At 32.5% G+C, this 144,179-nt stretch overlaps 8 protein-coding genes and 2 long non-coding RNA genes across 12 annotated transcripts; 5 read left to right on the top strand and 5 right to left on the bottom strand.

Moving 5' to 3' along the window:
• The first annotated feature begins 3,542 nt into the window (after positions 1 to 3,542).
• Positions 3,543 to 4,242, top strand: LOC108482570 (protein LITTLE ZIPPER 1-like). The gene is made up of 2 exons (XM_017785701.2): positions 3,543 to 3,741; positions 3,822 to 4,242. Exons 1-2 carry the CDS (start codon positions 3,638 to 3,640, stop codon positions 4,039 to 4,041), a joined length of 324 nt encoding a protein of 107 aa, XP_017641190.1. The 5' UTR covers positions 3,543 to 3,637; the 3' UTR covers positions 4,042 to 4,242.
• Positions 4,243 to 32,729: 28,487 nt separating this feature from the next.
• Positions 32,730 to 34,863, bottom strand: LOC108480833 (uncharacterized). Of its 2 annotated transcripts, none has more exons than XM_017783955.2 (2): positions 34,717 to 34,863; positions 32,730 to 33,550 (listed from the first exon to the last, which is right to left on the bottom strand). In XM_017783955.2, the coding sequence occupies exon 2, from the start codon at positions 33,536 to 33,538 to the stop codon at positions 32,996 to 32,998; it is 543 nt and encodes a 180-aa protein (XP_017639444.1). In that variant the 5' UTR covers positions 33,539 to 33,550; positions 34,717 to 34,863; the 3' UTR covers positions 32,730 to 32,995. The 2 variants fall into 2 exon arrangements, with proteins under 2 accessions (XP_017639444.1, XP_052882028.1); XM_053026068.1 differs by having other exon boundaries at positions 34,691 to 34,816.
• Positions 34,864 to 37,842: 2,979 nt separating this feature from the next.
• LOC108482407 (MYB-like transcription factor ODO1) lies at positions 37,843 to 39,232 on the bottom strand. Its single transcript, XM_017785533.2, has 2 exons — positions 38,879 to 39,232; positions 37,843 to 38,759 (listed from the first exon to the last, which is right to left on the bottom strand). Exons 1-2 carry the CDS (start codon positions 39,139 to 39,141, stop codon positions 38,216 to 38,218), a joined length of 807 nt encoding a protein of 268 aa, XP_017641022.1. The 5' UTR covers positions 39,142 to 39,232; the 3' UTR covers positions 37,843 to 38,215.
• Positions 39,233 to 76,644: 37,412 nt separating this feature from the next.
• Positions 76,645 to 79,027, bottom strand: LOC108481973 (non-specific lipid transfer protein GPI-anchored 7-like). The gene is made up of 4 exons (XM_017785074.2): positions 78,502 to 79,027; positions 78,054 to 78,083; positions 77,142 to 77,175; positions 76,645 to 76,807 (listed from the first exon to the last, which is right to left on the bottom strand). The coding sequence occupies exons 1-4, from the start codon at positions 78,923 to 78,925 to the stop codon at positions 76,801 to 76,803; spliced, it is 495 nt and encodes a 164-aa protein (XP_017640563.1). The 5' UTR covers positions 78,926 to 79,027; the 3' UTR covers positions 76,645 to 76,800.
• A 4,464-nt stretch (positions 79,028 to 83,491) lies between these two features.
• Positions 83,492 to 85,973, bottom strand: LOC108482472 (uncharacterized). The gene is made up of 4 exons (XR_001870885.2): positions 85,457 to 85,973; positions 85,021 to 85,050; positions 84,033 to 84,066; positions 83,492 to 83,674 (listed from the first exon to the last, which is right to left on the bottom strand). It is a non-coding gene; the product is annotated as an uncharacterized LOC108482472 (long non-coding RNA).
• Positions 85,974 to 93,233: 7,260 nt separating this feature from the next.
• Positions 93,234 to 93,927, top strand: LOC108481783 (non-specific lipid transfer protein GPI-anchored 9-like). Its single transcript, XM_017784864.1, has 2 exons — positions 93,234 to 93,543; positions 93,902 to 93,927. The coding sequence occupies exons 1-2, from the start codon at positions 93,234 to 93,236 to the stop codon at positions 93,925 to 93,927; spliced, it is 336 nt and encodes a 111-aa protein (XP_017640353.1).
• A 1,037-nt stretch (positions 93,928 to 94,964) lies between these two features.
• LOC108482210 (uncharacterized) lies at positions 94,965 to 95,400 on the top strand. The gene is made up of 2 exons (XR_001870850.2): positions 94,965 to 95,003; positions 95,239 to 95,400. It is a non-coding gene; the product is annotated as an uncharacterized LOC108482210 (long non-coding RNA).
• Positions 95,401 to 99,396: 3,996 nt separating this feature from the next.
• Positions 99,397 to 101,136, bottom strand: LOC108482114 (non-specific lipid transfer protein GPI-anchored 7-like). The gene is made up of 3 exons (XM_017785222.2): positions 100,644 to 101,136; positions 100,093 to 100,125; positions 99,397 to 99,731 (listed from the first exon to the last, which is right to left on the bottom strand). The coding sequence occupies exons 1-3, from the start codon at positions 100,951 to 100,953 to the stop codon at positions 99,649 to 99,651; spliced, it is 426 nt and encodes a 141-aa protein (XP_017640711.1). The 5' UTR covers positions 100,954 to 101,136; the 3' UTR covers positions 99,397 to 99,648.
• Positions 101,137 to 120,729: 19,593 nt separating this feature from the next.
• LOC108482250 (21 kDa protein) lies at positions 120,730 to 121,727 on the top strand. Its single transcript, XM_017785368.2, has one exon. It carries the CDS (start codon positions 120,815 to 120,817, stop codon positions 121,424 to 121,426), a length of 612 nt encoding a protein of 203 aa, XP_017640857.1. The 5' UTR covers positions 120,730 to 120,814; the 3' UTR covers positions 121,427 to 121,727.
• Positions 121,728 to 125,201: 3,474 nt separating this feature from the next.
• Positions 125,202 to 126,973, top strand: LOC108482062 (uncharacterized). 2 transcript variants are annotated; one of them, XM_017785166.2, is made up of 2 exons: positions 125,202 to 125,381; positions 125,753 to 126,973. In XM_017785166.2, exon 2 carries the CDS (start codon positions 125,774 to 125,776, stop codon positions 126,677 to 126,679), a length of 906 nt encoding a protein of 301 aa, XP_017640655.1. In that variant the 5' UTR covers positions 125,202 to 125,381; positions 125,753 to 125,773; the 3' UTR covers positions 126,680 to 126,973. The 2 variants fall into 2 exon arrangements, with proteins under 2 accessions (XP_017640655.1, XP_017640654.1); XM_017785165.2 differs by lacking the exon at positions 125,202 to 125,381 and adding an exon at positions 125,389 to 125,631.
• Positions 126,974 to 144,179: the final 17,206 nt, after the last annotated feature.

The raw sequence follows: 144,179 nt of genomic DNA, 5'->3' as shown, positions 1-144,179 counted from the left end.
TTTATTATTTTTTAAAATTTTTACATGAAATTTTCTTTAAAAATTATAAGTAATCATTAAAATTTAAAAATTCAAAATTATAAATTTATTTAAAAAGTATAAAAAGAGTTCAAACTAATAAAATAAATTTAAAATTAATATTTCTAAAAAACTATAAAATCTTTATTTCAAAATTCGAATTCATTCATCTTTAATCTACACCTAGACTATAAACCAATTTCTACCAATTCAACCCCCTTTGGCTTAACTTCGTGGTTTCGTTGTGGTTTCGTTGATCATTAAATCGAAGGAAAACCTATGAAAAAGATGAGGAAAATCATGGCTAGTCGAAAAAGGGGACAATTGAAGAAGGAAAGAAACCATAAGCACCATTACCAGTACTAGGCTAACTTCGATTCAAGAGTTGGTGCATGCTGCCGATAATTTGACGTGGGAAGAGAGGCTATTGAGTTGACGACGACGATGACCAAGAGGAGAATTTCTGTTGTAATTTTATAATTTTTTTTATTCTTAAAAACATTTTTATAATTTTTTTTGAATTTTTAAAATAAATATAAATGATTTTTAAATTTTACCTTTTTAATTTTTTAAATTTTAAATAAATTTAATTTTTTTCCTAATTTTGCAATATTTTTTGAATTTCGTAATATTTTTCATTAGTTTTATAATATTTATTATAATTTATAAAATTTTAATATTTCTTAAAAATTTTCATGTAAAAAATAAAATGCCACGTCAGAGTTTTTACAACATGGTACAAATAGACCCCAAAAAATGGAAAATTGCCTGTCAATTTACAATTAATAGGTCAAATGACTTAACGGTTTAATTGATTTTTCTTTTCAAAATGTTGGAATGGTTTTTGAACCCTTAAGCTTGATTTTGTAATATGCTTATGGTTTATTAGGTGTAATTAGTGGGTTGGATTAGGTTTGTGTTGAATCAATCTGAATTGAGTCAATTCGAATTTTAATAGTTTTAGTTCATTTCAATTCATATCGATTTCAGATTTGGATCATTTTGAATTTGGGTTGTACTGAATTTATTTGAGGCTTAGGTTTTTGGGTGGGGTTATTACCGGTTCAGATTATTTCGAGTCTAGTTGTTTTAGATTGTTTCTTTTTATGTTTAATTTATTTTTTATTCAAATTTAAATTAAATTATTTTGTTTTATAATAAAATCAAATTGGGTGAAATTAAAATTAAAATTAATCAATTATAATTATTATTTTTAACTTTTTGGGGAAAAAGGATTAAATATAGAGATCCACTATTGTAAAAAATGGTGGCTACACACAAAATCACATCTTCTCATTTTATAAATACATTGGTACTATGCCTATTTGATAATTGTATGAATACAAACATAATATCATGATCATCTATCATGAAATGTTGAGAAAAATTAATAGGTGAATGGGGGATTTGAGGAAGGGTGGGGGTTATCTTTTCTCAGGCCTTCAATATGAGGTTTGACTCTTAGAAATATGTGTTCAAAACAAGTATCATGAGAGATAAAAAAAAAAAAGTGGGAGAGGGAAAGCATGAATTTGAAGATGCCAATGCCACCTTCTTTCTTCTAATGGTCCACAAACCTCTAAACCCATTACCTTTAACTATAGTCATATAATTCTCAAGCTGATGGGGTCCCTAAAAGGGGCAAGGGGATGCCATGGAGGAAAGAGGTCCTTGTAATTAGCCTAATTAACCAGCATATTGTCACCCCAAGTTTAATTACTAATTAATCACAACCACCATCTTTTAAAGGTGAAAAAAAAAAACTACTTGCAATTGGCAAAATTAATGATAGAGTTTTGCAAGTGAAGGCTGTAATTATTTAGCCAGCTAGCTAATATGTCTCACTGACCAACAATTGATTTATGGTTTAAAATGATGGCAAATTGACAGCTTCAATTTCTAGCAATGAGAGAACTTTAAATCAAGTTTGCCTTAGAAGCAGAAAAATAATAAAAGAACAGTAAACTATGGAAGTGAAGATAGCTTGCTAGAAAAATATAACAATGGCAATTTATTACATATATCATTTGGGGTTTCACCTGTCCATTAATAATTGTGCTACTTGAACTATCATCCCCCCAATTAATTTATCTCCTCGAGTACATTATGCACTTAGAATTATGGGCAATAAATTAGGAAAAAAATAACAATTAAGTTAATTACATCAAACATCTTAAAATTATATGTTAAATTATAAATTGATATCATATTTCAAACTGTTCTAATTAATTCTTTAAAATATTAATTTTATCAATAAATTTTTCTGTCAATCTATCAGTCAATTAGGCCATTACATGTTTATTCGACATTCATATAGAGATAAATTAAACATATGGAGTATATTTTAAACACTTGTATACCCAGGATGAAACTAAGGGAGTTGGCAGAGGTCTCGCTCTCCCTAAAATGGAAAAATTTTCATTTAGACTCTTTAAATTTTTTAAAATTTTAAATTAGTAAAGTTAAAATTATACTTTGGCCTCCCCTAAAAATATAAAAATTTGATTTAATCCTTTAAAAATTATAAATATACAAACTATTCAAATGATGAAATTATATTTTTTCATCGTAAAAATTACAATTTAATTTCAGTCTCCTAAAAAAAATTATTATTTCACCTCCGCATATACCCTCAAGGACAAATCTAGGGGCAAACTAGAGCTTTGGCCCCTTGATTTAAATGAGTTAAATTTTTTAGTCCCTTTAAATTTTTTATAATTCAATTTAAGGTTATTTTATTACAAAATTCATGCTTTGACCTAAAAAAAAAATTAGTTCGGCCCATAACAAAATATCCTAGCTTTGCCCTGCATACCCCATATAATAGTAAGTTCCAATATAAACTGGTAATGAAGCAGGGTACACGTTTGTGTAAATATGCTTCATGCTGATGGAAAAATCTATTAAAAACTCAATTAAAATATTTGATTATAAATTAATACCAGCAATTAGGTAAAAGATGATTGTTTCAAACAGGGGTGGTTCAATCAGTCGGAAAACAAAGAAAAATTAAGATCATGGGACACTATTTGATGGGCACATGGGAAATGCAAGAATTTCTCTCAATCTATAAGTTGAATGTATAGCCATGTCAGAATGCTGTGGGGTTCTGTCTATTTGGAAGATATTTCACACGTATACAATGTGATGCATCCCAATATGATTATAATTTAAAAAAAAAATACAATATTACTAGGATTAGGCACATATTTAAATACTTAAAATTACTTGTTTATAGGAAAAGCTATTTGATTTGAGAATTTAAACTTTGTGTTCTATCTTAATTAAGAAAGATAATTATGGAATCAAGGCCTGGGGATAGACTGAGAAGCATAGAACCTTCCATCAACTTAGTTTTGGGGTGTTTTAATTTATTGGTTGCAATCATGTCTCTCGTTGCCATCATTAGGACTAAATAGAGAAAATCCTCCCCACCCTCTCTCTTTTTTCTCCCTTTCTCTCATTTACATACCCCACCACATGGTGAAAAGCTAGTCACAAACAACCCAAGAACCCAACTATATTTATAGGAGCTTATATATATATATGGCACCATCACCATCCATTTTCTTCATCTTGTTTCTTCAGTACAAAAGAAAAAAAAAGTTACCATACAAAGATGTGTAACAACATGAATTGGAGCCCATCTCATCCCATCTTAGTTTCTTCAAAGAGAAGGCATAGATCAAAAAAAAGTAAAGTTCAAATCTACAGGCTTTCCAGGTTGGTTTATATATATGTTTCACTTTATATCTATGCATGCAAAATCTATATGTTTGTTTAACAATGCAAAATATGTGCAGGAAAAGGTGTGAAGAAGAAGATGTGAAGAAAGACATGGAACTAATGAACTTGAAGCTGTATTTGGAGAATCGAAGCATTATAGAAGAGAATGAGAAGTTAAGGAAGAGAGCTAATCTTCTACATCAAGAGAACTTGGCTTTAATGTCTGAGCTTCAGAACAAGTTTCCTCATTTGGATCGTTTTTCCACTACCCTTTTGGTTCTTCTGCAAAAACACTGATATGAGGTTTCAAGAAACAATAATCCGAACCCTCTTCCCTATCTACTATATATATATACCCTTTTAGTCTCTTTAAAGCTTCCTTTGCCTTTTCTTTGATGATGTATGTTAGCAATCTGGAAAATTGTAGCATATGACGTTTTGTTTTAACTTCTAATTAAGATAAATTAAATGATGGGATTTGAAAAGTTTCATCAAAAATCTTGATGGTCATGTGTGCATATATTTGGCTTTCTTTTTTCAGCATGGAAAAGAGGAATTCAAGGGAGAATTGTTAGGTTACACGTTCAAACACTATTATTAACCATCTTAAAGCATGTTATTACTAATGAGACATCCGAACCAGGCCAATCCAAAATCACATTGCATAAAAGTAATTATTTTGCAATTTTAATTTGTAACAAACTTTCGCAAGCAAAAGAATGAATGGAACTCGAAATAAAACTCCCCTTAAACATATTTAACAATGAATAGAATCGTCAAGGCATTATCATCTATAGCAGAAGCAAGAACAACCTTCTTGACATAAGCCTTTACAAAGGCAACAATGTAATAGGCTTTGAGACTCTAAGATCACATCAATATTGTGCTTCTAAATCCTTTCTTCTTGATATCCTTCTCATTAATAAAGTCCTTTTGTGCCATAATCTCCATTCTTCTCTTGCAAGAAGTGTATGAGAACTTTGCTTTTCTGGCTCAGGAGTGAAATCAACGTCCTTCGGTAATTCCGTAGCACCAATCCGTTTTTGTCACTTGTTTCGATCTTTGGAAGGAAGGGGTACATTTGGCCTCTTTGTCCTTTTTCTTATAACTTGAGGTACAAAGGTAGATAGTGGGACATCATCTTCATTAGGAATGGCTAATGCCTTTGTTTATATGCAGTCTTCTTTTGAGCAAAAGCTTCTTCCACTAGTTTTGTTGCTACTAATCTACTTTTAAAGTTACACTTTCTTCAGGTTCTTCAGCAACCTTCTTAAATTCATCAACAACATCCTAACCTTTTTGAATATTTTTTTGAGACACTTCCTCAGGGATTTTTGAACCTTAGGAGCTTCCTCACTTTGAGGATTCTTTTGTTGCAAACCCTCAATGATCTTATCTATCACCTGATCTTGAGATCCTTATTCAATCAAGGAATCAATCTCCTCAATATTCTTATAAAAAAATTAACTTTTCTATTAAAGAATCTAAGTAAATTGACAAAATCTCTTGTTCACCCATATCTTAGAGATTTTGATCCTCGAGATTTTGATCCTCGGTAGCGGTTCCTTCAAATGAAGAGTAATAAGCAAGACCAACAAAGTCATCAACTAAAGGCTCTTGAGGATTTGTGCCCATACCTTCAAGTAAGTCAAAATGAGTAGGTGGGACTGATGGTGGTATGGCAAATGATTCAACAACTACAATATCAACAATGCTTGTTCCCTATTCCATAGAGCACTTCACTTGGGTTTTATGCACTAATGGTTACAATGAGAGAGATTTTACTTAAGAGCTTTCGATTGAGGTAGATGGAGAAGAGTCTTAGTTTGTTTTACTCTTGCCATTACTAAAATTGTAAAGGGGCTTGAAAAATTCTTTGAGAAGGTTTGAGTAAGAATTCAACAAAAAAAATATATAGAGAGGGATTTTCTTTTAGGGTTTTAGTAGTTGAAGTAAAGTAAAACTCAATTAATGCAATAATAATCCCTCCAAAAGATATTACAGGAATTTTAAAATACTCCAAAATACAAAATGGCATGAGGATAGGAATTTTGATGCGCATCAAGACTTAGTGAACAAACATGCCAATTATTTTTTTAGGAGTATGCTTTAATTAAATAGCTCCACCTTTTATCAACTCCCTTATGAAACAATGTCTTATATTAATGTGCTTGATTCTAGAATGCAACACTAAGTTTTTGGAAATATTGATTTTGTTGGAGTTGTCGCAATAGATGGCTGCAATCAGAGACAAATCTCCTTCTAACATTTGTTACGCCCACAAGAGTTGAGCATAACAATTTATTATAACTAAGTACTCCATCTCTATTGTAGATATAGAAATTGAACTTTTCTTTTTACTATACTAGGAATTAGATTGGTACCAAAATAAAGAACATGTTTCTGCTTCATTACAAGCAATGTCCTATGAGAAGTAGGCACTTTCGCTGGAACTGCACTTCTCTACCTCATATCATGTAGCATTTTGAAACGTCGAGGTCTAATATGTCTAAGGACACCACAAAAATGATAGATTGCATCATAGGGAGTCATTTCCTTCTTGTTATTCTTGATCAACAAAAGTTTCAAACATTTTCTAGATTCTCTAAAATTTGAAGCTTTCACAAAAACAATGGGACTTTTGATAACAACACTTCCCTTGTCTACACAATCAATCCATCCTTTGCTTGGACCTCTCCTCCCGATAGTCGGAATTTCATCAAGCTTGCTACTGTTGAAATTTAATCTCTCTAGCAGAAGCTTGGTTGCAACAAGCTCCTTCTAGATCTTTACTAGATTATCAAGCTCTTCAGTAAGGATTGATTCTTTAGCTTTGATTTGCTTTACCAACCTTCCATTCTCTTCTCTCAATTGTCTATTTTCTTTTAACAGTGAGGTATTTATATCTTATACTTGCTCCCATTTACCAAACATGATCTTGTAAGTCTTCAAGAATTCCTCATTAGATCCACCATCAGAGTCTTCATTTAAATCAACTTCAGATCCTTTGACTATACTAGATTAAAAACCATATAGTTGTTGAGATAGTATTCATCTAAATCTAAGTTGTTAGATGAATCTTTATCACTCTGGGTCACACATAGTGACTTCTTCTTCTTTAAAGTGTTACTACCCTTAGACTGGATGTGACCATATTCTTGACACTTATAGCACTGAAAACCTTTATTCTTATTTTTTTTTTCAAATTCTTCTCTAATGATCACCTCGTTGGATTTGTTTCTAAGTGCATTTGTGTTGGATTTGAACTTCTCCATTCCTCTTGATTGCTTCTTAAAAGCCTTGTTGAAATTCTATGTGAGTAATGTGATTTGAACTTAAAGTTCTTCAATCATAGTGTTGTGGGAAGTTGGCACTTCCTTTCTCACTTGGAGAGCTATACTTCTCTCATTCTTTGTCCTGCTATGTTTGACCTCATCAAAGTTCATTTTGAAAGTTTGTAGAAGACTAACGAGTTCATCAATTTCTAGGCTTTCAAGGTCTTTAGTAGTGACCTTAATAGAGAATCTCTTAGGTAGATATCTCAACACCTTTCTAACTAGTTTGGTATTGGAATATTCTTCTCCTAGAGCAAATGTCTTATTTGACAAATTGTAGAGTTTTGTGTAGAATTCCCTTATGGTGTCTGATTTTTGCATTTTCAAACTCCCAAAACTTGAGGTTAGTATCTACATTTTTTATTGATTGACTGTGGTAGTTCTTTCATGGGTAGTTTATAGAATATCCTAAGTTGTTTTGGCAATCATGCACTTTGCAGTTTTCTTGAATTCTTGCAGATCTACTCTATAGACAGTGGAATACAATGCTCTAGAGTTGGCATTAGCAAGTCATTCCTCTTCAGTTGTCCATTCTATTTGGGTTTAGCCACTCTTCCAATTTCAATGTCAATCATAGGAGGCTCCTATCCAATAAGATTGAGTGGCAAACCTTTTCATCAATGGATTTAATGTAGACTTTCATGCATGCCTTCTAATAGACATAATGACTAATCTCCAACATTAGGTGACAACATGTTGATAATCCTTCCATATCTTGTAGTTATCAATACTAGGAATTTCCACTAGTTGTGTTAAGTGGGATACCAATTGTTGACCTAAAATAGTTGCTAAGTTTACAATAAACCAATTATAAGTAGAAGTGATTAAGGAAGTGGGCACTTCCGCAATAACTACAACAACCATAATGAAAACAAGAGACAACAAAATTGTTCACACAGTTTGGTTTTCTTATGTCTGCGGAGCTTAGCTTAGTGAGATTACTCCAGAAACAAAGACAACCAATGATCCTAATTATAAGTGAAGCATTCTTGTACTTCAAAAACTAAATCTCTCACCACTAAATTCTCCCTATAAAAACTTAGCTTGTAAAACCAACCACATAAAGGTTTTACAATCACAAACATGCTCTTGCAAAACAATGTTCTTCATCGAACAGATTAGTGCTCTAAAAAAATTAGTTCATCAACCTATACAAGTCTCTCAATTATATAAGGCTTTTAAGACTTGCTAACTAATGAAGATAAATCACAATTCCTTCTAAGAATCAACTAAAATAACCTAATTCAATATAATATTAATGACCAAAGTAAAATGGATGGTTGGCAAGTAAGTCTTTAAGTTTTGATCCAATCCGATCTTCTAGATATGTTTTTCCAATTGAATTGATCTCCATTGATGGGCTTGAATCATTTGATGATATTAGCACAACCCTAAGATTTGGTTCAATAAATTGACAATCTTCTAAATATGACAAATTGTTATTTTACCACAGTGGTGAAGGAAATGAGCACTTCCCTTATCATATTACAGCAAGTTCAAATATTTCAACAATATTTCTAGCTCGGATTTTCCTATATATGGATCTTATTTTTGATTTCTTAAGTGAAATCATTCTTAAACAATGATGTTAATAGGATCTTTCTATGAAATACAACACATCAATGATTGTAATTGATATATTATAATGGACTAAGTCGATAAATTGGTTGCTCACTTTGTGAATTGAGGCTTGAAATTCTAAACTAGGAAAAAGAATAACATCATAATTAGTACACTAACATAAAACATTTTAACAATGATAATAAAAATAAGGATAATTATTTGGTTAATCCATGATTGGAACTTTTTAACTCCATAAGTAAGGTTGAAATTATGTCATGTAACCTCATGTTGTATTTAAAAATTAAAAAGAAAAAGAAAAAGATATTATGACAAAATCTTAACCCACTTAAAAGTTAAAGAATCACTACTGTGTACCAAATAATTACCCTAAAAATAATATATAAAATAAGAAAAAACATATTATAATAATTTAGAGTAAAAATAAAATTATCCACGTACCATCTAAGAATCAAAATTCTAATTTATTACAATACCATAGTACAACTTTTTTAACATACTAACCTTTTTAATTTCAAATTCGTTTTTAAAAAATCCCTAAAAATTTGTGGCGGTTTTTGATAGAAGTGTCAGTTTAAGTACTTATCATTAGTGGAGCTTTCATCGTAAAATGCCACTAATTCTTATATTAAACGTTGTATTTCCCTCTTTGTTGCCAAAAAAAAAATTATTGGCACGTAAATTTAATGGAGTTTTGCTTTAAAACGTCACTAAAATTAACTTTTTGTGGCTCGCAAAATCTAAACACTTGCGGCACTTCCATTGAAAGTGCCGTTATATACATATTTTGCCGTAGTGCATTTGGTTTATTGGTCATGACTTACAGGAATTGTCTTCTCATGGTGTAATCTTAGTAGTGATTTGCTCCCATTAAGGGTGTGTGAATATTGTATAAAAAAATTTGTAAATAAAAAAAATTCTTTGATAATTATTTTTTATGCATAATATAACAAGTATATAAAAATAGCTGTTTTGTTTTATTATTATTGTTCCTGTTGCATTAGAAGATTCAAACCCTTCAAAGCAAGTGGCATGTGTTGATAATTTACAATAGATTCTACTAAATGTATTCAGTTAATCCTTCCTAGTTCCTAATCAAGAAGAAAACTGAGGATAAGAATCGAAAAAAAGAATAGTCTAAAATTAATGCAAAGGTCAGCAATAGTAGGCGCCCCAACCAACAAAAGGCTCAGCACTCAATCGACCTTGATGGATTCTTTAGCTTAAATCTTTGGTGACATGCTGCCGCAAACAAAAGGCCTAACTCCCTTCATCATCCTTAATTATTTGCCATCCTTGTTTCTTCTTATTGTTCTTAAACATCGGTTCTTCCATTATTTATTTCATTTTCTGTCAAACGCTCTCATGATTGCAATTTAGCATTCTTCAAAGATATCTCAATGTTAATGCAGAACACCACTCAAAATCAGATATTATAGCCAGACAAGGAATTGCGGCTGTCACATGTTAATGGCAGTAATTGAAATTGTAATTTAACCCCACCATGAGAGGCACAAGTCAAACTAGTCGGTTAACAAATTCACGGTTCCAAACTCAAAACTATAGTCATTCGGCAACAAGCATGGGAAAATCTGCTTCTCTTAGTATTTGGGAAGCTTCCAGCATGGACTCAGCATGCAAAGTCCATTACGCAAAGCAGTCTGATTGCTAGTAATTAAGCTGTAGGGTGATTTTCTGATGCAAAGCAATCTAATTCAAGAAAAAATTGGAGCAAGTCTTCACTGCCTGTTGTTGTTTAACTTGATCCAGTCAGCTCCAGGAATTCTCAGACCAATGTTGTGAATGCTTCTTTTAGGATTGGAAAAAGCCAGTCTCTTGTTCAGTTTAATAGTTCGTGCCCACCTTAGGCTTTGAGCAAGTAACATGTCAATGTCGTGACTGTCAATCCCAAACACTATACAATTTCGTTTCTTCTGTAGTCTCCAGCAAATTAAACCAAAAGTTGTACTCTATTTTGTATCATCAACTTGGAGACTGAAAACATTGTCAATGTTATCAGTTATCTAAGAGTAGAGATCAGAGGGGAAGAACCCGGCTTTGGCATTTTTTGGTTCGAGCTTGATCTACGGAGCCCTTCCAACATGGCAATCCCTCAAAACATGTAATGTTGTTTCCTCGAAGCAACCACATTGAAAGAAAAGTTAGATTTTTGCTAGTAGATACAAGTCCAAATATTAGGTAAGGTGCAAATGGACCAAGTGGAAAGTATAAGAAAATAACAATGAACATAAAAAAAAGCTTGGTTACATAGTTCAAATTCCTCTTATGTTTGTAGGTCTTTGCCTAGAGAGTTAATCCAATATTCTTCAACATGCAAAGACAATGATTCAAGTTCTACACACTTTCTATGCAACAACCTCATCCTCGTACACAAATCTGATCACTTTCTACTGAGACTTTTTCCCTAAAAGCTTAATTGTAAATCAAATGAATCACTTGAGTTTAATTACAAAATGCACTAACAAAATGTATTCTCTCTTACATTACCTAGCACAAACCTATCACATATAGGAGTTTTGGCTTGCTAACTTACAAATCAAATTCCCCCATAAATAGCCTTACAAAAAGGTCTGTAATTATGCTAATAAATACTGGAATAAATAGTGAGATTTTCGAGATATTTCCCAAGTCAATATGATCTCGATCAATAAACTTAAATTGCATTGAAACACTTTGATCCAATCTTTTAAGATTAAATTTTACACCAGTAAACATCATAGATGGGCCACATATATTTCACAAGGATCATCACTTTAAGGCCCAGCTTATTTTGGCTCAAAAGTTTATCAACTTAAATAAGGCAAATTTTGGTTTAATCTAGCTAGGCCACAAGTTGCAACTACCATTATAATTGCATCTAAAAATCTCTTAATTTAGTAGTTTTTGAACAAAATAAATAATTTTCAAGACATAAAGATCGATCAACATAAATCCCCCTTTATTAGTAATTAACTCCCCATAATCTAAAAACTGAATAAAATCAAGTATTTTGACCTCTTAAAGATGAAAATGCATTAAAATCAAGTTAACAAGGACAATATCATAGAATGTCTATGAAAAAAGTTAAAAAGCTTTGTCTGTGTTAAAGTTTGATACTTCGATTTCTCAAAAAAATTCCAGTTTCACCACAAATGAACTTTCTCATGTTCGTCATCTAAATATTGGTTGTGATGGGGAATCATTACCAGAAATTTTAACAATGGTTGCTCCAAAATTGCACTCGTTGTTTTCAGAGATTTATGTGTTTAATAAACTATCAAGAACCTTGACAAGCTTGAGAGTCCTAAGTTTATTGATGATTATAATATTCTTGAGTTACCAGCTTTCCTCGAAGAATTGTAGCACTTGAGGTATTTGGACATTTCAAATACTTCTATCAATGCACTTCCTGAGTCCACAACCAAGCTTTACAATCTGCACAATTCCTGATGGATTGAGAAATTTGATAAGCTTTAAGCACTTACATTTTGATAAACAAGAACACCAGCCGGCTATGATTGGAAACCTAACTTGTCTTCAAACATTGCCCATATTTTTTGTGGGTTCGAAAAAGGGATGTTGGAACAATGACAGCAACAATGCATACAAACAAGCTTAAGGAGCTATAAGATTGAAAGAAAACAAAATGCAAATAAACACTAAGAGAACTTAGGCTCAAGAATGATTGAAAAATTCATCTATTTCATTGAGAAAATGGTAACTTATATGAATTACAAAGTCAATTTACCTAATGACTTAACTACTCCCACTAATACTTAACAAATACAAATTTAAACCACATACAAAAGTAAACTGATATGGTCAGACATTACATAAATACATCAAAAATCTTACTAACTTTGATTACAAGTTGCAAACCAACTTGCATTTGAACAAAAGAAACAAAATGCTAAGGCTGCTTCTAGTTCGGCTTCAATGTTGGCATTCTTCTAGAGCTGCCGCTGGTCCAATGTTGCATTGCAGGCCAATGCTTAACACTCCTCCTTGGACTGTATGCAACAAACACCAATCATCTCCTTTAAGGCTTCGAATCTTGTTGTACCAAGTGGCTTAGTCAAAATGTCAGCCAATTGGTCTTTTGAGCTACAATGAATGAGATTAACTTCTTTGCATTGTTCAGCTTCTCAAAAAAAGTGGAACTTAATCTTAAAATGCTTGGTCTTGCCATGAAAAACTGGATTCTTGGCTATTGCCACTACTAATTGGTTGTCAACCTTGATTTCAATAGGTTCAAGTTGTTCTTCATTTAGATCACATAGCAATTTTCTAAGCCAAATGGCTTGATTCACTACTGTTGCTGCTACAATATACTCAGCTTCAGCTGTGGATTGAGCAACTATTTTTTGCTTCTTTGAGCTCCAGTAAAAAACTCCTGAACCAAGGGTAAAAAAGTAACCCGAGGTGCTTTTCATGTCATTTGCAGAACTAGCCCAATCACTGTCTGAGTATCCAGCCAGCCTAAGCTCCTTTTCCTTCTTGAACATGACTCCAAACTTCAAGGTTCCCTTAACATACCTAAGTATCCTCTTGGCTGCCTTGAAATGTGTTGTATCACAACAATGCATGAATCTTGACAATAGACTAACAACATGCATGAGATTAGGTCTAGTTGCTGTTAAGTAGAGCAAACAACCAACTAAACTTCTGTACTCCTTTTCATCAACTCTCTCTTGACTTCTAAGGCATGTCAGCTTCTCTCCTTCAGCCAATGGTATGCTCATTGCTTTGCTCTTTGTCATGCAAAACTTGTCTAGGATCTTCAAGGTAAAGGCCTGTTGACTGATGAAAATACGTTGATCAGACTGGTTCACTTCCATGCCAAGGAAGTATGTCATGATTCCCAAGTCTGTCATGTCAAACAGTTCTTGCATTTGTGTTTTGAAGTCATTGATCAAATCAGTCTTGCTTCCAGTCACCAGCAGATCATCCACATAAATTGAAACAATCAACAAGGTTTTATCTTCAGTTTTCTTCACATAGAGTGTTGGCTCACTCAGGCTTTTTTAAAACCCGAGCCTAGACAGGTACTCATCAACCCTGTCATACCAGGCTCTAGGTGCCTGCTTCAAGCCATATAGAGCTTTCTTCAGCCTATAGACTTTATCTTCTTCTTCTAGGACTTTAAATCCTTCTGGCTACTCAATGTAAATCTCTTCCTTAAGGAAACCATTCAATAATGCTGACTTAACATCAAGTTGATGAATTTTCCATTATTTCTGGGTAGCCAAGGCAAATAGGAGCTTGATTGTATCAAGCCTTGCTACTGGAGCAAATGTCTCCATGAAGTCAGTGCGATACTGCTGACTGGAACCCTTCACCACAAGCCTTGCCTTGTGCTTATTCCATGAGCCATCAGCATTGAATTTGGCTCTAAATACCCATTTGACACCTATAATTTTCTTCTAATCTGGCCATCTAGCTTATCAACCAAATCCCATGTCTCATTCTTTTTAATTATATCAAGCTCAGCTTCCATAGCCTTTCTCCAGCACCTATCTCTTGCAGTTTCTTCAAAGCTCGAAGGCTCAACTATTGCAACATTGCATCTATGATAGATGTCTGCAATGATTCTGGTACCTCTCACAGGAGGATCATCAATGTCAGCATTTTTAGCTTCACTTTCAGCTGACTCTAAGCTGATGTCAAATTGGTCCTCTTTAAACTGACTTGCATCTGAACCATCCCAACTCCAAACCTTCTCTGTAACGGCCTAATTTTCAGTGGTGTCGGAAATGGTGATTTGAGATCACTAAATTCGACAAATAAGATTGAACAAGATAGTAATTTAATATTTATGAGTCAAGTAAGAATTTAGAAGAATTTGTGAAATGGTGAAATTAGTGAATTAAAAGAATTTATTAGGTCAAACGGGTCAAAAATGAGGTATCGAGACCTCAAAGATGAAAATCGAGCTATAAATATTTTTATAAATATTTATGGAGTGTCATTGAGTTAGCATTAAAGTTTAGTTAGAAAATTTTAACGTTTGGATGGCTAATTAATTAAAAGGACTAAATTGAAAATAGCGCAAAATTTGTTAAATTGTGAGTAAATAGCTTAAGTATTTAAAAGATGGATTTAAAGAGCAATTAGACCCAAAGGTTAATGGCTGGACGGTTTGGGTATGAAATAAGCAAGAAAACAATGTGAACAAGGGCAAAATTGGAAATAGCATAAAAGTTAATAGTTAAATAATGATGTAATTGAAAAATCTAGACATTTCTTCATATTTTCTCAGCTAAAACGCCATAGAAGGTCTGGAGAAAGCTGGTTTTCATATTTTACATCATGTGAGTTTAATTCTTACTTTTCTTGATAATTTTATGTTTTTATGACTTTTACAATTAGGTCCACTTGTAGAATTCATTAGTTTTTGATTTTATGGGTGAAATTGGAAGTTACCCTGGATGGATAAGGGAATTTTATGATGAATTATTATGAAATTTAAGTTCTAATTTTATATTAAGGTGGTTTTATTAAGTGATTTTGATAGGAAATGATATTTAGGACCTAATTGTGAAAAAGTTATGAATTGAAGGTTTCTGTTGAAATTAAGAATATAAAAGGTTTTGAAATAGTTTATAATGATAAAATAAAGTGTTAATTGAAAAAATTAGTTCAATTGATGGGTGAATTGAGCAGGACTAAATTGTGAAAATTGTAAATTTTGGGGTAAAAGTGCAATTTCAAAATTTAAACAGCATAAATTGTGAAGTGAAATAGAATTGAAATGGATGCTAATGAAGGAATGATTTTATAATTATAGATCAAGAAAACGAATCGAATCGTGGAAAGGAGAAAATTCAAGAATAGTCCACAATTTCTCGACTTTTACAAATTAGTCGAGTAAGTTCATATGGCAAAGTTCAATGTTTTGATATGAAAATATTATGATTGTTAAAGTATTTTATTGTTGATGAATACTATCAATTTGCATTAACTAATGAATAATGTGTAACTAAAAGTACAAATTAGTAGGAACAATGGATTTGAGTGCTTCTATTCTGTGACCCTGATGAGTTGACGAAACATATGTGATAAGTGTGCCCGTTTAAGACCATAGCTGGGCTATGGCATCGGTGCAATGTGATAATGTGACTCAGTATAAGACCATAGTGGGCTATGGCATCGGTATAATGTGATAATGTGATTAGTATAAGACCATATGCAGGATATGGCTTCGGTATGATATGTGAACCGTGTAAGACCATGGCAAGGCTATGGCTTGTGTGTGATGCGTATCAATGTGAAAGTCCATAGTTTACTATGGCAATGTGATAATGAAGCACTCAATTCCTTATTGTTCCCTAATTTGACAATGAAGTAAATGAGAAATGGGCCTAAGGGAGTTAAATTGTGAGTTGCCATATGGAAATTATTCCAATGAGTTATTAATGAAATTGTGATTTGGAGGATGAAATAGTTAAACTAATAGATATATGATTGTGTACGATATTTGATATGATTTGTGTTTATATGCCTATGAGCTTACTAAGCTTCAATAAGCTTACTTGTGTGTGCTTAATATTTTATGTAGATTGACTTGAAGTGAAGTGGGTAGATCGGATCAACACAACAGGGCACACTATTCAGATCAATTCGTAGTTTTTGTTTTATGTTTAAAGATTTATATGGCATGTATAGAGTTTGAATGAATTGAAGTAAAGATGTTATAAACTAGTTAACAATATTTGTACTAAAACAGTTTTTGGTAAGTAGCAGTAGTTTGACTTTGAAAAATCACTAAAAATAGTATAAATGGAATTAAATAATGAATAAATTATGGAATCGAATCTTGATGAGTCTATTTTCGTATGGAAGAAGCAAAACAGGTATATGAGCTATATTTTATGAGATGTTTAAATTTTTGTGAAACAGGGCCAGAGCGATTTCTGGATCCCCTGTTCTGACTTTGGAAATTCACCATAAATTTTACCAAGATAATTAGAAGTCATACTTTATATTTACAGATTCCTTATTGAGTCTAGTTTTATTAGAGTCAAACGGCATAGTCATTGAAGCTCTGTACAGAGAGATATCTGATTCGTAATACACAAAGGTCAGAGTAGTCAAACCCTGAAACAGGGGAGAATTTAAATAATAAACTGTACTAATTGGCTTGACCAAAAATTCTAGAAAAAAAATTGTAAGTAGATATATGAGTATAAATTCGGAGAAAATTTACAAATTTGGATTTCGAGTTTTATAACTCGAGATATGAATTATTTAGCAACTATGACGCAGTTGGACAGCTTGTCTGAAAAGTATTATATAAATTATCTAAATTTGGTTAAGTGCTCAAATAAGTTTAGTAGTGCCTTGTGCTCGACTCCGGCAACGGTCTCGGGTAAGGGGCATTACATTTATTGGTATCAGAGCTTCGGTTTAGCCGATTCTCGGAATATGTATGATGTGAAAAGTGTCTAGAATTACATGCCATATAAATCTGTGATAGTGTGCTGTGTATGATCCGATCTAATCCTTGTTTTTATTATAGATTATCTTGATTTGAAAAGATGTCGATAGACCGAACAAACCGAGCAAGAAGAAGTTAATAGCGAGTACAAATCTCGAACAAGGAACAAGTAGTGAAGCTCCGATTTCATTGACGCGAGAACAAGAACTCAAAAATATGATTTATGGATTCATGAAGCAGTGGTATAATGAGAATGTGCGAGAAAGAAATCAGACTCCGCAACCTCCTCCCCCTATCTCAACATCTGTAGTACCCCCGGTTGCTCCTCTACCTCCTCCGACAATTGAATCTGGCAAACGTTCTCCATTTGAAAAGCTCATAAAACATGGGGCTGAAGAATTTCGGGGAAGAACAGACGATGACCCCGTTAAAGCTGAATATTGGTTACAAAGTATAATGAGGGTTTTTAAGCAAATGGCGTGCTCACCAGATGATTACTTAATATGTGCCGTGTCATTATTGAAAGAAGAAGCTTATAACGGTGGGAAACAATAGAAGCTGTGTAAATTCTACCGAGAAGATCACTTGGGAATTTTTCAAAATGAATTTAAGAAGAAATATGTCGGTAGAAGATATCTGGATAAGAAGAAAAGAGAATTTCTTGACTTGCGACAGGGAAACAAGTCAGTGGCTGAATATGAAAGAGAATTTGTTTATCTGAGCAAATATGCTCGAGATATAGTACCCACTGAAGAAGAAATGTGTATTAGATTTGAAGAAGGGCTTAATGATGAGATTAAAATGATGATAGGGGGCATTGAGATACGAGAATTTGTTGTTCTATCAGATCGTGCTCAGAAGCTTGAAGAAGTATATAATAAAAAGATGCAACGAGATAGAAGAAGTAAAGAATCTTTCAAAAGAAGTGCATCTAAGTCATTTTCGCTTTACCGGTGAAGAAATCTAAAGAGGAATTCATCGAGCCACTTGATTACCGAAAGATCAGGAAAAAGTAGGCCAAGACAATCGATTACAAAGCATCCGACAGACCTTTGTTAGTGTGGCTAGTGTACAAAATACCCAAAGGCCTAAGTGTCAACATTGTGGAAGAAGTCACCCGGTGAATGTAGAAGTAAATTAGGGCTTGTTATAAATGTGGGGCCACTTGATCACTTTATTCGTGATTGTCCCCAATTACAAGTAGAAGAAGTGGAGCAGAGGAGAAATGAAAATTCTTCCTCAAAAGGAAGACGCTCCGTCAAAGCGATTGCTACTGAGGGCTACTCGTTCGGGTATGAAAGATACCGCTAGCCGATCGAAGTTAGGGCTCTGCTCGTACTTATGCCATTCGAGCGAGAGAAGAAGCAATGACTCGGATGTAATTGCTGGTACTTTCTATCTTTATGATGTTCTGTATGCTTTAATAGACCACGGTCTACTCATTCATATATTTGCACTATGTTAGCATCTGAAAAGAACTTATTTGTTGAGCCTCACGATTATGATGTACAAGTTACAAATCCGTTAGGTCAAAGTGTGGTAGTTAATTTAATATGTCATAAGCATCCCTTTGAAAGTTAAGGGTCGTGATTTCCCGATTTGATCTTGCTACCCTTTCGGAATTTGATGTTATCTTGGGCATGGATGGTTAATGAAACATGACGCAATAGTGAATTGTCGAGAAAAGCGAATTAGTTTGAAATGTCAAACAGAGACATTATTTTGGTTGAGTCTGGAAATTTGGATGACATGGTTAGAATGATTTCCTTTATGTGCGCTTCGTAAATTGTTGCGTAAAGGAAATGAGGCTTATTTAGCCTATATTCTTGATACTCGAAGTTCGAATCAAAGTTAGAGCAACTATCTATTATAAATGAATTCATGGATGTATTTCTGAAGAATTACCGTGGTTACCACCGATAGAGAAGTTGAGTTCGTGATAGATGTGCTTAGGAACAGCTCCCATATCGGTGACACCGTATAGAATGGCTCCAGCAGAATTAAGAGAGTTAAAACGCAGCTTGCAAGAGTCTGTTAGACAAAGGGTTTATCGGACCGAGTATGTCGCCGTGGGTGCACTGTCTTATTTGTGAAAAAGAAGGATGGTTCATTGAGGTCGTGCATAGATTACAGCAAATTGAATAAGGTAACAATTAAAATAAATATCCTTTGCCTCGTATTGATGATTTATTCGATCAGCTTAAGGATGCTACAGATGTTTTCAAAAATAGATCTCGAGATCCGGGTATTATCGTTAAAGGTAAAGGAATGTGATGTACCGAAAGCGACTTTTAGAACTTCGGTATGGTCATTATGAGTTCTTAGTTATGCCATTCGGTTTGACAAATGCTCCTGCTGCTTTTATGGATTTAATGAATCGAATTTTCCGATCTTACCTAGATAGATTTGTGGTTGTGTTTATTGACGATATCTTGATCTATTCAAAGACGAATCCGAGCATGCTCAAGACTTGAGAATTGTACTACGATATTAAGGAAAAACAGTTATATGCAAAATTTAGTAAATGTGAATTTTGGCTTCATGAAGTGGGATTCTTGGGTCACATTGTGTCATTGATGGTATACGGGTAGATCCGAGTAAGGTGTCAGCGGTGATTAATTGGAAAACTCCAAAGAATGTTACGGAAGTGCGAAGTTTCCTTGGATTAGCTGGTTACTATCGTCGATTTGTGAAAGATTTTTCACTGATTGCTTCACCGATAACTAAATTATTACAGAAGAATGTTGAGTTTGTATGGTCTGATGAGTGCCAACAAAGTTTTGATCAATTAAAGAAAATGTTGACAGAGGCTCCGGTGTTAACTCAGCCTGAATCAGGTGTGCCATATGTAGTATATAGTGATGCGTCTCTGAATGGTTTAGGTTGTGTATTGATGCAGTCAGGAAAAGTTGTAGCATATGCTTCTCGACAGTTGAAACCACATGAGAGGAACTACCTACACATGATCTTGAATTAGCCGCCATAGTATTTGCTTTAAAAATTTGGAGACACTACCTATATGGAGAGAAATGTTATGTGTATCTGAGACCATAAAAGTTTGAAATATTTAATGTCGCAGAAAGAGCTGAATTTGAGACAGAGGCGATGGTTAGAGCTGTTGAAAGATTACGATCTTATCATTGATTATCATCCGGGTAAGGCAAATGTAGTGGCAGATGCACTTAGTCGGAAATCATCATTATTTGCTCTTGAGCGTTAAATGCTCATTTGTGCATTAATGAAAATGGTTCTATATTAGTTGAATTAAAGACAAAACCAGATTCTTTCAACGAATTCGGAATTGCAAGATGAAGATCCGAAGTTGGTGTTGAAACGACAAATGGTTCGGGATAATTTGAACTTAGATTACTCTATTGATAATAGTGGTATGTTATACCATCGTAATAGAATTTGTGTCCCGAATAATCTAGAATTGAAGAAGGATATCTTATCGAGGCTCATAGTAGTATGTACTCGATTCATCCGGTAGTACGAAGATGTATTGTGATTTGAAAAAATGTATTGGTGGCACGGTATGAAACGGAAATTTGTGAATTTGTGGCAAAATGTTTAATCATCAACAGTAAAAGTGAACATCAAGTGCCTCTGTGTTTGTTACAACCCGTAATGATTCCGAATGGAAGTGGGAACATGTGACGATGGATTTTGTATCTGGATTGCCGGTGACTCAAGAAAAAGATTCGATTTGGGTGATAGTAGATGATTAACTAAATTGGCGCATTTTATTCCGGTCGAACAGATTTTTCACTTGATAAGTTAGCGGAATTATATGTGTCGAAATTGTGAGATTACATGGGGTGCCGACATCAATTATTTCGATCGAGATCCGAGGTTTACTTGAGATTTTGGAATAAACTACAGAAGCTTTAGGTACTAAGTTAAAATTTAGTACTGACTTTTCACCCTCGACATGATGGACAATCGAGCGAGTGATTGATTTTGGAAGATATGTTAAGGTGTTGTATACTCGAGTTCGATGGCGGTGGGAAAGGTACTTACCTTTAATGAATTTGCTTATAATAACAGTTATCAAGCTAGTATCAAAATGGCACTTGTTTGAAGCTCAGTATGGAAGGAAGTGCAGAACCCGTTGTATTGGTCGAATTAAGTGAATCGAAATTAGTGAGTGGATTTAATTGGGAAACTAAAGAGAAAGTTCAGATTATTCGGGAAAGTTTGAAAGTCGCTTCCGATCGTCAAAAGTCGTATGCTGATTTGAAAAGAAGAGATATAGAGTTCAATGTGGGTGATCGTGTGTTCTTGAAAGTTTCTCCGTGGAAGAAAGTTTTACGGTTTGGTAGAAAAGGAAAGCTTAGTCCACGATTTATCGGACCATCTGAAATCATTGAGAGGATCGGTCCAGTAGCTTATAGATTGGCCTTGCCTCCGAACTTGAGAAGATCCATAATGTATTTCATGTATCTATCTTTGAGACGATATAGATCGGACCCTTCACATGTGATTCCTCATCTTGAGATAGAGCTACAATCGATATGACTTATTCGGAGGAACCGGTGAAAGTATTAGCTCGGGAAGTTAAAGAACTACGGAATAAACGAAAACCGTTAGTAAAAGTGTTATGGCATCGACATGGATTGGAGGAGGCAACCTGGGAAACAGAGGAGTCAATGAGATCACAATATCCAAATTGTTTGTGTAACAAATTTCGAGGACGAAATTTTTAAGGGGGAGAGTTATAATGACCTAATTTTCAAGTGGTGTCGGAAATGGTGATTTGAGATCACTAAATTCGACAAATAAGATTGAACAAGATAGTAATTTAATATTTATGAGTCAAGTAAGAATTTAGAAGAATTTGTGAAATGGTGAAATTAGTGAATTAAAAGAATTTATTAGGTCAAACGGGTCAAAAATGAGGTATCGAGACCTCAAAGATGAAAATCGAGCTATAAATATTTTTATAAATATTTATGGAGTGTCATTGAGTTAGCATTAAAGTTTCGTTAGAAAATTTTAACGTTTGGATGGCTAATTAATTAAAAAGGACTAAATTGAAAATAGCGCAAAATTTGTTAAATTGTGAGTAAATAGCTTAAGTATTTAAAAAGATGGATTTAAAGAGCAATTAGACCCAAAGGTTAATGGCTGGACGGTTTGGGTATGAAATAAGCAAGAAAACAATGTGAACAAGGGGCAAAATTGGAAATAGCATAAAAGTTAATAGTTAAATAATGATGTAATTGAAAAATCTAGACATTTCTTCATATTTTCTCAGCTAAAACGCCATAGAAGGTCTGGAGAAAGCTGGTTTTCATATTTTACATCATGTGAGTTTAATTCTTACTTTTCTTGATAATTTTATGTTTTATGACTTTTACAATTAGGTCCACTTGTAGAATTCATTAGTTTTTGATTTTATGGGTGAAATTGGAAGTTACCCTGGATGGATAAGGGAATTTTATGATGAATTATTATGAAATTTAAGTTCTAATTTTATATTAAGGTGGTTTTATTAAGTGATTTTGATAGGAAATGATATTTAGGACCTAATTGTGAAAAAGTTATGAATTGAAGGTTTCTGTTGAAATTAAGAATATAAAAGGTTTTGAAATAGTTTATAATGATAAAATAAAGTGTTAATTGAAAAAATTAGTTCAATTGATGGGTGAATTGAGCAGGACTAAATTGTGAAAATTGTAAATTTTGGGGTAAAAGTGCAATTTCAAAATTTAAACAGCATAAATTGTGAAGTGAAATAGAATTGAAATGGATGCTAATGAAGGAATGATTTTATAATTATAGATCAAGAAAACGAATCGAATCGTGGAAAGGAGAAAATTCAAGAATAGTCCCCGAATTTCTCGACTTTTACAAATTAGTCCGTAAGTTCATATGGCAAAGTTCAATGTTTTGATATGAAAATATTATGATTGTTAAAGTATTTTATTGTTGATGAATACTATCAATTTGCATTAACTAATGAATAATGTGTAACTAAAAGTACAAATTAGTAGGAACAATGGATTTGAGTGCTTCTATTCGTGACCTCGATGAGTTGATTGAAACATATGTGATAAGTGTGCCGTTTAAGACCATAGCTGGGCTATGGCATCGGTGCAATGTGATAATGTGACTCAGTATAAGACCATAGTGGGCTATGGCATCGGATAATGTGATAATGTGATTAGTATAAGACCATGTGCTGGATATGGCTTCGGTATGATATGTGAACCGTGTAAGACCATGGCAAGGCTATGGCTTCGGTGTGTGATGCGTATCAATGTGAAAGTCCATAGTTTACTATGGCAATGTGATAATGAAGCACTCAATTCCCTTATTGTTCCCTAATTTGACAATGAAGTAAATGAGAAATGGGCCTAAGGGAGTTAAATTGTGAGTTGCCATATGGAAATTATTCCAATGAGTTATTAATGAAATTGTGATTTGGAGGATGAAATAGTTAAACTAATAGATATATGATTGTGTACGATATTTGATATGATTTGTGTTTATATGCCTATGAGCTTACTAAGCTTCAATAAGCTTACTTGTGTGTGTTTAATATTTTTATGTAGATTGACTTGAAGTGAAGTGGGTAGATCGGATCAACACAACAGGGCACACTATTCAGATCAATTCCGGTAGTTTTTGTTTTATGTTTAAAGATTTATATGGCATGTATAGAGTTTGAATGAATTGAAGTAAAGATGTTATAAACTAGTTAACAATATTTGTACTAAAACAGTTTTTGGTAAGTAGCAGTAGTTTGACTTTGAAAAATCACTAAAAATAGTATAAATGGAATTAAATAATGAATAAATTATGGAATCGAATCTTGATGAGTCTATTTTCGTATGGAAGAAGCAAAACAGGTATATGAGCTATATTTTATGAGATGTTTAAATTTTTGTGAAACAGGGCCAGAGCGATTTCTGGATCCCCTGTTCTGACTTTGGAAATTCACCATAAATTTTACCAAGATAATTAGAAGTCATACTTTATATGTAAAGATTCCTTATTGAGTCTAGTTTTATTAGAGACAAACGGCATAGTCATTGAAGCTCTGTACAGAGAGATATCTGATTCGTAATACACAAAGGTCAGAGTAGTCAAACCCTGAAACAGGGGAGATTTTAAATAATAAACTGTACTAATTGGCTTGACCAAAAATTCTAGAAAAAAATTTGTAAGTAGATATATGAGTATAAATTCGGATAAAATTTACGGATTTGGATTTTGAGTTTTATAACTCGAGATATGAATTATTTAGCAACTATGACGCAGTTGGACAGCTTGTCTGAAAAGTATTATATAAATTATCTAAATTTGGTTAAGTGCTCAAATAAGTTTAGTAGTGCCTTGTGCTCGACTCCGGAAACGGTCTCGGGTAAGGGGCATTACATTCTCTTTATCAAATTTGATGTCCCTACTCACCAAAATCTTCTTTGTTGAGGGATCATACACTCTGTAGACCTTCTTGGTACTGCTGTAGCCAACAAATATACCTGGAGCAGACCTTCTCTCCAGCTTCTTCTTTCTGCTGGAATAAGAGCATAACATACACATCCAAATACTTTCAGATGAGAAACAGATGGTTTGAGTCCGTACCAGGCTTCAAAGGGTGTTTTGTCCTTCACAGCTCGAGTTGGAAGCTTGTTAATTAAATACACTGAGGTATTGACAGCTTCAACCCAAAATTTGCTTGGAAGTTTGCTTTGAAATAGCAAACATCTGGCCATATCCATCACTGTTATGTTCCTCCTTTCACAAACTTCATTTTGCTGTGGAGTGTAAACTGTTGTTAACTGATGGTGGATCCCTGCCTGCTCACAAAGATTTTGAAACTTCTCAGACGCATATTCAGTCCCATTGTCAGTTCTCAAGGCCTTGATCTTGCAACCTGACTGGTTCTCTACTGGTGCCTTAAATTTGTTAAAGGCATCAAACACCTCAGACTTCTGTTTCAAGAAGTAAACCCAGCAAAATCTGGTCAGATCATTTATGAACAACACAAAATACTTGCTGTCATTCAAAAAAGGGGACTTCATTAGTCCACAAACATCAAAGTGCACCAGCTCAAGTCTTTCTCGAGCTCTCCATGCCTGGTTAACTGGAAAAGGCAATCTAGCTTGTTTACCAAGCTGACAAACTTTACAAACAGTGTCCCTTGCCTCAACTTTGGACATGTCCTCTACCAAATTTAGCTTGTGCAGCAGATTAAGTGACCTATAATTAGCATGGCCTAGTCTTTTATGCCATAGACCTACATTATTAGCTAGGCCTGCATAAGCCTTCTTCTCAAGCTGATTCACATCAAGCATAAAACATTTGTCTACCATGCCTATTGTGATCATTTCTTGGCCATGAAGGTCTTCAATAACACATGAACCATTCTTGAAAACTAGTGAGTACCCTTTTTTAACTAACTGACCAACACTAAGTAAATTTTGATCAATGTCAGGTACAAAAAGCATATCTGAAATGACTTTGTTACCTGAACCAGTGTTAATCACCGCATTGCCCTTGCTTTTGGCTTCAATCAGATCCCCATTGCCAATTCTGATTTTTGAGACATAGCTTCTGTCAAGGTCTTTGAACAGACTTTCATCAGCTGCCATGTGGTGTGTGCAGCCACTATCCACAAGCCAATTGCATCTAGCCTTGTTTAAAGTTGCAGAACAGGAAGCAGTAAAGACATGCTCCTTCTGAGCTTAAAGGTCCTCAGCAGCTTGAGCTTGGATTTGCTGCTGTGCTGGTGCCTTTCCTTTGTTCTTGCATACTTTTTCAACATGGCCAAACTGTTTGCAGCTCCTACGTTGAATGTCTAGCCTATACCAGCAATATTTCTCCAAATGTGTGGTCTTCTTGCAGTGGATACATAGTGGAAACCTCCTCTTGCCTAAATTTTTCCTTGGTTTCTCCCTCTTATCAAGCCAAGGTGTAACAGCCTAATTTTCAGTGGTATCGGGAATAGAGATTTGAGATCACTAAATCCGACAGGTGAGTTAAAAATTTAATAAATTAATACCTATGAGTCAAATACGAATATAAAAGCATTTTTGAATTAGTGAATTTGGTGATTTAAAAGAATTAATTAGGTAAATTGGGTCGAGAATGAGGTATCGAGACCTCAACTTCATAAATCGAGCCATAAATATTTTTAGAAATATTTATGGAGTGTTGGTGAGGTAGTATTAAAATTTAGTCAGAAAATTTTTACGTTTGGGTGGTTAATTAAATAAAAATGACTAAATTGAAAAGGGTGTAAAAGTTGCTAGAAGGATTAAATAGCTCAATTGTCAAATGAGGAAGGACCTAAAGTGAAAATAGTCCTAAAGGAGATATTTTGGGCGGCAATAGCTGAGAAAAATCAGGAAATGGATGAAATAAGGGCAAAATTGGAAAATTACCAAAATTGGCTAAATAAAAATGGGACTAAATTGGAATATCTAGAATTCTCTTCATTTCTCTTCATATTCATCAGATGAAAAACAGCCATGGAGGAGGGTTCAAGCTGGTTTTCATACTCTAGCTTCATGTAAGTTTAATTCTTGCTTTCTCCTTGAAATCTTTATGTTTTTGTGACTTTTACAACTAGGTCCACTTGTTGAATTCATTAGTTTTTGATTCTATGAAAGAAATTGAAAGTTGTTATGAATATGTGCTGGAAGTATATGATGATTTGGCATGGAATTAGAGCTTTAAATTATTTATATTCTGATTTTATTGAAAGAATTGAATAGAAAGTGAATGTTTGGGACCTAATTGTAAAAGAGTTTGAAGTTAAAGTTTCATATGGAAATTCTGAATTTCAAAAATTATAAAATAACTTATAATGTCTAGAAAAAGTGTTAATTGAGAAAATTATCTTAATTGAGGGGTTAATTGAGCAAGGACTGAACTGTATGAATTGTGAAATTTGGGGCAAAATGGAAATAAACATTTTGCACTAAAACTGTTTTAGACAGCAGCAGTAGTCTAACTTTGAAAAATCACTAAAAATTATAGAAATCGAATTAGGGAATGAATAAAATATGAAATTAAAGCTTATTGAGTCTAGTTTCTTATAAAAGAAATTTTGTAAGCAATGGAATTGTAAATCATCAGATACAATAACTTTTGTGAGACAAGGTCAGAATGATTTCGAGTTCCCCTGTTCTGACTTTGGAAAATCATAAAAATTTGGATAAAAATAATTAGGGGCTTAAATTTATATGTTTAGAATTCTGAATGAGTCTATTTTCAATAGAAACAAACGAGGACATCATTCAAATCCTGTACAAGAAGATAATTAATTTTTAGTGAAGAAGGGTCGGAACTGTCAGACAGCAGAACAGGGGAGACTTCAATGAATAAACTGTATTAATTGGCCCAACAAAAAATTATGAAATTTTTATGGTAAGAAGGTATATGAGTCTAGTTTCAGAGAAAATTATCGGATCTTAATTTGGAGTTCTATATCTCAAGATAAAAATAATTTAGTGACTATGACACAGATGGATAGCTTGAATATTCACATAAGTAGATAATGAAAATTATGGATAATGTTACTTACAAGTGTGTTGTTTATACTAAGGATGTGGATGGAGAGGAGGAGGAGGAAAAATATACATATATATGAATGACTCGTGTATAAATTGATCACATGCCCGGTTATAATCGATGAGTGTTGGATCGAAATGATATAATGTTTTATTTGGAATATTTATTATGAAATTATGATTATCGTTATAATACAAAAATTGAACTTGTGAGTTTATATGGCTAAATTTTAGTGATTATTTGTTAATTTTATGAATTTTATGATGAGTTATTTCATATGTATTGATGATAAAATCGTGAATAATGTAAAAGCATGAAAATTGAATAAATGATCAAATTGAGCATTTCGATTCAAATGACAAGATGAATTGAAGGAAAAGACCATGGTTGGACCATGGAAACAAGTGATAAGTGATAGCTTCGGCTACACTTATCTGATCAAGGACAAATGAAAGTGATAAGTGATAGCTTCGGCTACACTTATCTAATCAATGGCAAATGACAACTGAAAAGTGGTAGCTTCAGCTACCTGATCAGTGAAAAGTGGTAGTTTCACTACGATCGGTGAAAAGTGGTAGCTTCGCTACCTAATCGATGAAAAGTGGTAGCCGGCTACCGATCGGTGAAAAGTGGTAGCTCGGCACCGATCGATGAAAATGGTAGCACCAGCTACCTGATCAGTGAATAGTGGTAGCTTTGGCTACAAGTGACAAGTGACAAGTGACAAGTGATTTACAGTATAAGACCATATCGGGATATGGCATCGATTGTGATATATGCTATTGTATAAGACCATATCGGGATATGACATCGATGAGATATGTGATTACGTGTAAGACCATAGCTGGGCTATGGCATCATTATGTAAAGATGTGTAAGACCATAGTTGAACTATAGCATCGAAAAAACGAAGTACTCAATTTCGTAAGATGTTCACTAATTTGAAGAAGTTTGGTAAGTATTACATGGAATTATGTGACATAAGGAAATACGAGTTGATGAGACATGAGCATAAAACTTGGTTGATGGATGAATTCATTTGTGATTATATATTTCTACGCCTTGAGTGTATTATCCGTATGAATTGGTACTCCAAATGAGTTAATGAGAAAACTTCTAGTATGAAATAATCTGAGTTCGAAATGAAATATCATGAAAACGTACTTGAAATACATTGGTATGTATTGTATATGCCATTTGAATTCATAAATGTGGAAAGCAAATGTACGTGGAAATATAAGATGATGATATTTGTACATGGAATTTATTGATGAATATGTACATCAAAATTTATATGATAAATTTTAGTGAACATTGAAATTGGGCTCAATAAGTGATTTGGAAATTTAAATCGTAATTGGTAGGAAGAGTTAATGAATTGCATATTTATGAATTGTTACACGTATTTGTCTGAAATACGAGGAAGTGATGGTAATTGATACATGGAAATATGAAACTATGATATATATAAAAACATGGAATATGTTTGATAAATGTGTTCATTCATAATTATAGAATTATGTACCTCATGTGTGCTATTTGCATAAAGATGATATTTCAAATACTTTAGTGAATAAAGCTTAAATATGAAATAGTATGAAATAGAAACAAATTGTTATGAAAATGTATTTAAATTATCTGTAAGTGTTTCGTGCTTCTTGGTAATGCCTCGTACTCTATTCCGGCGACAGATACAGGTAGGGGGTGTAACGCAAGGCTTCTTTCCTTTCTGACTTGAACTAGAACTATCTTTGGCCTTTGCTTGGAAAGCTCATTCAGGATGCTCTTCCTGCCTATTGGCCCTTCTCTGCTCCAATGCATAAATGGAGTTCACCAATTCAGAAAAAGAAATGGTTGTTAAATCCCTTGAGTCCTCAAGTGATGAGATTTTGGACTCAAATCTCTCAGGGAGAGTGGTGATAACTTTTCAACAACCCTGCTATCACTAAAGTCTTCACCAAGTAACCTTATGCTATTGACAGTTGTCGTTATCCTGTCTGAATATTGCTTGATGGTTTCAGATTCTTTAATTTTCAGGTTCTCAAAATCTCTCCTCAAGTTAATCACTTGTTGCTGCCTTGTCTTATTCGACCCCATGAACTCTTCCCTCAGCCTTCCCCATGCTTCCTTAGGTGTGCTGCAGGCCATTATTCGAGTGAAGATTACATCAGACACTCCACTCTGCAAGCAAGCCAAGGCTTTGTGCTTCTTTGTACTCTCCTCAGCATGCTGCCTCATTTGAGCAATTGTGCGATTAGCCCTCAATAGAGGTGGTTCGATATCATTCTCAACTACACTCCACAAGTCTTATGCTTGAAGGTATGTCTTTATTTTGACTACCCAAATGTGGTAGTTCTCACCAGCAAACATTGGAGGTGGAGGTGGTGTGAAGCTCATTCTGATGCAACAAGTTCAACAGCTTTGTTTTCTTTCTTCTCAAGCTTAGTCTCTCAAAGAACAACCAACAATGGAGGCCCTCAAAGATGACAGGCTCTGATTACCATTTGTTGGAACAATGACAGCAACAATGCATACAAACAAGCTTAATGAGCTATAAGATTGAAAGAAAACAAAATGCAAATAAACACTAAGAGAACTTAGGCTCAAGAATGACTGAAAAATTCATCTATTTCATTGAGAAAATGGTAACTTATATGAATTACAAAGTCAATGGACATTTACCTAATGACTTAACTACTCCCATTAATACTTAACAAATACAAATTTAAACCGGTCAGCCATTACATAAATTACATCAAAAATCTTACTAACTTTGATTACAAGTTACAAACCAACTAAAGCAAGTTGCATTTGAACAAAAGAAACAAAATGCTAAGGCTGCTTCTGGTTCTGCTTCAATGCTGACATTCTTCTAGAGCTGCTGCTGGTCCAATGTTGCATTGCAGGCCAATGCTTACAAGGGACATCGAGTTAAGGAGCTAGGATCCCTAAACGAACTTAGTGGAGAATTAAGGATATCCAACCTTGAAGATGCTATAGACAAACAAGATGGTAATAGAGAAAATATGCAGTGTAAAGATAAATTATGCAAGGTGATATTTGAATGGAGCTGGGGTAACGATAATGACAAGGAAGTGATGGAAGGTCTCCAAACCCACACAAATTTTCAAACCTTTCCCTCATGGATGTTAAGACCTGTTGGTAATTCTAATACTGGTTTATTGTTGCTTGACAATTTGATAGAGTTGGAATTTATCAATTGCATCAACTGTGAAAGTCTTCCACCTTTGGGCCAATTGCATAATCTCCAATTTCTTAAGTTGGAAAACTTAACGAATGTGAAACACGTGGGTAATGGATTTTATTACAGTGAAAGTACTGATGGTATGAATGAGGTGATAAGGGTGTTTCCTGCATTGAAAGAATTCACCTTAGAGGGGATGGAAAGTCTAGAAGAATGGATTGCAATGAAAGCAACAAATGCGACCATGTTTCCCCGCTTAGAGAGGCTGGATATTTCTGGTTGTCCTTGGTTGAAAAGTGTTCCATTGACAGGACAATGTTCTTCTTTTGAAAAGCCAAGTATTTTTGAATGTGAAAATTTAAGCAAGATCAGAGACGGATTAAAGAAATAGAAGCCTTGCCAGAGTGGTTGGGCAATCTCACTTCTCTATTCGTCTGTAAATCAGTTCATGCGATAAGCTCATGTTTCTGCCTTCTAAAGATGTTATGCACAACCTCTCCAAATTAAAAGAAATTCATATTTCACATTGTCCTCAATTAGAAGCAAGATGTGCCAATGTTGGCCCTGAATGGTTCGAGATTTCCCACCGTCCACAAATAAGTTTTAATGGCAAAATGTAAGTTCAATATCTTAAACCACAATTCTGCATCTTTTGACTTTTGATACAAAATATTGCATTTCTTTCTTAATCCTTCTTATAATCATAAGCTACTTGTTTGAGTCTCAGATAAAACTTTCTTTTAAATTATTTTCTCCCTTTTGCCATAATTTTGCAGGATGCTTATTGAAGTACTGAAACGAAAAGTATGAATTGAATCTATAAATAGTAAAGTAAGTTCTGGTTCTAATTTCCATTCCATGAAAATTTTGAGATTATATTTGCTATTTATATTCTGCCTTTAGAATTTTTTTTAAACTTACATTTTCAGTTTATTTTTTAACCAATGCAAAATTGTATCCTATTTTAGTGCAATATATGATCTAAATTTGTTGTGTTAATGGAGTCAGTGTCTACTGCAGAAAACATCTGTGCTATATTAGTTGGACCAAATAAAGTGGCCCTGAATGTTCCAATATCTCCCAATTCCTTCTTGTAATTATCCTCTTTGTTCTTTTCATTTTGGGGGCCTTTTTCAACATATAATTTTATAGAATTAGGTAGCCTATTCCAATGTTAGTAACTTTGACTGTGTCCCATAAAGTTATTCCATTCTCTATTTGTACAACAATTTGCAACTGTCAAAGTGATTTTATTTTGTTAATAATTTTGACCTGTATAGAATTAATTTTGGTTATTTTTACTTCGATTAAGAAGCAAATGCAGGGTGTGTTATAATATAAAATAGAATTAGATTGTGAATTGAATCTTAGCTCAATTAGCAGAAAGATTATTGCCAATAAAGGAGGATATGGGTTTGAGTGCTTTCAAGCACATTATCCTCTTATTTATGAATAAGAGAGAAAGTATAGGCTGCTATATACTCACAGCAATGTGTGATTTTAGAATTGATGAATAAAATCATTCTCTGAGTTAAGCTCCGCATATTTAGGATCATTGAATCCGAATTATGTTAACTAAATTACTGCGTTTGATCTTCTTACTCTCTTTGCTATCTCGTTTTCCTAATTCTTGTTTAAAGCTTCAGGGTATATTGATAGATGGCAAAATAGAACATGTACCGAATTAAACATTTTCTTTATACAAGTACCAAATTGCATATTGGATGAAAGTTCAAGGACAAACTGTGACATTAGGCCATTGGAAAATTTAAAACTTAGAGATGATTTTGGTGATATAATCCTAAATAAATGTATATATACAAATCTTAAAGAATTGTTGGTAGTTGTTGAACCATGAATACAGTTATTAATGTTTGCTAAGGAAAAGACATTGAACAAAACATTAATCAAAGTGCAAATGGTGGAAATCATATCACTTTTGAATTATTTGAATTAACAAAGAGTTTAAAGAGAAACACAAGATTATAACAAAATCAGAAGACAAAAGGCCAAAGGACACAAAATGTAACCCAGTAAGGGTGATGAACAATTTAGTTGTTTTTGTTTTCTACATACTTTATTTGCATTGTCAAAATTCAAGTTTCACTCAAACTGGCAAAATGGATTTCACTCTTTGCATGACATGAAAATTAGTCACTATCAGAGTCTTTACTTACCAGATGATTTCACTAGCTGCCGAACTCGGCGAGCACAATCTGCGTAATTTTGAGCAAGAGGAGCGCATTTGGTAACGTCTTTGACATTCTCCTTGTAGCATTCCATGCAAGCATTGTTCTCAACTAAACAAGGCATAGGTTTCTGTTCTGGAATCTTGAACTCTTTCTCATGGAGATCCTTAGCTCTTTGGGTTACTTCTTGCACCATGTTGTCCTCCTGCTTCCGCAACTTCTCCACAACATTTTCACTCTCTTTAACGACAGATCGAATCGCGTCTAACTCTGCAGTTGCAGAGTAAGGAGGTTGGTTTAACGGTAGAAACATAGGAGGTGGAACTGGCCATCCTGAGCCTGTAGTCTTGTTCTGTTTTTCAGAATCATCAGGTATTTGCGTCTGATCTACCTTTGTTTGTGGTTGTCGAGGCTCTCGAGGCACTCGGGGTTTAGTTTTCTTTGTTCTTTTCTTCAGTTTCTCATCATCTTCAGTAAGCCGGTTGATAAGGTTGGAACTAATCTGGATTGAAAAATCATGCATGGTGCAACCAACCTGAGACACAATACCTGATAGCGTCAACAATAAAACACGCAGTAGGCAATTCTTACCATCCAATAATTTCCAAAAGCAAGTTCATCAGGATACTATCCCAAAGCAGGAGGCAAAACAAACAACAATAACTCATCCAAAATAGCACAAAAACACACATCTAACTTAGCTATAGACCAGAGAACAATAAAAGAATGACATAAACCACAAACAAGACCTAGGGTAATTTATCAAAATAGTTAATCCATCCTACAACACACGGAAAGTACCCGGAAATCAATTCTTATTATTAAAATTAGTATACAGATGTGAATCTATGATCGAAAATAACAGTTGGCCAATGGCAAACAAAGACTAACAAAACGGTGAAAGTACTTGCAAAACCCCTCTACTATAGGGACAGAATCAATTTAGTCCCTCTACTATTAAATGGATCAATTTAATTCTCGTACAATTAAAAAAAATCAAATAAGGTCAAATCTGAACAAAATTAACATGTACTATTTAAAAAATGAATTTTTAAAAAGTTTTCAAATTATAACTTGTTAAACAGTAAATGAATTTTTGAACAATAAACGTTAACACTGTTGAAATTTGGCCTTATTTGATACCTTTGAAAGTATAAGAACTAAATTGACTCGTATAATAGTAGAATGACTAATTTGATCTAGATTATAGGACCTGTCAAGTGCATTCACCAATGAGAAACATAGGTTCCAGCAAACTAGAAGTCACAGCTTAGATACTAAAGAAGGGTTCACAATGGGGAATCTATGCTAGTTAAAGGATTGAAGATTAAAGAGACCATTGATAAGCAAATTGTACATTCCTGATGCCAAGCAATGTAATATTCCTTTGCTACTCCAATTAATCAACTATTTTGGCCAACCAAAGGAATAAATTATAACAAAGACAAAGAAACCCTAACCCACTTATGAACTTAGCATCCAAAATCGTTCTATTAATTGGAAGAAAAAAACAAAATATCACAATTCAGAAACCAAATCATTGTACCAATTTACTCTATGAACCTCCATAAATTCCATACAAAGACAAAATATAAAAGATAGATACAGTAAAGGCTAAGATTCAAATGAAAGAATCGTAAAGAGAGGCAAAAGGAATTAAGGAATCATTGATTACTGTGAAACTAAGCCATGAATTCTTACCTCGAGCTCGATCTGCGCAAGAAAACCCAACAAAGGAAGAGTGTTCAGCGGTTTAGGAAGGAATAAAACGGTGCAGTTTTCAGTGCTGAAGATATATGATGTGGTTGAAATCAAGGTTCTTCGTAATTAAGGAGTGAAGGGCCTAAATTTGGGTTTTATGCTTATTGGGTAAATTATACAAGCCCAACTCCAATAAAGACCCTCAATCTTTAGTATTATTTCGGCTTTACATCTAAAGAGTCCTTAAAGTTTTTTTTAAAAAATCAATTAAGTCTCCCCTAAGAAATGCATCTAATTGGTTACGACTTAGGTCGGAAACACTAGTAATTGATTCAACACTCACCCTACTCCAAACAACAAAGTATAGAAAAGATAATAATTACTTGGTTAGTTGTGACATTACTCTTTGATTTTATGTTTTTGGCTTTGTATCTAATGAGTCGTTGAACTTCTTTTAAGAAAAAATCAATTAAATCTAATTGATTCCACACTCACCCTAGTCCGAACAACAAAGTATAGAAAAGATAATAATTACTTGATTAGTAGTGGCATTACTCTCAGATTTCATGTTTTTGATGGCTTCCTTTGCTTCATTAACTCCTTGACAATTTCTTTTACATCCTCACATGATTGAGTTTTTTTCGAAGTTTGGGTTGTGTGGCAATATCTAAAAATGATGCTAGAAAAATAAATTTGAGTAATAAAATAAGATCTGTTTAAAATATGAATCGGGCATTTAACTTGACCCGACTAATTTTTATGTTTATAATATATTATATTATGTTATATATATATATATTAAAATTTATAATACATAAAACCAAATCTATAGTAATATATAATACTATAATGAAAATATTTAAAAAGTTAAGATACGTATATAAAATTATAATAAATGAAAAATATATAAATTTATTAAAAAATTATTTACAAAAATAAGTAGACTTATACAAAATCTTAAGTGCATATTTTGAATCGAGCTTGAACAAATATAAAATGTATAAATATAAACCATATACTGCTCTAATCATGAGTAGGTGAACTCAATGGCTATAACGCTTCTCAATCCCTTTTTTTCAACCAATGGAAATGACCAAATGAGAAACTCATGATTACAACTTCAACAATTTTCTTCCAACACTGTCACAAATTAAAACACCTAGCATTTGTTAATGCCTTATTTTGCCAACAGTCTACTTTTGCTTTGTTGAGAATGGGGATGCATCCCATTTCCCTCACACCATAAATGAAAAAAAAAAAACAACATAAAGTCTTTGGCTCAATAAATATACATATTGGGGTTGTTAGGTTATATAAACTGAATTAGATAACAACTTCATTTAAAGCACTAAAAACCAACATTAAAGCTAAATGGTTAATTAAAAGAAAACACCATGATCAAGTTCTTGTTTACAAATGGCATTAAGGCAATTGGTGCTGAGTGCTGACAGCTTGCTTTTGAACAATTTTCTTAATTTCCTTAAAGCTCCCCATTAATGGTGACAAGGTGTAAAGTACATTAAAAAGAAACATCAATGGAGAGAGTGCTCAACACCAAATCATGTCATATGTGCTCAAGATATGGATACTTAGCCACTTGTTTTGCACAAAAGATCATTCTACAAAAATCTTGTGTGGCAATATCTTATCATTCTTATAGCCAACTGTTGATTTATGAAACAGTGGTCCTTCATTTTGCTCAAAGGTTTTTAAATTTTCTTAATTACTTTATTGTACTTAAAAGTTAAATGTGTTAAAAGACACTCTCAGTACTGCTTGGTACTCTTTTCTTTTTGTTGAAAGCTTAGTTCAGTATATTTATTTTGATTTAATATAAATTATTCTAATATATTAATAATATTATCTTTTCATGAAGTAGTAAAATAATTAATGTATGGGCGATATATGGCAGATGGTATGATTTTTTTTAAATGTTTAATTACTTTTAATTTAATTTATTTTAAATTTAACGTAAAAAAATTATTTTATTTTGCGATTTTCGAACTATTGTTTTCTTCTTTAATATTCGTTCATCAAGCACAACTCAAAGCACAACTTTTTAATATGATTTCTTCTAACGATATTTTTGTAGAACTGAGGGTTTTGTAAAGGCCAGGTATACTTTAAGTATACAATCCCTCTTGAATCATTTTTGCCATTAACAGTCAAATTAAGTTTAGCTCCAATGAAAAGTAAAATTTGAGCATATTATTTAACGAAATAAAGGAAACTCCAAATAAATATAATTATTCCCATAATTAAATTTCATGTCATCTGTCACATGCCAATCACACATTAGTTATTTCTGTCCTCTCGTAAAAAGCTAACACCACTAATAGTTTAAGGTAATTTGTATAATATTGACAAGTTAGGTACCAAATTGGATAGAAAAAAAATTTGAATATCGAATTAAGTAATGTTAAGTTCAAGTATCAATTTTTTTAAAAAAATATAAATATTAAATTAAGAAAAGTGTATAGTTAAAATACTGAATATGATTTAAAATAATTTACTTTTCAATATAAACAATGCTTTTGCCGTATCGATTAAAGATATGTGGATATACTATTCAATTAGGCCGCAAATCATAATCAATCTTGAGGAAGTGATCATTTTAAGCACGACAAAAAAGAGTATGAGAATCTTGCATTTCAATATTTGGTTTTATGTAGGGAAAGTCACAGCTTTTGTCAAGGTGAGAATTATATATATTTGAAGTAAAAGTAAATTTATATTGAAATACTTATATAATATATTTTATCTTTTAAAAAAAAACATATTTCTTAGAAGATAGACTAGGTTTTGGACAAGTAAATTGTTTATTATTTAAACTTGCTTGTTTTAGTGATAAACAATTAATTTGAGTAAGAAAATAAGAAAATTGAATATTATATATCATATAAATATTGAAAACTATATATAAATTTTTTGAAGTATAATTTGAGAAATGATTATATGAAATCGAGATATTATTCATTTCTAATAGTTTAATGCTACATTAGTAATTTCATCTTGAATTTTAAAATTTTTATCTTGAAAAAATTAAATTCAAATGGAAATATTAAAATTTAGGATGAAATTATTAATGTGACTTTAAATTATTAAAAAAATTTGAACAATCCGAAATTTAAATTACATCGACGGAAATTTTCTTTTACATTTATTTTCATATATATTATCATATACCCATTATGTGTATATCATATCTATTCTTTTCTTTTGTCCATTTGGCTAAATAATAATTGTTTCACCTCTTCTACACAAGAAAAAGATTACAATCTTTGCAAGGAACCAAATAAATTAAATATATATCACATCTTGGGGATACGAGAGTGGATCATATCACTTTTGATTTTGAATTGGTAGGTGAGAATAATATACCTCTAAAGAAGCTAGGTTTATCTTCCACCTTCCAACAATTTTCCCATCTACAAGACTATATATATATATATATATATGCACCTTCATTTGAAGCTTTAATATGGAATTTCATTGCATGTCAGGCTACTGTTTTGTCGGCCATCTCTAACGTGTTCATCGTGTTTAATTCAATGTCGTTTAAGCAATCCAACCCAAAATCATTAATACCAAAATCCTGACAATCCAGTAACCATGCACAGTTTTCTTCCCAAGATGGCAAGCTTATGCCATTACAGGTTTCTCCTCCTGCTGGTATATTAATGTCCCATGAGGCATCGATTAAGGGGGGTTCATCATTCATCCATAAGCTACTCAATAAAGATTCATCATTGCAAAATTTGTCCAGTGAATTGGAACCAACAGAACTAGAACAATTCTCTGTTGGTGTACTCGAATTATCACAATTCTCTGTTGGTGTACTCGAATTATCCTCTAATGAATCGGCACCGACGCCATCGGTTTCTGATATATGATTCTCTGCAGCTTCTGCTTCTTTGTTCAATGGTTCATGAGTAACAGGATCGATCCCCATTTTAATAAGCTTTTTCTTGATGTGGGTGTTCCAATGATTCTTGATCTCATTGTCGGTTCTGCCTGGTAACCTTCCTGCAATCTTCGACCACCTATATATATATATATATATATATAAAAAAAAGAATAAAGAACAGTTGAGACTAATTATGATTGTCACTTAAACAATGAATAAAGGCAGAACAAAAAGAGAGTTAATTCTTTAATTTACCTATTGCCAAGGCGAGAATGAAGGTCAATAACCAACTGCTCTTCAGCCTCAGAAAGGAGGCCTCTCTTCAAGTCAGGCCGAAGGTAATTAGTCCATCGAAGCCGGCAACTCTTGCCGCAGCGGCGGAGACCGGCGAGCTTAGGAACAGCACGCCAACAACACTGGCCATTGGTGAGAATGAAGTTGATGAGTTTCTTGTCTTCCTCAGCTGTCCATGGACCTTTTTTCACACCGAGTTTATCACAACAAGGCTGCCTACCCATAATCCAAAATTAGACTCAGCAATTGTGTACCTGCAAAACACCCAAAAGCCCCACACCACACCCACCTTTATATAAAGATCCTTGAGCAGCTTATAAATGCTAATATATATCCACATGTACGAAATTGGAGATTATTATAATTTAAGTATATCTTTTATTACATGTACTTTTTAAGTATTTAACCAAGTTATATATATATATATATATATTAGAAAACAATTGAGAATAGAACTTTTAGTGGGTTGCGTTTATTTCGAGTTGGATTTTTGGATCAATTTTAATTTTTAAATTTTTGGTATATTTTGCTCTAAGATTAATTTTAAATTTAAATTATTTTAAATCTAAGTTGTTTTAGGTTTGGATTTGTGAATCAATTTTTCGAGTCAATCATTATAAGTGCAAATCATTTTAGGTTTTGGTCTATTAAAATTTTGATTGTTCAAATTATTTGTTTGAAATTTTAAGTTTGAGTTATTTTGAATTTAGCTCAAAGGCAAAGGCAGAGTGCAAGTAGAAGTTGTGCCTCTCTTGAAATGGAAATTTATATTTTAGTCTTTGAAAATTTATAAAATTTGAAGTTAATAAATTGTAGAATTATAGTTTGCCCCTAAAAAGGATAATTTTTTAATTTATTTCTTTTAAAATTATAAAGATATATATCAAAATAATCGTGAAATTATATTTTAATTCTGATAAAATATATAACTCTATTTTGAATCCAAAAATTCATGACTTCCCTTTTGGTTCAACTATTATTTTAATAATTAAACTGAGTGGATTGAGTTTAATTTAGAATTTCAAAAGTGTAATTGAGAATATACATAGAGATGTGAGGGAGCAAATAAAGGGTCCACCATTGGTTTATGAAAAGGATGTTGGAACTAAGATGGGGTGTTTTGATGTGAGTAGATGCATAGAAGAGTGAGAGAGGAGAGTGGATGATGGATGACCCAAAAGACATATGCCTACATCTAAGCTTTCCCTAAATAATTTCCTTCCCATTTTCCTACACAATCCCCCCCAACTCCCCCTCATTGCACTCTTACTCAACCATTCCATCATCCATTTCGTCATCACCACGTTTACGTTGTATCCTTAAGTACCCTAATTGCAATACAAAATTTTAAGTTGTTTCTAATCAATGGACCGTGAGAGATTATTGCTAATTCAACTTATCTTCTAAATTCTACAGTAATTCGTGGACTAATACTTGATTAAGGAACATGGTTAATTATATGTTAATCCAAACATGTTTAAGGAATATGGGCTTGGAAATGGGAGAATTCTCTCGATTTTATTTTGCCGTTGTTGTAGAACAATTAAACATACCATATAATGTCCTCAAAGGCACGTATTATGTTTGCCAAAACAAAAAGAGCCACGTATTATAATTCTCTAGATTCATCCATTAGTTTCCATAGATTAATTAGCTTATTGGTTAACACACAAAAATATTCTTAGCCGTTGATAATTGTATATACATAATTGAGATAAGATCATCCAAGATTTTTTTTTCATTTCTTAATCGATTTTATAAATAAAAAAAACAACCCTTCGTTACACGTGTCCTTTCTAAGTAATCTCCATGTCAAAGTTTATTTCAACACTAGGACCTTATGATGCACATATTCTCTTGGGTGATGATGGTCAAATTTTATACACATACATACAAATATTGACATACTTTATAATATAATAAGATGAGTGGATTGGGGAGGAGGGGGGTTAGTTAATGTTCAAATTTCTTGGTTATTTGACTTGTATCTCTTGGCTTAGGTGAGTATAGTTCAATGTGGACCCTTTTTCTTAATGGTTCAACTTTGGACTTCATTATGTATCTAATTAAAGACAAGAAAAAAAAATACCCCTAGTTGTGTATCTCATTTTTCCCTCCATTCAACCTCTATAATTAACCATCAAGTCATTATGATATTAAATAATTAGTCTTAGGCACCTAATTCAAGATCTTTGTACAATTTTTTATTGAAAATTCATGCAACTTGATTTAAATCAGGTATACCAATCATGGTACAAGTTATTTAGTCAATTAATTTGAATCATTCATGCATAAAATATGGCACGCAAATGCAATGCAAAGTCGTCGTCAATATGAAACGAATCGATTCAGCAGTATCGACAAACCCTAAAAGAAGAAATTTTTTTTATTTTATTATATGTGATTGGATATGGAAGTTTGCATTTGATTTGTTTTAAAGGAGCGCTAAAAGATATTTTGGTCCAAGTTAATAAATTACTTTTTCTTTTGTGGATTTTTATGTTAATAAATTTGAGTTACTTCGACATTTTGTCAGGAAGATCATTTATTTGTATTGTAAGAATTAAAATAGATGTTTATAATAATATGCTTGTTATGAAAAATAGATAAAAATTACAGGTAAAAGAAGTTTCGACTCTTCATTAAATGAGTAAACAAACGAGAGTACAATATGAAGAAAATAAACCTAAATGTATTAAATGTACTAACCCAAACTCCGAAAACAAAATCCTAACTCTCATAAAGTTCTCTTAAGAGAGGTATAAAATTCTCTCCATATTTACCATGAAAAGTCTCACCAAAACTAATCTGCGACTACATCTTGTCGCCCCCAAAAGAAAAGTCTTGTAGTGCTACATCTGTAATTACCTTTTAATTGGCCTCTTTAAATAGGCTTAGATTAGAGTTCTAATCATACTAAAATATTCCTGAAATAGTCAGAGTCCAACTGGGAGAAGAAGTCCTACTTGAAGTCTAAAACGCGACTGTAAAATAGGAGAATACGTCATGACGCGTCAATTCTCCTCGTCATGATGTCAATGCCGCATTTTCCTGGGGTTTTCATCTGCGACTACATCTTGTCGTCCCCAAAAGAAAAGTCTTGTAGTGCTACATCTGTAATTACCTTTTAATTGGCCTCTTTAAATAGGCTTAGATTAGAGTTCTAATCATACTAAAATATTCCTGAAATAGTCAGAGTCCAACTGGGAGAAGAAGTCCTACTTGAAGTCTAAAACGCGACTGTAAAATAGGAGAATACGTCATGACGCGTCAATTCTCCTAGTCATGATGTCAATGCCGCATTTTCCTGGGGTTTTCATCGCGTTGTCCTGACGAGCTCTACTTGCTTTTGAAAAAATAAATAAACAAAAAAAAATTCACCTTCTTAATTAAAGTTAATATTTGATATCTGTCTTTTGATTGCTTTTTTGTATTTTTTTTTCCAACAATACAATCCGTGGTTATGACTTTTATAGCCATATGTTACACTATTTTATAATACATTTTTTCTTTTTTCTACTGTTTCTACTGTTTGTTGGCTACTGTTTATTGCGTGTTGTTTCTTTACTGTCTTTTATTCCTTTTTTGCAGGTGGTGGTTGGCGATGACGGTGACAAACCTCGAGCAGCGTGCATGCAAGGCGGTGCAGCGTGAGGGAAGTGGTTGTGGCTCTAGGTTTTTTTTTTTTGAAAATTGTTTAGGTTATGGGCCACTAGGCCATAGGTTTATTTATTTATTTGGGCCGTTTGTAAATTTGGGCCTAATGGACTATTGTAATAGACTTTTGATTTTTGGTTTTATTTATTTTATTTTTGGCTTGGTTTTTCGTTTGGGCCTAAACAAAATTGGGCTTCTATAGAGAATATTTGTTGCATGAGAGAACTTAGAACTTGGTGATCTAGTTTTTGGATACAAAGAATGAGGTTACTACTCGGGGTGTAATAGAACTAAGGTTACTAGTTGTTTTGATTTCAAAGATAGTGGATTCATTTCACTGAGTTAAACTCCACAAAGGTAGAGAATCAAATTGTGTAAACAATTTGTTATCCCCTATTTTTGTGTTTTCTTATTTTATTTCTTTTCGTTCAAATCGTGTTTTACTTTTATACAATTATTTTATTTTTTTTTTAATTTCTAGGCAGGTAATTTTTCTTTCCTTTTTCTTTTTAAAATTTTAATTAATTTTCATAATTTTATAAAACCACCAATGGTCATTATAAATTTTCAAATTTTAAATTTTTTACTAATGCTTTTTTTTCTAGATTTTGAATGGTTGATTTTAGGGTTTTTTTTTCAATTTGTGCTTATGATTTTTATCAGTTTTTAATTATTGATTTAAGCATTTTCAAATTTTACTTATTTTTATTTTTTCCAGCATATAGTTTTAACATTTCTCCCTAAAATTTTAATTATTTTTAATTAAAGTGAAATTCAACTAGAGATGATATTGTATATGATTGAGTGTAGAATATGTTTATATGTCTTTAAAATTGACAATATCACATTATTTTATCGATACTTAAAAATTATATATTTTAAGATAATTTTAATATAAGTATTATTTAATTTTTGTTTTATTTTTCCTCGTAGATTTCCATAAGTTGTTCCCACGACTTTACCCTGGTCATAGTTGACTTTAATTTTATTTTATCCAGTTTTTGTAAGATTCGACACAACTTCTTTTATCTACGAATTTTTTTCAATGGTAGGAACTTAAAATTGGTGGATCCACGTCCATCATACATTTGTCGCATATTAGTTACTATTAGTCAAGTTTGGGAAATGATTTTTCTTGGGGAAATGATTTTTTTTTTTTACTTCAGATAGGCCTGTTTGAATTTAAATAAAATAATTTTAGAAATATTGTTATTGAAATTTAATTATAAAATATATAAATATTAATATAAATTTATTTTAGGAATAATATTTAATACATTGTCAATAAAGATTTTAGACTCCATAACCGAACAAAATATTTGGATATACGATAAGTAAGTGGCCAATAATTTTTATATCACACTAATAACATAAGTCATCTCAAGAACTTTCATTGTTATCTTGTTTATTATCATGATTCCACTTCAAATGATTATTATTATGCCACATACCACATCCATAATTATAAAGATCTAGTAGGGTAGACTTTTAAATGTCCCAATATGTTATTTGTTTAGAAAGAATCGATATCACAAATATATATATATAATTTCTCAGTGCTTCATCAAAAAGCATTTACTTCAAACTATTTCAATTGACTAAAATCTTTATAATTTAATAACTCCATTTTGAGATCGAATATTTCGATATCCTTAACAACATTGAAATAAACCGAGTTAATTAAATCAGTCATAAATAATTATAGATAAAAAATCTCAATATAAAAATAAAAACTTCTTAATCTTTGCGTATTGTGTCTAAGATTTCTATTTCCTAGATTTGGGCAGGTTAAAAATAGGGACGGAATAAGAAAAGACTAAAAACACAAGGGTAGAAAGTGGGAAAAAGAAATCGAGTTAAAACATATAACAAGAGAAAATAGGAGAGTAAAAGAGAAATATTTCATTGATAAATGTTTACAATGCTTCTTTGAATTCTATATTTATAGACATAAGAAGTATAAATAAAATAAAATTTTACTCCTAATAAATATAATAGTGCTAAAGTACATCATACTTATCTTAATCTTAATTGAAACCCACTTAATAGCAAAATATTAATAACTAATTTAAGAATATTTTTTATTTTACATCATCACTTTTAATAAGAAAATTTTAAATCATATTAAAGAATTCTATAATTTTTTCCCAAAAACATAATTTTAAAGCAGTTTTACATCAATAATATATTAAATATTTTTAAATTAAAAAATAGTTTTAGAAAATATTTTAAAATTACTATACAAAATTAAATTATTTTTAAATTAAATAATTAATATTAAATACAATTAACCTGAATCATTAAATTTTTAGGTATAAAACAGATGATAATTCATGCTGAATGAGATAAAGGATTGCTGAGGATACAAGCATTGCTTATAGAGTTGAAGCTATCAAAATTGTAAATTAATTTAGGAAATGAATACCCACTGAAAATGATTAATTTTTATGTTGGGATACAGATAAAAAAATTAAATTATAAATTTGTGTGGTTTAAAGTAGAGTATTTTTTAAACTATTTTATTATTATAATACTAAAACTTTAGGAAATTTGGAGAAGTAATGAGTTGGTCATAGATTCAGTTAATTTATCATTATATGTATGAAGCTCAAATTTCAAATATAAAATGACTAATTAAGTCCAAGGATATCATAATTATACATTGTAGATTTCAAATTCTCTAGTGACTTCAAGCTCAAGATTCCGTCTACACTTCAAATTTTCTTGCAATCAATTATTTTTAAAGAAAAATAGCAACTTTTCAGTACTCAAAATTTTGAATTAAACTAAATTGCATGCCAATAATATTTTTTAGAGTTAATTCTTTTAAACATTTTTAAACTATGTTTTCATTCTAATTACATTTCTAAACTATTGATGTTATATCAATTATGTCCATTTGTGAAAAAATAAAAAATAAAATAAAATAAAGAATACATGATTTTTACATAGAAACCCTTTCGGGAAAAAATCACGGGCTGAGGAGAAGAAAATTCACTATGTCAAATTCAAATTATTACAAGAGGAATAGACTATGTCTATTTATAGGCTTGTAAAGCCATATTCTAGTAAGACTAAAACACCTTATTCTAATCAATATCAAATAGATGGAATTTAATAAGGTTTAAAAAACCTTATTCTAAAATAAAATAACAGAAGTGTAATTCTATATGGATTCTTCTTTTATTTTATTTTACCACTGTATTTTATTTAAATAAAGATTCGGGTCACTTAATTCTAACAATCTCCACCTTGACACGAATTCTCAATGAACAAGTTCTTCATCGCGAACTCTCAACGAATAAGTTCTTCACCTCTTCCATAAAACCCCTTAAGAGCTTAACTTCAACAATAAACACCAACCAAGTCTAAGCAATGCTCAAACTTGGTTATAGGAAGTGACTTAGTCATCATATCTGCGGGATTTTCATGAGTACTAATTTTGCTCACAACAATATCACCACGAGCAATTATATCACGAACAAAATGATACCGAACATCAATGTGTTTTGTTCTCTCATGAAACATTTGATCTTTTGTAAGAAAGATGGCACTCTGACTGTCACAAAATACTGTGCTGATTTGAAGGTCTTCATTAAGTTCACTAAAGAGTCCCTTCAACCAAATAGCTTCTTTACAAGCCTCAGTAATCGCTATGTACTCAGCTTCAGTGGTAGACAAAGCAACTGTAGATTGCAAAGTGGCTCTCCAACTGATTACACAACCTCCGATTGTAAAGAGATAACCTGTGAGAGATCTTCTTCTATCAAAGTCTCCAACAAAATCAGCATCAACATACCCAATAACTCCATCTCTAGTTCTTCCAAACTGTAAGCAAACATCAGTAGTACCTCGTAAGTATCTTAAAATCCACTGAACTGTTTTCTAGTGTTCTTTATCAGGATTCACCATGTATCTGCTAACTGCACTGACTGCATATGATAAATTTGGACATAAACAAACCTTAGCATACATGAGAGATCCCACTGCACTAGAGTATGGAACATGTGACATGTACCTAATCTCATCATCTGATTATGGAGACAAAGCCGATGAAAGTCTGAAATGAGCTGCTAAAGGAGTACTAACAAGCTTAGTACTCTGCATAATGAATCTGCAAAGAACTTTCTCAATATACCATTTCTAACTTAGGTACAATTTTTTTGCTTTTCTATCTCTGAGAATCTCCATACCAAGTATCTTCTTTGCTGGTCCTAAATCTTTCATCTCAAATTCTTCATTAAGTTGGGTTTTGACCTTTCTTATCTCTCATTTATCTTTTGCTGCTATCAACATGTCATCAACATAAAGAAGTAGATACACAAAAGAGCCATCACTGTTTTTCTTAAAGTAAACACAACTGTCAAAACTACTTCTTTTGAAATCATGAGAAGTTATAAAGGAATCAAACCTTTTGTACCACTGTCTTGGTGACTGTTTCAAACCGTAAAAGGACTTTTTCAGCAAGCAAACATAGTCCTCTTTTTCTGAGACTGTAAAACCCTTTGGTTGTTGCATGTAAATATCCTCCTCAAGTTCTCCATGCAAAAATACAGTTTTTACATCTAACTGCTCAAGTTCCAAATCACGCATAGCCACAATACCAAGCAAAGCTCAAATCGAACTATGCTTAACAACTGGGGAGAACACATCTGTGAAGTCCACTCCTGGAATTTAACTGTAACCTTTTGCAACAAGCCTTTCTTTATATCTGGGTTCTTCAACTCCTAGAGTCCCTTCTTTCTTTTTAAACACCCATTTACAACGAACAGTCTTTTTACCTTTAGGAAGTTTCACAAGATCCTACAAGATCCTATGTTCTGTTTTTGTGGAGTGATTCCATCTCCTCTTGCATAGCAAACATCCACTTTTCTGAGTCTTCACAACTAATCGCCTCAGAATAATTAGATGGTTCTTGATTCGCATCTATATCTTCAGCCACATTTAAAGCATAAACAACTAGATCAGCCTCGACATACTTCTTTGAAGGTTTAATTTCTCTTCTAGTTCTGTTTTTGGCAATAGAGTATTGTGGTGAAGAAGCAACTCTATTCTCAATTTTTGTACTGGCTTGAGGAGTCGACTCTGTATTAATCTGATGCTCTACCTGCTTTTGATTTTCTTTATTGGAAGAGTCCTTAAGAGATAAGTTAGGTAGCATAGCAATTTCATCAAAAACATCCCTGCTAATCACAACTTTTCTATTTTCAGGACACCATAACTTATACCCTTTTACACCAGCTTTATAACCAAGAAAAACACATTTAATGGATCCCGGTTCCAATTTTCCATTATCAACATGAGCATACGCAGGACACCCAAAGATCTTTAAGTCAGAATAATTAGCAGGATTACCAGACCATACCTCTTGTGGAGTCTTTTTCTCAATGGCAATGGATGGAGATCGGTTGATCAAAAAACATGCAGTAGAGGCTGCTTCGGCCCAAAATGACTTTGGTAAGTTGGCATTTGACAACATACATCTAACCTTCTCTATGATCGTTCTGTTCATTAGCTCTGCAATGCCATTGTAGAAGCCCAAATTGCCCGGGCCCGATTTCATCAAAACCCAACCAAACCTCTAAACCCACTAAAACCCTTAACTCATGACCCATTTACATCTACCCAAACCCATTACAAAACCTAAATATTAAACCCAATTTAAAAGCCCATTAAGCCCCCCAAAAAAAAACCTAACCCCCAAAAAAAGAAGAAAAAAGAAAAACCTAACCCCCCCCCAAAAAAAGAAGAAAAAAGAAAAACCTAACAAAAAAAAAAAACTAAAAAAACCTAGCCACCTAACCACTTTCCCACTTGCCCCATTTTTCCTCCCATTTTTCCTCCCATTGTCTACCACCACCACCTACAAAATAGAAAAAAAAAAATAGAAAATCATGTAAAGATGGCTATAAAAGCCATTCAAAAATCATGTAAAAGAAGAGGGGGGGATTTTTAGAAAGATTGAAAAAGGAAAAAACACAAAAATCCCTTCAAATTTTGAACACAAAAAAATATCAATAAAAAGGTTGCATTTTTTCTTTTTTTCCTCTTCTTTCGAATCTTTTTTCTTTTTTTTTTGTGTTGTTTTTTTCTTTCTTTATATATACATATATTGTTAAGAATTTTTTTCCGGCCACGTGGTGGTGGTTGGCACGCATGACGACAATGACCGACGATCGACGGTGATCGGCCCCCTTGGCCGGATTTCCTTTCCCCCCTCTCTTCTCTCTTCTTTCCCCCTTCTTTTTTTAAGTATTTTATATATATTATGTATATATTTTTAATGCCATTAGTTATATATTTCTTATGTATATATTCTTAGATACTATTATATATACATATATATATATATATTTTAAATACCATATTGTGTATATATTATTATTACAAATTATTACTATTGCTAGTATTATTATAACTATTATTATATTAGTGTATATTTTATGTACATATGTATATATATATATATTTGTACATATCATTATTTTATATTATTGTTGTAAATTTTTATGTATATATTTTTTATGTACGTTTCCTAATATTTTCTTTTATTGTAGATATTATTATTATTATTATTACATACTTTTATTATATGCATATATATATATATGTATTTTATGTACATATTATTATTTTATATTATTATTACCAAATATATCATTTTTCCTATTTTATTATTAGTACATGATTTGTTTTATTTTGTAAATATCATTATTATTGTTATTCTAATATTCTAGTATTCCATGTTAATATTTTCATTAATGATATCATTTTTTTTCGTCCTTTATCTATTTTTAATTTCTCACTTTAGGAATATTTTTCTCATGTTTTAATTAATTTCAAAAATAAGGCAATGTACCGATTTAATATTAAGCCATCGATTTCATCGCTATGTTGGGTGAAATTAAATGGCTTGTGTTAAAAAAGGACACCCTTTCTAAAAAATTGAAAACTAAAATTCTCATTTTTCAATCGGATCACGATTAAATATTATATTGAACTCGTATTTTGAAAATCAAGTCAACACATGTTTAGGAGATACCAATTTTGGGCGTCACGAGGGTGCTAATACCTTCCTCACAGAATCGACTCCGAACCCCAATTTTTCTCTGGACTTTCACGTAGACCTAAATTTGGCCTTCTTTTTGTTTTAAAATAATTTTATTAGGTGTCCGATCACACCTATAAAAAGGATCGGTGGCGACTCCTTTGTTAATGAAATCGAAAGTTGGTTTTCAAATGTTTAATAATCATACAATTAGCGACCAAGCGAAACAAAATTTTTTTACGTCGCTACATTTGGCGACTCCACTGGGGACCCTTTTGAGAGTCGAGTCGAATTAAACTCGCGTTGTCAAAATTTTCAAAGTTCCTTATTCAAATTAACATTTAGTCGTGATCTTCAAATTTTTTGTTTTCAAAAAAAAAAATCATGCATTTGCATCGTATTGTATATATTCTAACTTGTTTTATCCGGTTGTTTTTCAGCTTTAAATTTTTGTGATTTTAGTTTGGTTTAGTTTTTTAAATAAAACGTAAAGGTTTGCAAGTTTCTCCCCACACACGTGCACGTGCATTTTGTTGCATAACATGAGCTCTCTACCCGGCTCTGTCGTTTAAGTGAAAGTAAACGCCACGCCTTCGTGAGTTAACTCGTCCCTCCGCACAAGCTAGTGAATACTTTGGGTTACATATGACTTATGCTTTCGTGAGTTAACTTGTCCTCCGCATAGGCATAAGTAAATGTAATCCTCGAATTGAACTCGTGAGCTGTGATAGGCTATGACCGAGGCTCCGTGCTAATCTTAGCAGATGATAGTACGGGCAATTCGAGTACCTATCTAGAACCAAAACCGCATATAATGAACCATACGAGCCACCTAACTAGAGCCATGCTGAACCTCTGTCCGTTTAGTAGTCCCCAAAATAAGTGCACGGAGGAATGCCTCTTGCCTTTTGCATTTTCACTTTCTATATAAGAGGATTGGGTGCATTTAATAAACTAGGTCGGGTAGTTCGATTTGTTGAAGTTCTCTATGTTTTTCACTTTGTATTAAATTACTAATCAAGTTTGTTTGTCTTTGCTTTATTGTTTTTCATCATGCATTATAGGCATCATATTAGGAAGGTGTTGATTAAAGATTGGTTGCCAAAAACGGGTTTCTAATGGAGGAGTCAATTATACGAGTGACCGAAACATTGTGTAATACTCCTTTGATTAAGGAAATGCCTAAACAGGGGCTATCTTGAAATTAACACCAAATTTTTGCATATTCATTCATGACTGACATTCATTTGACATTCATGCATTCATTCATGCATTCATTCATACATTGCATATTCCATAATCGGTCACTGAAGACAAAATATATAATTCGCAATTGTAATACCACAAGACTGGAACCACGTCATCAGTATAAAACGCGCCGACAAGCTAGAGTGATGGAGGCTGAATTCAATGAGAAAATTGAAAGGTTGGAAAGGGCTCAAAAGGAATTGCAAGAGCAACTGGCCAAATCGCAACAAGAAACGAGAGACTTAATGGTGAGATCTCGAGAGGAATCACTCGAACAAAGAGATCAAATGGCCAAGATGATGGAGATGATGTCAGCTTTAGTTAAAGGAAAGGGACCCATGCGAAGTCCTGACATTGAAGAATCTCGATCAAGAATTCACCACGATCAGGATCCACTCTATCCCCCAGGATTCACTCCACCGCTCGCATATACAACACAAAGAGGGTATACTCAAGGGAAACCCACTGGCTTGGAGCATCGACCTATGCCACCTGTTCCACCCACTAATTTGGGGCAAGGAATATTCGCGTCAAACCCAGGGGCTAGTCCTGCTGATCCACTAGTTCCAGATCTGGATGACCCAGCAGAGGTAGCCAAGTTGAAATCGGATAACCATGACGCGAAATATAGGAGTCTAGAGGAAAGACTCAAAGCGATAGAAGGCACTGAAGTCTTCTCCGCACTAGGTGCTAAAGAACTCAGTTTGGTACCTGATCTGATTTTGCCCCCGAAGTTCAAAGTGCCTGATTTTGAGAAGTATGATGGGACAAGATGCCCAAAGGCGCATCTGGTCATGTTTTGTCGAAAAATGACTGGTTATGTGAACGAGGATAGACTACTTATACATTGCTTTCAAGATAGTCTAACAGGGTCAGCTCTTCGGTGGTACAATCAACTTAGTAGAGAAAAGATTCGATCCTGGAAGGACTTGGCATCAGCATTTTGCGAACAGTACAAGCATGTATCGGAGATGGTGCCAGACCGTATGACCTTGCAAATGATGGAGAAGAAACCAGCAGAATCCTTTAGACAGTATGCGCAAAGATGGAGAGATATCTCGGCCCAAGTGGAGCCTCCACTAACTAAGACTGAGATAACAGTCCTTTTCATCAATACTCTGAAAGCACCATTCTATGACAAGCTGGTGGGAAGTGCTACGAAGGATTTTTCAGATATTGTAATATCCGGTGAACTCATAGAGAATGCCGTCAAGAGCGGTAGAATGGAAGGATCAGAAGGCTCAAGAAAAGCAGCACCCGTAAGGAAGAAAGAGCCAGAAACTCACATGGTGGGAACTGGGAGTCGTTACATTCCCAATTCGTATCCTAACCAACCCCGACTTCGAAATTATCCACCCCCGAATTTCTATTATCCTCCTCAAACCCCTTACTACCAAGCATCACCGCCTACCTACCCTGTATACGCCATGAATAACCAAAGGCCCGTTACCACATTCCCACAAAACACTCTACCCACTCAAAACCAACCCAGAAATGAACCAAGACCAACAAGGCCCAATCCAGAGAGACAGCAATTCACCCCTATTCCTGTATCATATGGGGAATTGTACCCAAAACTTCTGGAGAAGCAATTAATATCTCCCATTACATGGCCCCTTAAACCTCCATACCCGAAATGGTACGATCCAAATGCTAGTTGCGCATACCATGCAGGGAACCAGGGGCATTCTACTGAGAACTGTCTTGCTTTCAAAAGGAGAGTTCAAGGGCTCATCGATGCGGGCATTTTGCGATTTAATGGTACTGGCAGTACGACCGGGAATCCATTCCCAAACCACACCGAAGGGAATGTGGCCTTGATGGGAGAGGAGGATAAACAACAAAATAGAAGATGGGTTTCTAAAATACGAACACCTCTGCAGAGAATCTGGGAGATACTAAGTGAGAAAGGGTTGCTCTGTCGTTTTAACAGAGTATCTAAAGGAAAAGATGCAAAAGGTCACAGTTTTTGCAAGCTCCATGGTATTGGGGAGCATGACATTCAGTCCTGCGAAGAATTCAGAAGTTTACTGCAAAGTATGATGGACAATAAGGAGATTGGGATTTTTTGTAAAGCCAAAGAGGCCGATAGTGGAGAAATATGTGCCTTTGACAATCAATCATCAGGTTTCCCATATAGCGCCGACCGACCGTTAATAATCTATTATGACGCGAAGAAGGAGCCGGTGAAACCAAAAATGATAATTGAAGTACCATCTCCTTTCCCTTATAAGGACAATAAAACAGTACCGTGGAAGTACGACGTCAACATCGTTACACCTGAAGGTGAAAAGCTTGAAACTGAAGACATTGGGGAAGTAGGTCATTTTACCCGCGATGGACGGTGCTATTCTAAAGAAGTGGAACCGTGAAGAAAAGTAGTGACTTGAAGCAAAAGGAAAGCGGTGATGCACGAAGTTGAAGTTGAGCAAGAAATTCCACCCGTGCAAGAAACTAAAAAGCCTGTGAATGAGGAAGAAGCTCAAGAATTCTTGAAATTTATTAAGCACGTGAGTATAGTGTGGTAGAACAATTGAGTAAGCGACCAGTAGCGAATCTCGATTCTATCTCTTTATTAAATTGAGCCACACCGAATGCTTTATTGAAAGTGTTAAATCAAGCTTATGTGGCCAACAACATATCCGTCGAAAAGCTTGATAGGTGGGTAAACAATCGAATGCGGACAATTTCATCTCTTTTAGTGACGATGAGATACCGCCAAATGGTAGAGGCTCGGTGAAAGCGCTGCATATCACGACCCTCTGCAAGGGCTACATAATACCGAACGTACTCATCGATAATGGGTCAGCGCTAAATGTTATGCCATTGGCTACGCTTTCCAGAATACCGATGGATTTGTCATACTTAAAGCCTGTCATTCCATGGTAAGGGCATTCGACGAGACGGTAGCGAAGTCATGGGAAAGATCGAAATCCCTTTGGAAGTAGGCCCTTACATCTATGAGGTCGAATTCCAAGTCATGGACATTACACCCTCTTATAACTACCTTTTGGGAAGACCTTGGATCCATTCTGCTGGAGCAGTCCCATCATCCCTCCATCAAAAGTTGAAATTTATCATGGATGGCTGTTTGGTCACAGTTGAGGGCGAAGAAGACATTGTCGCATCTATCTCTGCTGATGCGCCATACCTGGAAGTAAGCAAGGACGTAGTGGAATGTTCCTTTCGATCCCTTGAATTCGTCAATGCCACTTTCATCGCTGAAGGAAACAGAATTCCGATGCCAAAACTGTCGAGAAATACCAGAATGGGTGTCAAGTTGACCGTAGGAAGGGGAGCTCGTGCGAGAAGAGGTTTAGGGAGACATCTACAAGGTATAGTTAGGACTTTAAAGCCAGTGCATCACAAGGCCCAATACGGTTTGGGGTTCCAACCTGACATGCGCCAAAGAAGAAGACAGTGGAAGAAGGATCAAGAGAGAAGAATTGCAAGAACTTTGGGCCGAGTACCAGAATGGGAACCAATAGAGTACCCTCCTTTGTCAAAAACATTTACATCTGCGGGAATGATGTACCCTGGACAAGATGATCCACGAAACATGCTGGGGTTAATTGAAAGGGTTTTCGAATATCGATATAAATGTCATTGACAAAGAAGTGGTGCAAGTAAAGATGTCTCGAGGATACGCCTTGCCTCCTGGTTTCATGTTGAACAATTGGACTGCTGAGGAGCTTCTTGTAGTTTATAAGTCTTCAGAGTAATGCTAAACATTAACCTTCTATTGTGTCCTTAGATATAATAGAATTCTTTTGTAAGAGCTTGCATTCACTCTTTATCATCTAAATGAATATCAATGAAGGTGCATTTTGTCACGATTTTTCGCATTATCACTAATTTCATAATCATCTTCTCATTTCATAGCCTATCCTTACATTTGCCTCATTGCCACGACATAATATTTTGTTTGTTGTTTCCAATACTTGGATGTCCCTCTATAGCTTCCTTTTCCATTCAACTTTCAGGTGCTCAGATATTGACGACATGAATAAGCCCGTTACGAATCTTGAAATTGATTTTGAGAAGGCTGTTTGCTTAGGAGAATTTGAAGCTGAAGAAAATGCTGAAGATTATGTCTCATCTCCTGAATTGTTAAGAATGGTGGAACAAGAGGATAAATGATTTTGCCTCACGAAGAATCTGTGGAAACAATAAATTTGGGCGAAGAAAGGAAACAAGAAGTGAAGATCGGGACTTCTATTTCAGAGAGTACCAGGCATAATTTGATCACTTTACTCCACGAATACAAAGATGTTTCGCATGGTCATACCAGGACATGCAGGGCTAGATGAAGATTTAGTGGTCCATAAGCTCCCATTAAAGCGAATGCAAGCCCATCCAAAGAAAAATTAAGACGAATGAGACCGAAATCTGTTGAAAATAAAGAGGAAGTCAAGAAGCAATTTGATGTCGGCTTCCTACAAGCCTCAAATATCCGAATGGGTGGCTAACATAGTCCCAGTACCAAAGAAAGATGGAAAAGTACGAATGTGCGTGGATTACATGACTTGAATCGAGCAAGCCCAAAAGATAATTTTCCCTTGCCACATATTGACACATTGGTGGACAACACAGCAAAACATTCATTGTTTTCTTTCATGGATGGATTCTCGGGGTATAATCAGATCAAGATGGCCCAGGAGGATATGGAGAAAACTACCTTCATAACAATGTGGGGGCGTTCGCTACAAGGTGATGCCATTCGGGTTAAAGAATCTTTGGGGCAACATATCGGAGGGCTATGGTGACGTTATTCCATGACATGATGCATAAAGAAATAGAGGTCTACGTCGATGATATGATTGCTAAATCTCGAGGAGAAGAAGAGCATGTAGTGAACCTCAAGAAGTTGTTCGAAAGGCTAAGAAAGTTTCAGCTAAAGCTTAATCCAGGCAAATGTACATTCGGGCTACCTCGGAAAGTTGCTAGGCTTCATTGTCGAGAAAAGAGGTATCGAAGTTGATTCGGATAAAATAAAAGCCATCCAAGAATTACCACCTCCGCGCACGCAAAAGGAAGTTAGAGGATTTTTAGGGAGATTAAACTACATCGCCCGATTTATCGCTCAACTTACCAACCAATGCGACCCAATCTTTCGGCTTCTTCGAAAACATAACCCGGGAGAATGGAATGAGGAATGCCGGTGGCATTTGATAAGATAAAACAATATTTGTCCGATCCTCCAAAGCTAGTACCGCCAACTCCGAAAGACCATTGATTTTGTATTTGACTGTGTTTGAAAGTTCAATAGGTTGCATACTAGGGCAACACGACGAGTCGGAAAGAAAGAAAAGCGATCTACTACCTCGGCAAAAGTTCATGAATATGAGGCAAAATATTCGTCCATTGAGAAATATTGTTGCGCTCTGGTTTGGGTAGCTCGAGACTCGGACAATATATGTTGTATCACACGACATGGCTAATTTCAAAGCTGGACCCAATAAAATACATGATGGAATCGCCGCACTATCGGGAAGAATGGCGCGATGGCGATCCTCCTTCAAATATGACATTGCCTATGTAAATCAGAAGTCGATAAAAGGGAGCGCAATAGCTGACTTCTTAGCAACTCGAACGACAGAGGAATATGAGTCTTTAAGATTCGATTTCCCAGACGAAGACTTAATGTGTATCACAGAAATAGAATCCGAGTCATCAAAAGAGAAGTCATGGAAGATGTGCTTTGATGGTGCATCAAATGCTCTAGGGCATGGAATTGGAGTAATCCTGGTATCACCAGACGGGAATCATTATCCGTTCACCGCAAGACTGAACTTCTTCTGTACCAATAATATCGCAGAGTATGAGGCCTGTATCATGGGGCTTCGTGCAGCTTTCGAGCGAAACATCGAGATCTTGGAGGTGTACGGGGACTCAGCCCTAGTGATTTACCAAATCCGTGGAGAGTGGGAAGTGAGGGACTCAAAATTGATTAAGTACAGCGATTTAGTGGCTGGATTGATCAAGGAGTTCAAAGAAATAACTTTTCATTACTTCCCGTGAGAAGAGAACCAATGGTCGCATACAGCCACTTTGGCTTCAATGTTCAAAGCAAGTAAAAAGCGAAATAATGCCCTCAAAATGAGCATATACGAGGTCCCCGCACTTTGTTGTAGCATTGAGAAAGAGGAGACGGACGGCCATGGTTCCATGATATCTTAGAATATATCAAGAATCAAAGCTATCCCGAACAAGCAAATGAGAACGACAAAAGAACAATCAGAAGAATGGCAGCGGGATTTGTTCTTGATGGGGATATCATGTATAAAAGAGGAAAGGATCAAGTACTTTTGAGATGCGTGGATGATGTCGAAGCGAAAGATACTTGAAGATGTCCATGAAGGAATCATGGGACACATGCCAATGGTTTCAATATGGCGGAAAGATTACGAGACTCGGTTACTCTTGGTTGACGATGGAAAGCGATCATATCAGTTTTCCCGAAAATGCCACAAATGTCAAATCTATGGCGATAAAATTCATGTAGCCCTTCGCCCTTCACGTCATGACTTCTCCGTGGCCTTTTTCTATGTGGGGCATGGATGTTATAGGCCAATTTCTCCAAAAGCATCAAATGGACATCGATTCATTTTGTGGTTATCGATTACTTCACAAAATGGATAGAAAGCGCTCGTTTGCCAATGTGACGAGGATCGCGGTTTGTAAGTTTTGAAAAAGGAAATCATTTGCGGTATGGTTTGCTGAAAGAATCATTTCAGATAATGCCACGAATCGAACAATAAAATGATGAAAGAAGTGTGCGGCGGTTCCAAATAAAGCATCATAATTCCTCGCCTATCGCCCAAAGATGAACGGGTCATTGAAGCGACTAACAAGAACATTAAGAGGATCATTGGGAAAATGATGAGACATATAAAGATTGGCACGAGAAACTTCCATTTGCTTTGTTTGCATATCGCACATCCATGCGAACATCTACGGAGCAACTCCTTTCTCTCTAGTCTATGGAATGGAAGTCGTGCTACCTATCGAGGTTGAGATCCCCTCTGCAGTATTGATGGAATCAAAGTTAGAAGAAGCGAGAATGGGTTCGAGCTCGATATGATCGATTGAACCTCATTGAAGAAAAAGCGTCTAAGGGCAATTTGTCACGGGCAAATGTACCAAAAGAGGATGATCATGACCCATGACAAGAAGGTACGACCAAGAGAATTCCATGAAGGAGAACTCGTCTTGAGAAAAATTCTCCCAATACAAAAAGACTGCGAGGAAAATGGGCACCAAATTGGGAAGGACCATACGTTGTAAAAAGGCATTCTCGGTGAGCTTTGATCCTTACCGAGATGGATGGGATGAGTTACCAAATCCATGAATTGAGATCATGTGAAGAAATATTATGCTTAAAAAAGGAAAATCAAGATGAAAACCGAAAAAGGCATCTTAAAAAAAGAAAAGAAAAGAAAAAGAAAAAGAGAGGGATCAAGGTGAAAACCCGAAAAGGCATCTTGATTAACACAAAAGATTAGGATGAAAACCCGAAGGGCATCCTAATGAGGTAAACCTGCTTAAAGAGCGTGGCGTTTAACAATGGGTCAAGCGGTGAGACTACGAGATTTGAAGCATTCTGAAAGCTTGAAATCTTCTACAAGAAGCCGCTCGAAAAGATTTTGATTGAGGAACGAGAAAGAGTTCATGTGTTGAATATCTAGAGCATTTGTATCCGTTGAATACGATCATTTCTTTCTTTTGACTTTTTACTCTCATTGGTTAACTTGCTTTGTTTGCCACATTTGAAATAGATGAATATGAAATATCATTTTGTCCCTATCGACCTTTTTCATGCATCTCATTATGTGTTTATTTACATGATAAATGGTGAAATGACATACTCTAAACAAAAGAAATGTTAAGCATTACCTGGATGAAAATTTGATAAGCACAAGAGTCTCAAAGTAAGAACAAAGTTCAATCGGGGGAAGAAGAGTGATATCTGAGAAACGTCGATTACTCGTGAAGCTTGAAGACAGGTATAAGGCCTGAAGAGAAAGTCGAGAATCAAAGCAATGAACGCAGATCCTCAACAATCGTGGCTAAATGGACATACGACAAACATGCTTAAGGAGCACTGCATAATCATGTAGGCATAAAAGCATTTAAGCCAAACATGTGCATATCATGATAATATCATACATGGCATATACAGGTACTCCAACAAAGCAAGAAATCTTGAATGAGAGTCGAACTGAATCAAAGGAAAAGACACCCAAATTCTACCAAAGGACAGATTTTGGTATTTTGATGTTTTTAATTCATGCTTTTCAAGGAAAATCAACTCATATTGCGAGAGATGAGTTGAGCCTCAAGACACGTTGAGGTATTTTTAATTGTTGTTTTCAAAATCAACTCATATTGCGAGAAGTGAGTTGAGCCTCGGGGCACGCTGAGGTATTTTTAGTTTTAAATTGACTCATATTGCGAGAGGTGAGTTAAGCCTTTTAATTTTTGTTTTTCAAAATCAACTCATATTGCTAGAGGTGAGTTGAGCCTCGAGAACAAGCGAGGTATTTTCAATTTTGTATTTTAATTTCAACTCATATTGCGAGAGCTGAGTTGAGCCTCAGGACACGATGAGATAATTTCAATTTCTGTTTGTCAAGAATCAACTCATATTGCGAGAGGTGGGTTGAACCTTTTAATTTCTACTTTTTCAAAATCAGCTCATATTGCGAGAGGTGAGTTGAGCCTCAGGTCACGCCGAGGTATTTTCAATTTCTGTCTTCATTATTATGTTTTTGAAAGAATCAGCTCATATTGCGAGAGGTGAGTTGAGCCTCAGGTCACACCGAGGTATTTTCAATTTCATTTTCATTATTATGTTTTGAAAGAATCAACTCAGATTATGAGAGGCGAGTTGAGCCTCAGTCACTGTTGAGGTATTTTCAATTTCCGTTTTCAATTTCGTCTTTCAAAAAAATCAACTCATATTGCGAGAGGTGAGTTGAGCCTCGTGACACGTTGAGGTAATTTCAATTCTGTTGTCAAAAAATCAACTCGATTGCAGTGGCGAGTTGAGCCTCGGGTCACACGCCGAGGTATTTTCAATTTCGCCTTTCAAAAAAATCAACTCATATTGCGAGAGGTGAGTTGAGCCTCGTGACACTGTTGAGGTAATTTCAATTCTGTTGTCAAAAAGTCAACTCGTATTGCGAGAGGTGAGTTGAGCCTCGGATCACACGCCGAGGTATTTTCAATTTCCATTTTCAATTTCGCCTTTCAAAAAAATCAACTCATATTGCGAGAGGTGAGTTGAGCCTCGGGACACTGTTGAGGTAATTTCAATTTCTTTTCAAAATTCAACTCATATTGCGAGAAATAAGTTGAGCCTCAAGACACATTGAGGTATTTTCAATTTCGTTTTCAAAAAATCAACTTATATTGCGAGAGGTGAGTTGAGCCTTGGCTCACGCTATTTGAGCTATTTTTAATTTCTATCTCTCAAAAAATCAACTCATATTGCGAGAGGTGAGTTGAGCTTGAGATCACACACCGAGGTATTTTTCAATTTATATTTTCAAAATATCAACTCACATTGCGAGATGTGAGTTGAGCCTCGAGTCACATGTCGAGGTATTTTCAAAATCTGTTTTGATTCTGCTTTCAAAAATCAACTCATATTGCGAAGTGAGTTGAAACTTGGCTCACGTCTTTGAGCTATTTTCAATTTCTTTTTTTCTTCAAAAAATTCAACTCATATTGCGAGAGGTGAGTTGAGCTTTTAATTCTGCGAGAGTTGAGTTGAGTCTTTTAATTTCATTTTCAAAAATCAACTCATATTGCGAGAGGTGAGTTGAACCTCCAATCACATATCGAGGTATTTTCAAAATCGCCTTTCAAGTTAAGTTTCAAAAATCAACTCATATTGCGAGAGGTGAGTTGAGCCTTGGCTCACGCTATTGAGCTATTTTCAATTCTGTTTTTAATGCTGTTTTAGAGAGTCAATTCATATTGCGAAAAATGAGTTGAGCTCGGGATCACATGCCGAGTAGAGAATAAAGATTGAAGCGATTGAAGACGCCGATTCATCTCCTTAAAGTTGCAAAGTGGAGTTGATCGAGGGCATCGATTTTGCCTTTTGGAGTCGCAGAGAGAAGACCAAAGCCTTATCTCACTGAAGCGATAGAAGAGCATATTGAAGTTGTAGATCTTATCTTTCCGAAGTTACGATGAAGCGGATCGAAGCCACAAATCTCATATCCTTGAAGTTACATTGGAGCAGATTGAAGCTACAAGGCATATCTCGAATTTGCAAGTGGATTGAACCAAAGCTACAAGATGCGGTGGACTGAAAAGGGACTAACTAAACAAGAAGAGTTCCAAAGCAAGTCAAGACCTAGCAAGACAGGGCAAATTTGGTCTTCTTTGAAAGTCTTTGCCCTATTATCGTTGCACGACAATGAGCAAAGAGGGGCAGCTGTAGAAGCCCAAATTGCCCGGGCCCGATTTCATCAAAACCCAACCAAACCTCTAAACCCACTAAAACCCTTAACTCATGACCCATTTACATCTACCCAAACCCATTACAAAACCTAAATATTAAACCCAATTTAAAAGCCCATTAAGCCCCCAAAAAAACCTAACCCCCAAAAAAAGAAGAAAAAGAAAACCTAACCCCCAAAAAAAAGAAGAAAAAGAAAAACCTAACAAAAAAAAACTAAAAAACCTAGCCACCTAACCACTTTCCCACTTGCCCCATTTTTCCTCCCATTTTTCCTCCCATTGTCTACCACCACCACCTACAAAATAGAAAAAAAATAGAAAATCATGTAAAGATGGCTATAAAAGCCATTCAAAAATCATGTAAAAAAAGGGGGATTTTTAGAAAGATTGAAAAGGAAAAACACAAAATCCTTCAAATTTTGAACACAAAAAGTATCAATAAAAGGTTGCATTTTTCTTTTTTCCTCTTCTTTCGAATCTTTTTCTTTCTTTTTTGTGTTGTTTTTTTCTTTCTTTATATATACATATATTGTTAAGAATTTTTTTTCCGCCACTGTGGCGGTGGTGGCTGGCGAGCGATGACGAACGACGATCGACGATCGATCATGATCGGCCCCTTGGCCGGATTTCCTTTCCCCCTCTCTTCTCTTCTTTCCCCTTCTTTTTTTAAGTATTTTATATATATTATGTATATATTTTTAATGCCATTAGTTATATATTTCTTATGTATATATTCTTAGATACTATTATATATACATATATATATATATTTTAAATACCATATTGTGTATATATTATTATTACAAATTATTACTATTGCTAGTATTATTATAACTATTATTATATTAGTGTATATTTTATGTACATATGTATATATATATATATATTTGTACATATCATTATTTTATATTATTGTTGTAAATTTTTATGTATATATTTTTATGTACATTTCCTAATATTTTCTTTTATTGTAGATATTATTATTATTATTATTACATACTTTTATTATATGCATATATATATATATATGTATTTTTATGTACATATTATTATTTTATATTATTATTACCAAATATATCATTTTTCCTATTTTATTATTAGTACATGATTTGTTTTTATTTTGTAAATATCATTATTATTGTTATTCTAATATTCTAGTATTCCATGTTAATATTTTTCATTAATGATATCATTTTTTTTAAGTCCTTTATCTATTTTTAATTTCTCACTTTAGGAATATTTTTCTCATGTTTTAATTAATTTCAAAAATAAGGCAATGTACCGATTTAATATTAAGCCATCGATTTCATCGCTATGTTGGGTGAAATTAAATGGCTTGTGTTAAAAAAGGACACCCTTTCTAAAAAATTGAAAACTAAAATTCTCATTTTCAATCGGATCACGATTAAATATTATATTGAACTCGTATTTTTGAAAATCAAGTCAACACATGTTTAGGAGATACCAATTTTGGGCGTCGCGAGGGTGCTAATACCTTCCTCGCAGAATCGACTCGAACCCCAATTTTTCTCGGACTTTCACGTAGACCTAAATTTGGCCTTCTTTTTGTTTTAAAATAATTTTATTAGGTGTCCGATCACACCTATAAAAAAGGATCGGTGGCGACTCCCTTTGTTAATGAAATCGAAAGTTGGTTTTCAAATGTTTAATAAATCGCCACAATTAGCGACCAAGCGAAACAAAATTTTTTTTTACGTCGCTACAGCCATTTTACTGTGGAGTATGGCGAACTGTCAAGTGTCTCACGATCCCTTCTGGCTTGCACAATCTATTAAACTCATCAGAACAGAACTCTAAACCATTGTCTATGTGGAGGTATTTTATTTGTTTTCTCGTATGTTTTTCAATCATAATTTGCCAAGACTTAAATGCGAAAAACACATCGCTTTTCTACTTCAAGAAGAACTCCCAAACTTTTCTAGAAAAATTATCAATAAAGGTTAGCATATAATTAGCTCCAACTATCGAAAGCACTCTGGATGGCCCCCACAGATCAGAATGAATATACTCCAACATTCTCTTTGTGTTATGGATTCCTCTGGTGAATCGAACTCTCTTTTGCTTCCCAAAAACACAGTGCTCACAGAAATTCGGTTTGCAAATTCCTTGCCCATCAAGAAGTCCTTTTTTGCTTAATTCTGCCATGCCATTCTCACTCATATGCCCTAGGCGCATATGCCAAAGTTTAGTAATATCATCATCTGACAAGGAAGAGGAAGCAACAGCTGCATTACCAGTAACAGTAGAACCCTGTAAAATATATAACTTGGCAGTCTTTCTCTGTCCTTTCATCACAATAAGGGAACCTTTGGAAATCTTTAAAACCACACTTTCAGCTGTGTATCTGTACCTTTTTGAATCAAGAGTACTCAACGAAATTAAATTTCTTTTCAATTCTGGAACATGTCGTACGTCACTAAATGTTCTGACAACTCCATCAAACATCTTAACTTTAATTGTTCCAACACCTGCGATTTTGCACGAACCATTATTTCCCATCAAAACAACACCTTGAGACCTTTGTTTCGTAAGTTGTAAACCAATCCCGATTGGGACTCATGTGGAAGGTGCAGCTGAATCAAGTATCCACTCCTCGCCACTTTAGAATCATTGATGAAGTAATTAGAAGTTCACTATCATTGTAGTATTCTACAACATCGCCTTCACGAATTTTTCGGTTGTTTTCCCTTTGATTCGCAGACCTCCCTTTTAATCTTATTCTGTAGCTTATAGCACTCAGATTTAATGTGCTCTTTCTTCTTGCAGAAGTTGCAAGTTTTACCTCTGTTTGAAGACTTTGATCTACCCTTAGATTTACCGCGAGGATTCCGTTCCTGTGTCCTTCCACAATCATCATCGGCATTCCGATCTTGTCTTCCACGAACAATGAGACCTTCTCCCTAAGAGTCGGGTTTAACCACAAGATGATTTATCTTATCATACGAGGTCAAAGAATCATAAACCTTGTACAAGCATATTTATGCCCGGCCCACTAAACCAAAAATAAAATCTAAAACTACCCAAACCCTAAGCAAACCCAAACCACTTAAACCCAACAGCCCAAAACCATTTTAACCCTAGGCCATAGCAATTAGAAAAAAAAAAGACTAAAAAAACCTAGCCCACCAAGCCCAATACATTTATTAGAAAAACAAACAAAAAAAAACCATAAGTTAACCTAAACTACTGCCGCCTCTGTCCCATCGTCCATGCCAGTCGACCACCTGCTCCACCGCCCTGGTCACTGTCGCCCACTTGCACCTGTAAAACCAAAAAAAAAATGCCAGCAAGGATAATTGCATTGAATCAGGGCTATAAAAGCCCTAAATTTGTAAATTTCAGGAGCTTTTTTCCCATGAAATAAAAAATAGGCTTTCAAACAAAGAGAAACTGAGTAGAAATACGATAAAAAAAACTAAAACCCCAACAAAAAACACTTGATCGCAGTAAACAACACCAAAAGAGAGTTCAAAGGTTTATTTATTTTTGTTTTTGTTTATTTATTTTTTTATTTTATTTTCTTTTGAACCTGTTCACTCCTTTATCTTCTTACCAAACACACATATATATAGATATTAAAAATACAAAAAAATATACCTTTGAATTCCACCACCATGTGGCCGGCGACAAGCTCCAGTGCCCGATCACGGATTCAGCTCGGCGAGAGGAAGAGAGTGAGAGAGAGAGGGTGGAGTCCTTTTTTTTTGAGAAGTCTATTGAAAATGAAAAAAAAATCAGATTTTTGGCTTATATAACGGTACCAAAACGGTACCGTTTTGGCCCTAACCCCCAGGCGCAAAACGGCATCGTTTTGGGGTGGAGAGGGCCGACCTGACCCGCCTAGCCAGGATCCGCGCATTTTTTCATTGGAAGGGCTAATTGCGTTTTTAACCCTGCTGTTTTTCTGCTACTTCGCAATTAAGTTTATATGGATTTTAATTTTGCCTCGAATTTGTGCTCGGATTTCAATCTGGTCCTTTACGATGCTGCGCGTTTTGGAGGGAGGGTTTATTGCTCGATCTGGTCCCTCTTCTTTGTTTGCGCGCTTGATTTAGTCCTTTTCTTCTTTATTAATTTTCAAATTGGCCCCAAACTCTTACTTTAAGTTCAATTTAGTCCCTTTTTGGTTATTTTCGATATTTCAATTAAATTACTTAATATAAGATGTTATTATTACTCTTATTTTCATTATTATTACTATTATTATTATTATTATTACTATTATTATTTTTCATGTATGTATTAGTATTTATATTATCACTATTATTACTATTGTTAATATTCTTATTATTACTATCATTTTATTCCTTTTATTATTTATTATTATCAATATATTATTATTATTATTATTATTATTATTATTGTTGTTGTTGTTGTTGTTGTTGTTGTTGTTGTTATTATTATTAACATTTTTAAATTATTTTCACTATCACTTTTTATTTAACATATTATTGTTATTGCTAATTTTATTATCATTGTTGTCGTATTATTATTACTATTATATTTCCATCTATATAGATTTTCTTACTGTTTATCTATTTATATTTTCGATATTATTGTATTTTAAGCATTATATCTATATTATTATTTCACTATTGTTATATTTTTCATATTATCATCATCATCACTATTATTACCTTTTTAAATAGTTTTACATAATCTTTATCTACCACTAGTTTCTTTATTTTCAAATACTTTTAGCTTATTTATTATTTCTCTCTTATTTTAGCTCATCCGTTTTATTTTATTTTTGCTTTTATCGCTATCGTTTACATTCACGTTTATATTTATTCTGTCATGCCTGTCAATACCAAAATTTGTATTTGCTTATGCATTCTTTATTATCTCGTTTCATGACGAACTTATGTTTTACCCAACCCAAAATTAATTCTCTTATAAAGGCAACATTTCATATTTGGAAATTCGAGAAAACCGTGCCCTAACTTACTGGGTTTTGATTTTTCTCATTTAACCTAAAAAACGAAATATTCTTTTAAATCGCAACACGAGTTTTGAATAAAATGCTTATTCTCGGAGATACGAGGTGTTGTGTCCTAACTTACTGGATATGACATCTTGATACCTCGAGATAAGATTTTTGCAAACAAAGGCAATATTCGATATTTGGAATTTCGAGATATCGTGCCCTAACTTATTGGGTTTCAATTTTTCTCGTTTACTCTAAATAATCGAAGACCCTTTTAAAAAAGGGTTAAAATACGCAAATTTTAAATAAAAGGCAAGCTCACTCTCAAAAGTTCGAGATGCCGTGTCCTAACTTACTGGATGTGACATTTTATTACTTCGAGACAAGAAGGTCTTTAACATTCGAGTGTTTTTTTTACACTAAGACACTAATTAATCAACTAGGTACCAATTTTTGGGCGTTACGAGGGTGCTAATCCTTCCTCGTGCGTAACCGACTCTGAACCCGTCTTTTTAAATTTCGTGGACCAAAATCGTGGTTTAAATAAATTAAATTATTTATTAAAAACAACCACTTTTACGAGGTGACCCAATCACACCTCATCAAAAAGGATTGGTGGTGACTCCTCTGTTCGTTTTCATTTTCAAAATAAAAACTCGACCCCCTTATTAAAAAAAGATGGTTTCGACAAACCTCATCAACTATGAGAGACTCGCGACTATATCAAATCGTGTCTCTAAAGGTTGAATAAGACGAGGGCAACGAACAAAGTAGAATCAACCCTAGATCTTCCTTATCATACTGGATCTCCATGGCCTCCGAGTTTGAGAGAATTTCTTTAAACACTGTTAAATGTTTGTGTACAGACGCACCTTCCTCCAAACGATGAGCATAAAGACGCTGCTTCATATGCAACTTGCTTGTTAGAGTTTTCGACATACATATTTGTTCTAGCCTCTTCCATAATGCAGCGGCGGTCTTCTCTTTCATCACATCCTGCAAAATTTCGTTGGACAAATGCAGATGTAATTGTGTTAACGCCTTTTGATCCTTACGTTTCTTCTCTTCATCTGTTAATGTTGAAGGCATCTTATCTATCCCTAGCAGGGCATCCTCCAGATCCATTTGCGCAAGAACTGCTTGCATTTTAATTTGCCACAACGCAAATCTGGTGTTGCGATCCAACAGCAGAATTTCATACTTCAAAGACGACATTACCGTGATCGAGATGAACAACCCGGAAGCTTGGATACCAATTTGTGAAAAAAATAAAAAATAAAATAAAATAAAGAACACACAGATTTTTACGTGGAAACCCTTTTGGAAAAAAACCACGGGCAGAGGAGAAGAAAATTCACTATGTCGAATTCGAATTATTACAAGAGGAATAGACTATGTCTATTTATAGGCTTGTAAAGCCATATTCTAGTAAGACTAAAACACATTTTTCTAATCAATATCAAATAGATGGAATTTAATAAGGTTTAAAAACCTTATTCTAAAATAAAATAAAAGAAGTGTAATTCTATATGGATTCTTCTTTTATTTTATTTTACCACCGTATTTTATTTAAATAAGGATTTGGGTCAATTAATTCTAACACCATTAGTTATTAAAATCGTTAATTTAATCGTTAAATGACACATCAAATATTCTTTATCTAAATTAAAATAAAAATAAAAATACATAGAACACTATCGAATAACTTTTAAAAGTAAAAACTAAAAATAAAGTAAAACTGAACAAAAGATAACGATAACTAAAGTTTTTGTAAAAGTTTTGAAAACTTCAAAACTAAGATTTGCAAAACATTTATTATTACAATATTTTTTTTCTTAAAATTTTCATTTAAAGATCCTTGATAGTTTAGAGATGTAAATAGAATGATTTGGAGTTTAGGGACAATTTAGAATAATATCATAGTTTGGGGATGTTCGATGGGAAATAGTAACTTTCCTAAAAATTTAATCAGTTGAAAAGTGATTCTAATATTTGGTATGATGGAAAGTGATCACTTTTATGAATCCATTAATACTACCTGAATAGGATATGATCCACTCGAGATAAACTCAAATAGTAAGAATCAAAAATTATTTGTATTCGATGTCAAATCCGATTATTTATGTTCTATTTCAAACTTGAATAAAAAATTTTAGTTAAATTCTACTATTAGTCCTTTTATTTTTTGAAAGTTTTGGATTCAATCCTTGTATTTTAATTTGGTCATTTTTAATCCATGTACTTTTCAGTTTTAAAATTTTCAATCCCTGTACTTTTAATTTGACTTATTGCAAGCTACTTGAGTTTAAGCTGGACTTTGCAATTATCAAGATAAATTTGAGTTTCTTTTATGAATTCTTGTTTTTAGAGATCATAGAGTAATTGTAAGAAAGTTTAATTATTAAGGTAGTAATTATATCTTCTTGTAATTACAATAAATTTTCAATCCCTATACTTTAATTTGACTTATTTGATAGCCCAAGCTACTTGAGTTCAAGCTTGACTTTGCAATTATTGAGGTAAAACTGAGTTTCTTTTCTGAGTTATTGTTTTGAAAGACCATAGAATAGTTGTAAGAAAGTTTAACTATTAATGTAGTAATTATATCTTCTTGTAATTATAATAAATTTTATTTTTTAAACATGTTTATTTGGCAAAGTGTAATTTATCTTAATTTCCTATATCATTTTATATATACATTGTAATTACACAAAAAAGAAATATAAAACTTTAAAAGTCATCATGATTTATTATTCGCACAATTCCCCCAAATTCTCTACCCCTTCTAAGAATTTGAGCAAATAATTAGGATATTTCAATTACACTCAATTTAGTGAGATATGCTAATTATAATAGTTGGCCAAGCATGCATAATTATAAATAATTACTTCCAAACTCAATTATTAGAGTTTCCGAACACACCATTGTAAATAACATACATGTATAGATATCTTCGAGGGCGGAACCAAAGGGATAGACAAAGGACTTGATTCATTAATTCATAGGATGAATTTGTATTTTGACTTTTGAAATTTTTATTTTGGCCTTAAAAAATTTATTAATTTTGCTCCGCTATTAATACAAATTTCTTAACTTTGTCGAGAATATCTTGTATAGGTGTTAAACATGAACATCACAAGGCATAGCTTAAAGCGACTATTGAACTACCAAAAGGAAATTCAAAAACATTGTGATTACTATTGATTCTTCATAAATATAATCCTGTGAAGCTATTATATATTTTGACAAAAAAAATCAACATTTTAAGTATAATAGAGTCATCTAATTACATAATGAGTAATGCAGTCGTCATTGATTAAGGAATTAGCAATAAATAAATTACAAGCAAGTTACTAAAATAAGCTTAATTAGGGAAGACCGACGATCCAAAATGCTCCAAATTAAGCAAGGGAAAAAAGATATTAATTTATGATGAGCTTAATTTAAATGAACAAAAATGAGAGGAGAATTTGGTCAAAAATATGATTGAGTTGGGGTAGGGATTAAGGGTCAGACTCTAAATCTTTAGGAATTGAAACTCTAGTGATGAAAAGACATTTCAAAGATAGGACTGATTATCCATCTAATATGTAGCTTCAACAAGTCACATTCACAAGTCTAATTAATAAATATATAAAGTGTATGATAGAGATAGATTTTTTCCATTCAAATAGATGGATGAAAAAAAATTATAGTGAATTGAGAGTATTAACTTAATTAGTATAGTTATTGTTGTAGTTTCTATTTTTTTGAAAATTGTGAGTTTAAGTTTTGAAACCAATGAACGGCGACATTATCGAAAAAAAGGAAATCATTTTGTAATGAACAAGACATTGGTTTTGGTAATTAAGTCAATTAATATTTTTTAATAAATCAATCTTAAAACAATGTTAGACGTAGTAATATTCTTATGAAACCAAAAGAAAAATTGAAAGTATACGTAAACTATCACTCTGCGGATTAAAAGAATTTATGATATAGATCAAGGAAAATAAGAGTAAATTTAACTTGCACAATATAAAATTTAGTGAATTGGCGAAGAGTCAACATTCATTACATATAGACAGTTGAAATAAAGAAGTTCAAATCCACTTTTACATGATTCAATACAAGAGATTAAAACCATAGGCCACCTCAACTCGATATACATGTTATGGCAAAACAAAGAACGGCTCACAAAAAAGTCCGTTGGGTGGCTGAGTCCCTTCAAAAGTCCACTTTCTCTACAGATCCTGAAATGGTAAGGGAAATGTGTAAGTTTATAACGAATCTAGTGAGTTCCGAAGATAAATAATAGACTTTCGAACTAGGTTTTCAAGAAGTGAAATTCAGTTAGGTGTACAAGCTCCTTGGTGTACAAACGTGCATTATCCTTGGTGTAAAAGCTCATGGTAAAGAAGTAGGTTCTTTCCCTTTTGTACTAGGGCATTCTCCTCTTTCTTTAGCTAAATAAAATTAAACGCTCATTAAGCACAGAAACAACTAAACTTTTAATGTAAAAACAAGAATCAGAAACATGCAAATGTTAACCAAAAGGAAGTTTCCTTCCCTTTGACCTCTAGTAGAAACCTAGATAAACGGTTCCTACAACCCTATCATTCCCTGGTATTAAATTAAAGAAGGATTCAAGAATTTACCAACAGTTGGCTTGAGAAAGTCAATTACTTATCAAGCTAAAGGCTAGTACCTTCTTCACACAATAAGAACATGCTAGGTTTCTTTTAAAAGAACATGGATGAATAGATAATAGAAAATAAAGTCCTCCTCCATTAAGTCTTCATCCTATTTATATAGGAATTAGCCCATAATTCCATTATAACGGGTTACGTGGTCACTTTATATGCACACATGATTTCACTAATCACACATGGTTCCACTAATCAGACACAATTCCACTAATCAAACACCATTAATGAGGTTCTATAGGTGTCATGCTAAATGACACGTTCTTTACTAAAAGTTTGACACGTAACTAATACGTGTCCCACCTATCTCGATTAAACTATTGAACAATTGACTCAACTATAAAAGAACCCGCCACTGGCGTGTTCACGCATGGGAGAACTCACCAATGTAGGAGTTTGCCAATACTAGAGAAGCGAAAGTCCGCTAGATGACAAATCACAACAAAGTAATTCGCCGAATGATTTCACCCCAAAATCAGTCTAAACTTGCTGATTAGACAGAATAACTTATAAAATTACGTCACTGCGTCAACCAGTCAAAATACGAATTCTAGGACTTAGGGTGTGACAGTTATATAATGTTATATTAACATAATTAGTTAAGGGTTTGTGAGTTTTATGAATAATTTAGGAAATGTATTGAATATATCGATACTTGAATTTATTTTTTGTAAAAATCACTTTATGCATCAACTAAATTAAAAATTGAAATTGAATGAAGATAATTTTTTTTTTTAAGTTACAATATTTTCAACAAGCACAAAATTGAGTAACTAGCTCAATTCAAATTGGCTAACTAATCAAAATATATTTGAAGGACTACCCACATATTTGCATAAGATGGAACTCGAATTTGGGATCTTAAATCCCCAAAGCTTTAACCTTACTATTGAGCCAAAGCTTTATTGGCAATGAAGATAGAATTTTAGTTAAGGAAAATGAGGTATTTTAAAAGAAAAAAAAAGAAGAGGTTATCCTTTTAGTCTTTCTATTATGTTAAAATTTAATATTTAAACCTTCTATTTTTTTTCTAACCATAAGTATTCTCATCTATTTTATGATTTAATTTAATTTAACATAATTTAGTTCGTTACTTTTATGATGTTGTTAATGGGTCTAAATTCATAACACTATTAAATGTAGTAGTTAAAGTGATTAGGTAGAATTTCTTTTACTATTCTTCTATTACATAGTTTAAGACTAAATTAAAATCAAGTCAATCATGTTCTAACCAATAATAAATTTATATTTCAATCAATAACAATTAAAAATTAGAACTGTAAAATTATATCACTAGAATATAAAGATTAAATTTTAAATTTTAGCATAATTAAAATCACAATTAAGCCTTATGTTTTCCATTTGTTTTGACAGCCCATTCAAGGATAAAAGGCTATGGTTGTGAATGTAAAGAAGAAAGGTGATTGGTGGAATGTAAGTTGCTGATGAAGGCTCCTTTTCCATTATGAATGTGAGATGTGAGTCAATGAAAGCAAGTTGTAGTTAGTACATAGTAGGTACTTAAATGCTTTCACTTTTCAGTCAAGACTTGCCCTTTCGGCTATTCTAACCCTCTTATTATTCAACTGCATAATAATAATAATAATAATAATAATAATAATAATAATAATAATAATGATGATGATGATGATGGAGGTTTTTTGCTTGCTTTAGTACTACGGCAGGGTACTTCTTTTTTGACTATGTTGTTGAGGTGTTATGGCGGAACTCAAACTCCTAATAAACCAAATGCTGATATCCCTATAATAATTTATATAAACGTAACAAATACAGTATATTTATAAATACAAATTCGAGGAATTACAAGTATCATATTATTATAATTAGACTGTTTGAATAATTATAGAGTAAAATTAAATTATTACTACACAAATAAGTTAAAAATTGATATAATTCGAATTGAAGAGAATTGATTCAGAAAAGAATTGGATTATTATATGGGTTATTAAAGGGTGTTTTTGGTGTTCCATTGATTGATGGATTTGAAAGTTTGGTGAGGGTGTCCGTAGGAGTTTTTTTCTTCTTTAGGCATGTTGAGTTTGTGGTGGTGATTTAGGTGTTTTGGTGCTAATTTTTGTTTTCTTGCAGGTTTTGTTAAATTTTGGTGTCGATTATTGGTGTTCTGGTGCCATGTTTGGTTTTGATCTTTGTATGACTAATCTTTTGGTTAGTTTTACTTTTGTTTGGGATTAATAAATTTTTAATTCGCTCAGATTAATACAATTGAAACTAAAGTCAATTAATTAAGATTATTTGAACTAAAACTTTATACATGATGAGACTCAGAGACCTACACATATGATTGCACATAGTATAAAAATTTTAACCCAAACCAATGAACTTACCCCATATATTTACTCCTATGTCCTACTTTAACTCTCTTCGTTTTTATTTTTAAGAATATCTAAAAGCAAAACATCAAAATAACCTCTCTCAAAATAATTCGGTATTATCTTTAATTTAATTTCTCTTTCAAAATGCCGATTGAGTTTTAGCTTGATTGGTATGAGTATTATCATCAATACAATAGGACATAAGTTTGAGTGTGATGAAACGTATTATCCTCATATTTATAGATTGAGAGGAGATTATAAGTAATTCTAAACATTATATAAAAAAAATAAATCCAATAATATTACTTGCAATTTAATTAGTATTCAAAATAATCACTTATTGTCTTTCGTTCAATTCCTCTACCTTATCTATCAGAGTTTCAATTTAACTTTAAAGAGTCTCCTATAATCAATGAAACTCTTTAATAGATAAAATGAATTTAATATAACCATTTACTTACTGCCAAAAAAATTACATAACATCAAATAAATAACACTTTATCACAACACATTGTTGAAATAGTTAGCTTAGTGGATCTTCAAAGCCCTGCATTCTTTTCATAATGAAAAGTAAGCCCATACGATTCACAACAATAAACCCGTAAAGAAAGATAATATTTGTTGGCAGATTTCAAAAATCAATTAATAAAAGATACATCTTGCTCATGGTTTTAACTGAAGATATGGCAATAAATATAAAACAAAATATTAGTGATGATAATGACAATAAATTCAATAATATGATAATCTACACAGGCAGCCAAGTTATATAATGGAATTTACCCAACCAAAAGGCCCAATGGTCCTCATAATAAAAATAATCAAGCATGGGGCCTGAAGCCTTTCAACCAATCAAATGGGTTTCAGCTAAATGGGCTCAATCAAACACTAAATAGGTTTCAGCTAAATAATTCTTTATGTTAACTTGAAAACAGTTTATAAACACAAGCTTAATGAGAAATATCTACTGTCTTCAACACTTACAACAAGTAAATCTAAATCTATCACACCTTATGATAATTTCCTTATTTTGTATTCTAGAAGACTAGTACTCTTCCTACTAAGTTGGAGGCACATAGTGCCCAAGGAAGCGCCCACTCCCTATGGCACATCAATTACAAAGCCACAGAAACAAATATGGGTAAGGAAGCAGGCTAGGTATATACTGGTTGCTCATCGTTCTCTGAAGCCTACCATTGATGGGGTATGGTATTTTGATAGTGGTTGTTCTTGGAACATGACAAGTAACCAGTCGTACGTAACTGATTTTGAAGATTCTCAAATTGGAAGGGTGACCTTTGGTGATGGAAGGAAAGGGCAAATTCTTGGTAAAGGAACCTTGAATGTTTCAAGCATGCCTCGATTGAAGAATGTTTTGTTGGTGTTTGATCTTAAAGCCAAAGTATCAGTCAATTGTGTAACTAAGGTATGCTTGTGATTTTCCCTAAAAAAGAAATGTATAGTTACTAATGATTCTAATGAAGTGAACATAGAGGGTGGCTGTACTTTCAACAAATGCTACAAAGTGATGTTGCCTGTAACTTGCAATAGTTTGGTTTGATATGAGACAATTTGAGGAATATCAAATCTTTCAAGAAATATTCCTAAGGTGTGTAGTAGTTTGTATGAAAGGAAAACAACATAGAGAGAAATATAAAAAAATAGCTCATATCCATACCAAAGCACAACTTGACCTCTTGCACATTAATCTGTTTGTTCTTATGCAGATAGAAAGCCAAAGAGAGGAGATATGTCCTTGGATGTGTTGTTCACTACTCCAAGTATACATGGGTAAGGTGTAACACCCCTCATTTAGTCCGGTTGTCGGACCCTAGCTACGGGATATTACTAATGTTACCAAAGCAATCACATACAAATTTTATCAATTAATTCAAGTTAAACATAAACTCATTCCATAAAATACATGTACAATAGGATTTACAAACAAAAACGGGACTTAATCGAACTTATAAATGTTATTAAATTGATCCAAGCATGAAAAAGACTAATTTGAAAAGTTTCCAAATTTTGAGTATATACCAATACCTAGACCAAGTACTGATATCATTATTAGCTTCGAATTCTCAAAAATCAAATTAAAATAAATAAATATCAATACTTTCTTATAAGAATCTCATACCTTATTTTAGTATCAATACCAAATTGGCATTCTGTTTGTTCGACAAAATATTTACAAAATCACTAGTATCTACACCTAAGATTTGGGTGCCAATACTTATTCTACAGATACCGATACTTAAATTTGGTATCAATACAATTTTAGCATTTTACCAATTTAAAATACTGTTCATTTGGTAAAGTATCAATACTTTATGAAATTTTACAAAAATAATCATTTTAAAAACCAATTCATACCAAAACTTAACTTAAACTCATTTATGCCAAAGGCACACTTCAGCCCTGCAAACAACCAAATCAAACATACCATTTTACCACAAGCATTCATTTTCTCAAACCACAATTTCCACATTTCACAATTGGCATCCAAACATTGCACCTAATAATGCACATTTATTACCAAATAGATCATACAATTCAACATCCCATATCATCATGTTTTCATACCAAATCATATCCATAAAAATCATTTAGATACCATTCAAGACATCTCGTTAAGCTATCATCTAACCATCACATATTAAATAATTTTACACCATTTTCATAGCATTAACCCAACCATTCCATATTCAAAATTTTGCCATCATACTTGTTTATATACATAACATGTAAACATCCAAAATCAAACATCACATAAGGCTTAAGTTCACGAACATTTAAAATAACACATATGCAATACGAATCCCATATACATGCCACATAAAAAGAGGGCAAGTAAGAACCTTAACCCCTCTCAAAAATAATAAATTAGTATTTTATTTTTTTGTGAAAACTTATAAAATTATAATTTAATGTTATGATAAAAATTAAATTTTAACCTCTTAATATATTATAATTCAATTTCAATTTTTAATATAAAACTTTAGATTCACTGTGCTAGATTGTGAATCAAATTTCACCAATAAAAATAAAGTAAACAAATAAGTGAACAACAAACACTATATATAAAAATAATATAATAATATATCAAACTATCAGATTTAGATATGCCAAAATTAAAATGAAAGTACAAAGAAAAATGTAGCTTCAACTTTGGACACCTAAAATGATGCTAGCAGTGACCAACAACAATAATAAGATTGAATGAATAAATAATGTACATGCTAATAACACTAACCAAGCAAGTATACAAATAAATATATAGAGAGAATCAAATAATAGAAATCTCAAAATAATTTAAACTTGAAATGCTCTTTATTATTTATTATTTATTATGAGATGAAATGTAGGAAACATGTCACCATAGTACAGAGCTATAGATGCTTAAAAAAAAAAAGAACAAAGTGATGATGATTCTGGTCAAAGTTATCTTGTCGACACCTCCACTTTCACCTCCTGTAAATTTTAAGATGGAAAATGGGAAAAAAATTTACGACGAATTAGCACTATGCAAAGGAAATTCATGCTAATACCAATATATGAGCACCTGTTTTCATATATTTATCCCTAAATTAAATAACTCAATTCAACGGATTAGATTGATTTTAAGTCAGATTAATATTATTTTGAGGTTTTAAAAGTTTTAAATAATTTCAAATTGTTGATATTCAAGATTAATAGAGATGAATCAAATTCTAATTGAATCAATTAAATTAGGTTTTCATTTCATGCCAAATAAAAATTTAAAAATAATGAAAATGTTTATTGAAAAGAAAATATGCTTTGTTACCTGGTGATGAGTGGAGCAGATGTGGGAGAAGTAGCTATAGCAACAAAACATAATCCAACATATAAACAATTAGTTTCTAATAAAAATAATGAAAAATTCAACCATATTTTACACAAAAAGTTAGAAAGTACAAAGAATATGAATCAATAATTGAATTAAAAAAAGAAAAATAATTAAGAAATTATTATTTTAATTTCACAAAATTTTATATTTAATATTTACACTAAAACATTAAAAGTTAAATTATCTTATTTATGTTATATTGATATAATTGTATGATTTGTCAATAATAAAATATGGTGAGATAAATAATGGAAATAACATTTTAAATGTTTAAAAGTAAAAATTAAGGTTGAAAAACTAGGTAAAGGTAAATCATTTTTTTTCTTCATTCCAACTGATCTGTAGCAAATATAACAAGAACAGCATTTAAAAGTTCAAATTTATACCTGCTATCACCAAGGTTGAGACCATTTCATTACCTTTCTTATCTGCCATGGAAAATACAACACTACCTACCTCCTAAATTTTCCTCACAATATCCACAAATGTTGATTGTAGTGACCATGGTCTCATCGACTTGTTCATGCTAATACCAAATACCAATATTTGATCGTTTTCATATTTTTATTCTTTACTTTTACCTCTCAATTTGATAGATTAGATTGATTTTGAGTTAAATCAATTGAAGTCGCATAAATTCTATTTTAAAATTTTTAAATCAGTTTAAATTTGAATTAATTTGGGTTTAACTCACTTTAAATTTTACCCTCCTATTAAACTCATTACAATATTTTTTTTGTTAAATATGTACATTTTTTCTTTTTTTATTATTTTTCTTTTTTATTTTTGCGTCCAAAGAAAAAGAATAAAAAAGTTGCTTCGAAAAAAATTTAAAGATTGCTTTGTTACCTGATGGGGAAGGAGCAGGTGTGGGAGTTGCTGTAGCAAGAACACATAATCAAATCATGGATAATTAGTTTCTCATAAAAAAAATATGAATGATTCAACTATATCTTACTATTTAAAATAATTATAATAAATATGATGATCCAGCTTTAGCTTAATTCTATTGTTGTTATTTGAAGAATCAAGAAAATGGGAATATGAACGCCTTAAGGAAGTATTATATTCCTAATTAAAAATTTAGTGATTCTAAATAGGAGGAGGAGGATGGAATTGCAAATTTTGATGAGAACCACTACTGAATTAAGATTTTTAAATATCGGTTTAATTTCTTTGTTTGAATCAATATAGTAGCTGGTTTTCGGTTTTTTTTTTTATGAAATAAAAGAAGGTATCAACCCTTTTTTTTTCATCCAAACAGAAAAACAAAGAGGTGATGGCTAGAAACACTGACCGGGGATGCAGCCGTTCATCTGATCAGTGACACCGCAGCCACGAGTGATCCTAAGAGCTGCAGCGATGGGAATGTTGAAAGACCTAAGCAAAGTAGAGTTGTTAATGAGGCTGCAAAGACAAGTAAGTTCAGTAGCGACGGCTTGTCTGAGAGGGTCACAGCAATCGCCTTGCAGTTGGAGAGTGGCGTTATTTAAGTAAGGAGTACAAGACATCAAGCGCTGCAAACAAGTCGGATCCGCAGCCGTAACTGTCGCTATCTTCGTCCCCAATATCACAAGGACCGCCATCATCAACATCTTTTGAGCCATTGCGTTTTTCTCAATTACTCTAATTTCACTCTGCGTGTAGATGTTTTTCTTCTTCTGCCCTGCCGTCTCCTTGCTGCTCTGCCATTGCTTATATACTAATTTTTTTGGAGCCATTTGGTCAGAAGTTTAAAACAAGCATTTGGTTCAATACGGACATATTATTTTTTAGAATAGCATAGAAAACAGTGCAAAGAACAAATATGAGCTGAAAAGGAGCGTTGGAGCCTGGAGAAGGTGATAATGATGAATAGATTTAACGGAGGATGGAAGCTTCTTAAATTATCGGAAAATGGTGGGTGTTCCTTGCTTGGGAAAGTGTGATCATTATTAGTTTATTTTTACAAGTGAAACCATTATTCTTCTTTTAAATTATTTAATAGTGTTCTAAAAGAATATGAAATAAATTAAAGATAAATTAAAAAACTTCAACTATTTTACAATAATTAAAATAAAAGTATGGCATGTTATTTCGTTTTAAATTTAATAATATATTTTTTTGTCAGAAAAAGCATAAACTAGAAAATCTAACTTTCTAGAAAATAAAAGATATATTTTAAAAAATATTAATAATGATACAAATAAATTTAAATTTCTATCATTGTAGTCTTTATCTTCTTGGTTCAATTATCATCGTTGTCACCATCTTTGATCAACACTCGACTTTTGATGGAATTAATTTCTTCGTAGTTGAAAATTTTTAAACAATTATAAAATTATAATAATAAATAATAAGAATTTATTGTTGTAATTTGGAGGTTTTAAAAATTATAATTAAAACAGTAATAGTACTTAGAAAAAATATAAATAATAACTAAAATTAATAAGAACAGGAAATTTTCACACTAAACAATAGGATGATAGGGAAGTAAATATGGGCAAGTTTAAAATAAATTTAGTATAATAAACTAAATAAGGATGATGAAAGAATATCATAATTTAGTTTTCTTATTCATCCACACTTGTTTTTACCTCTTCGCAACAGATGTACCAGAAGTAGTGGGCACTTCCTTAGGCATTGCGCCTCCAACTTAGATCATGCAATATCTTGAATTAATGAGGTCTTATATGACTAGGAGTGCCACAATAACGGTAAATCACCTTACAGGAATGAACAATCTTCTTGGATAGCTTGAAAAACATTTGCTTAGGCCTTTCACTTACTTCCTTCAAGCCAGATGCTTTTACGAAGACTATAGGACTTTCCATTACAACCTTCCTTTTTATTAACAAAGCCTAATCCTCCTTTGATTGGTTCTTTTTTTCTAGCTGCTAATATCTCATTGAGTTTGCTGCTTCTATTATTAAACTTTTCAAGCATAAGTTTTGTACCAACAAGTTCCTTCTTCACCTTCACAAAGTTGTCAAGTTCCTCAGCAATGAGTGATTCTTTTGCTTCCACCTGTTTAACCAACTTTGTATTTTCATCCTTCAACTAATTATTTTCCTTAAGCAATTGAGCATTGAAGTCACATACTTGCCCTCATTTTCCTAACATCACTTTATATGTCTTCAAAAACTCCTCATCTAATCCCATATCTAAGTCTCCATCTAAGTTTTCATCATCCACTTTAGTAGTACCAACTGAAAAAGCAACATGATCATCCTTTGAATTTGAACTACTAGATGAATCTTCATTACTCCATGTCACACAAAGTGTCTTCTTTTTTCTTTTTCAAAGTGTTTGAACACTTGGACTAGATATGACCAGGACCTTGACACTCATAGTACTAGACTCCTTTTTTCTCATCTTTCTCAGATTCCTCTTTGATTACCACCCCGTTGGATATGTTTTTGGGAATATTTGTGCTAGGTTCAAACTTTTTTATTCTCCTTTATTGCTTCTTGAATTATTTGTTGAAGCTCTGTGTGGCTAAGACAATATGTTCTTGAACTTCTTCAGTTGCACTATTTTACTTGGAAAGTAATACTTTTCTCACATTTTATCTTGTTGCGTTTAGCATCCTCAAGATTTATCTCAAAAGTTTGCAAAGAGCCAATAAGTTCATCGATTGCCAAACTTTTAAGATCTTTAGCCTCCTTAATAAAAGTGACCTTAATAAAGAATCTCTTAGGAAGATATCTCAACATCTTCCTGACTAGTTTGGTATTTGAATATTCTTCAACTTTGCATGCCAAAGTTGGCACTTCTTCAACCATTGCGAAACAAATAATAAAAACATGAGATAATAAAGTTTGTTTATACAATTTGGTTTCTTTACATTTGCAAAGCCTAACTCAATAAGAAATATCCACTATCTTCAAAACTTACAACAAATGAACCTGAATCTATCACACCTTATGATAATTTCCTTGCTTTTGTATTCTAGAAGACTAGTATTCTCCCCACTAAGTTGGAGGTGCATAGTGCCTAAGGAAGCGCCCACTCCTCATGGCACATCAGTTATAAAGCCACAAAAACAAATATGGGTAAAAAAGCAGGCTAGGGAAATATTAGTTGCTCATCGTTCTCTGAAGTATACCATTGATGGGGTATGGTATTTTGATAGCGGTTATTCTTGGCACATGACAAGTAACCAGTCCTACTTAACTGATTTTGAAGATTCTCAAATTGGAATGGTGACCTTTGGTGATGGAAGGAAAGGGCAAATTCTTGATAGAGGGACCTTGAATGTTTCAAGCATGCCTCTATTGAAGATTTTTTTTTGGTGTTTGATCTTAAAGCCAATATTATAAATATTAGTCAATTGTGTAACTAAGATATGCTTGTGATTTTCACTAAAAAAGAAGCGTATAGTTACTAATGATTCTAATGACGTGAACATGGAGGGTGGTTGTACTTTCAACAACTACTACAAAGTGATGTTGCCTGTAACTTGCAATAGTATTGCAACCTCAGAATTGAAGCTATGGCATGAGATACATAGATTGGTTAAATATGAGACAATTTGAGGAATCTCAAATCTTTCAAGAACCATTCCTAAGCTGTGTAGTAGTTATATGAAAGGCAAACAACATCGAGAGAAACATAAAAAAAATGGCTCATATCCAGACCAAAGCACAACTTGAGCTCTTGCACATTAATTCATTTGTCCTTATGCATATAGAAAGCCTAAGAGAGAAGAGATATGTCCTTGGATGTGTTGTTGACTACTCTAGGTATACATGAGTAAGGTGTAACACCCCTTACCTAATCCGGTCGCCGGACCATAGCTATGGGATGCTACTAATGTTACCGGAGCAATCACATACAAATTTTATCAATTAATTCAAGTTAAACATAAACTCATTCCATAAAATACATGTACAAAAGGATTTACTTAAACAAAAGCGGGACTTAATCGAACTTATAAATGTTATTAAATTGATCCAAGCATGAAAATGACTAATCTGAAAACTTTCTAAAATTTGAGTATAGATACCAATACCTAGACAGGGTACTGATACCATTATTAGCTTTGAATTCTTAAAAATCAAATTAAAACCAATAGATATCGATACTTTCTTATAAGAATCTGATACCTTGTCTTGGTATTGATATCAAATTGGCATTCTGTTTGTTCCACAAAATATTTAAAAAATCACTAGATTTGAAGCCAATACTTATTCTATAAGTATCAATACTTAAATTGGTATCAATACCATTTTACTATTCTACCAATTTAAAATATTGTTCATTTGATAAAGTACCGATACTTTAATTAAAGGTATCGATACTTTCTAGAAATTTTACAAAAATGACCATTTTGAAAACCAATTCATACCAAAGCTTAACTTAAACTCATTTATGCCTATGGCACACTTCAGCCCTGCAAACAACTAAATCAAACATACCATTTTACCACAATCACTCATTTTCTCAAACCACAATTTCCTCATTTCACAATTAGCATCCAAACAGTGCACCTAATCATGCACATTTCTTACCAAATAAATCATACAATCCAACATCCCATATCATCATGTTTTTATACCAAATCATACCCACAAATATCATTTAGATGCCATTGAAGACATCTCGTTAAGCTATCATCCAACTATCACATATTGAACAATTTTACACCATTCTCATAGCATTAACCCAACCATTCCATATTCAAAATTTTGCCATCATACTCGCTTATATACATAACATGTAAGCATCCAAAATCAAATATCACATAAGGCTCAAGTTCATGAACATTCAAAATGACACATATGCCATACGAATTCTATATACATGCCACATAACCAAACGATTAAAAGACTACCGTTGATGGATATATGCAACATCGACATTAGAGGGCAAGTAAGAACCTTAACCCTCTTAAAATGATAAATCAAATTTTAATTTTTTTAAAAACTTATAAAATTATAATTTAATGTTATGATAAAATTAAATTTTAACCTCTTAAAATATTATAATTCAATTTAAATCTTTAATATAAAACTTTAGGTTCATCTGTACTAGATTATGAAATCAAATTTAACCAATAAAAATAAAAATAAACAAATAAGTGAACAACAAACATTATATATAAAAATAATATAATAATATATTAAACTATCAGATTCATGTATGCCAAAATTAAAACGAAAGTAAAAGAAAATTGATGCTGACAGTGACCGGCCAACAACAATAATAAGACTGAATGAATAAATAATGTACATGCTAACAACACTGTCCAAACAAGTACACAAATAAATATATAAAGAGAGAATCAGATAATAGAAATCTCAAGATAATCTAAACTTGAAATGCTCTCTTTATTATTTATTTATTAATTATTATGAGATGAAATCTCCCCATTCAACTCATGTAGGAAACATGTCACCATAGTAGAGAGCTATAGATGCTTTAAAAAAAAAAGAACAAAGTGGTGATTCTGGTCAAAGTTTTCTTGTTGACACCTCCACTTTCACCTCCTGCGAATTTTAATAGAAAATGGGAAAGAAATTTACGATGAATTAGCACTAGGAAATGGAAATTCATGCTAATACCAATATATATGATCGCCTGTTTTTCATATATTTATCCCTAAATTAGATAACCCGATTTAACGTATTGGGTTGGTTTTAAGTCAAATTAATATAATTTTGAGGTTTTAAAAATTTTAAATAATTTCAGATTTAAATTAATTTTCATCTCAAATTGTTGTTATTCAGAATCAATTGAATTGAATCAAATTCTAATTGAATCAATTGAATTAAGTTTTCATTTCATGCCAAACAAAAATTTAAAAAGTTAATGAAAATGTTTATTGAAAAAAAAATGCTTTCTTACCTGGTAATGAGTGGAGCAGCTTTGGGAGAATTAGCTATAGCAACAAAACATAATCCAACATATAAACAATTAGTTTCTAATAAAAATTATGAAAAATTCAACCATATCTTACAAATAAAAGTTAAAAAGTACAAAGAATATGAATCAATAATTGAATAAAAACAAAAGAAAAATATAATTAAGAAAGTAATTTTTTAATTTCACAAAATTTTATATTTAATATTTATACTAAAACATTAAAAGTTAAATTATTTTATTTATGTTATATTGATATAATTGTATGGTTTGTCAATAATAAAATATGGTGAGATAAATAATTGAACTAACATTTTATAAGTTTAAAAATAAAAATTAAGGTTGAAGCACTAAGTAAAGTTATTTTTTTTGTCTTCATTCAAATTGATTTATTATAAACACAACAAGAACAGCATTCAAAAGTTCAAATTTACAGCGTCCCATAATATAACATTTTCTACAATTGAAAACCAACATTTGACATCAAATCTAATGCTTACCACCAAACTTTAAACATGTCTCCACAAATTATACTTGCTATCACCAAGGTTGAGGCCATTTCATTTCATTTCTTATCTGCCATAAAAAATACAACACTACCGACCTTCACAATTTTCCTCTCAATAACTACAAATGTTGATTGTAGTGACAATGGTCTCATCGACTTGTTCATGCTAATATCAAATACCAAGATTTAATTGTTTTCATATTTTTATTCTTTACTTCCACCTCTCAATTTGACAGATTAGGTTGGTTTTGAGTTAAATCAAGTAAATTCAGATAAATTCCGTTTCAAAAATTTTAAATCACTTTAAATTTAAATTATTTTGGGTTTAACTCACTTTAAATTTTACCCTCCAATGAAACTCATTACAATATTTTTTTGTTAAATATATACAATTTTTTTTTGGGGGGTGTCCAAAGAAAAGAATAAAAAGTTGCTTCTAAAAAAATTTAAAGACTGCTTTGTTACCTCATGGGGAAGGAGCAGGTGTGGGAGTAACTGCAGCAAGAACACATAATCAAATCATGGATAATTAGTTTCTCGTAAAAAAAAATATGAATGATTCAACTATATCTTACTATTTAAAAATTTAAAAAAAATGATGATCCAGCTTTAGCTCAATTCTATTGTTGTTATTTGAAGAATCAAGAGAATGAGAATATAAACGCCTTAAGGAAGTATTATATTCCTAATTAAAAATTTAGTGATTCTAAATAGGAGGAGGAGGATGGATTTGCAAATGTTGATGAGAACAACCACTGAATTAAGATTTTTACATATCGGTTCAATTTCTTTGTTTGAATCAATATGGTAGCTGGTTTTCGATTTTTTTTTATGAAATAAAAGAAGGTATCAACCCTTTTTTTTTTATCCAAACAAAGAGGTGATGGCTAGAAACACTGACCGGAGATGCAGCCTTTCATCTGATCAGTGACACCGCAGCCACGAGTGATCCTAAGAGCTGCAGCGATGGGGATGTTGAAAGAACTAAGCAAAGTAGAGTTGTTAATGAGGCTGCAAAGGCAAGTAAGTTTAGTAGCGACAGTTTTTCTGAGAGGGTCACAGCAATCTCCTTTCAGTTGGAGAGTGGCGTTTTTCAAGTAAGGAGCACAAGACTTCAAGCTGTGCAAGCAAGTCGGATCCGCAACCGTAACTGTCGCTATCTTCGTCCCCAATATCACAAGGACCGCCATCATCAACATCTTTTGAGCCATTGCGTTTTTCTCAATTACTCTAATTTCACTCTGTGTGTAGATGTTTTTCGTCTTCTGCCCTGCCCTCTTCTGGCTGCTCTACCATTGCTTATATACCAATTTTTTTGGAGTCATTTGGTCAGAGTTTAAGACAAGCATTTGGTTCAATACGGACGTAAATTTTTTTGAATAGAATAGAAAACAGTGCAAAGAACAAATATGAGCTGAAAAGGAGCGTTGGAGTCCGGAGAAGGTGATAATGATGAATAGGTTTAACGAAGGATGGAAGCTTCTTAAATCATCCGAAAATGGTGGGTCTTCCTTGCTTGGGAAAGTCTGATCATTATTAGTTTATTTTTACAAGTGAAAAACCATTATTCTTCTTGTTAAATTACTTAATAGTGTTGTAAAAGAATATGAAATAAATTAAAGACAAATTAAAAAACTTCAACTACTTAAAAATAATTAAAATAAAAGTATGGCATGTTGTTTCGTTTTAAATTTAATAATTTTTTGTCAGAAAAAGAGTAAAGTAGAAAATCTAACTTTCTAGGAAATAAAAATATATTTTTAAAATAAATACTAATAATGATACAATTAAATTTAAATTTCTATCATTGTGGTCTTCATCTTCTTGGTTCAATTTATCATCGTTGTTACCATCTTGATCAACACTCAACTTTTGATGGAATTAATTTTTTCAGTAGTTGAAAATTTCCTAAACAATTATAAAATTATAATAATAAATAATAAGAATTTATTGTTGTAATTTGGAGGTTTTAAAAATTATAATTAAAACAGTAATAGTACTTAGAAAAAATGTAAATTATAACTAAAATTAATAAGAACTTATAATTATAAGGTGAAACTTTTATCTGAACAGTAGAATGATAGGGGAAGAGAATACGGGTAAGTTTAAAATAAATTTAGTATAATAAACTAAATAAGGATGATGCAAGAATATCATAATTTAGTCTTCTTATTCATCCATACTTGTTTTTACTTCCTCGCAACTGAGGTGTCACAAAGAGTGGGCACTTCCTTAGGCATTGCGCCTCCAACTTAGATCATGCAATATCTTGAGCTAATAAGGTCTTCTATGACTAGGAGTACCACAATAATGGTAAATCGCCTTACGGGAATGAACAATCTTCTTGGATAGCTTGAAAAACATTGGCTTAGGTCTTTCACTTACTTCCTTCAAACTAGATGTTTTTACAAAGACTATAGGACTTTTCATTACAGCCTTCCCTTTATCAACAAAGCCTAATCCTCCTATGATTGGTTCTTTTTTCCTAGCTGCTAAGATCTCATTGAGTTTGCTGCTTCTATTATTAAACTTTTCAAGCGTAAGTTTTGTACTAACAAGTTCCTACTTCACCTTCACAAAGTTGTCAAGTTCCTCAGCAATGAGTGATTCTTTTGCTTCCACCTGTTTAACCAGCTTTGCATTTTCATCCTTCAACTGATTATTTTCCTTAAGCAATTGATCATTGAAGTCACATACTTGCCCTCATTTTCCTAACATCACTTCGTATGTCTTCAAAAACTCCTCATCTAATTGCATATCTAAGTCTCCATCTAAGTTTTCATCATCCAGTTTAGTAGGACCAACTGAAAAAGCAACATAATTAGTGTGATGATCATCCTTTGAATTTGAACTACTAGATGAATCTTCATCACTCCATGTCACACAAAGTGTCTTCTTTTTTCTTTTTCAAAGTGTTTGAACACTTGGGCTAGATATGACAATGACCTTGACACTCATAGTACTAGACTCATTTTTTCTCATCTTTTTCAGATTCCTCTTTGATTACCACCCCGTTGGATATATTTTTGAGAACCTCCACACAAATAGATTCTTTCCAACCAATCCAAATTCCACCTAAAAAACCCACTGCCTCTACTCAATGCGAGTAATGAAAACCAAGCTTCGCAATAATCAAATCAGCTTTTTCCCCACTGACCCTCGTTTCCAAAAGGTTGATCAAATCGGGTTTATGTTCTTGATTGTATTCATGAAAAACCCGAATAAACTTCGAACTCGCGCTACCCTGACAATTCCAAGAAAAAATATAAAATTCATAAATAATAATTAAAAGTACGAGGACTAACCTTTCAAAGGCCCAATGAAGCTTTATCTCCCTCATCGTTGGTAATGACTGTAATGGGCCAATTTAGCCCGGGCCCGTACAACACAAAACCCAAAAAGAAAAATTATTACAATAAAAATATTATAACAGTCCAGTTTTAAACAGTTCAGGGCCCAAAATTATAACCTAAATTACAATGGTCCATGGCCCAACAACGAATGCGGCCCAAACCTAAAACCTAGACCCAAAAATTCAAGCCCAAATGACCCAAAATTTTGGTCGCTGGAAACCCTAGCGAGGACTTTGCGCCACAGCCAAGCCCAGCCTCCATGCGCCCACAGCCACGACCACCTAGCCACGTAGCCTCTCCGTACCTCCGTACAATGCCAGCGAACTCCGTACCTGCAAGCAAATGCAAAAACACCAGCACAGCAAAGAGGAAAAAACAAGAAATTCATATTTTCTTTTTCGTTTTTCTCTGTTTTCGGCTATAAAAGCAATGTAATAGTCTATGTATATTTTTTACGCACACTGAAAGAAGCAATTTGAAAGAAAAAAATTCAAAAGCAATTCAAAAGGTGATTTCTGTTTTGAGTCTCTAGATCTATTGCGTTTTTCTCTATCTGCTTCCTTCGTTTTTTTTTCTCATTTTTTGCATTTAAAAACAAAAGAAAGAGGGAAAACGAGACCTTACCTTGCAAGTCGGCCATCGGTTCCTTTTCACTTCGTTGAAATCAAAGCATAAGAGGAATCTCAAGGCTAAAAACCACCTCTTTGAAGTTTGAAAATGCTGGCCGCTGTTCGTGATGGTGGATCGGTGTATGGAAGAAAGGATTTAGGGTTTGGAAAAGAAGAAAGAAAGGGCTAAGGTTCGGCTGAATGAGTTTTCTGGCTTTGTTTTAGCCTTTATAAAGGACCAAAAATGGCACCGTTTTGAGCCTGTCTCAGTGGCTCCAAAACGGCGCCGTAAAGACCATGCCCGATCGGACTCGACCCGAGTACCCTCAGGACCCGCGTGTTTTTGCGATGAAGGGTTATTTGCAGGTTTGGTCCTTTCCTTTCGCGCTGGTGTTTGATTAGGCTTAGTCCAGATTTCTTTGTTCTTTTAAATTTGCCCTGTAATTTGCGCGTGTTTGCAATTTGGCCCGCGTTTTAACACTGCGCTTTGGGAGCTGGTATATTTCCAGTTTAGGTCCCTCTACGTCCGCGCGTATTGCTTGTTGGCCCCTTTTGATCGTTATCATTTTATTTTCAAATTATCCCTTTTGTTTTAATTTAATTCTAATTAAGTCTTTCTATCTTATAGCTTTTTATTCTTGATTACTTATTTGTACATTTTAAACTACCTTGGTAATTGTTTCTTTATTATTGTAAATTCGTTTTTGTAATATTATCATCTCATTTTGCATATTTTTCCTTATATAAATGTTTTCATACATCATTATATTTATATATATACTTTATAATAAAATTAACTTTATTCTATGTACATTATTAATGTTATGTTATTTCATACATGTTTTTGAATCTATTCATACACTTTAATATACATTTTTGTTATTTTAATACGTTTTGTATGCATGTTTTACATATTACTTAAATTATTATTATACATATACATATATATTGGCACATACAAGTATGTTTTAAGTCTATTATATATAATTTATAATAAAATTAATTTAATTTTAAATGCATTATTAAGTGCATGTTCTTTTTACAAATAATTATTTCTAAATTTATTTATGCATGTGTATGTTTTTGTAAACCTATTATATGTGTTTTTAAGATTATATTTTATTATGTATTTTTGTTATCCTTCTATATCCTATACATTATTTAAATTTTCCTTTATATATTTTAACAAATATTTTTTAGCCCTTGTATATTATTTGATTTAAAATATTCATTCTATAACATTTATTTAAATGATTACATATATATTTCTAGTTTTTTTAAATTCATCAATTCATATATTATATATTATGTATTTATCATTATTTTAAACTCGTTTTATACCATATTGTTCTTTTAATTTTCATTTTGTTTTGTACATCTTGTATTGATTATGTTATATTAGGCTTTGTATTATTGTGGCATATTATTGTGTCTATTGTTTTGTTTTGTTTTGTTGTGATGTATTGTTATATTATTATTTTCATTTTGGTATTGTTCTATCAATTATTCTCCCTACATGATTGAAATTGGGTTATATTTTTAGGTTAGTTATATTTAATTGTTTATTTTGTTAGTTGATTAAATAAGGCCATATTACCTTCATTCATCAAACATTGTATCTTATGTGTGTATTATGCCATGATCATCGTTTTCCTTTTGGCTTACGGAACGTCGTTTCATAATGTCCAACTCTTTAAAATTAATTATTTCATTTTGTTTCAAGTCAAATTAATATGTTTCAAGTTGGTTTTATGAATATTCATTTAAAAATTCTTTAAAACGAAGGCAATGTTCGATGTTTGGGAATTCGGGGAATCGTGCCCTATTGTGCTGGGTTGCAATTTCCTGTTTGTTCAAAATAATCGAATATTCCTTTAGAATTTCACTCATGTTTTAAAAATTCTTTAAAATGAAAGTAATGTTCGATGTTTGGGAATTCGGGGAATCGTGCCCTATCGTGCTGGGTTGCAATCTCCCGTTTGTTCAAAATAATCGAATATTGCTTTAGAAATATTTCACTCATGTCTTCTAAATCCTAAAATAAGGCAATGCTCAATGTTTAAAAATTCGAGGAATCATGCCCTACTGTGCTGGGTTTCGGTTTTTCGTTGGACTAAATAATTGGGCATCCTTTTGTAATTTTCAACATATAAACTTTTGGAAGTCAAAATTTATAGTGTTTTCGAGGGTACAAAGGATCGTGTCCTATCGTGCTGGATGTGATGCTGTATTCCTCTAAAACAAGAGAATTTTGACAACCAAATTGAGCCATTCAAATGCTTCAAAAGGAACCATATTTCAAAAATAGCTTTAAAACTTAGACATAAGGACAGTACTTAATCAATTTGGTACCAATTTTGGGCGTAGTGAGGGTGCTAATCCTTCTTCATACGTAACCGACTCCCGAACCCGTTTTCTCAAATTTATGTAGGCCAAAATTGGTTTAAATGGAATAAAATGGTTTATTAGGTGATCCAATCACACCTAAACAAAAAGGATTGGTGGCGACTCCATATCTCGTTTTCAAAGTCGATCCCCGTTTTTCTTCAAACCAAAAAAATGGTTTCGACAATGACCGTATCAGTAAGAGCCCCCACTTGCTCACCAATAAGCTTTGCCATGGAATTCATAGCATCAGGGAGTGACGCACGTGAATTTCCGTCAATTTTAAAACGTCCACGAATTGTCTAATTTGTTAGATCATTCAGCCGTTACTTTTTAAAGGACATGGTCTTGATGATAAAAATAGGGTGGATTTTCTTTGCTTGCTATCCTTCGCTACCTTAGTGTCTCAAAATCTAGATGTATCGTCTTCGGTATGCATGGAGATTATTAACATTGGTAAGTTTGAAGAGTCTAAAAATAATGGAACATTAAAGTAATGGTTTTTCAAATAGAAAATTTCAAGTCATAATCAAATGACATTACCATTGGAAAGAGATGAAAAATCATTTTAATCAATAATGAGGTAAAATTATGATATTCTTTTATGACACTTATCCAATTTATTGTACTAAATTTATTTTAAACTCACTTTTATTCACTTTTCCTATTTAATATGAAGTTATTATTTTTACTTTATGTTTTTTAATTACTAAAAATATGCAATTTATAACAATAAGTTCGTATTATTTATTATAATTTTTAATTGCTTAAGGAATTTGCAACTACGAAGTAATTAAGTACATCAGAAATCTAATGTTGATTGAAGATCATGACGAAGATGATAGATTGAGCAAGAGAATCAAGATAGAAGATAGAGATGAGAAAGATAGATTGAAGCATAAGATTAAAATAGAAAATTTAAATATACTGTAATATTATTAGTATTTTTTTAATTATATTTTATTTTAAATTTTCTAGAAGTTATATTTTTTAATTAATCTATATATACTTTTATTTTACATTATTTTTAGGAAGTTAAATTTTTTTAATTTGTCTTTAGTTTATTTTATATTTTTAATACATTTAAATGGTTTAATAATAACAATAATTGTTTCACTTATCATAATAAAGTATTACCATTTTGTTATAATTTAAGAAGTCAGGCCCGACCGTAGGGTAGTTTATGAGTTTAGTCGTCCAAGGCCTAGGGTTCGAAGGGATCTAAAAAAAATTTTTGTCCCGCTTTTAACATGGAAAAAGAATATTCCAACTTTTTAATTTTTCTAATTGACGCTTTATTGCAAACAAAAAGAAACGATGCCCCGATTTTCATATTTTATTGTATTACATTTTATAATTTTTTTTAAAAATAATACAACTTATTATTTTATTTAGGATCAAAAAATATCAAGATATAAGAAGCTTCCATCCTCCAAAAACAACCATTAAATCTATTCATATTTTTTTAATCTTTTATCACCTTCTCCAAAGTCCAACGACGACTCCTGGTCAATTGCACTAATTATCCAATCTAGATTCAGGGCCTAACATTGTATGTGTGTATACATAATTTAATTACGATTTGAATGTTTTCTATCTTTAGAATATTATTTATTTAATGATTTTTAATAAAATTACAAAATAAAAATGTATATATATTCTTATGCAACGCATATTATATCGAAAATTAGTATATAAAAATAAAAGATATTTTAAAATATTAAAATTACATGATTTTTTTATATAATACAGCTCTAAGTCATATTTTTTGTTATTATAACAATAAAAAGTCGCCTGAATTAATACTCAATTAGATTAATTAATTTTTGGTGTTGACTTTTTTGTTATTATAACAATAAAAAAATCGCTGAATTAATACTCAATCAGATTAATTGATTTTTTGGTGTCGAGTTCTTCACCCATTCTTCTTTCTTTATTGGTGTTTCTTTGTGCAAGGCACTTCCTAATCAAGGTTCACAATGTTTGTATTTTAAACACGTTTTGGAATACATAATTTTTTTTCCCAAGAAAAAAAATGCATGTAACACTTTGATTTTAAAAACCACGTAATCCAAGTGTAATCGTAAACCCTGGAGTATCATTTAATTATTAATTAAATATTTGAAAATAATAATTATTATTATTAATTAAACCCTGGAGAAAAAAAATATATAACGTTGGTATTGAACTAACCAAATACTTGTTTTCAACTCTGACCAAAACGCTCCATAAAATCAGTATATAAGCAATGGCATAGTAACCAGGGGAGGGCAGGGAGAAGAAAAACAACACATACACAGACAGCGGAATTAGATTAATTGAGAAAAACGCAATGGCTCAAAAGATGTTGATGATGGCGGTCCTTGTGATATTGGGGACGACGATGGCGACCGTTACAGTTGCAAGTCCGGCTTGTTTGCAGAGCTTGATGTCTTGTGCTCCTTACTTCAACAACACCGATGTCACACTGCCAGACGATTGCTGTAACCCTCTCCAACAAGCCGTCGCTACTGAACTTATTTGCCTTTGCAGCCTCTTCAACCTGCCTTCTTTGCTTAGTTCTTTTGACATCCCCTACGTTGGAGCTATTAGGATCGCCAGTCAGTGCGGTGTCGTTGATATAATCAGCGACTGCATCAGCGGTCAGTGTTCCTGGCCATCACCTCTTTATTTTCTTGTTTGGATGAAAAAAATTGGTTGATACATTAACCAGCTGCTACATTGGTTCCTACAAAGGGATTCAACCGATATTTCAATTTTTTTATTTAAAAAAATCTTAATTCAGCTGATGTTTCTCATCAAAATTATTAATCTTTTAGCATACCGTTTTTTTTTTTTTTTAAGTTTCAAAAATCCATCAACTCATGTTTTCTTGTTTATTGAAATAGCAAAATTAATCTGTTATTTTTTTAGCTTCTAAATAGTAAGATATGGTTGAATCATTCATAATGTTGATGAGAGACTAATTATTCATGTTTTGATTATGTCTTCTTGCTACAGCTCCTTCTCCTGCTCCTACACCATAAGGTAACAAACCATATCTTTATTTCTTTTTCGATTAAACTTTTTTATTCTTTTTCTTTGAAGGAAAAAAAGGAAAAAAAAAGTTATATATTTAACAAAAGAAGATTGTGATAAATTCTTAATTTCCATAATTATTATGAGATTAATCGGAGGGTAACTAGAAGTGTTCATGCGTCGGGCTGGACTCAACTAAAATTTCAAGTTTGGGCTAGGCCAAAAAAATTGGCCTAAAATTTTGCTCAAACTTAGACCCGGTCGACCTATATTAATTTTTATATAATTTTTAAAAATATATAATACATCAAAATAATAAAAATATTAAAATAAATATTCCCAACAAATTGAAAATAAATTTAAAAACTTGATTTGATTTATTCAAATTTAAATTCAATTTAATTTGATTGATCATAAAAATTAGAACTTGAGCTTAAAAATTATTTAAATCCAAAATGATATTGAAAAAAATATAAATTCAGTGTTAAATCTAAATAAAACTCAAACTTAAAATGATTCAAAATTTTTTTATGAAGAAAGATTGAAACTTAAATAATCTAAATCCAAAATAATTCATACCCAAGATAATATAAAATTTTAAAACTGAATTAATTTGACATTAATCAATCTAACTGAAAACCAATCCAATCCATCCAATTGAGGGGTTTAATTTAGATTCAAGTAAGGAATAAAAAATTTAAAAACAAGTTGAATGTTGGTTTAACTTTTTTAATTTAAAATTTTACTTCAAACATTTATCTTATTATAATTTATTATCGATAAAATATATAATTATATTAACTTTAAAAGCATATGATTATAACTTAAATAAGAAAATACAAAATTGAATTTTAGTATAAAATAAATATCCAAATTTATGAAATTACAAAAAACGACTGTTTTTTTATTTTTCTTCTTTTTATTTATTCAATTCTTCTTTCATAATGTTTGTTGTTTTTGGATTTTTTAATTGTAAGAAATAGTTTCTTTTTTTCATAATTTTTATCAAAGAGTAATTATTTATATTTTGGATTATGTTTTGTTGCACAGCTACTTCTTCCACATCTGCTCCACCCCTCACCAGGTATCAAAGCATATCTTTTAACTTTTTTTCAATAAGTATTTTTATTCTTTTTGTATTTTCATTTAGCATGAATTGAAAACCAAACTCAACTTATTCAATTTGATGAATTTAATTCAACTTGATTGATGATAAAAATCAATAATTCGATCATATATTAGTATTAGTATAAATCGTCTTTGCCCTAGTGTTAATTCATCGCAATTTTCTTCCCCATTTTTCATCTTAAAATTTACAGGAGGTGAAAGCGGAGGCGCTGACAAGATTGCTTTGTCAGGAATCATCACTTTGTTCTTATGTTTAGCATCTATAATTGTGTACTATGGTAACGTATTTCCTACATGAGCTAAAGTGGAATTTCATCTTAGACCAAATAATAAAGAGACCATTTAGATCTAGACATTTTGAGTTTGGATTATCTTGAGATTTTTATTGTCTGATTCTCTCTATATATTTATTTGTATGCTTGTTTGGTCAATGTTGTTAGCATATACGTTATTTATTCAATTAGTCTTATTATTGTTTTTGTCACTGTGAACATCAGTTTGGGTGTCCAAAGTTAAAACTACATATTTCTTTGCACTTTCGTTTCAATTTTGGCATACCTAAATCTGGTAACTTGATATATTATTATATATATTGTTTGTTCAACTTTATTCTTATCGGCGAAACTTAATTCACAATATAAAAGTGAATCTAAAGTTTTATATTAAAGATTAAAATTGAATTATATTATTTTAAGAGGTTAAATTTTATTTTTATTATAATATTAAATTATAATTTCATAAATTTTCACAAAAAGAATTAAAATACTAATTTATCATCCTTTAGAGGGTTAAAGTTCTTACGTACCCTTTAATGCGGATGTTGCATATATGCATCAACTTTGCACACCTAACAACATAATTGCCTTCTAAAGTAAATTTGCATATATGCATCAACTTACTAGCACCAATAAAGTTAAGGGACTCAGGACGTGATCTAATGGGTAAGTCTATTAACTTGGGATTAATTTGTCGACCCCTTACTTTTTTTTTTGTTTATTGCTTTTGTCATCCTTTTAATAGAATTATCCCTTTTCCTTCAAAGAAATAAAAAGTATACATTGTTGGGACCTAATGTGGTTAATTGCTTGGACTGCCTAAATTGAATGGAAATGTCTGATTGCAATGATCACTACAGCTTGGCACTACGAAATCTGTGTAAACAAAATAGTAAAGAATACAATAGTTTATTTATGCGATTCAGTTCCCTTACATCTACGAAGCCTATCTCAGTGAGGAATTCAACTATCTCCGATTCAAAATACAATATGTGAATTACACTCTATCACTTCCTAAGTATACAGATCTCAACTTTATACCTAAAAACTAAAACACTTACATCTAAATTCTCCCTTTGAGAATTAAGACATTAAACACTAAAAGTTTACACTTCAATTGCACGCACACAAAAATTTCCTTAATGAACAAATAAAGTTCTCTCAAGATGCTCTCATACATACCTAAACAATCCTCGTTATATATAAGTTTCTAGGGTTGCTAACATACAAGTGATTGAATACAAATGCAACCCCTTAAAATCAATAGCTATAAAATAAAAAAAAAAGCTATACAATAACAAAGTCAAATAAATCGTGATCTGATGGAGATTCAATCTTCAAGGTAAACTTCAATTTGATTTGGCACGATTCTCCATGATCTAAGGTTGCCTTCGATTGATTTGATCCAATCTAATCGTTATAAAGCAATGGATTAGTTTTCGTTGTTGGGCTTCAGTATCTCCAAAATATCAACATAGTTAATATCCCAAAGATTTTGATTTAATAAACTTCCAACACCAAATATGGAAAGTTTTGTTGCACTATTGTAATGATGAATTTTAGTGGCCACTACTAAATAACACTTAGAATGCTTCTCCACAACTTGCCTCAACATACTTTTAATGCCTTTTCCAAATAATTTCTCAATTTGATATTTTTCTAAAAGAATCGATATATAAATGTAATATTTTATTACAATTGCATAACCTGTAAAAAATATTTTATAAGTGTCAAAAATAACATATTTTAGCCACATTTTTAATGCATCTTTGGGTGATTATGTGGTGTTAATTGTGAATTATATACTTCGAATCCTTTAAATTCATGTTTTGAAGTTTAATAGAGTACTTGGGAGCAATAGGAGCGAAAAACGAGTGAAAATCAAAACATTGGAGCAGTTTGAAAGCTGCACATGGGCAATAGAGTTTCACACGGCCAGACCACACAGCCATGTGAACCACACAGTTGTGTGTCCAAGGTGTGTGGATTTTGGGAACCATGTGCGCTAACAACTAAAAGTTGTGATTTTTAGGTTTTTTGGCACTTTAAAAAGGTATAAATGATAAAATAAAAAAGGGAGGAAGGGAGTCGTCATAAAATAGCATGAAAATTACTCAAAGGTATAAATGATTTTCAAGGCTTCAGGTTTTCCTTTAATTTCTCCATATTTTGTACTTTCCTTTATTAGAGTGAAATCTCATTTTGCTTATGGTTTTTTTTTATCATCTTTTGAGTTTTTCCACGTAAAATTTGCATGTTTGATCTTCTCAATTTTATTATATTTACTTGTTTGTTACATATATATATATATGGGTTAATTCCCTACAATCGGGTTTTTGAAAGTTTTCGTGATTCCATTAATCCACTAACGGATTGTTAATATTAGAGGTGAGCATTCGATCGAGTCGAGTCGGATCGAGTCAAAAAATTTCGAGTTAGTCGAGTTGACGAATCTTATTTTAGTAACCGAACTCAATTTGAATTTTTTTTTAATCGGATCGAATCAAGTCAAAAAGTTTCGAGTCAAGTCGAGTCGAGTTAACGAATCCTATTATTTGTACTCAATGTTGCGCTTACATGAACCGATTATTTAACTAGAAAACAAAGTATAAAATTATTTAAGAACATAAACAATATAAGGGTTTTGCCTTTTAACTTTATTAGTAAACATTTATCAAAACAACATAGTTTTACCTTTTAACTTAATGGTTTTGACTTTTAACTTTAAAAAGGTAAACATTTATCAAAATGACGTAGTTTTGCCTTTTCTTATTTGGATTTTCGGATAACTTGAATTGTGTAATTCACATTCGAGTTAAACCGAAAAACTTATTTTTTTATTCGAGTTGACCCAAATAACTTGATTAACTCAAATAACTCGAACTATTTAATTCAAAATTTGAAAATTTTATCAAAATTTTCAAATCGAATCGGATTTTGCTCACCCCTAGCTAACATGGCATTTTTTTACTTTTGGCTAAAGCTAGAGACCACTCTATGATTAGTCTAAAACACTTTTTTAGTTTATTTACCAAAGAAAACCACTCTCCCATCCCGGTTTCCATTAATAGCAGTATCACCAGCCTCCTCAGTTAAATCAGCAAGTAAATCAAAACTTGATATGATTAGATTCCCCTTTTTCCCTTCTTTCTTTACAGCTAGTTTCCTTAGTATTTCTCCTTGTTTTTCTTTCTACCACCATCCCTTTACCATAATTTTCGTTGGCAACTAGCGCATTCACATTGGACTCTATTGTCTTCTTCTTCACCACTTGGTCCCCTTCTGGTCTAGCACCTTGTAGCATCCAACATATTTCCTTCAGATCATCTACTCAAAAGTGATCCGTACTCAACTCTTTGGATGGAGTTATCAATACAAATTTTAGATACCAATGGAACATTTAAATCAATGGCTAATAGTCATTCCTGCAAATTTGTTGCTAGTTGTAATATTTGTATTATAGTCAATCGTCACAATATTTTCGACTGTATCCCCTATGGCTTTTAGAATGCTTCTTTTTTATACATAGCTTGATAGTTTTGGCAATCTGAAGCATAATTTTTGGTTTATTTTCCTCCTGGAATCCAGTGATGGTTGTGGTTGTCAGTGAAGGGACGGTGGCCGGTGATGTTATAATTGTAGATGGGTTCATCGAAAATGGTGAGATCATGGTAATGATTCCCTCTTCTTAAAAGAGTATTCAAATGTTGATGATATTATTATTAAAATCTTTATATTGTAAATAAATAAATAAAGTGTTTAACAGTAACTATAGAGGTCACTAACTTTAACCAAAAGTCAAAAAGAATGTTAGGTGAGCAATCCCTTAATTGATGCTTATATGCACAAGCAGCATCAAAGAGTCAAAAATAATATATTTATACTTTAATTTTTAAAACTTTTAAAATTTTAATATATTTTAATCTCATAAATATTTATAATTCAATTCTAATTCTGAAAATTTACCCTCACCTATGTACTGTGAATCAAGTTTCACCAATAAACAAATAAGTGAACAAATGAAGAATATATAAATAATAATAATATAATATCAAGCTATCAGGTACGCCAAAGTTGAAACTTAACTACAAAGGAATGAGTAATTCAATTTTGGACACCCAAAATGATGCTGACAATGACATACAACAACAATAAAATTTACTGTGCTAACAATAATAATCAAATAAGTATACAAATACATAAGAGAGTATCAAACAATCAAAATCTCAAGATAAATCAAACTCGAAATGCCTAAATATGAATGATCTCTGTATTATTTACTCCGGTATAAAATCCTCATCAGCTCACCAACGTCCGAATGTCATCTTAGTACAACGCTATAGATGCTAAAAATAAGAACAAAGTGGTGATTCCGGTCAATACTATCCTATCAGCACCTCCACTTTCACCTGTAAAAATTTAGAAGCCAAAATGGAAAAAAAGAAATTAAGGATGAAGAACTAGGCAAAGATAGTTCATGCTAATACTAATATTTGACCTTTTTTTCATATTTTCATTTATAAATTAGACAACCCGATTGGGTTGGTTTTAGGTTTCACCAATTAAAGTTTGATTAATTTTGGGTTATAAAAGTTCTAAATTATTTCAAATTTAAATCAATTTCGAACTTTAATTTGTTTATTCTTGTCATCATCCGGATTTGTTCAAATTTAAATTCGAAGAATCAAGTCATTTTATATTATTTTTGCATCCTAAGAAAAAGAATAGAAAAGCTTAATCGAAAAAGAAATTAAAAATATGGTTTGTTACCTGGCGGGGGTGGAGCAGACGTGGGAGAAGTAGCTGTGTAACAAAACGTAATCCAAAATTTAAATAATTAGTATTTCAACAATTGAATATGAATAATAAAACCAATATAAATAATATTAAAAAAAATTACATATTTTGATCAAACCAATAATTAAATCAGTCAAACTATAAGTTCTTGATTTAACTAGTTTGATTAGATAGTCCAACAATAATCAAAAGCAATTAAAATTTTATAAATCAATAACTTGGTTCAATCACTTTTTTTTTACCGGTTTTGAGTAGTTTACTCAAATATCGGTTCAACCCCTTTGTTTAAACTCACCAAGTAGTCCTGCAACTTGGTTCAATTGCCAGTTTTTTGTTTCAGCTTTTAGCTTTCTACTGGTTTCGAGCAGTTCGCTCAAATATCATTTAAATTGATATACCAATCGATTTTTGATCTAACTAGTCGATTCCAGTTACTTTAAGATTGATGATGAAATAAAAAATAAAGTTATCAACCATTTTTTTTCATCCAAACAAAAACAGAGGTGATGGCTAGAAACACTAACCATTGTTGCAGGCGTTGAGACCTGTAGTGACACCACACTCACGAGCGATCCTAAGAGCTTCAGAGACGGAGACGTTAAAAGATGAAAGCAAAGTAGGGTCGTTAAAGAGGTTGCAAAGGCAAGTAAGTTGAGTATCCACGGCTTGTCTGATAGGATTACAGCAATCATCCTGCGGTTGTGCAGTGGCGTTGTTAAGGTAAGGAGCACAAGGCACCAGGCTCTGCGCACAAGTCTCTTGCGCAACCGTGAACGTTGCCATCATCGTCCCTAATATCACAAGGACCGCCATCATCATCATCTTTTGAGCCATTGCGTTTTTCTCAATTGTAATTCGACCCTGTTTGTATATGTGTTCTTTTGTTGTTGTTTTTCAGCCCTCCCCTGGCTGCCATGCTATTGCTTATATACCGATTTTGTGGAGAGTTTTGGTCAGAGTTTAAGACCAGTATTCGATTCAATAAGGACAGAGAAGGTAAATTTACGTACGTGCTCTTAATGGAGGTTGATCTCACGCTCCATAATTTCCCCTAATTGGTTTTATGAAGAAAGTTATAGAGATATAATTTTTATCTAATTAAAAATTAATTATTGATTTGATCATTAAGAATATTATTATTTATGTATATCATAAAAATATCGATGGATTCCATACTTTTGTGTATGATTATTACAAATACATGGTTAAATCAAATAAAAAAAGTATACTATTTTTTGGGGGTATAGAATTGAATTGTTTCACATGCATCGATGAGAGTGGCACATGTACAAATCTATTCAATCGTTTAGAGAGAAAAACCAAATTATTGGTCAAGCTTTTCAAATTCAATCCAGTCGGATGCAGAAATTTGTTAAAATAAAAAATTATTTTTTATTTGAGAGAACTGAATGATACTCCATAACTTAGGAAATATAATACGAGTAAAATTCGATTCGATTTAGAAAAATTAAAAATAAATTTAGATTTTGAGTTAATCGAATTGATTTATTCAAGTCAATTTGAATAAATGTGAATAAATAATTTGAGTTTCGAGTTCGAATCGAGTTGAATTTTATAATTCGAATAATAGATTAGTGTAAATACCCCTTTGGTCCTTGTCAATTTTGAAAATGAGCAAATTGGTTTATCTCTCAACAAAAATTACAAAAACAAAATTAAAATAATTTTTAAAATTCAAAATGTTTATAAAAATTCTAAAATTTATATTTTTAAAAAAAATTCTAAAGAATATATATCGAAAGGCTTTGAATCGATCGACAAGCCCAAGCCTAATACCTCGATTTCGAATGGCAATGCACCATGGACCCATATATATATATATCGTCCACTAATACATAACCAATTAATGTTTGAATAAAAGTTCTTTCCGGAAGCATCCTCTTTTGAGGACTCATAGAAATCCCTCGGGTGGTGCCACAATTTGTCCTATGTACAACAATGTGTTGAACTACTACACAAGTCTATGCATAAGATATCCAGCATCTAATGTTTGTACGGCAGTATCGACAACCCATTTTCAAACTCCGTAGCAAGAAATGATATATTCTGTTAAAGTCAGTCTCTTGCGTAAATTGTGGGTAAATCGAAAAATAATTTTAAAATTTAAAATATTTAGAAAATTTTTAAAATTTATATTTTTTAAAAAAATCTAAAGGATATATAAAGAAAGTTAAAATTTTTAAAAAATTAAAAATTAATTTTGAAACCTAAATAAGTTAATTAATTATTCAAGTTTATCAATTTTTTATTATTTTGCTTTTAAAATGTTTTCTAATATATATGGCTTCAAATTTATATGCTCTAATATAGAATTAGTTATATTGTAATAAGATTTTAATTTGACATGTTTCATTTGTTAATTTAACTCGAACAATTTCACTCAATTTGATTTGACTTAAATTTTATTTTACTTGACTTGATTCGAAAAAAATTTTAAATCGAATTAAAATGATAAAATATGACTCATCAACTCGAATTTTTTTAACTCGATCAATCAAATGCTCCCCTTAATTTGGATTACATGAATTTTCAAAATGAAAATATTACATGCATTTATTAGAAGACTTTGGAACAACTTAGAAAAATCAATCATATAAATTTTAATATTTTAAAATATCTTTTGATTTTATTTTATATATATATATATATATTTACAAAGTGTATGATTTTTTTCTTTATATATTTTTAAAATTTAGTGATCGAATTGGTGAGAGTTTGACATTTTCTTCTAATTTATTTTTCAATTCACATTAAGGATATTCTATTTTCAAGAAAAAATAACGTTCAATTTCTATTTTATTAAAAGGAGTATTGAAATAAATTACATAAAAAGGTTTCAAAAGATAATTTCTTTTAAGCTTTTAAATTTTAATTATTAAAAGTATAATTTGAACTTGTAAAATGAAATGATTTGCAATAAAATATAACCTTTGACTTAAAAATAATTATGTACTAGAGTAGTAGCATTTGGCTGGCCTCCCTATTTTATATCTTCCCAACTACTTCCATCTTTAACATAATTTAAATCAACAATTAGAAATAATTCCTGTTGGAATTAGCCTGGAAATTCTAAACCAACTACCCCAACATTCCTATTGATTATTACAATAAATATTTATACTTAGCTAAATTCAATTACATCTCTAATTAGATTTTTTAAGATATATTAACTCTCGACTAAGTATGAGAGGCAAAATCCCATTGAAAAATAATACTTTAATATTAACATACGAACATTTTAAAATTTTTATTGAAAGAGTCGGTGTTATAATTCTAATCCCTAATTAAAGAAAAATATAGGGACTGGGGGAGGCCTAACCAATAAAATGATCAAAAAAGGTGTGAACAGAAAGATAGGGTAGTCAATATTTGAAATTTCAATCCATTTATTGTTCTTAATTAATTCTATGCATATTTTTCTTTCTGTTTTTTTTCCATTATAATGCAACCAGAAACTGACAAATACACAACAATGCTTCTATATATGCGTAAGCTGAAAAGAATGTTGAACGTTTCCATTGCTTCGTCGATCACGGCTCTGTGCTAAATCATCGAGTTAACGCGTGAGACGATTTTGACTCATACTATACCTTGATTGGTGGGGAAACTAAATAAGGAATTCTTTGATCAATTTCTACTTCTCTTGGTGTATTGGTTATAGATGTTTATTTTACGGTTTATATTATGATTTCAAATTGTAAAATTATCTGCTAATAATATGTGCATGATAAATATATTATTACATGTATAATGTTGTCTTGCTATTATTTTTTACATATTATTGATCATGAGAAAATTAGTTAATGGACTTAACTGTTTCATTTACGTTAAAATTAAAATTTCGAAATTTAAAAATATGAATAATTTCGTTAGAGATCAATATATACCAAGTCTATAACTTTACATATAGTGTAATATTAATAATAAAATTTTATGATCAAAATTTTATAATTTGAAAAAATACAGAAACTAAAATGGATGAATTTAAAAATACAAAAATTAGATTTGATGAAATTAAAATCCGAACTTTTAAAAATTGAACCGAAAGGAATGTCTTCGTTATCCGAAGGCATGCAGGAGTCAAGAGAACAAGTCTTAATGTAAAATTAATCCAATCTTAAATCAATGGCCTTATTCGCAATGAGCAACTTAATCGCTTTCTTAATTACCTACCCATTAACAAAAAAATTAGTATTATGTTCTTTCCAAAAAAAAAAAATTAATATTATATTAACTATTTTTGTCATATTAACTATAAGTTAAACCAATCAAATTAATCCACGTTCGCTTACTTTATTTCTAGTCAATGACAATTAGCAAACGATACAAATAAGTTAAAAGGCAAACTAAAAATCTCACACCCATCTGTGAAATTAAAAATTAAAAACTTGTTACATTTAAATTAAAAAAGAATTATATATTAATAGTAATACGGATTTATTAGATTATTTTATTGAAAATTAATTAATTTAAAAGTTAAATTAATTAATTAATTAATTTTAGTAATGTCTGATTCAATATCTACTTTACGTTCTATAATATATTTTGACCATTCTGATTAATCTTGAATATAGTTACGGACCATACTACATTAAGTTGAGTCCATATAGAATTGACTTGATTATAATAGAGTTTTTCAACCCTTTAAAAAATGTAATTAAAATTTCTCTTGTATTATTCATTTCATTATTAGTGAATTTTTCTTCCTTTATATCCATGGTTTTTTCTCGAAATAATTTCCGTGTAAAACTTAATAAAACTATAACTTTTGCCAATTTTATGGAATCTAAATAATATGGGAAAATGTCGTATGATTAATTAACTTGAATTCCCAAAAGAATTACTAGAAGCTTACAAAATTAAATAAAAAAAATAGGATAGAGGCCACGTTTTGCTTTTTCTTCACAGGTTTTTTCTTTCTAATTGGTGAATTTCGTCTAGAACCCAGTCAACGTCAATGATAGAAATCAAAACGAACAAGTAAATAAATATCTTATTTTCTTTTTCTAATTTTCATCTTTTGGTTTTATCACAAATAAATTAATTAGTGAATGAATAAAAATAAAAGAAAAGTAGCCGAAAACATTGATCTAACAAATGAAAGTAGACCACAATAATATAGTTTATGTTTTTTCTTGCAATTCAATCTATTGTTTGTTGTTCTTAGTGTTGACAATTTAATTTATATAATGTTTGAAGTTTCTATTTTTTGTTCTAGAATTCTTATGATTTGGGGTTTAGTTTAATTTTTAAATAATTTTATAAAAATTATTAGTATTCTGGATGTTATCTTTATTATACACTGTCGATAAAATATGATAATTTAATTCATGCTGTTATTGTTGCAACAATTTGAAAGTTGTGTGTTTGAATATGATTAAACACGAAACACCCTATAATTTTATTTTATAATATAAGTGACATTGATTCAATTAATGAAATCATTTGAATAATTTTTTTAAAAATAATATAATTTATTTTATAAAGTGAGGATATTTCTTTCTTTTCAAACTAGATTGATATCTAATTAATCCGTAATACTAATTTAGTCAGAAAATTAAATTAAATTCCTGATTGGTAAAGGTTTTTCTCTTGTAGTATGAAAATAAAAATACAAAATGAAGTGGAATACAAAAGGCCCATTTATGCTCTATGTGGAGAATAATGGTCCAAATGAGAGCTAAAAATCCATCAGATGGGCCATTGTTCCAGCCATAATCCAACAATGCACGGCCCATTATTCTAGTCAAATAGTAAAGGATTGGTTTAATAACATATAGTACCTGAACTTGATATTTTTTTTTCTAATTTGGCACTTAAATATTTTTTGGGTTCAATTTGGTATCTAAACTTGTTAAATATTATACAAATTATTCCAAAACCCTAATAATGTAAGAAAATTAGTGTTATGCTACAAAAATATCATCAGTATTAAAGGAAATTCATGTTAAAATTTATGCATTGAATTATGCTTAATGAATTAATATTAAATAAGAAAACAAGAGTTTTAAAACCCCAAAACAAAAAAAAAATCATTATTTTAAATTAATAAAATTAAATAAATAAATTAAACAAAAAGTAATTAAATATTTAAAGTACAAGAAAGAAATGTCATGTCATCTCATGGTGATTAATGTTCGCTAGCTATTAATTTGTTTTCGTTTGTTTTCTAAAAGTTTCCGTAATCTATTTATTTTTGAAAAAAGTTAGTATTTACTAACGTCTTTCTCTTTTTATTATATTTCTATGAATTGAGAAGAAAAAATGAAAATACCCAAAAAAAAATATTCATTTCCTCCTTTCCCTTTTTCGTTTTTCTAATTTTTCTTATGACTCGTTTATGGATGAAACTACCCAAAGAAATGATATTTATTATGTAATCCCATTGACGTAAGTTTTTGTAGTCGAAAAACCTTCTTCCATGACTGTTATTGGACCAATACGTTCTTACCTCAGCTAGAGATCCACAATAGTATACTTGAATGACATTAGTTACATCCAAATTTCCTTTTTCTTCTTGATTTTGAGTTAACTTGAAACAAATGAAAAAGCTTTAGCTTAGTAAAACATTTAGGGTTGTAATATTAAATAGAAATAAAAGGGTTTAAACAATATACACATAACATAAAATTTATATTCTTAAGTGAAAATATGTGAAAATCTACAAAATTAACTAGAAATTCATGTGAAAAAAATTCACATAAACCTTCTATTAAAGATTTAACAAAAGTGTGATTAAACGATCCAACATTAATAATATTAATAATGAAATTAAAATTTTTATAGTTAAATAATAAAAATAAAGACAAATTAATAATTGAGTTAAGTTTCGCTTTTGAAATTAAGACTATAATTTAATAATGGCTAATGCAATAAAAAATTTAAAAAAAAAAGGGTGTCCACCAAATCTAGTGATGAAGATGAGAGTGGTTAAAAGAAGTTTGAAAACTGAAAAGCCATTGCGAATGAGATACTAATGGCATCCCTTTAATGGAAAGGCAGGCCACCGAATCCCATTATGATTTTACCTAAATTTTCACCTCAGTTAACGCCGTTCCTTTTCTTTCTTTGTTTCTCCTTTTCCATGCAAATCTTCAACCTCAAAAAGTTGAAAGACATCTTCTTTTCTCCTGTCCCTTAAGCTTATCTCTTTCTTTTTTAGTTTACAAGGTTAAATTTTTTTAGTAGTGATTGTACTTTGTGAAAGTTATAGATTTAATTCTTATACTTCTCGAATTTAAAATTTTTTGTATTTCTAGACTCAAACAGTTACAGTTAAATTTGTTCGGTTAAATTCAATTATTAGTCATGTATTATGTGTATTGTTGTTGTTAGAATCAAGTGACCCGAATTCTTATTTAAATAAAATACGATGGAAAATAAAATAAAAGTAAAATCCATATAGAACTAGACTTCTTTTATTTTATTTTAGAATAAGGTTTTTTAAACATTATTAAACTCCATCTATTTTATATTTATTAGGATAAGGTGTTTCAATCCTACTAGAATATGGCTTTACAAGCCTATAAATAGACATAGTCTATTCCTCTTGTATTGATTCAAATTTTCGACATAGTGAATTTTCTTCTCCTCTACCCGTGGTTTTTTCCCGAAAGGGTTTTCACGTAAAATTTGTGTGTTCTTTATTTTTTTTATTTTATTTTATTTTTCACAAATTGGTATCAGAGCTTCCGGGTTGTTCATCTCAATCACAGTAATGGCGTCTTTGAAGTATGAAATTCCGCTGTTGGATCGCAACACTAGATTTGCATTGTGGCAGATTAAGATGCAAGCAGTTCTTGTGCAGACGGATCTGGAGGATGTCCTGCTAGGGATAGATAAGATGCCTTCCACATTAATAGATATAGAGAATAAGCGTAAGGATCGAAAGGCGTTAACACAATTACATCTATATTTGTCCAACGAAATTTTGCAGGATGTGATGAAAGAGAAAACTGCCGCTGCATTATGGAAGAGGCTAGAACAAATATGTATGTCGAAAACTCTAACAAGCAAGTTACATATGAAGCAGCATCTTTATGCTCATCGTTTGGAAGAAGGTGCGTCTGTACATGAACACTTAACAGTGTTTAAAGAAATTCTCTCAAACTTGGAGGCCATGGAGGTTCAGTATGATAAGGAAGATCTAGGGTTGATTCTAGTTTGTTCGTTGCCCCTGTCTTATTCAACCTTTAGAGACACGATTTTATATAGCCGCGAGTCTCTTACAGTTGATGAGGTTTATGATTCTTTAACCTCGTATGATAAGATGAAACATCTTGTAGTTAAACCCGACTCTCAGGGAGAGGGTCTCATTGTTCGTGGGAGACAAGATCGGAATGCTGATGATGATCGTGGTATGACACAGGAACGGAATCTTCGTGGTAAATCTAAGGGTAGATCGAAGTCTTCAAATAGAGGTAAAACTTGTAACTTCTGCAAGAAGAAAGGGCACATTAAATCTGAGTGCTATAAGCTACAAAATAAGATTAAAAGGGAGGCTGCGAATCAAAAGGGAAAACAACCAGAAAATTCTTGTGAAGCTAATGTTGTAGAAGACTACAGCGATGGTGAACTTCTAGTATTTTCTGTCAATGATTCTAAAGTAAGTGAGGAGTGGATACTTGATTCAGGCTGTACCTTCCACATGAGTCCCAATCGGGATTGTTTTACAACTTATGAAACAGTGTCTGAAGGTGTTGTTTTGATAGGAAATAATACTTCGTGTAATATCGCAGGTGTTGGAACAATTAAAGTTAAGATGTTTGATGGAGTTGTCAGAACACTTAGTGACGTACGGCATGTTCCAGAATTGAAAACAAATTTAATTTCGTTGAGTACTCTTGATTCAAAAGGGTACAGATACACAGTTGAAAGTGGGGTTTTAAAGATTCTCAAAGGGTCCCTTGTTGTGATGAAAGGGTAGAGAAAAATTGCCAAGTTATATGTTTTGCAGGGTTCTACTATTACTGGTGATGCAGCTGTCACTTCCTCTTCCTTGTCAGATGATGATATTACTAAAATTTGGCATATGCGTGAGAATGGCATGGCAGAATTTAGCAAAAGAGGACTTCTTGATGGGGCAAGGAATTTGCAAACTGAATTTCTGTGAGCATTGTGTTTTTGGGAAGAAAAAGAGAGTTCGATTCACTAGAGGAATCCATAACACGAAGGGAACGTTGGAGTATATTCATTCTGATCTGTGGGGGCCATCTAGAGTGCCTTCGAGAAGTGGAGCTAATTATATGCTAACCTTTATTGATGGTTCTTCTAGAAAAGTTTGGGCGTTCTTCCTGAAGCAGAAAAGCGATGTGTTTTCCGCATTTAAGTCTTGGAAAATTATGATTGAAAAAACAGACGGGAAAACAGATAAAATACCTTCCGTACAGACAATGGCTTAGAGTTCTGTTCTGATGAGTTTAATAGATTGTGCAAGTCAGAAGGGATCATGAGACACTTGACAGTTCGTCATACTCCACAGCAAAATTGCGTTGCAGAACGAATGAACAGAGCGATCATAGAGAAGGTTTGATGTATGTTGTCAAATGCCAACTTATCGAAGTCATTTTGGGCAGAAGCAGCCTCTACTGCATGTTTTTTTATCAACCGATCTCCATCCATTGCCATTGAGAAAAAGACTCCACAAGAGGTATGGTCTGGTAATCCTGCTAATTATTTTGATTTAAAGATTTTTGGGTGTCCTGCGTATGCTCATGTTGATAATGGAAAATTGGAACCGAGATCCATTAAATGCGTTTTTTTTTTGTTATAAAGCTGGTGTAAAAGGGTATAAGTTATGGTGTCCTAAATATAGAAAAGTTGTGATTAGCAGAGATGTTGTTTTTGATGAAACTGCTATGCTACCTAACTTATCTCTTAAATACTCTTCCAATAAAGAAAACCAAAAGTAGGTGGAGCATCAGATTAATACAGAGTCAACTCCTCAAGCTATAACAAAAATTGAAAATAGAGTTGCTTTTTCACCACAATACTCTATCGCCAAAAATAGAGCTAGAAGAGAAATTAAACCTCCAAAGAAGTATGCCAAAGCTAATTTAGTTGCTTATGCTTTAAATGTGGCTGAAGGTATAGATGTGAATCAAGAGCCATCTAATTATTCTGAGGCGGTTAGCTGTGAAAACTCAGAAAAGTGGATGTTTGCTATGTAAGAAGAGATGGAATCACTCCACAAAAATAGAACATGAGACCTTGTGAAACTTCCTAAAGGTAAAAAGGTTGTTCGTTGTAAATGGGTGTTTAAAAAGAAAGAAGGGACTCCAGGAGTTGAAGAACCCAGATATAAAGCAAGGCTTGTTGCAAAGGGTTAGAGTCAAATTCCAGGAGTGGACTTCACAGATGTGTTCTCTCTAGTTGTTAAGCATAGTTCGATTCGAGCTTTGCTTGGTATTGTGGCCATACATGATTTGGAGCTTGAGCAGTTAGATGTAAAAACTGTATTTCTGCATGGAGAACTTAAGGAGGATATTTACATGGAACAACCAGAGGGTTTTATAGTCTCAGAAAAAGAGGACTATGTTTGCTTGCTGAGAAAGTCCCTTTACGGTTTGAAACAGTCACCAAGACAGTGGTACAAAAAGTTTGATTTCTTTATGACTTCTCATGATTTCAAAAGAAGTAGTTTAGACAGTTGTGTTTACTTTAAGAAAAAGCGGTGATGGTTCTTTGTGTATCTACTTCTTTATGTTGATGACATGTTGATAGCAAAGCAAAAGATAAAGGAGAGATAAGAAAGGTCAAAGCCCAACTAAGTGAAGAATTTGAGATGAAAGATTTAGGACCAGCAAAGAAAATACTTGGTATGGAGATTCTCAGAGATAGAAAAGCAAGAAAATTGTACCTAAGTTAGAAGGGGTACATTGAGAAAGTTCTTTGCAGATTCAATATGCAGAGTGCTAAGCCTGTTAGTACTCCTTTAGCAGCTCATTTCAAACTTTCATCGGCTTTGTCTCCATAATCAGATGATGAGATTGGGTACATGTCACATGTTCCATACTCTAGTGCAGTGGGATCTCCCATGTATGCTATGGTTTGTTTACGTCCAAATTTATCATATAGTCAATGCAATTAGCAGATATATGGAGAATCCCGGTAAAGAACACTGGAAAACAGTTCAGTAGATTTTAAGATACTTACGAGGTACTACTGATGTTTGCTTACAGTTTGGAAGAACTAGAGATGGAGTCATTGGGTATGTTGATGCTGATTTTGCTGGAGACCTTGATAGAAGAAGATCTCTCACAGGTTATCTCTTTACAATCGAAGGTTGTGTAATCAGTTGGAAAGCCACTTTGCAATCTACAGTTGCTTTGTCTACCACTGAAGCTGAGTACATGGCGATTACTGAGGCTTGTAAAGAAGCTATTTGGTTGAAGGGACTTTTTAGTGAACTCAATGAAGACCTTCAAATTAGCACAGTATTTTGTGACAGTCAGAGTGCCATCTTTCTAACAAAAGATCAAATGTTTCATGAGAGAACAAAACACATTGATATTCGGTATCATTTTGTTCGTGATATTATTGCTCGTGGTGATATTGTTGTGAGCAAAATTAGTACTCATGAAAATGCTGCAGATATGATGACTAAGTCACTTCCTATAACCAATGTCGAAACCATTTTCAAATCGAGTTTTGGAAAATGGGAATCGATTTTAAAAACAAAAATGGGAGTCGCCACCAATCTTTTTAGGTGTGATTGGATCACCTTTAAAACATTTTGTTTCAAAATCATTAGTTTTGGTCCACGAGATAAAAGAACGAGTTTGGAAGTCGGTTATGTACGAGGAAGGATTAGCACCCTCGTAACGCCCAAAATTGGTACCTAATTGATTATCTAATGTCTTTAATGTCGGCAATTCAAAAAGTTTTAAGATGTAATCCTCTTTAAATTAGTATAGTTTGATTTTTTTGTAAATTAAAGTTCATTCGTATCAAAGTATTGACACTAAATTGGCTTTTTAGAAATCTCTATCTCGAAACAACAAAACGCTACATCCAATAAGTTAGAACATATTATTTTGCAATTCCAAGACAGTAGCTCACGTTTTGCAAACATTTAAAAACTTAAGAAGGGTACTTGATTATTCGAACTTAACGAGAAAAGTTGCAACCCAATAAGTTAGGGCACTACTTTCTCGAAATTTCCAAACACCAAGCATTGCCTTTGTATTTTTTAAAACTTTGGGCCTTATTTTTTAAAAAAGATGTGTGGGGAATTATATTGTACTATAAATCATACATAGTAACATGTTATTGAAGTAAATAAATAATACATGCATTTTAACAAAATGATAGCAATAATATGAAGATCGCATTAGATGCATAAAAATTATATATACATGGCAAATATTAACAATATGCATACAAAGATATATATAGCATGTATTGAGAATGAATAAACAAAATATACAAATATACAAGGTAATAATTAAATAATGCATGATATATATAAGAAAGCAATAATAATGTATGGCATACAAAAGAGCAATATAATATCATTGTATATGTTCATGAAATGTAATATCAAATAATAAATATAAAATAATGCATGATATATGCAATATAAAAAATGGAATAAATTATTGTCAACAAAGTATACAAATAACACAAATAAAGACCTAAATTTTAATAATAATTTTAAAATAGTATTTGCTTTATAATATATAATATAATAACAATATATTTATAAGAGAATAATAATTATATAAAAATATATAAAATAAAAGTAGGTAAAAGGATTTATAAAATAATACATAACATAAAACATCATTTTAAAATAAAATAATACATAATTAACAATTTAATATATATATATATATATAATATGAGTTTAAAATGTAATTTAATAATAATAATTTACAAATTTTAACTAATATATATACAATATAAACATAAATAATATAATTGGTAATATGTAATATACATATATATAAAAATAATAAGTAATATAAAAATAATACATAATAAATATTGTATAATAAAAATATATGGGAAATAATATAATAAATATAGCGTAAAATAATGAAAGTTTATATGTAAAAATAATATGTATAAATAAATATATAATATATGAAAAAATATAATAATACATATGAAAAATAATAATAATTTTGAGAAAATTAATATATAAATTATAATACATATAAAAATAACACTTATAAAATAATCTTATAGAAGTAAAATTAAAATAAAACAAATAATAAAATATATATAGAGAGAATAATAAAATAAATATAGGACTAAATTTAGAGTTTAGCAAAATTACGGGCAAATTTTGAAAAGAATAAAAACTGAAATAAGGCCCTACTTAAAAGCAGCATAAAATTAGAGGTACTCATTGGGCAAATTGCCCTATTTCCCAAAAGCAATGAAGTTTTCGAATACAATTTAACAACTATCAGGACCAAATTAAAACTAAAATAAAATAATAGGGCCAAATCATAAATAAAATAAAGTTTAATTGTAAACACAAAAGGGTAAAAGGACAGATTGGGAAATTAACCCAATTTTAAAAATGCTGTTGATCCTCCCGGGTAATCGGGTCAACGCGGATCACAGGGTCGCAAAAGCAGCGTCGTTTGTTCAAGTTATATAAGCTACCTTCTCAACTTAAGGTTCATTTGAACCCCGATTTTGAAAACAAAAACTAAAAAATTCTCTCTGAAAGAGAGAGAAGAAGGGAGCTCCGGGCTCTGGCCTTCGTACGCCACGCGCCGATCCACGCGCCCACGCACCGCCCTAAGGGCCACCGTGTATAGAGATCGGAGGGTTTTAAAACCCTCGTCTCTTTAGATCCAAAACAGGTAGTTCTTCTCCTTTTCAAATACCCTTAGTATTTTACTAAACAATTCATATATATGCGCTAAAAAAAATAGAGAATAAGTCACTCGGTTATCACCTTTGAAACTGCTTGTATTTGTTTTTTATTTCTGTCTCTGTGTTCTTTTTTTTACAAGGGTTACAAAGGGCTTTTTATAGCCACTGATTTGTTACATAAGGAAAGAAATCTTCGATTTCTTTCTATTTCTTGTCTACTGTATCTTTGACCATTATCTGCTGAGTTTCCTTTTCCATTTTGCAGGTATCCCGACGATCTCGGCGTTAATGGTGGTACCAAGGCCAGAGGGGAGGCCTGAGATCGCGGTGCTGGACGGTCGCGAGGGGGACGAACGCATTGATGACGCGTCATGTGCATTGATGGCCTCGATCTCGGGAGTTGAGTGGCGCTCCCAAAGCTTCCAGAAGTTGCTGCTTGTATGTAGGAGAGAGCTAGGGTTAGAAACCCTAGTGATGATGTTAGGTTTTGGGCCTCCGAGAGCTTGGGTCAATTGGGTCTAGTTTAGGTGCGGGCACTGCGGGTATTGGGTGCGTGTATTTGGGTAGGATGTAACAATGGGCTGCTGGTTTTAACATTTGTAAAAGGACTGTAAAGACTTTTATTATTATTTTGGATATATTGGATTATGCCTTGGCTTTCAATGGGCCAGGCAAAATTGAGGTATTACAACCAAGTTTGAGCATTGCTTAGACTTGGTTGGTGTTTATTGTTGAAGTTAAACCCTTAAGGGGTTTTATGGAAAAGGTGGAGAACTTGTTCGCAATGAAGAACTTGTTCATTGAGAATTTGTGTCAAGGTGGAGATTGTTAGAATTAAGTGACCCGAATTCTTATTTAAATGAAATACGATGGAAAATAAAATAAAAGTAAAATCCATATAAAACTAGACTTCTTTTATTTTATTTTAGAATAAGGTTTTTTAAACCTTATTAAACTCCATCTATTTTATATTTATTAGGATAAGGTGTTTCAATACTACTAGAATATGGCTTTACAAGCCTATAAATAGACATAATCTATTCCTCTTGTATTGATTCAAATTTTCGACATAGTGAATTTTCTTCTCCTCTGCCTGTGGTTTTTTCCCGAAAGGGTTTCCACGTAAAATTTGTGTGTTCTTTATTTTATTTTATTTTATTTATTTTATTTATTTTATTTATTTTATTTTATTTTTCACAATTGTAGATTTAATCCATTTCTTTAATTAGATCATTCTAAGTCCTTATACTTTTTAAATTCTAAAATTTTAGTCTTGATGCAAATGGCAATCATTAATTTAATTTAATTTTAGTGAGTAATATGTGGAAATAATAAGTTGATATGTCATCAAATATATGATAATATGTTTGCCACATTAAGTTTTGGAAATATGAGAACTTAATATCGTTTGGTGAGAATTAAAATTTTAAAGTTCGAAAAATCCAAGAACTAAAAATAACCGAATTAAAATATAAAGACTAAATTCACAACTCTCATAAAATATAAAGACTAAAAGGTATTTACCTGACATTTGCAAGCTCAATCTCTTGGTCGACTAAAGAAAATCTTTACGACTGAGATCTGCAAGAAAACTAGTCTTTAGATTAAAAATCGAAATGATTGATGTTAACTTAAAATAATATGAAACTAAACTCGAAAAAATTTAAATTAAAAATCATTTAAACTTTAAATTTAAATTCATCTAATTTACATATCTATTTGCAAATGTGATTGTACAAACTTTTAAAAATATATATAAAAATAAGTATTTAGAATAAAAAATTTCATGAAAGGCATGCATGAAAAGATTACAAGTCCCTACATAGCAATGTGCAATCATGTGAGAGAGTCAAGTGCAAACAAAAAAAAAAAAATTGATGGAATAATATAGGGCCATACCAATTTATCAAGTGTATGCCTATTCTTTTAACCTAGCTATTAATCTTCTTTATTCCTTACTAATGCACTGTAATCTCAAGTGTTTTTTCTCCTTAATCTAGACCTTATATTAATTTAATATATACTCAACATCTTTTATTATTAATAAAAATTTTAATAGATTTTATTCATAAGTTTCAGTCAAACCAAATTCAAAGTAAAAAAGTTGATCAAAGTTTGTTTGATTTATAGGTTTTGAAAATTTTGATTGTTTTATATAAGAATAAGTCTCAAAACTATACATGAATATTTGTTAAATATTTAATATTGTACATGAACTTTGATTTTGAACAATTTTATATATAAAATTTTGATTTGCTTTAATTTTCACAAATCACTAGTACAATTATCAATATAATACACATTAAATCAATCAAAATTCATGTATAATTTTAATATTTTTCAATTTTATATATTACTAATTAAGTAAACCCAATTCAATTGACATCCAACCCTGAGTTAACCAACTCTTGTCCCATGCATTAATTTGCATAGTTTATTTATTAACCTACTTATGGATTATTATTTCTTTTCCAATTTTAATTTCTTCCATTCTCAAATCGATGATAAACGTTGAATTCGTAGCACTAAAAACTATTTTCGGGTTTCAAATGATTGAAGTCACTTCTTTGGAACATGATAAAACTTCAAAGCTTCACAGCTATGTCCAGATGGGTTGCATAAACCGTTCCCACAACCTACAATTATTTGAACATGAAAATTTGAGTTTTTAAAATTCAGTAGGGACACAACCCCCCTCTAACACTCTAATACAGTAACTCAACTGCTCCGAGGCATAGTTTTAAAAATTGAATCCATTGTACAGTAAACTTTTCTATAAATTATGAAATCGATTCAATCAATTTTCATTTTGGTTCAACTAATTTCAAGTTGTTTGTTTAAAAATCAAGCCAACTCTTTTGTTCAAACCGATTTTTAACATTCCGATTGACTACTTTGATCTGATTCAACAATTAGACTCTAGATTGATATGTTGTCATATCAATATAGATAACTCCAATCAAAACCTCTTGAATTGTTTGAATTTTGAAATATAAATTTCAGTTATAATGCAAGAAGGAAAGAAAATTGTAGATAAGGAATCTGTAAAGTTATAGTGAAACCAGCATGGACATAATTTTGATGTGCATGCTTTTGGAAACACATTATCACTCAGATTCTCCTGCCCCCATCTCTACCTTTCCTCGACCTCTGCTTTTTGTAGATGCATTAGTTTATTTTATACTCATATACATATGCAAATACACTCAATTTAATTTGGAGATGATGTCCGAACTTGGCTCAATCGTAAAATCAAGAGCCTGGAAATTTTTAGGTCTCAGATTTAAGATCAGCTAATTAATTTGAAATGAGTTAAATATTTAGTTCAAATCGTGTAATGCTTGTTTATACTAAAATTGTTATAACTTCAAAAAGTAAGATTAATTTTACAATATATCCTCAAATTATGGATAAAATTTTAAATCGGTTAATGTTACAATTGAAAGTTCAAACTAAAGTATTGTGTGGATCATGTCTTTTATGATTTAACCGTTCATTTTTCTTTAAATGTCAGTTTAGATCTTATATTCTTCTTCTTTTTTTCAAAAATATATATATGAATTAATGAATATTTTAAACACACTAAATTTAAGCTAACATTTAACGCAAAAAATATGACTAAATTAACAATTTTTTATTAAAACGATACTTTATGAATGTCTTAAAATTTAAGATCAATTTAAATTTTAGCTAATAAAATAGGGATGTTTGATGCAATTAATCTAAATAATAATTATAAATTTAACTTAACAAGTAAATATCTTTAAAATAATAACAAAATTAATAAATGTTTTTAAAATAATAACAAAATTAACAATAAAATAAGTTTTATACAATATCCAAACAATAATAACAAAATAGTAGTAACATGATAGTAAAATGGTAACAAAATAGGGAGAAAACAAAAAGAAAATAATATTAAAAAAAGATTTTTTTTATCCTTTAGTAAATTTGAGTCAAGACTGGGCTAAAAATACCTTACCCAAGAGCTAACCCTTTTTTAAACATGTCTTATTTTTTTGTCCAATCCTATTTTTTGGGCCTATATTTTTATCCAAATCCTCTCACATTTCGAGTAGGCCTTCGGGTCATACCGGGTGGCCTGAACCATGATCAAGTCTAGATGCAATTAATCTAAATAATAATTATAAAGATGGGAGGGAACAATAGTACACAGTAGTCAGAAAATGATAGTAACATAACATCAAAAGTTTATAAAAATAAATTTAAGTGGGTTTATTTTTTAATATATTATATAATTCAATGACTGTAAATAAAATTATATATTTTCAGTGCATCAAATATAAATATTTATTAGAAATTCTATTATATGCGTATGCGTGTGAAAATAATATATTTATAATACTGAGTTATGTTTAAAAATAACATACAATAAATAATAAAATATATAGTTTGAAACTATTTAATAAACACATGAAATGTGTACAATGTTAAAAAAAAAAAGTGAACACATAAATACACCAGATTAAGAATATTAAATGACCAATTGTTTATCATAGAGTTTTGTCATCAATCTTGAACTAGCATCGAGTTAACTTGTAACACCATCTCAATCAACAACATTATTAATATTAAATTTTATCACACTCACGATATGAGTGAACGGAAATATTTTATATTAAAACATATTTATAAAAATATTTCAAATAAATAATTATTGGTGGAGTGAAAAGGATTTTTATATAAATTTATTAGTCTTGTGTTTAATTCTCAAATAATATTTTTATTGTTTTATTTGATTATTATATACTTGTAACACCAATTGAAGTATTTTATATATATATATATATAAGAACAGCAAAAAAATAACCATGTTTTATCAAACTTTTGAGAAAATAAAATTGATTTGTAATTTTATCTTAAAAATAGCTATCAAGGACTACCAAAACTATGTGGTCGACAGCAAATAACAAATCAAATCACTTAAAATTAACGTAATTCCGAATCATTTTCTTCTCATTCATATGCATCCAACTTGATGCAAATTAAGCATCACCAATCACTTTGGGTTAGGGTCTACAAATAAAAATAAAAATAAATTAAAATAGAACCGTGGTCAATGAGGTCTAAACTTGTTGATTAAAGTTTTAAATTATTAAATATTTAATTTCATGTTTCATCTATGTAATTATAATATATGAATTTCTAATTTTCCTATATATATTATATTTAAGTTTTATTCGATTTTCTCTATTTAATTTAATTCTTTCTAATTCTTTGTCGATTGTGTATATTGTATTTGTAATAATGAAATTTCATGGTGAAATTTATTTCCCTGGTTTAATTAACAACAGCATCATGATTTTGATTACAATGTTTTGTCTTTTTCATAGATTTGCTCATTGATTTCAAAAGGAAAATAAATGCAGAAAGATTGGTGGCGTAGTTTTGGTTGCTGGCCTTAGCCATATGTTGTAGCCGAGTTTGCTATTTTGATCCACAACGTGGAGGATGATGTTGGACGTGGGTTTGAGGAGGAGGAAAAAGCTTTAGTCAAATCCTTGGCCAAAATTAGTCAGTTTTAGTCAAAGTCAATGTTTGCTAAGTCTACACTTCATTTGATCACTTTCAACCATTCATGATCAATCAATATTACATCATTTTCTTCATAAAACTTGAACTCCTCGAATGGGGGAAGTTTCTCCAAATCTATTTTTCATTCATAAAACTTCAACTTGAAATTGAATTTAAGTATATATTTTAATTTGTTGCTTTAGTAATTTAAAGTTTAGTACTTAATATTTACATATTTTGTTAATTTAATTTTTTAATTAAATTTAATTCTCAACCTTTTAAAAAGAATTAAATTTAACCATTAATTTTTAAAAAAAGTCAATTTGATTTTTTAAATATAAATGCTGAGTAAATGATTAATTTTTAAATATGAAAACCATCATGACAATTCATGTGTATTTCATACTTTTCATTTTAAATTATTTGTTGATATGATATATAAAATAAGTAGTAACATATAACACAGGTTGTCACACTAATATCATTAAAAAATTAATATTTTACTCAATATTTCCGTTAAAGAAAAGTAATTAGACTCTTTTTAAAAATTAATAATCAATTTTAACTCAAAAAATAAAGACTAAATTGAAAAAATTTAAACATTGGCTATTAAAGTTATTATCATGTATTTTTTTTATCATTTATGTTGATTTTACAGTTTGATATTTAGTCTCATAATTGTCGGTTCCAAATCGAACTATCAGCAACGTAATTTGCTTGTCACCAAAAACACAATCAGCAACTATCAGCCACGTATTTTAGCTTTTACGTTTGTCAACAACAGTTCTTGACCCTGATCTTTCTCATGTCTTACTTTATACATCCTTTACCTAATAATTTTGAATTTTTTAATAACTAATCTGCTCTGGTATTTCAAAGTTTCTGCGGTGATTTAGCCGCAACTCTGTAAGTATCATTTTCAACTCTCTGCTTTTAGACTTCAAGTTAATCTTTCCTCGCATCTTTTTCTAAAGAGGTTCTCTTAAACCTAGGATTAATAAAGAAAGACCATTTCTTACTTTATAGACAAATTTAATCACTCTCTTTTACCTTTTTGTAAAGCTGATAATGTATAATTACAGTGATACGCTTTATATTGATTGTTTTATCAGCATCTTTTCTTGCTTATTTGCATTTCTACTTTTTACCCAGCATATTTCTTTATTCTCCCTTGAAATCAGGCTTTTTTTAATTTTTTTGTTCTTCCTCATTTGTGGGAACCCACAAAGCTTAATTTTGTCTATAAATCAACCCATTGTTCCCCCACTGTAAACCCATAAATTTTTTCCTCTTGAACTGTTCAGCAATGGAAGCCTCATCTTCACACCATGGACTAGCAATCCTCTTCATTGTCCTCACTTCACAAATAGCCTTAACCTTAGCTTATCCACCATTTCTCAACGATAGAAACATTGAATACATCAAATCTTCATGCAGCACCACAACATATCCCAAATTATGTTACCAGTCCCTCTCAGTCTATGCGAGCAGCATCAGCACCAGCCCCAAATTGTTAGTCCACACTGCACTCAATGTAACTCTTAGAGCCAGCAAAGCGACTTCGAGGTTGATGGTAAAGATCTCGAGATTCCACGGTTTGGAACCAAGGGTAGCTGCCGCCATGGCTGATTGTATCGAGGTGATCGGGGACTCGGTGGATGAGCTGCAACAGTCGTTAGGGGAACTTGGTCACATTAGTCGCTCGAACATTTCACTTACGATGAGCGATGTTCAAACATGGGTTAGTGCGGCACTGACAGATGAGGATACTTGTATGGATGGATTTGCTGGGAACAACATGAATGGATATGCAAAGACAATGGCGAGGAAACGTATTATTAAAGTTGCACATTTGACAAGCAATGCCTTGGCTCTCATTAATAATTATGCCTCAACTCAAGGTTACTATTTACCTTAATTTCTCATGAAAACTTCAAAGAGAAAACTGATCAATATGTATATAGGTATATCTTAGGATCGAATTCGGGATTGGTGTCAACCAAAGATTAGATATCAATTGTGATTCGGTCGACTAGGCTGCTTTTATGTTTATTTTGCTTTGCGTGTTGTATGCTTATCATCAAACAATCAGGGCAATTAGAAAAATGTTGTCCCAAACTAAGATGGTAGGAGATTGCAGATTGTGTTGTGAACTGTATTTATTTCTTAATTTCTGCACTATATTGTACCAAAGGAATATGAAATTTAAGTGTGTGAAATTTAGTTGGTATTATTCATTAACTGGCAGGTACAAATCCAAAAGTAGTGAGTAGGTCCTTGTCTCCTTTGGATTAAGTGGGTTTATTGCAAGTTTAGACCTATTATTTTGTAGTACTAGTTAATCCTTTTAGTATGAAAATTTCAAGTTTAGCCCAACCAAAATTTCCTTGCTTTGTTCTTGTTAACCTGATCCTAACTCATTTGTAAAATTGTCAAAGTAACAAATAATTTTTAGGGTATCAATATTTTTTATATATTTTGATAAATTAAAAAATTCATACACATCACGAAAATTATAAAATTTAAATAGAAAAATCAGAATTTTCATCATCTCAACATGACCTTTTAAACTAAAACCGTATTTTATTTTTATATCAACTTTTTGTAAATTTATTATATAAACTTTTCACTCAATTTGTGAGTGTATCATAATTACACGTAATTTAATTATATTTAGAAAATGCATTTAATGCACAACCAAGTACAATGCATTAAATATAAATAAATGATTTGGTTTAAATCACTTTTCCCAAAACTGTCAATTATGGTTGAAATGAAACTATACATAACAATTTAAACCAATCAAAATTAAGTGTATATATATATATTTGATTAATATAAAATAAATTAATGATTTTATTTATTTAAATATGAAAATAAAATTAAGTTTAAGTATATATTTGATCTATAATTAAATTTTATATATATAATTATTTAAAATCAAAATTGATATATTAAAATGCACGTTGAATGAAAATTAATATAAAATTTTATATCGCATTTGTCGTTAGTTTAGTATATATCCTTAAAATTATTTCATAAGTTAATAGTAAATGCATAATTACATCGTAATAAATTATTGATAATTTATAGAAATCTGAGTGATAAGGTACTTATTGATAATTTAATCTAAACAGCAATGAAGTTGACAAGGTTTTTTAATATCACCATTTGCCATGCTAGAATCATGAATATAAGTTTCTAAAATATTAAGAAGTATTATTATGTCTAAATACGGATTATAGTTATGATTTGATATTCAGCCGGTTATGGATAGGATTCGGTCTTGATGGTACTTTGATCTTTAAAGAACAAGTGTAGATAGGAATTATGAATAGGATTCAGTCCTAAAGGCACTTTTATTTTGCGAGAACGAGTGTGCTTAGGAATCATTTCTCTTGGAGAATTATGGATAGGATCCGATCCTGACGGCATTTCTATCTTGCGAGAACGAGTGTGAATAAGAAACCTTTCTTTTGAAGGATCATGGATAGAATCCAGTCACGGCACATCTAACTTGCGAGAACAAGTGTGCATAGGAATCCTTTCTCTCGAAGGATTACGGATTGGATTCACTCTTGATGGCACTTCTATCTTACAAGAACAAGTGTGAATAGGAACTATTTTTTCAACGGATTATGGATAGTATCCAGTCCTGACGACACTTCTATCTTGTGAGAATGAGTGTGAATAGGAACCGTTTCTTTTACCAGATTATAGGTAAGATCCGATCCCAACGACACTTCTATCTTGCGAGAACGAGCATGAATAGGAACCGTTTCTCTCAAAAAGATTATGGATAGGATAAAATCCCGATGGCACTTCTATCTTACGAGAATGAGTATAAATAAGAACCATTTCTTTCGACAGATTATGCTATATGCTTGTTTGACAGTGTTGCTGGTGGGAATAAGATGGATCGTCTAGGGGTGAACTTTTTTAGGACTGCGGACATGATAGTGACGAATTTGCTTTGACATGCTCGTCGGCTTCCCCGTTGTCGATGTACGAGCTGTGCTAGTAGACAGTTCTTACCACGAGGTCGATTCAAGCTTCTTAACGTTTCAGTTAGCAGCCAGGGGAGCCTATAGAGAAGGGATTAGAAAGGCAAGGCCTAGGATTAATACATTTGGCGGAGATGTTTGCGAGTTCGGTGTTGGATAAATGCAGGTGGTGGATTCGATCGTTCTGTTGGCAGAGATGTTCCAGTATGTCGGCACTCTCTGAGAAAGGACGAAAGGTCGAGCATCCTACACCATGCAATTGTCCAAGTTCCGATGCTGCCTCTCAACGTATCCAAAACGAGCTTGCTTCAAAAGAGCAAGAAGTTGCTGCTTGATTTTTGTTCATAGCTTAAAAGTAATATGAACGAGGTTTAATGGTTAAGGCTAACCATTTACAATTTATTCATTTAAAATTTAAGATTTATATTTCGAATCTTATCAACATAAGTAACTTAATAAAGTATTCATACAATAAATGATCTCGATTAAAAATTTGACCTAACCATAAACAATCCTACCTCCAAACAAATTATAGACTGAATATAAAAATCATAGCTCCCTCTTTCATATAATAACCATGTCTGTGCTCAATTAGATATCGAATTGTATCTCAAAACATAAACTTTAATGTTCTTACCTCACTTTATTTCACAATATCTCAACACAATCAAATTCCTGTTAGGAAAAAATGTAAAGTAATGAAAATAAAATTTAATGTATAAGACACTTTTCTTAAAAGATTTATTATGCTTCGACTATACAACACAATCTTAAAACACCCAAATCAAAATTGTAAAGATAGCTTAGTTTAAAAAGAGGAATTAAACCATTTGACTTACAAACCTTTTTGAACTACGGTTGACCGAGAAACAGTTGAACTAGTAGTAAAAAAATTAAGGGTAATCTGCAAAAATAGTCACTTTTGTTTGCCTCAGGTTACATTTTAGTCACTTATGTTTGAAATGTTACGTTTTAGTCACTTATGTTATTATTTTGTTACGAAGTGATCACTCTACCGTTAAGTTCTGTTATCTCTCTAACGGTAATCCTACGTGGCAGTCCAAATAGATTTTAAGTGCCAACTTGGATTTCTAAATGGGATAAAATAGATTTTAATTAAAATTTTAATTAATTAAAATTTTAAACCTAAATCTTAACTAAAAAATTGTTCATATTCTCTTTTTAATTTTTCTTCCATCTCAACTATTTTGATCTTAATAATAGTTTTTCTAGTCAAATGAAAAAAAAACCCATAGAAAATAAAGAAGAGATGGAAGAAAACTCAAAAAGAGGAGATGAACAGTTTTTTTAGTTAAGGTTTAGGTTTGAAAATTTTAATTAATTAAATTTTTTTAATTAAGAATTTATTTTAATCCCATTTAGAAATCTAAGTTGGCACCTAAAATCTAGTTGTACTGCCACCTACGATTACCATTAGAGAGATAACGGAACTTAACGGTAGAGTGATCACTTTGTAACAAAATAATAACATAAGTGACTAAAACGTAAAATTTTAAAAATAAGTGACTAAAATGTAACCTGAGGCAAACAAAAGTGACTATTTTTGTAGATTACCCAAAAATTAATTGAATTAATTTTTTGTTTTTGGCAGAAACCGAAAAAAAAAAGCCCAAGCCTATTTCCTATTCCAATAGGCTCAAATCCAAAAAAGTCAAAAGCCAAACCCAAAAATGTAAAAAAATTTAAAAAAAAAAAAAAAGGAAAAGAAGAAAACGACCTTTTAAAGTCTATGCCGTATTTGTTGCTTTCGCGTGGCTTCCACACGACCAATTGCTTGCTTGCTCGCTCGCTGCACTCATCCTTTGCCTTTGCTATTTTCCATTTTTAAAAAGCTGTTTATCACTCTCGGTACGTTACCCTTTTCCTTTCTTTAACGTCTTGTTCTAGGATCATATTATGAAAGCATGTAGTTTTGATTTTAATAATGCATTCAACATGCTCGATGAAATACCTCTGTGAATTATTAGCTTTCAATGAATTTACTCTGTATATGATGATCGTCCATGAACTAAAATTTATTGGCTGGAGTGTGTTTAAAATTCAGAAACCCCATTTTTCCTATTGGTTCTTTTTTCATCTCATGTGTTAGTAGATGCTGGTAAGTGTATTTATTAGAACCTTCTCAAAATTTGTATGCCGAGATCTTGTTTCTCTGTTTGTTGTTGGGTTTGCTTTATCTGTTGAAAATATTCATTGACAATGTAGTAATTGCATTGCAGGAGGAGTCACATTGGGGCTTGATGAAGGGTGCATCTAGTAGCTTAAGGGCAGCTTTCTCGCACTGTGTACAGCAAGTGCGGAGCTATGATTATCATCACTACCTATGCCTCCTTGAGCTTCCTGCTAATATGCGAAAGGCTGCATTTGCACTCCGTGCTTTCAATGTCGAAACTGCTAGAGCTATGGATGTTGCTTCCGATCCCAAGATTGGTCTCATGCGCCTTCTTTGGTGGCAAGAAGCCATCGACAAAATTTATGCTAATAAACTGATCGAGCACCCGACAGCCCAGGCACTCTCATCAGTTATATCCGAAAGTAAAATCAGCAAGGCTTGGTTAAAACGGGTAGTTGATGCTCGGATAAATGATGCAAATAGAGACGTTATTGACCTACCGGAGAGTATCGAGGAGTTAGAGAAATATGCAGAAGATACTGCATCAACTCTTCTATACATGACTCTTCAAGCTGGTGGTATCAAGTCTACTGCAGTTGACCATGCAGCATCGCATGTCGGTAAGGCAAGTGGCCTCCTTTTGCTACTTAAGTCGCTGCCATACCATGCTAGCCGCAACCGTCACTTTTCTTACATACCAGCTAAATTGGCAGCCAAGCATGGGCTGCTAGTTAAGGAAGGAGGTCGCTCAGAGATCCGCTTGGACTCTCGGGAGGGCTTATGTGACGCGGTTTTTGAAATGGCATCAGTAGCCAATGCCCATTTGGTGAAAGCCCGTGAATTAGCTAACTCTGTGCCGGTTGAAGCACGAAAAGCACTTCTACCGGCTGTGCCTGCCCAAGTTCTCTTGGATTCCCTCAGCAAAGTGCAGTTTGATGTATTTGATTCAAGGTTAGCAAGAGGGGTTCTAGGCAGACCTCCATTGTGGTTCCAACTGAAACTAAAGTGGTATTCATGGCGAGGGATATACTAAATAACATATCGTTACAATTTCTGCTGACCGGAAAACTTTTTGCAGTCGGCTAAACGAGCCAGAAACAAGAGCTTTGTTGTATTTGCTCTTTCATAATAAGGGGATTGAGTGTCCTCATGAAACGTGTTTCTTAACCATTGAACTATGATCATTGTGGCCAACAGCTTTGTGATCCTTTCTAATTTATTATGGCTTTATTTTGAAACAATCAACAATTTCCTGTCCAGGCAACCTCGTTTGACTCTTGTTGATGACATTTCAACAAATCAAATTATGGTTTTGGTCCTTCTGAAATGTTTATGTTTGGGATTTAGCCCGTATGTTTGACATAATTTGAACCTATATTTTTATAATATCATCATTATTGAATTATGAATTATTATTTAATCGAATTGGATAAGACTAATAGGGCCTAACCGGTTAGGCACTAAGAGGCAAGCTGTCACAGCCGAAAATTTGGGTGGATGTGCATATTGATGGGCCAATTCATTGTTAATCTCAAAAAAGAACATTTTGCTTGTGAGAATATCCAAAAACAAAAAGGAAGACAGATGGGGCGTTCGGTGTATGAATTTATGAAGACCCAAACTGCAAAAAGAAAAAACTTCTTTTATTTTCACTTGGGCCAAGTTGGGGCAATCTACTTTGAGGCCTGAATTTTAAGGTTAATGCTATAGCCACGTTTTTGCACCTTCGGCCTCTCTTAGTAGACATTGGTCCCCAAAATTTTCATTATCTTTGAGCATTAATTTTGATTGTATTATTCTTCTTTAGATGGTCTTCGGACAACTTGCAAATTCCTTGCTTTCAACATATATAGAGAGATATTGGACCCAAAATATAAGTTCAACACTCATCAAAAGGGGGCCTAGGGTTGCTGTAATATATTCATTTTACCAAAATTTGGTCCCTCTATTATAAATAAGCATCCTAATATGGTTAAGGTGTTTGAAAACTCTTCAAATATGATTAGTGGAAAACACTAGGATTCTTCAAATGATGTTCTTTATTGACTGAATACTTCCTTATATTAACTTTCTTTTTGCTAAGGTATTCCTTATATTAACTACAAAACTTACTGTGTGAAATCCATTAAAAACTTGCACAAAAATAGTTACAAAGATGCAGTCAAAATATGCTAACTAAAATAGGTAAGCTTCAATTATTATTGTTGCAAAGTGAGTTGCAACTGACAGCACTAATAATATTTTCTAAGGTTAAACAACACTTTCATGTAAAGAGTTAGAGTCCAGTTTTAGTAAGTAAATTTTAATCACTTTTAATCATAAAAGGATTGAGATAAATTTTCATAAAATCAACCCGTATTTTCTTGTGATTACATATCTTACTATAAATAATTTCAGATTTAATAGAGTTTAAATTAAGTTTCAATAGAAATGCATTAGAGTGCAATTGTAAATTAGCTATAAAAGGATCAATATTGATAACTAGAATCTCTCTCATATCCTTATCATAATAGCTTAGTTATATATGGGTGAAAAAGGATTATACATATCTTAAATTTGATCTCATATCACACTATGAAAAGATAATCCCAATGAATCAAATTTAAACCATACACTAGTTTCCTTATTGCCAATAATATCCCTATTAATTTACTTTTAAAAAATTCTCCATGAAATCATCTAAAAATTTTCAACTGAAATAAACAAACAAGTCTATCACCTCAATTACTCAATTACCAAGTAAGTTGCAACTGATGGTACAACTTGTTATCCAACATCTAGTATATGTCAATTATTATACCTAATCTTGATCTTGTAATCAACAAATTCTTTCAATATATACATTCTTTTCAAAAATGTCGCCACAAAGTTAATAAGAGAGCTCTTTGATATCTGAACAACACTTTCATTTATGGTCTTCACATCTCCAAACAACTTACTCGTCAATTTTAATTTTGACTGGCTCAGCGATCTCAATGATCGAACCTCTACACTGGTTACATTAATTATGTGTTTTATCTTGGGAGCAAATGTATAACTAGAAGGAGTGACTTTGCCCCTTAGCTAAAAGGTATAACATCCCTTCTAGTCCCTTTTAGTTATAAGGTATACAATTTAAGCTTTTTTGGAACAAAATTTTAACTTTGGCCCCTCAAACTTCTAAAAATTATATTCCCCAGTAATGAATTGCTAGCTTCACCCTTGCTTGGGGGTACTCTCATCTATTGTTCTCCCAAAAAACAAAGATTCGCCTCTCGATCCTATACAAAAGTCAAGTATAAGGCTGTTGCTGCTGTCTTTGCTCAAACCAGTTGGATCAACAATCTATTGTACGAACTTCAGTACAAGCTAGCTACTATTCCATGGATACTTTGTGACAATGTTGGGCTTGTTCATCTTTGTGAAAACTTGGTATCGATGAAGCACATTACCATAGATTTTCATTTTGTCCGCGAGCAAGTTCAAGCCAATTGAGTCACTGTTGCCCATCTTCATGCCACTCCTTCTAGCTTTTACTTTTGCTTGACTCTTTATCTAGTTGGGGATCTGTAATGCCCCAAAATTTTCTGTATATGTTTCTGTTATGGAATGACACAAATACCTGTTTGCTTTAGTAGTTATGTGTTCTAAAAGTGTTTGAGAAGTCCTGGGTTCAAGCCTTGACCTAGACAAAGTTTTTTGTTTTATATGAATAAAGCGCTATCTCTAGACAGTAGGCTTTTAATTGATTGTTTGTAAAAACATATTAGAATGTGTCTGCTAGTCTGGCGGATAAATGGAGCGTCATTATGCTTAGAGGTCTTGGGTTCGAGCTATTGCTTTAGTATTATTTTTGCTAGTGGTGCCGTGAAGTGTTTGAATGGAACTGAAATGCCGAAGTGGTAGAGGTGAAGTGTGAAGTGCGAAGTGTGGAGAGAAAATTTAGGGATTTGGATAGTGGGAGTGGTTGGACGGTTTTTAGGAGGAATTTGGGGATAATGGGGCTGAATTTTTATTTTATTATTGTGTTACTTTCAAATTTTCGAAGTTCCTCCATTATTTGTCGTTTCTTTCCCCAACTCTGCCGAACCTCCACCAAAGTTTCTTTTTCTTCTCCATTCTTGCAGATTTTGGCCTTTGGTTTACCTTTTCTCTTTTCATTTGCCGGAGTTGCACTAAGAATTCGTTCCTTTTCATCGTTGTTCCTTTTTCTTCTTCGTTCATCACATTAAGTTCTGCCAAAATCAAGTCTTCCAATTTCCGTTTGTTAAGGTTTCGGTAAGTCTTAGTAGGAAATTTGTTTCTTTTTGATAACTCCCCTTTTGATGTGTTTCGTATATGACGTTAGGGGGAGGTTTTCAAGCATATGTTGTCACAAATCGGAGTTCTATTGTGTGGAAAATTCTGTTCATTGATTGAAGGTGAGAGGTTAGTCGCTTGTAGGTTAAACCTTGATGCGAGTTCGTTATGGATCTTTCTTTTTAATCAATATGCCATCGTGGATTTCGTAAGTACCATTGTAGTTTGATTTTTTTATTCATATTATCTACTTCGGCTGATTAAATTCGATAGTAATCACTCAATTGTGGGATTGACTGTTAGTTCTTTGGTTGGTATAGGTGAATCATTTTAAGCATTCAGTCTTTCGACGTGATAAGTGTTGAGGTGCATCAAATCGTTTAAGGTGTTGGTGTTCTCAGGATTGCGTTGGTTGTGAAACGAAACCAGGTGTGTGTAACCACAACACTAAAAATAGTAATCGGCAAAAAGCCAAAAAATAGGGTTGTCGATGCCACAAGGGCGTATGGCCGCCTATGTGGTAGGCTGTGTAATGGAACACGGGCGTGTGGTTGACGAGACAAGCCGTGTACGATACACGGGCCAGATCGAATTGGGCCGTGTGGGCCACACGAGTAAACCACACTGGCGTGTGAAATTTTTGGGTCAGCTTGTGTGGGCCACAAGGGCGTGTGGATCCACATGGGCAGACAACATGGGCGTGTAAGCCCATTTCCACTATTTTGTTGCTAAGGTGGCACTGGTCACCCGAGACGACTGTGAACCCACTATAGTGTCGGTAAGCTTACCTAGACCCCTAATTGACTGAAATGATTATATGACTGATATATATATTTACATGTTAGCGAGCATGATGATATTTAATGAACTAATATTGTATGCACTATTGCCATGATATAGCATGCCATTATTGTATGTTACATTGCATGGGGTTGGAGGTTGGTATTGTTTGGAGGAAGTGTACTGAAAGGCCTCGGGCCTAATTTACTGGCAACTCAGCTGCAAACCACTATTTAGTATCGTATTCGATACTTTTTGGAGTGTAGGGATAGGTGGGTTGATTTTATCCCCACATGGAGTGTAGAGTTGGACAGAAATAGTGTGTAGAGGCTGGCTAGGTAGGATTTTGTGATTGTATATCTATTACTATACTGATTGTTGATACTGAAATAGGCTAAAGCCCTAACTGAAACTAAATCTGATACTGAAAGGGCTTAAGCCCAGACTGTGACTGTATTTTGTCTGCTTGTTTTATATGGGGATTACACACTGAGTTTTTGTAAACTCACCCCTCTGATTTATCTATACAGGTAATCCCTAGGCGTGGGCAGATCGGTACGGCGGAGGACTCAGTAGTGGCCACACAACCTTATTTGACTCTGTTCGTACTTAATTATGATTTTAAATTTTGTTTAGGAATTTTATTGTAAATATGGCCTCTATGGATTTTTCTTAAATTTGGGATTTTTATTATTTCTGGATTATAACTCCTAGTTTTAGGAAAACTCGAGTTTTCAAAAGAACCAAATGTTTTAACAAATTACTCACGAATACGCAAACTGTTTTAAAAGCTTCCGCATAGAATAAACATTTTGAAAGTTTTCGAATGATTAATTAACACGATAATAGAATTAATAAGTAATAATGAAAAGATTTTAAACAGAAAATGTTTGAAGTAAAGTTACGGTTTTCAACCCAAGTTACGGTTTTTAAACACATTAACATGTGACGCTGTCAGATTCGGCCATAATGACCAAGCCGCGTTTGGGGTGTTACAGAATCATTCCAATCAACCCAACTTGAGGGGTGCATGACTTTGTCAAACTTATCTAGTTTAAATGTTTTCCATCTTCTTAAGATATTCTATTAGCGACTAATTTGTTGTTATCTCCCGTTAAGTTTTTACTTCTAATCTTCTTGTTGAGACATCTATGACTTTTGATTGAGTATTGCTTTATATATACTCAACTCTCATATCAATAAATGTGTGTTTCATTTTATCTCTTTATAATTTTCTTTAGTTATTGTTTGATATAGTGAAAAGAAAATTGGAAAGATAAAAATTGAAAGGATAGAAAAATAAAATGATGAAAAACATATTTTTTTCATAAATGTACTTGATAAGAAAGATACAAAAATTAAACGAAAAAATAATTTTCTTCTTATCAATTGGGTGGTAGAATTGAAAATTGAAAAGAAAGAAAATGAAAGTTTAAAAATATGCATAATTTTAAACTAACATACATTCCTCGCAATTTTCTCACCTCTTATCAATCCAGTTTAGAATGATTGGTTTTATGCATTAGGATGGAAAATGACCATATCTCTTTTTTTTTCCTCTCGCTTTTCCTCCCTATTAAGCATACTCAAGATTTATTTTCTTCCCGCTTTCCCACTCCCTCCTTCCCACCTTCCAGCTTTGAGTGGAAAATTGAAAAAATAAAATAAAATTTGACTGCTCTTGGTAGGGAAGAAAAATGAGAGAAAAAAGAAGGAAACATGATCATTTTTTCATTCTAATACATAAAAACCGATCATTCCTAATTGGAATGATAATAGGAGAAAAAATGTGAGAGAGGTATGTGACAACCCGAATTAGGGCCTAATCGGAATAGTGGTTTCGTGACCACAAATCCGAGATAGAAATAATTGTTTTATAAATTATTTTGGGGTTTATGATATGATTGCATGATAGTGTGAAAATTTCGTGATGAAATTCTATGCCTAAAATGCTTAAATTGAAAGTAGGGACTAAATCGAATAAGTTGCAAAATTTGCATTCTAGAAATTTTTAGTATGAAATTGCTTTGAAATATTTATTAGGAGGTCTTAAATAGCAATTTTACCAATTTCAAGTTCATGGACAAATTTAGGACATGGAAGGAATTTTTGGAAAGTTTAGTAGTAAGGGTATTTTGGTCATTTTGATATTAAATGAAATAAAATGGGAAAAATAACACAAAATAGTCATCTTCCCATTTAGTTGCTGCGAAACTTCACTCTCTCCATAGCTAGGGTTTCTTCAATTTTCAAGCTCCATAGTAAGTGATTCCAAGCCCGCTTTTAATGTTCTTTACGTTTTGGAATCCGGAAGCTCGATTAAGCTTATGCTAGTAATAATTTAACACAGGGTTCATATTTGGAAAAATACCCATAGGTGAAATTTGTGTATTTTGATGTTTTATGATAGAATATGAGGTTTTAAATTATGTTAAATAATTTGTGCTACTCGGTTTTAAGTGAAAACGAGTAAAGCAAGATAATCGGTAAAAATACCTATTGTTCATAACTATATGATAGAGTGGGAATTTGATGTTGTCGTAGAAGAGAAAAATGTTCAGCATATCATAAAACATAAGAATAAGGGCTGAAATTAAATTCCGAGCCTAGGGGCAAAATTGTAATTTTGTAAAAGTTAGGGGCAAAATGTAATTTTTCACGATGTGATTTTTGGATTGAAATAAATAGTATGAGTATTAAATGAGCTAAATGTGTTATTATAGATCAAGAAAGGCGCTGAACCGACCTCGAGCAGGGAAGGAAAAAGTTTTGGACTAAATTGCAAAATTTTCACATTTTGCACCAAGGTAAGTTTGTATGTAAATATTACAATAATTTCATGTACATTCTTATATTTCAGCCTATTATATAAATATACTAGCTGATGTTAAAATATAAATTGACTATTGGAAGAATGGAAATAAATATAGAGAGAGATCCGGTTGAACATTGGAGAGATCGAATGAAATAGAGGGCGTAGCTAGGTCACATGTATGATGCTGAGTGCACATCATGTGTACAAGAAAGCTACGAGACACCATGTAGTAGCTAGGTCACATGTGTGATATGGGATGTATCCCATGTAGACAAGAGAGCTACGTGAAAGATAAATGTAGCTAGGTCACATGTGTGATACGGGATGTATCCCATGTAGACAAGAGAGCTATGTGAAAGATAAATGTAGCTAGGTGCATGCGTGATTCCAAGTGAAGGACACCATGTAGACAAGAGAGCTACGAGACAAATCGGCTAGGTCGCATGAGTGGTACTAAGTGTTCACCATGTGTACAAGAGAGCCGAACTAAATGAAGTATGATGGTGGGGTGTGTCTTTGAAACCATTAAATATCGAGGATTGATCCGAATTGTTCAACGGGATGGTTTTGTGGTGACATTGTGGTTTGGACCTACACTTATGGTGAATGAAATGTGGTGAAAATGATTTGTGGTATATACATATATAAGATAAAATGAGGTTAGCATAAAGAATGTGTGAAAGAGTGAAATTAGCATTAAAAGCTGTTTTTAGATGGCAAGATGGCGTGATTTTGAAAAATCACCAAAATAGGAGGAATATAATTAGAGGTTGAATGAGATGTGAAATTAATACTTTCATATAAAAGAAACAGGGCAAGCAAAGGAATTCTATATTTTGAGATATTTACAATTGTAATCGACTTGCTCGGGATGAATACGTGATCCCCTGTTCCCACTTTGAAAAATCATTAAAATTGTACAAAGCAAACTAAGAAATATAGTTTACATGCCTAAATTCCTTATTGAGACTAGTTTTAAATGCAACATATTTCAGGGTTGTTTGAATTGTGTACTGAGAGAAATTCAATTCGTAGTGAACAGAGGTCAGATCAGTCGAGCTGTGTAACAGGGGAAACTTTAACTAATAAACTGTACTAATCGGCTGAACCAAAAATTATAGAAAAAAATTATAAAAAAGCTTTATGAGTCTAGATTCAGGGAAATTTTACGGATTTGAATTTCGAGTTTTGTAACTCGAGTAATGATTTATTTAGTGAATATGACGCAGCAGAGACAGCTTAATCAAAGTGGAATGAATAGTGAAGTTAAAGTAGATATACTTGAATTGTGGTGTAAACATGTTAGATTCTTTAATTAGTATTTACATACTTACTTACTAAGCTATAAGCTTACTTTGTTTCTCTCTTTTGTCTTATAGTGTCCTCCGGCTTGCTCGGAGTTAAAGGATCGTGAAGATCTACCGCACTATCATACTTTAGGGTATCTGAACTAAACGTTTTGAATTATGGCATGTATAGTAGGCTTAATTATTTTGTTACGTGTCATATTTGTCTAGTTTTAAAATATTAGTTACAGTACTCGACCAACTACTTTGTACAAGCCGTTAAAGTAGGCTAATATTGTTCAAGCCATATGTTATACGATGCACTATCAAATTGGATGATATATCTATATCTCGGTGATGTTTAATGGTATGTGTTATGTTCTGGTAATACCTTGTATCCTGTTCCGGCGACGGTAACGGGTAAGGGGTGTTACATTTAGTGGTATCAGAGCTATGGTTTAGTCGGTTCTCGGACTAATAAAGTGTGTGTAAAAGTCTAGCTATACATGCCATAAAAATATTGTGATAGTGTGGTGACTCCTGATTATTCTAAACTATGTTTTGTTTTAATATAGTAATGGATCCTGAAGGAACTGCGGCTGATGATGCTGCTAGTAATGCGTCGGCTCCCGTACAAGGGACCGCGCCTGTGGAAAGTAGACCTGAGACATTGAGACAAGGAGATGAGGCTCGGGATGCCTTTCTCCAAATGATGAACAATTGGTATACTGAATTTATTCGAGCAAATCCAAATGCTCAACCTCCTCCACCCCTCCTATACCTCGGGCGATTCAGTGGCCAAGGTATAAATTTGGTAAGAATGAACAAGCCTCCGGTTGACAAGATTCGAAAACAAGGGCGAAGAGTTTAGAGCAAAGGTTGATGATGATCCCGAGAAAGCGGAATTACGGCTTGAAAATTCTACCGTGTATTTGATGAGCTCTCATGTACACCGAGGAATGCTTAAAGTGTGTCAGTATCATTTTTGAGAGATTCGACACCCACGGTGGAAGACTTTGGTTGCAGTGGTGCCAAAAGAAAAAGTTACTTGGGACTTCTTCCGGAAGAATTTAGAAAGAAATACATAAGTCGCGATTTATTGATCAAAAGCGGAAGGAGTTCCTTGAATTGAAGCGAGGAAAAATGTCATCGCAGAGTATGAACGCGAATTTGTAAGACTCAACAAGTATGCCCAGGAATGTGTGTCCACCGAGGCCATTATGTGTAGAAGATTTGAAGATGGGCTGAATGAGGACATTAAAGTGCTTGTAGGGATTTTGGAGTTGAAAGAATTTGTAGTATTGGTTGATCGAGCTCTTAAAGCCGAAGAATTGAACAAAGAAAGAAGAAAAGCTGCTATTGAGGCTCGAGATGTCAGAAAAAGATAGATAAGCAAGCCATTTCAATCTCAACCAAAGAGGTCCAAAGAGACAAACCCTCGAATGACAGTTTCAATTGGGGATTCACACAGAGATCGTGGTAGAGCATATTCGGGGTCTAAAGCTCAAGCTACTTCGGTGGCAAGTGTGGGTAATGTGCGGCCTAGGAAGCCCGAGTGTCAGCAATGTGGCAGACAACATTATGGTGAATGTTGGGGGACCGAGCGAGCTTGTTTCAGGTGCGGTTCTCGTGAGCATTTTATTAGAGATTGTCCGGAGAAAGTTAAAGAAGAAAGATTTCAGAGTGCTAGACAGAATACCACCGCTAGTAGAGGTAGACCACCGAGAAATCTGGAGGTGGGACTAGTAGTAAACTGTGATGAAAGATTTAACGGCAAGATCGAAGCTAGAGCACTGCTAGAGCTTATGCTATCGTGCAGAAGATGCATCATCTCCGATGTCATTCTTGGTACATTTCTCTCTATGATACTATTGTTATTGCATTGATTGATCCGGGTCCACCCATTCCTATATTTGCATGAATTTAGTATCCAATAAAAAGTTGCTGTTGAATTTCTTGAGTTTACGATTAAAGTGTCGAACCCCTTAGGCCAATATGTGCTAGTTGACAAGGTTTACAAGAATTGCCCATTAATGATTCAAGGTCCTGCTTTTCCGGCCAACTTGATGTGTTACCATTTGGTGAGTTTGACGTTATCTTGGGAATGGGTGGTTAACATTGTATGATGCTAAGGTAGATTGTAAACAAAAGACACTAGAGTTAAAATGTGAAAATGGAGAAATTCTGTGGGTTGAAACAGACGAATCAAATAAATTGCCTATGGTGATTTCGCACATGTCTGCACAGAAATACATGAGAAAAGGGTGTGAAGCTTATCTGGCTTATGTAATGAATATTGAGTTGCCTCAACTGAAATTTGAATCGATCTGATAGTCTGTGAGTTTCCAGATGTATTTCCAGAGGAATTGCCTGGGTTGCCTCCGAACAGAGAGATAGATTTTGCCATTGATTTGTTGCCGGGTACTGCACCGATCTCGATTGCTCCATATAGAATGGCTCCAACTGAATTAAAAGAATTGAAGGCTCAGTTGCAGGAGCTAACAGACAAGGGATTTGTGAGACCGAGTTTCTCTCCCTGGGGTGCTCCTGTATTATTCGTAAAGAAGAAGGATGGTTCAATGAGACTTTGCATTGATTACCGTCAGCTTAATAAGGTGACTATAAAGAACAAGTACCCATTGCCGAGGATTGATGATTTATTCGATCAGTTAAAGGGGGCCACAGTGTTTTCAAAGATTGATTTGAGGTCTGGTTACTACCAGCTGAGAGTTAAGGAGTCAGATGTGCCGAAAACCGCCTTTAGGACAAGGTATGGACATTATGAATTTCTGGTGATGCCTTTTGGCTTAACAAATGCTCCAGCTATATTTATGGACTTAATGAATCGGATTTTCCGGCCATATTTGGATAAGTTTGTAGTAGTGTTTATAGATGACATTTTAATTTATTCTCGAGATGAGTTTGAACATGCCGAACACTTGAGAACTATATTGCAGATCTTGAGAGAAAAGAAACTGTTTGCTAAGTTTAGTAAAAGTGAGTTCGCTTCGTGAAGTCGGATTTTTGGGCATATAGTCTCGGCGATGGTATTGGTGGATCCAAGCAAGATTTCTGCGATCGTTGATTGAAACCGCCAAGAATGTATCCGAGGTTAGAAGCTTTTAGGCTTAGCAAGGGTATTATAGACGTTTTGTTGAAGGATTTTCGATGATTGCCTCTCCTATGACTAAATTGTTGCAAAAGAATGTTAAGTTTGAATGGATGATAAATGTCAACGAGTTTTGAAAAGTTGAAAGCACGATTGATGAAGCACCAATTTTAGTACAACCGAGTCGGAAAGGAGTTCGTAATTTATAGTGATGCATCATTGATGGGCCTTGGATGTGTGTTGATGCAAGAGGAAAAGTAGTAGCTTATGCTTCGAGGCGATTAAAACCGCATGAGAAGAACTATCCTACACATGATTTGGGCGGCATTGTTGTTTTTGCCTTGAAGATTTGGCGACATTATTTATACGGTGAAAATGCGAATTTTTACCGATCACAAAAGTTTGAAGTACTTGATGAATCAAAAGGACTGAATTTGCGGCAGCGAAGATGGCTTGAATTATTAAAGGATTATGATCTAGTGATTGATTATCATCCGGGAAAAACAAATGTAGTTGCTGACGCCTTGAGCAGAAAATTTCTTTTTACTTTGAGAGCCATGAACACAGGGTTAGTATTGTCTGATGATGGGTCAATCTTAGCAGAGATGAGAGCTAAACCGTTATTTCTCCAGTTGATTTGTGATGCTCAAAAGAATGATAGTGAGTTGCAGATCAAGAGAACTCAATGCGAATCAGGTTATGACTCAGATTTTCGAGTTGGACCAGATGACTGTTTGATGTTTCGAGACAGGATATGTGTGCCGAAAAATGATAAATTGATTCAGAAAATATTACATGAGGCGCACAATGGTCGTTTATCGGTTCACCCGGTAGCACAAAATGTATAATGATTTAAAGAAGTGTATTGGTGGCGGTATGAAAGGGACATTTCTGAATTTGTAACTAAGTGTTTGATCATCAACAAGTAAAATTTGAACATCAAGTGCCTTGAGGATTACTTCAACCGGTAATGGTGCACGAGTGGAAATGGGACAAGATTACCATGGATTTTGTAACTGGTTTGCCTTTAACTCCTAAAAGAAGGATCTTTGTTTGGGTAGTGGTTGATAGATTAACAAAGTCAAGACACTTTATACCAAGACGCACTGATTACTCACTTGATAAATTAGCGAATTATATATTGCTGAAATTGTGAAGTTGCACGAGTACCTATGTCTATAATATCGATAGAGATCCAAGATTTACCTCGAGATTTTGGAAAAAGTTACAAGAAGCTTTGGGTACAAAATTGAACTTTAGTACCGCATTTCATCCACAAGCAGATGGTCAAGCGGAAAGAGTAATCCGTACTCGAAGATATGCTTAGATCTTGTGTTTTAGAATTTGGAGGTAGTTGGGAGAAATATCTATCTTTGATTGAGTTTGCCTACAATAACAGCTTATCAATCAAGTATACAAATGGCACCGTCTGAAGCCTTATATGGTCGTAAGTGTCGACTCCTTTATATTGGACCGAGCTTAGTGAGAAAGCAGATTCACGGAGTTGATCTAGTTAAACAAACCAAGAGAAAATAAAAGTAATTCGGATTGCTTGAAAGTCGCTTCAGATCGACAAAAGTCATATGCGATTTAAAAGAAAAGAGATTGAATTTCAAGTGGGTGATAAAGTGTTCTTGAAGGTGTCACCTTGGAAAAAGATTCTGAGATTTAGTCGAAAAGGCAAGTTGAGTCCGCGTTTTATTGGGCCATACGAGATTACTGAGAGAATTGGACCAGTGGCATATCGGTTGGCCTTACCGGCAGAGTTAGAAAAGATTCATAACGTGTTTCATGTATCAATGTTGCGACGTTATCGTTCTGATCCTTCACATGTGATTTCCCCAATGAAATTGAGATTCGATCGGATATGACCTATGAGGAGGAACCAATAAAGATTTTGGCTCGAGAAGTTAAACAGTTAAGAAATAAAAGTATAGCCTTAGTGAAAGTATTGTGGCACAGACATGGGATAGAAGAGGCTACGTGGGAACCTGAGGAAGCTATGAGGAAACAGTACCCAAACCTCTTTACCGGTAAGATTTTCGGGGACGAAAATCTCTAAAGGGGGGAGAATTGTGACAACCCGAATTAGGGCCTAATCGGAATAGTGGTTTCGTGACCACAAATCCGAGATAGAAATAATTGTTTTATAAATTATTTTGGGGTTTATGATATGATTGCATGATAGTGTGAAAATTTCGTGATGAAATTCTATGCCTAAAATGCTTAAATTGAAAGTAGGGACTAAATCGAATAAGTTGCAAAATTTGCATTCTAGAAATTTTTAGTATGAAATTGCTTTGAAATATTTATTAGGAGGTCTTAAATAGCAATTTTACCAATTTCAAGTTCATGGACAAATTTAGGACATGGAAGGAATTTTGGAAAGTTTAGTAGTAAGGGTATTTTGGTCATTTTGATATTAAATGAAATAAAATGGGAAAAATAACACAAAATAGTCATCTTCCCATTTAGTTGCTGCGAAACTTCACTCTCTCCATAGCTAGGGTTTCTTCAATTTTCAAGCTCCATAGTAAGTGATTCCAAGCCCGTTTTAATGTTCTTTACGTTTTGGAATCCGGAAGCTCGATTAAGCTTATGCTAGTAATAATTTAACACAGGGTTCATATTTGGAAAAATACCCATAGGTGAAATTTGTGTATTTTGATGTTTTATGATAGAATATGAGGTTTTAAATTATGTTAAATAATTTGTGCTACTCGGTTTTAAGTGAAAACGAGTAAAACGGCATAATCGGTAAAAATACCTATTGTTCATAACTATATGATAGAGTGGGAATTTGATGTTGTCGTAGAAGAGAAAATGTTCAGCATATCATAAAACATAAGAATAAGGGCTGAAATTAAATTCCGAGCCTAGGGGCAAAATTGTAATTTTGTAAAAGTTAGGGGCAAAATGTAATTTTTCACGATGTGATTTTTGGATTGAAATAAATAGTATGAGTATTAAATGAGCTAAATGTGTTATTATAGATCAAGAAAGGCGGAACCGACCTCGAGCGGGGAAGGAAAAGTTTTGGACTAAATTGCAAAATTTTCACATTTTGCACCAAGGTAAGTTTGTATGTAAATATTACAATAATTTCATGTACATTCTTATATTTCAGCCTATTATATAAATATACTAGCTGATGTTAAAATATAAATTGACTATTGGAAGAATGGAAATAAATATAGAGAGAGATCCGGTTGAACATTTGAGAGATCGAATGAAATAGAGGGCGTAGCTAGGTCACATGTATGATGCTGAGTGCACATCATGTGTACAAGAAAGCTACGAGACACCATGTAGTAGCTAGGTCACATGTGTGATACGGGATGTATCCCATGTAGACAAGAGAGCTACGTGAAAGATAAATGTAGCTAGGTCACATGTGTGATACGGGATGTATCCCATGTAGACAAGAGAGCTATGTGAAAGATAAATGTAGCTAGGTCGCATGCGTGATTCCAAGTGAAGGACACCATGTAGACAAGAGAGCTACGAGACAAATCGGCTAGGTCGCATGAGTGGTACTAAGTGTTCACCATGTGTACAAGAGAGCCGAACTAAATGAAGTATGATGGTGGGGTGTGTCTTTGAAACCATTAAATATCGAGGATTGATCCGAATTGTTCAACGGGATGGTTTTGTGGTGACATTGTGGTTTGGACCTACACTTATGGTGAATGAAATGTGGTGAAAATGATTTGTGGTATATACATATATAAGATAAAATGAGGTTAGCATAAAGAATGTGTGAAAGAGTGAAATTAGCATTAAAACTGTTTTTAGATGGCAGCAGTGACGTGATTTTGAAAAATCACCAAAAATAGGAGGAATATAATTAGAGGTTGAATGAGATGTGAAATTAATACTTTCATATAAAAGAAACAGGGCAAGCAAAGGAATTCTATATTTTGAGATATTTACAATTGTAACTGACTTGCTCAGGATGAATACGTGATCCCCTGTTCCCACTTTGAAAAATCATTAAAAATTGTACAAAGCAAACTAAGAAATATAGTTTACATGCCTAAATTCCTTATTGAGACTAGTTTTAAATGCAACATATTTCAGGGTTGTTTGAATTGTGTACTGAGAGAAATTCAATTCGTAGTGAACAGAGGTCAGATCAGTCGAGCTGTGTAACAGGGGAAACTTTAACTAATAAACTGTACTAATCGGCTGAACCAAAATTATAGAAAAAATTATCAAAAAGCTTTATGAGTCTAGATTCAGGAAATTTTACGGATTTGAATTTCGAGTTTTGTAACTCGAGTTATGATTTATTTAGTGAATATGACGCAGCAGAGACAGCTTAATCAAAGTGGAATGAATAGTGAAGTTAAAGTAGATATACTTGAATTGTGGTGTAAACATGTTAGATTCTTTAATTAGTATTTACATACTTACTTACTAAGCTATAAGCTTACTTTGTTTCTCTCTTTTGTCTTATAGTGTCCTCCGCTTGCTCGGAGTTAAAGGATCGTGAAGATCTACCGCACTATCATACTTTAGGGTATCTGAACTAAACGTTTTGAATTATGGCATGTATAGTAGGCTTAATTATTTTGTTACGTGTCATATTTGTCTAGTTTTAAAATATTAGTTACAGTACTCGACCAACTACTTTGTACAAGCCGTTAAAGTAGGCTAATATTGTTCAAGCCATATGTTATACGATGCACTATCAAATTGGATGATATATCTATATCTCGGTGATGTTTAATGGTATGTGTTATGTTCTGGTAATACCTTGTATCCTGTTCCGGCGACGGTAACGGGTAAGGGGTGTTACAGGTATATGCTCTATCAAAACAATGCATTTTTCAAAAGTTTCACTTTCTTTCTTCTCATTTTTTAACTCTACCAAGCAATAGATAAAAAGAAATTTACTTTTTCTTTCAATTTCTTCATCTTTCCCACCAAGTATGCCAATGAAAAGAATAAATATATATATTTTTTAATATTTCTACCTTTTGATTTTCTATCTCCCTTTTTTCAATTTTCTTTTTACTCCATCAAGTAAAGCATTAATCAATGGTGGAGCCAATATGTTAATCTTTGGGGGAGCTAAAATTAGACATGCTACATAACAATTTATTTAAACATATAAACAACCGATTCAAAAGAAGCAGTATTCCAATATAACAATCAATTTGAACATATAAACAATCAATTTAAAAGAAGTAGTATTCCAACATAACAATCGACTTAAATATATAAACAATCGATTCAAAAGAAACAATATTCCAACATAACAATTGATTTAAACATATAAATAATCTATTCAAAAGAAGAAGAAGCAATATTCCACCATAACAATTGATTTAAACATATAAACAATCGATTCAAAAGAAGCAGTATTCTAACATGACAATCAATTTAAACATATAAACAATCGACTCAAACGAAGCAATATTCTAGCATGACAATCGATTTAAACATAAAAATAATCGATTCAATCCAAAATCAACCAAATTTGATCCTCCAAAAACAAGTATATATACAAAAGGGAGAAATTACAAAAATCTTAAACCTTGGGGGGCCTACTTATATTTTTGGGAGGGATATAGCATATCTACAAAGGGCTAAATTACAAAAAAATTAAACTTTGGTCCTGAGCCTCTACTAGGGTCCGCTGTTGGAATTAATGATCAAATTTGTATTGAATAATAACAATTTGTATTGAACAATAACACACAAAAGTAATGAAGAATAATCAAATTCATTAGGATAAATAGCTACAACCATATTTGATAAAAATAGGATAAAATCTCATTCGACAAACAATTATTGGAGAAATAGGATAAAAATCTCCTTAGAACTTAATTAGCAGCACTAAAATGCATGATTAATTTTTGTAGCGACGTAAAAAAAAATTTTGGTTTGGGGTCGCTAATTGTGGCGATTTATTGAGAACTTTAAAACTGAAGTTTGATTTTTTGAAACATAAACTGAAAAAAAAAGAAATAAAGATGGGAGTCGCCACCGATCTTTTTTATAGGTATGATCGGACACCTAATAAATTTATTTTCTTTAAAAAGAAGGACGAGTTTAGGTCTACGTTAAAATCAGAGAAAAAGTAGGGTTAGGAGTCGATTACTTGAGGAAGGTATGAGCACCCTCGTGACGCCCAAAATTGGTATCTTTTAAACATGTGTTGTCTTTAATTTTCAAAATGCTAGTTCAATTTAAATTCCAATCGTGATCCAATTTAAAAGACGAGAACTTTCAATTTTGATTTTTGAGAAGGATATAC

The sequence above is a fragment of the Gossypium arboreum genome, chromosome 1, assembly GCF_025698485.1.
Source record: "Gossypium arboreum isolate Shixiya-1 chromosome 1, ASM2569848v2, whole genome shotgun sequence".
NCBI lineage: Eukaryota > Viridiplantae > Streptophyta > Magnoliopsida > Malvales > Malvaceae > Gossypium > Gossypium arboreum.
Note: the sequence above shows the minus strand (reverse complement) of the source record. Positions and strands in the feature narration are given on the sequence as shown.

Coding starts and splice junctions, on each gene's coding strand:
- LOC108482114 (XM_017785222.2), bottom strand. CDS start 100,953: ATGGCTCAAAAGATGATGATGATGGCGGTCCTTGTGATATTAGGGACG. Junction 100,126..100,643: donor TCTCAACGCCTGCAACAATG/GTTAGTGTTTCT, acceptor TTTGTTACACAG/CTACTTCTCCCACGTCTGCT. Junction 99,732..100,092: donor GTCTGCTCCACCCCCGCCAG/GTAACAAACCAT, acceptor AAATTTTTACAG/GTGAAAGTGGAGGTGCTGAT.
- LOC108482407 (XM_017785533.2), bottom strand. CDS start 39,141: ATGGGTAGGCAGCCTTGTTGTGATAAACTCGGTGTGAAAAAAGGTCCA. Junction 38,760..38,878: donor CATTCTCGCCTTGGCAATAG/GTAAATTAAAGA, acceptor ATATATATATAG/GTGGTCGAAGATTGCAGGAA.
- LOC108482250 (XM_017785368.2), top strand. CDS start 120,815: ATGGAAGCCTCATCTTCACACCATGGACTAGCAATCCTCTTCATTGTC.
- LOC108481973 (XM_017785074.2), bottom strand. CDS start 78,925: ATGGCTCCAAAAAAATTAGTATATAAGCAATGGCAGAGCAGCAAGGAG. Junction 78,084..78,501: donor GATGAACGGCTGCATCCCCG/GTCAGTGTTTCT, acceptor TTCTTGCTACAG/CAACTCCCACACCTGCTCCT. Junction 77,176..78,053: donor ACCTGCTCCTTCCCCATCAG/GTAACAAAGCAA, acceptor TTGTTGCTATAG/CTACTTCTCCCACATCTGCT.
- LOC108480833 (XM_017783955.2), bottom strand. CDS start 33,538: ATGCATGATTTTTCAATCCAGATTAGTTCCAACCTTATCAACCGGCTT.
- LOC108482570 (XM_017785701.2), top strand. CDS start 3,638: ATGTGTAACAACATGAATTGGAGCCCATCTCATCCCATCTTAGTTTCT. Junction 3,742..3,821: donor CAAATCTACAGGCTTTCCAG/GTTGGTTTATAT, acceptor AAATATGTGCAG/GAAAAGGTGTGAAGAAGAAG.
- LOC108481783 (XM_017784864.1), top strand. CDS start 93,234: ATGGCTCAAAAGATGTTGATGATGGCGGTCCTTGTGATATTGGGGACG. Junction 93,544..93,901: donor AATCAGCGACTGCATCAGCG/GTCAGTGTTCCT, acceptor TTCTTGCTACAG/CTCCTTCTCCTGCTCCTACA.